The sequence below is a fragment of the Electrona antarctica genome (assembly GCF_951216825.1).
Source record: "Electrona antarctica genome assembly, chromosome: 3".
In the NCBI taxonomy this organism is placed as follows: domain Eukaryota; kingdom Metazoa; phylum Chordata; class Actinopteri; order Myctophiformes; family Myctophidae; genus Electrona; species Electrona antarctica.
The window spans coordinates 8,019,599-8,134,400 of NC_136808.1; the positions used below are offsets into that span (position 1 = coordinate 8,019,599).

General features: G+C 41.7%; 5 protein-coding genes across 6 annotated transcripts in view; 2 read left to right on the forward strand and 3 right to left on the reverse strand.

The window, feature by feature from the left end:
• Window positions 1-1,333: 1,333 nt before the first annotated feature.
• Window positions 1,334-50,007, reverse strand: ift74 (intraflagellar transport 74). The gene is made up of 20 exons (XM_079496498.1): window positions 49,876-50,007; window positions 48,824-48,999; window positions 47,838-47,976; window positions 47,275-47,323; window positions 46,517-46,615; window positions 45,211-45,271; window positions 43,854-43,913; window positions 42,647-42,708; window positions 25,038-25,176; window positions 24,066-24,128; window positions 22,197-22,340; window positions 19,365-19,405; window positions 19,039-19,115; window positions 16,985-17,038; window positions 16,426-16,523; window positions 15,560-15,686; window positions 8,747-8,910; window positions 5,256-5,381; window positions 2,832-2,892; window positions 1,334-1,501 (listed from the first exon to the last, which is right to left on the reverse strand). Exons 2-20 carry the CDS (start codon window positions 48,959-48,961, stop codon window positions 1,386-1,388), a joined length of 1,818 nt encoding a protein of 605 aa, XP_079352624.1. The 5' UTR covers window positions 48,962-48,999; window positions 49,876-50,007; the 3' UTR covers window positions 1,334-1,385.
• LOC306920558 (leucine-rich repeat-containing protein 19-like) lies at window positions 30,944-38,493 on the forward strand (the record flags this gene model as incomplete). Its single annotated transcript, XM_079497371.1, has 6 exons — window positions 30,944-31,039; window positions 31,483-31,727; window positions 32,805-32,946; window positions 34,365-34,524; window positions 35,200-35,436; window positions 38,087-38,493. 6 exons carry the CDS (start codon window positions 30,944-30,946, stop codon window positions 38,491-38,493), a joined length of 1,287 nt encoding a protein of 428 aa, XP_079353497.1.
• An 883-nt stretch (window positions 50,008-50,890) lies between the features above and the next one.
• On the forward strand, window positions 50,891-64,742 carry LOC306919921 (piwi-like protein 1). 2 transcript variants are annotated; one of them, XM_079496484.1, is made up of 22 exons: window positions 50,891-51,007; window positions 51,454-51,538; window positions 52,063-52,151; window positions 52,587-52,695; window positions 52,944-53,072; window positions 53,899-54,113; window positions 54,763-54,884; window positions 55,095-55,175; window positions 55,498-55,695; window positions 56,104-56,212; window positions 56,369-56,498; window positions 56,801-56,918; window positions 57,265-57,379; window positions 57,673-57,860; window positions 58,418-58,490; window positions 59,139-59,339; window positions 59,550-59,653; window positions 60,874-60,944; window positions 61,224-61,377; window positions 61,899-62,024; window positions 62,961-63,108; window positions 63,893-64,742. In XM_079496484.1, the coding sequence occupies exons 3-22, from the start codon at window positions 52,083-52,085 to the stop codon at window positions 64,007-64,009; spliced, it is 2,577 nt and encodes an 858-aa protein (XP_079352610.1). In that variant the 5' UTR covers window positions 50,891-51,007; window positions 51,454-51,538; window positions 52,063-52,082; the 3' UTR covers window positions 64,010-64,742. The 2 variants fall into 2 exon arrangements, with proteins under 2 accessions (XP_079352610.1, XP_079352611.1); XM_079496485.1 differs by lacking the exon at window positions 51,454-51,538 and having other exon boundaries at window positions 50,915-51,007.
• Window positions 64,743-78,032: 13,290 nt separating this feature from the next.
• LOC306919970 (kinesin-like protein KIF18A) lies at window positions 78,033-80,763 on the reverse strand. Its single transcript, XM_079496553.1, is given in 3 exon segments — window positions 78,033-80,276; window positions 80,278-80,438; window positions 80,440-80,763. Coding segments are annotated over 3 exon segments (2,142 nt in total). The 5' UTR covers window positions 80,752-80,763; the 3' UTR covers window positions 78,033-78,607.
• A 2,608-nt stretch (window positions 80,764-83,371) lies between these two features.
• Window positions 83,372-114,802, reverse strand: part of epb41l4a (erythrocyte membrane protein band 4.1 like 4A) — a 39,185-nt gene continuing 7,754 nt past the window's right edge. Inside the window, exons 2-23 of the mRNA XM_079496489.1 lie at window positions 114,266-114,370; window positions 112,696-112,747; window positions 112,036-112,114; window positions 111,178-111,275; window positions 110,140-110,260; window positions 105,352-105,439; window positions 104,713-104,801; window positions 100,799-100,862; window positions 99,862-99,953; window positions 96,003-96,080; window positions 95,734-95,843; window positions 93,487-93,565; window positions 92,594-92,680; window positions 91,989-92,099; window positions 90,922-90,969; window positions 90,693-90,776; window positions 89,011-89,130; window positions 87,133-87,180; window positions 86,912-86,980; window positions 86,540-86,650; window positions 85,225-85,300; window positions 83,372-85,041 (exon numbers count right to left, since the gene is read on the reverse strand). Of these exons, the coding sequence (XP_079352615.1) occupies window positions 84,946-85,041; window positions 85,225-85,300; window positions 86,540-86,650; window positions 86,912-86,980; window positions 87,133-87,180; window positions 89,011-89,130; window positions 90,693-90,776; window positions 90,922-90,969; window positions 91,989-92,099; window positions 92,594-92,680; window positions 93,487-93,565; window positions 95,734-95,843; window positions 96,003-96,080; window positions 99,862-99,953; window positions 100,799-100,862; window positions 104,713-104,801; window positions 105,352-105,439; window positions 110,140-110,260; window positions 111,178-111,275; window positions 112,036-112,114; window positions 112,696-112,747; window positions 114,266-114,370 (1,905 nt within the window). The 3' untranslated portion in view covers window positions 83,372-84,945. The remainder of the gene's footprint in view (window positions 85,042-85,224; window positions 85,301-86,539; window positions 86,651-86,911; window positions 86,981-87,132; window positions 87,181-89,010; window positions 89,131-90,692; window positions 90,777-90,921; window positions 90,970-91,988; window positions 92,100-92,593; window positions 92,681-93,486; window positions 93,566-95,733; window positions 95,844-96,002; window positions 96,081-99,861; window positions 99,954-100,798; window positions 100,863-104,712; window positions 104,802-105,351; window positions 105,440-110,139; window positions 110,261-111,177; window positions 111,276-112,035; window positions 112,115-112,695; window positions 112,748-114,265; window positions 114,371-114,802) is intronic.

The window sequence follows — 114,802 nt, forward strand, 5'->3', positions numbered from 1 at the left end:
ATTTTTCACCAAAGACGGAGTGCCTTGGATTCCTTGTTTCTTCTCAAGTCCGCAACTTACACCTTTGACAAGCAGTACAACTTGGTGGAAAGATACCTTTTTTTGTCTATATTATGGTTCTACCATCTAAGAGCCACCAACCGATCTCTGCAGCGCTTCCATTTCCCTATTTTTAGTTTTCAGTAATACACACTTGCACTGGGGTTCTCAACTGGGTGTTTTAACTAAGCATTATGTTATACTTTAGCTATTGAAAAATAGCAGATCTACAAGCTCATAGCGCGCCACCGAGTGGCGCGCTACGAGCTTGTAGGTCTGCTATTTTTGAAAAATCGTGAAAATGCGGCACAAATCTTTGAATATATATTCTTTCAGAGCGAACGTTGTTTTTATTTCGACGTCGGGCCTAAATGTAAAAGAGAAAATACATCATAAATAAATTCTGAAACCAGATATAATCATTAAGGAAAGTTTATGCACGTACATAGGCTTATGTCAACTCATAATTTCCATTTTCCAGCCATTCGACTGCAATTTTCCAAAAAAAAATCCCCCCATAAATTATAAAACAAACATTAAAATAAAATTTTCACTAGTTTGGGTCCCAGGGAGACATATAATTTCTCTTGGGTCTAAAAAGTTGGGGAACACTGATCTACATAATGACACCTTTTGGGCAAAGTGTCAGCACAATCCCAGCCCCATCGACTTCCATTCAGGCTTTTTAAAATGTTTATTTTAAAGTATTATAAACAGAATGTATGTGAAATAAGCTGTTCGGGAACTCAAACCCAATACATTACAAACAAAGAGGTGACCAAAATATGCAGGCTGTGAATTAGAGTGGAGTTTGAAACAAAGATCTGTCAAATAAATGAATGGAGGATCTGGGTGAATAAAGGAATGGATGCTAATGAAATAACCCTAACCTTTAAACAAAAACAACAATACTTAAGTACTTATTTAACAAAATGTGAAATAACAATCCCGACTTACTATAGCAAGAATCATAGTGCTCGTGGGGAGTAGTAATGGACTGCATTGTAAAAAAAAAACCCCATTCTGGACGGGAACCCCTTTTGGTGTTTTAACTAAGCATTATGTTATACTTTAGCTATTGAAAAATAGCAGATCTACAAGCTCGTAGCGCGCCACTCGGTGGCGCGCTACGAGCTTGTAGGTCTGCTATTTTTGAAAAATCGTAAAAATCCGGCACAAATCTTTGAATATATATTATTTATTTCAGAGTGAACGTTTTTTTAATTTCGACGTCAGGCCTAAATGGGTTAATAATACAAAAATTGGTTACGTTTGTGCGTGTGCGTGTGCGTGTGCGTGTGCGTGTGCGCGTGCGTGCGTGCGCGTGTGTGCGTGCGCGTGTGCGTTCAGTTGGTCTTGTTTTGCAGGGCATCTATGATGCTCCTGTTGTGTTCAGCCAGCAGCTCCTTGACATTCTTGGCCACAGAAGCGTAGTCGCTCTCCTGCTCTTTGGATGCTATGACTGAGGACATGTGTTAAGGAGATCTCATTTTCAGAACCAATGAAATGTGTTAAGGATATCTCATTTTCAGAACCAATGTCTATATTTTCCCTGACATGTTCATAAGAATTCTTTCTCACTTGAAAGAACACAAGTAAGACGTGTGAACGCGGGAAGAGAACAAAGCTGTTGTGGCAGTCTGACACACACACACACACACACACACACACACACACACACACACACAGACACACACACACACACACACACACACACACACACACACACACACACACACACACACACACACACACACACACACACACACACACACACACACACACAGACACACACACACACACACACACACACACACACACACACACACACACACACCTCTGTATCGTTCCAATTTCAGTTCGTATTGACACACACACACCTCTGTATCGTTCCAATTTCAGTTCGTATTGACACACACACACCTCTGTATCGTTCCAATTTCAGTTCGTATTGGTTTGCTCCCAATCTTCTCTGTATCGTTCCAATTTCTTCTCTGTATCGTTCCAATTTCAGTTCCTATTGGTTCTCTGTATCGTTCCAATTTCCGTTCGTAAGCCCTCTGGTGGCGGGCGGGTGGTGTTACAGCGTGACACACACAGACAAGCTAGGCCGGCTTCTATAGTAATCGCTCACTTAATTCGCAACAAACTGGTCAGAGAAGGTGCCATGGTGCAATGGTTCTCCAAAAGGTGGGACCTGGGGACCCCCAGGGGGTCCTTGAGGGACCCTAGCTATTTGAAAATATAGCCGATATACACGCTCAGGTTGTGGCCTCCTGGTGGCGCTATAATAACGGAGTGCAAAACATACTCTTTCCCCATGCCTTCGGCCTGGTGGAGACAATTTGGCCTGGTGGAGACAATAATAATCTTGAACAAATGTGAATATTATAATATGATTAATATAACATTTTGAATATATTTTGTAAACATTTTAACAACACAAATCTTGTATTGGGTCCACCCAACAAATATTTTCAAATGGAGGTCCGCGGCCAAAAACCTATTAATTTGGGGGTCTTTGAAATGAAAACGTTTGAGAACCACTGCCATAACATATTAAAGTACATGTTTGCATTCCTCCTGATTGACATTAATTGGCAATTACGATCCCCTGCCGAACTGATGCTTGGACCGAATCAGTCGGAATAGAAAACAGAGTGCATTGGAAGTGTATTGCATCACAGTGGACATTGGTTTTATTAACAACATGTGTCTGAAACAGCTACGACCTCACTGCACTCTCTCAGTGGCTTTTCTTAGTTCAAGTAGCTAAAACAGTGAAAGGATACACTCCTTCATGACAAAGTTGTTCTGTTCCAAGTGCTGCCATTTCCTCTCCAGGTTAGCAAGCTATACACAAAGACAGAAACAAAACAGCCATTATGATGGAAAACTCATTCTTTTTTAGCCGCTGTCAGAAGAAAAAAAGGTTCCGGTCTCTAAGAGTGTTTTTGTTTTGTCAACCGGATGACCTACAGATAATATGCGTCCATGGTCCATGCCTTGAAAAATGGACCATCAGGTTTTAAAATACTTTTTTTTAAGTGGTGCAAGCAACCACTTCATTACGGAGCTTTGTGTGTCTCTGGGTCTGTCCCTGGCTGGCTGGCTGGCTGGGTCTGTCCGAGCACCAAAATAGCATTTGGTTGTTTTTCACAACCAAGTGTCACTGTTGCGCAGCCTAACACACACACATTAACTGTATATGATGGTTTCGACAGTACAGTACAGTACAGTACAGTACAGTACAGTACAGTACAGTACAGTACAGTACAGTACAGTACAGTACAGTACAGTAGCGGGACCCCCACACGGCAACACTGTCATTTCTCAACCGTTTCGGACGCGGGGCGGCTCGCCTGAACCGGGCCGGCACCCTGGGCGCGTTCCTGTGGGTCTGGAAGTGTGTGCGCGCGTGCGTGTGTGTGCGTGCGTGTTTAGGGTTAATCTCTCAAACAACAGGATCAACCAGTGCCACATTTCGTATGCACACTGCCAGTAGGCCGAGATCCATTTTTTTCACTTTTTGTATATTTTTTTGAAATATTTCAAAAGGTGATTGGTTAAAATAGGTAAATAGTTCTATGAAGATGATAAATGGGCATTCTCCCCTGATTGTCTGAAGGTTTTTCACCGACCTGAAAGTGTATTTTCTGTTTTTATCAAAGAGCTGGAGAGACTGGAAGACTCCCTGTTATTTTTATTTATTTTTTTATCCCACGATTTTGCAACCCAGTTTTTTTCACCCAGTGCCAATTATCTAATGTAATCCTGGGCGCTACATTTCCTCTGCCAACCTGGGGGGGGGGGGGGGGGGGTGGGCAGCGGACTGACCTCATGCCTCCTTCTATGCATTAGGAGTCCAAGCTGCTTCTTTTCACCTGACAGGGGGGAATTTCCCTGACTGGACGTATCGCGTGGAAGGAACACGTTATTCCGACCAGTTCCTTTCCCCTCCATCAGGCGCCCCGGCTGGCAAGGAGGAGGTAGTTTAGAGACCAGGACTACATGTTTTTGTGAGGGTACCTACCCTAGGGGACACGGGGAGAACATGCAAACTCTACACAGAAGGGCCCTGTTACTGAACAAACGCTCTATAGCAATACAGTAACATTATGACTAAAAACTAACCCAAACATTTTACAAATACAATTTTACACTGTAAGTCAAGAGTTGCAAAATAAATAGTACGACTGACATCACAACCAAGAGTACCCCTGTGTTGTTTTCTCAGTTTTGGCTTTCCATTCATACTATTGTCAACGGCAAAAAGTTGAATTTGAAAACGCTGAATCTCACATTGTGCATGAGGACAGGGAACCATGCTGTAGTGTAATGTAAACATTTACATTGATGGACGGACGGACACATTTTGTTAGAATGTTTTCCTCTCTCCATCTACTGTACTTTTGATTTGCTTGTTTGGAGTTAAATTAAACAGCTTTTACAATCCTACTGTACAAGCAGTATATTCCCACGAAGTTCTTTGTATTCACAGCTGCTAAGCGAGGGATCGCAGTGAGGTTAAAGAGGCATTATCGGTGCCCGGCGGCGTTTTCAGTGCTCAACACTGTCGGATGGTGGAGTATAAATTGAATTAACCCGTTCAGGACGGGAACCCCAGGACGGGAACCCCCAGTTGGTGTTTAAAGGATTATGTTATACTTTTAAATATTGAAAATAGCAGATCGACAAGCTCGAGATTGTAGATCTGCAATTTTTTGAAAAATCTTGAAAATGTGGCGCAAATCTTTGAATATATATTCTTTCAGAGCGAACGTTTTTAAAGACACATCTATGCTTCTAGCTAGGGGGGGGTCCCTGGAACAACATATTTTCAGATGGGGGCATATATTGACATGAAATAGTTTGAGAACCACTGACATAGAAACATGGGGGTTTTTTTCAGAAAACTGTCAGGATTTAGAAGGCATTTTGTAGAATCGTCCTCAGGTTCTAAATGTAATTAACCCATTTTGGGCGGGAACCCCTTTTGGTGTTAGCATTATGTTATGCTTTAGCTATTGAAAAATAGCAGATCTACAAGCTCGTAGCGCGCCACCGAGTGGCGCGCTACGAGCTTGTAGGTCTGCTATTTTTGAAAAATCGAAGAACGACTGACATAGAAACATAGCTTTTTCAGAAAACTGTCAGGATGTAAAAGACATTTTGTAGAATCGTCCTCGGGTTCTAAATGTAATTAAAGTACTGACCTGTGCGTGGGTCTCGTTTTCCTGCAGCTGCCCCTTCAGGGCGTCGTGCTGCTGGGTCATGTCCTGTAACAGCGTTCGGAGGGAATCTCTACGTTGACTCAAGGAGACTCGATCCTCCTGAAGTCTCTGAGAACAGAACAGAATCAGAACCTGATGATGAATGTTCAGAGAATTTGCCTCTGTGACCCCCAGGGGCCACAGACATACAGTACAACATGAGTGGACAATAACATTTCCAGAAACACAAATAGATAGCTCTGAATCACAGGTCAAGAGTGTTCAAATGGAACCAAACTGACGAAAAACGTATTTTTTTTTCTCTTCAAAATGAGTTAATAGCAAAGGCAGACTCTTCACATACTAGAGCAGGGGTTCTCAACCCGTGGGTCGCGACCCCTTGGGGGGTCGCCAAATTATTTTAGAGGGTCCCCGAGTGGCGCTCGTAGCGCGCCACTCGGTGGCGCGCTATGAGCTTGTAGATCTGCTATTTTTAAATAGCTAAATTATAACAATGCTTAAAACACCAAAAGGGGTTCCCGCCCAAAATGGTTTAAGGTTATTGTAGCAGTCAATTTATATTGGGGGTCGGGAGGGGGCGGGGCGGGGGTCCCGAGACGTTGCCAAAGCATTTTCGGGGGTCCAAAAACGTTGAGAACCCCTGTACTAGAGCAGTGGTTCCCAAAGTTCCAGGGGGACCCAGCTAAATGATAATTTGGAACCAAATGGACCCTTATGGGTCTGTAACTCAGAGAGTGTACAAATGGAACCAAATTTGGTTCCATTTGTACACTCAGAGTTAAATTAGCATTGATTTTACAATATAAATTGGGGGTCCAAGAGATAGAAATGCTATTAAATAGTGGTCCGTAGACTAATGCAACTGGGGGGGTCCTTGAAATTAAACAGGTTGAAAATCACTGCTAGAGCCGTACAAATCTTCTCTTATGGGGGGTCCCTGGCATGTCTTTTCAAATGGGGGTCCACGGGCTAATTAGTGTCAATGTGGGGGTCCTTGACATGAAAGAGTTTGGGAACCACTGTACTAGAGCAGGGGTTCTCAACCCGTGGGTCGCGACCCCTCGGGGGGTCGCCAAATTATTTTAGGGGGTCCCCAAATTATTAAAAAAAAAAAAAAAAAAAAGATTTTATTTTTAGTTTTTTTTCACGATTTTTCAAAAATAGCAGACCTACAAGCTCGTAGCGCGCCACTCGGTGGCGCGCTACGAGCTTGTAGATCTGCTATTTTTCAATAGCTAAATTATAACAATGCTTAAAACACCAAAAGGGGTTCCCGCCCAAAATGGTTTAAGGTTATTGTAGCAGTCAATTTATATTGGGGGTCGGGAGGGGGCGGGGCGGGGGTCCCGAGACGTTGCCAAAGCATTTTCGGGGGTCCCCGGCCAAAAACGTTGAGAACCCCTGTACTAGAGCATGTCTGAAATAAGTGTCAGAGCTGAAATCGACATGTAAATATGAAATAAATGCTTAAACATGTAGCTATAGGTGTAATGTTAGAGACCACAGAAGTGAACCTTTCAAGCCTGTTTTCTCAACTCGCTGTTTTCTGCAAGACCTTGCTCTATAAGCCATATCTCCAAAACTGGCGGGTCAAACTGAACAACCAATGATTCCCTGCTTTCATATGACATGAAAAAAATCCAATGGCAGTCCCTCAGTCAAATTTGGTCACATTTGTCCGTGTCCAGACATATTGGTGACCCCTAGCTGTCTGTGCCACTGTGCTGAGATATAGTGACATGATTTTCCACAGAGTAGGTAGAACGATTAATCAAACAACATTTTAGTAATTGAATAACCGTTTTAGTCATTTCTCATGTACTGTAAAGTTTATACGCTACCTTCACATTTGAATGCTTGTCTTCGTTACAAATTAAATGTTTTCAATTCTTGCTGAACATTAGGGCATCTTGAAGATGTTTATTTGTGTTCAGATAACTTGATGAGCATTTACCTTGTACCCTATTAGCTTATTTTGTTGTCATTTTTTACAATTGAAATTAATCATTTATATAATTCAAAACAAAATCACCACAAACCCATTTTGGGAGGGAACCCCTTTTGGTGTTTTAACTAAGCATTATGTTATACTTTAGCTATTGAAAAATAGCAGATCTACAAGCTCATAGTGCGCCACTCGGTGGCGCGCTATGAGCTTGTAGATCTGCTATTTTTTTTAAATCGTGAAAATGCGGCACAAATCTTTGAATATATTTTATTCTTTCAGAAGACTTTTTTTTTATTTCAACGTCAGGCCTAAATGGGTTAATTATAATATAAACATTAGTTACAACCCTAGAACAGACTCTGTACTAGACAACACAACAAGACATCAGATACAGTGGAACTGAGAGTAGAGTTAGCCATTGCAGTATTTTATTCTTTCAGTTAATATTACTTATGGCTAGTACAGTCTGTCTGTCTGTCTGTCTGTCTGTCTGTCTGTCTGTCTGTCTGTCTGTCTGTCTGTCTGTCTGTCTATATCGATAGATGATCAGATGATATATATAACCTTTATTCCTTGGGTAAATCCCTGTCCTCTGTCGTACATGCAAGCTATATTAGCCCAATGTTGCTGTTAATAGTCTATAAAACTGTGTGCTGTGTGTGTGTGTGTGTGCGCGCGCACATACGGAGAGAGACAGAGTTATTTAATGAAACATTTCGCCCTGTGTAGCCTGGCTATTCCTGTGTGTGTGGCGTGCATGCATAGAGAGAGAGAGAGAGAGAGATGCGTCCAGCCGTCCTGTGTCAGTCTCGCGCTTGTATCACGGTATCCTGCACGTGTGTGAGATGTAAAAATGAAATGGAATAAAAAACAAGTGATGTAGCCTATATGTATCGGGTCTGGATCGAATAAAGTTAAAAAAAAAAAAAAGACTCCTGCAGTGTGAAATAGATAACGAATTACAGAAGATTACAGAATGGCAACAGGAATGAATGAATGAATGTAAAGGGAAGGAATGCGGCGAGAATGGTCCACGGTGCAGCGTTTTAAGTATGGCGCGACTCGTCTGTTAATGTTTTAAGGGATGTTTTGTTAGAAATTTCCTGCCCTGTAACTTTTTTGCTTGAATATTTCCTGCCTGCAGTGTGGGAAAGGTCCCCCAGGCCAAGACACTTACTGACAAGTCAAGATCATATATTTTCTACACGCCATGAATGAGAATGAGATCATGAATGAACACACACACACACACACACACACACACACACACACACACACACACACACACACACACACACACACACACACACACACACACACACACACACACACACACACACACACACACACACACACACACACACACACACACACACACACACACACACACACACGGCAGTGGGTCAGAGGTGTACAGTAGAGTGGCCGGTAGAGCGGCCAGATGGGAACTGTGTGAGGTTCCCAGTTCGATCCCTGTGGGCTCCCCCAGATTTAGTGTCGAAGTGAACCCAGAAACCCCACAAACCTTTTTCTTCTCATCTGCCACGTTCCTCAGGCCAGCCAGGTCTCTGTACGACTGCAGGCCGGTAGTCATGGTGTCCATTTGCGCTTTCAGAGAGTCCAACTGGCTCACCATCTTGGTCTCCAGCTGTTCCACCTTCTGGAGGTCCTGCAGCAGACGGTGATACTCTGGACGCAGGAGACACATAACACCATCAGGTTACCTGTAGCTCTCAGAGTTATAGGGGTCCCTAACCCATTTAGGCCCGACGTCGAATTTAAAAAAAAAATCTTCTAAATCCTGACAGTTTTCTGAAATACCTCATGTTTCTGTATCAGTGGTGCTCAATATTTCATGTCAAGGACCCGAAAAATGATATGTAATTGATTTGCGCCACATTTTCACGATTGTTCAAAAATAGCAGACCTACAAGCTCGTAGCGCGCCACTCGGTGGCGCGCTATGAGCTTGTAGATCTGCTATTTTTCAATAGCTAAATTATAACATACCGGTAATGTTTAAAACACCAAAAGGGGTTCCCGCCCAAAATGAGTTAAAATTAAAACGTTTTGAGAACCAATCTAATCTATATATTCCACAAATCTCTGTTCGTCTATCCACATTTAGTTTTCTCCCAAATATGGAGATGACTGGCATAGTAATGCAGAAACATCTGCAACATCCGTACCGTGTTGTTTTCGTTCACTAAAACCATGGCGAAAAATGTTCGTCGACTACCTTTTTTCACTGACAAAAACTACATAAAAACTAAATGAAAACTAAGCCATGATGACTAAAACTAAAATATACTGACAATTTCGTCAACAAATAAAAACTAGACTAAAATGTTAGGAAGGGACTAGTGGACAAGAGATCCAGTATAAGTCATTTTATACTTGGTTGCATGCTGAAAATAGCCGATCTACAAGCTCACAACGCGTCGCAGCTTGTAGATCGGCTATTTTCAGCAAGTGTAAAATCAGTCATTACGACGCTATCAAGGCCCGCCAAAATACATTTTAGTCGACTAAAACTAGACTAAACACTAAAACATTCCAGGTGACTAAAATGTGACTACAACTAAATGAAAACTATTCAAGAGACTATGACTAAAACTAAAATCTAAATTTGCTGCCAAAAACAACACTGCACTCAGTTTTCGATTCAGCCCAATTTGGGGAAATGAATATTTTCCCCCAGGTAGGGCGGATGGGGGCTTTAATTAAGATATGGGCCGAAAAGGGGATTAAACAATGGAAGGATGTTTTTGACAAAAGGGGGAATCGACTCTCTTTTGATGAACTTAGCTGCTAAATACAATTTACCTCGTACACACTTCTTTAAGTATTTACAACTCTACAACAGGTGAATTCTTTGACACTCCCTCCCCTGTCAATAATAGAGAAAGAGCTTATCAGAAACCCCTTTAATAGGGGCATCATTTCTGATTTGTACTCTAGGTTAGTAGAATTCTCTCCTGAAACCTCTGAATCCAAATGTAATGCATCTACAAGAGGATTTGACAATGGAAGAATGGAGCACAGCCTGTATGGAGGGTTCAATCTCAGATGGGTAACAGTCACTCGGTTAAAACTATTGCAATATAATTGGCTGATGAGGGTGTATATCACTCCAGAGAAATTAAATACATTTAGTGTAGACATTACGGATACTTGTATCAGATGTGGTAAAGACAAAGGTACACTTTTCCATTGTCTGTGGGCATGCCCAAGAGTGAAAGAATTCTGGGAAGAAGTAAGAAGATATTGTTGATAAATATTGAGCTTGACCCGAAACTGTTTCTATTAGGTCTTTACCCATCTGGCCATAAGATTCAGAGTAGCAAACAGAGATTTTTAGATTTATGTTTACTACAAGCCAAAAGGGCTATAGCTTTATTTTTAATGTTTTTTTTGTGGCTTTCGCCTTTATTTTATATTGTTTTATGGAGGGACAGACAGTAGGCTGACAGGAAATGGGGAAAGAGATGGAGGGAAGACATGCAGTAAAGGCCGTCGGGACCGGGAGTCGAACCCGCGGCACACTGCCAGACTGGATTACCAGCCAAGGTGCCTGGACCACTGAGCCATGGCCCAGGCCAGGGCTATAGCTTTATCGTGGAAAAAGATAGACAAACCCAGTATTGCTCAGTGGTTTAGGGAGCTATCAATGTGCCTTCCTCTGGAAAGAATCACTTATACTCTGAAGAATAAACAAAAGATGTTTGATAAAATATGGGGACGGTTTATCCAATATATTACGGTTAATGATTTATCTAATCTAATTATCTCTTATTTAATGGTGGAAACTGAAAATGTCTAATTGTATTCTCTGCAGCTGTTTGGTCTTGTGGCCATAAGGACTGTTGTTGTTACAAGTCTAAGTGCCCTTATTATATTGTTATTGTTATTATATGTATGTACTGTATGTTTTTTTTTGTTTTTTTTAAGTAATTGTATTGTCTGATGTATTATGTATTGTTCTGTTGTATTGTTTGTTTGTATAAAAAAAGAAAAATGCAATAAATATATTGTTAAAAATCTTTGCTCATTTCTTTTTCTTTTCAGGCCTATGACGGGGTGGGTTGGGAGGGATTATTTTTTTTATTTATTATTTACAATTTGTTGTTAATTTAAAAAAATCGATTTGTATGTTGTATTTAACTCTTTGAGAGTTTCAAGGATTTCTATATAGTTTGTAGACTTCTCTATGGCAGAATGGCGTTTTTGAATGATTTATTGAAAATTCTCTGTTGTGAATGTGTGACAACGAAAGACCTTCAGAGAAAGCTTGGCTTGTCTGCTTCCAGGAAAAAAATGAACTTAGTTGATAAAATGTTTAGTTTTTGTGTTGGAAGCCATTTAAAAGAGCCTGCATTTACACTGGGTAGTGTTTCTAGGACAACAAAAAAAGTTATGCCCGGTTGAAGTTTTATTTTCTAAATAACTTTTTTTCTGCTGGGCGTACATAGCCATGCAATATCTCATTTTAAAGGGTGAGTTGTCTAGTTCAATTAAAATAAAATAAAATGTTTCTCACATGTACCACTGTAGATATTTTGCCATCTATAAATAGCATGGTCAGTCATGATCAATCTGACCTATCCAGCTAAAAGTCCCCCTATCTCTGAATTGGAACATCATATAAACTCAATTCTTTTTTGGGGTAAAATTAGACATTCTAACGCACATTTTGATATATACCATGTTTACATAGTCTTACCAGTACCTTGTCTATTCATGCATGTATCTCAAAAACCTGTTGTAAAGAAACAGTTTTGATAAAAAACAACATCCAAGGACATTGTTTTGATATGACTTTGTGCCCATGATATGTATCAAAATATAGACTTGAATGTATACTGTATTATAACAAAAAATTGGGTTCTTACCATCTACCGTTACAGAGTAAATCACAGTTGAAACTCGCTTAGTCAAACCATAAACCTCAGAATAGTGAACAAAATAGCCATGACAGGTCTAACTCATTGTAAAAGCGTCTTTTATTTTTTATGACTACTAACATAATACAATTATAATAAATATTACAGAAAATAAATAGGCCTACATACAAAACAGTTGTCCCCAAACTACCCAGTGTCCCCAAACCACTGCATTCCAGTTGTTCTTGACGGTGTGTGTGTGTGTGTGTAGGCTAAATTTAAAAAAAACAACTGAAATGAATGAATGCATCCGGTTCAGTGTCGGAGAACTCCATCGCAGTCTTGACTCTTCGTCTTCTTCATCATCATCATCATCATCATCATCCTCCTCCTCCTCATCTGATGCCAGTTCTAAATATATAAAAATAAACATTTAGCTGTAGTCAGCCCGGCCAATAGCCAGTTGGGGGGGGGGGGGGGAACGTAGGCTATCTGACATCATCGTCATCATCATCATCACACGGAGACACACTAAACAATGTACAATCATGATTGTATACAATATACAATGAATGCGATATCATGCAAGCTCAGACGTCAATGAAACGTCATACAGATCTTATATAATACGCTACTGTTAGCTTCACTCCCCGTCCCCCCTCCGATCCTTGTAGCAAGGTCATCATAAGCACGCGTTGCTTCAGTAAACGATGCATGTTTGTTCTCCGTCTTTGTAGACAGTAAATAAAAGGAGCGAACATTACTCTAAAGATCAGATCGCCTATAAGGCACGCTACAATATAAAATAATTGTACTGCCATGCGTGCATGCCTGCTACGATACATTTGTACTGCACCGACCAACCGATCGACACCAACCCCCCCTCCAGCCATTAGCCAGCACCAATGCACCGACCAACCCATTAGCCAGCACCAAAGGTGCTGGCTAATGGCTGGGGGCCATCGTGGTGAGTCATTCTGGCGTCATGATCTGACTAGTAGTAGTAATTATCCAAGCATCTATTGGTAGCGATCATCTTATGATTTCTGATCACTATAGAAGGGCATTTTCTACAATAAGATTACCTCAAAACATTCCGGGTTGATCGTCTTCTTCAATGGTTTCCCGGTATAGCTCATCGGACGACGATGGGGAGACAATGAAAAAAGGAGGGAGGGAGCAGCGAGTCTCGCTGTAAGCACTGGACCAGGGCTACTCCGCCTGGAGAAGGCGACTGGGACGCGTATGGATCAATACTACTACCACAAAACTCGCTCAAATAAATAGTACTGCTTTCAACTTTTTCTGCTAGAAAATCGCTCGGGCGAGACGGCAAAACAGGCAAAACAATAAACTATGAAGACTCCCTCTGCCCCCACTGTTTACAGGGGGTGGGACCAGCTTCCAATGGCAACACGTACACGTGTGTCACGTGACACGGGTTTTCTGGGTAATGTAGTTGGAATATAAGCTCAGGAATTTAAACAGCGCTTCGGAGCATATTAATATGTTTAGATTAATCAAAAAAGAGAAAGACGCCAATTGGCGTCATTGCTCATTTACAGAATATAAGCAATGACGCCAATTGGCGTCTTTGCTCTTCTAAGGGTTAATTGTTATAATCTTGGGGGTAGGATTTTTAAAAATGAGGCAAGGGGCAAGCCACTGATTGTAGTTGGCAAATAATTTGAATTATGTTTTATGTGCACTTTTTTTTGTATGCCTGTACCCGTGCCTTTCATCCAAAAATGAAATAAAAATGTATTTAAAATAAAAATAAAAATAAAAACAACAACACTGCATCCGTATCGAGTTCCAAAAGGCTGCAGACTTGGCCAACAAATTAATTCTAATCAGTGCATCCTCGAGTGAGTCTAGTCATGTGGAGCAATGCTACAGCTGTTGCCGGGCGGAGGTATAAAAGCGTGCACAAGCATAAATGAGCGTTTACTGTACTGTGGCCACTGGACAGAGTCAGAGACACTCGTTTCCTACGCTAAATAAACACAGTGGTATCTGGGCGACTTATCGATGTTCTGAAGTATGTTCCACTTCTGAAGACGAGATCTGTGCCATTGTTCTGCACCTGCTTGCACGCTGCAGCCAACCACATTCCGGTTCAGTGGCGTGCACAGATAGACACTAGGGGGTGCTAGAGCACCCCCTGCCCTTTTGGCAATGTGCCCTTTTGAAAAGAAAAACAAAACATTTTTTTTTCTTTTTTTTGATTTTTCAAAAATAGCAGACCTACAAGCTCGTAGCGCGCCACTCGGTGGCGCGCTATGAGCTTGTAGATCTGCTATTTTTCAATAGCTAAAGCATAACATAATGCTAACACCAAAAGGGGTTCCCGCCCAAAATGGGTTAAGGCAACCGGCCGGTTCCACGCGCTGCACAAGGTGCCCTTTTTTAACTTGAGCACCTGCCCCTCTAAATGTCTGTGCACGCCACTGTTCCGGTTAGCATATCAACAGATTGCTGTTAGCAGGTTCTTTTGACTACTGGTGGTGCGTGAAACACACACACACGCCACCAGTGCGTGTACGTGTGCACCACCACCAGTAGCGTTTGCTCGCTCGTGCATGTGTCTGCAGAGGAAAAGGAAGTGGACGGGTTCCTCTTGATAGGGTTCAGGCAGTAAAGTAGCCTGCCAGGCGACCCACAGGTCAGACAGTCAGTCTATCAGCCACACAGTGAGACAGAGCAGCTGGAGACGGTTCTTCATACAAACTGCCCCATCAGCAACATCTCTGCCTTCGTCCTCAACCTCTTTCACAACTCCTCATTTGACCTAAAGATTCATAGTCCCCCTTTGACAGCTGCTGCTGAGAAACAGCTCATTACAGCCAGCCACTCTGCACCAAAGACAGTACAGTATAGAAGAACTTAGACATGAATTAGGAGCCTTTGGACTTTGGAGCATTACTAGCCTGTGTAGTTTGTGGTAACCTTGTCTATGGTTATGTAATGTCATTTATTTTATGGCCACAAGCCTATTATTGGCAAATTAGATTACAGCCTATTGAAGAGGAGAGAAGAGAAGAGAAGAGAAGAGAAGAGAAGAGAAGAGAAGAGAAGAGAAGAGAAGAGAAGAGAAGAGAAGAGAAGAGAAGAGAAGAGAAGAGAATTGTTGGGAGGGGTAAAGATCTGATCAGAGCCAAACCAAAGTTGAATCTCTCACAGTGTCACAGCTAACTGCTGAAATCAGCAGCTCAGAGTCAGCTGTAATTTGAGGCCATGGCAAGTCAAAGTGAAGCAGGCTTGAGATCAAAAGTGTGTTGCTTAATTAAGTGGATACAAATCCCTTCCTCAACACCAACTTTATGGCTATACCCTTGAGCAAGGCACTGAAATAATGGCTAATGGCCATAATTATATGGGAAATAGATTTTGTTTGTGTGTGTGTGTGTGTGTGTGTGTTCATTCATAGGTGTGTGTGTGTGTGTGTGTACTAACCAGATGTCAGTCCATGAGCGGTGCTTTGTGATTTGGCCATTTCAGTTTCCTTAAAGCTCAGGTCTTCCTGCATGCTCCTCAGCTCACTTGCTGTCACTGTGTCTATTTGGCGCATGCGTGTCATGTTCTGCACACACACGCACGCACGCACACGCATGCACACACACACACACACACACACACACACACACACACACACACACACACACACACACACACACACACACACACACACACACACACACACACACACACACACACACACACACACACACACACACACACACACACACACACACACACACACACGTCAATGATGCATTCTATCAGTCAGAGCCTTAAACAAGTAGTTCTGTATGGAAAAAAAACAACCCACTGCACCTTCTCGCACGCGTGAAAAGAGGAGTTAACGGGCAATTACGGTAACTGTATTTTCCCCGTAAACCTCAAGTTTAGCGGGCATATACATGTAATATACGGTAATATACAGGTGTGATGGTACAATTCGGGAGTTTACGGTAGTTTGTTGGAAAGTTTAACGGGAGTTTCCTGTAATATACACATCCGTATTCCAAGCTTTTTGCGCAGTGTCGTGGCCCCACATTCCATGGTGGACTGTTATAGCACCACCATTAGGCCAATTAGAGAAAGAAATTCAATTTAAAAAAATCACACCCGTGTGAACTGAGTGGTGTAACTCCCACATGGTTTGATGACACAACCTTGTTGCATGGCCGCCACTCGGTGGCGCGCTATGAGCTTGTAGATCTGCTATTTTTCAATAGCTCAAGTATAACATAATGCTTAGTTAAAACACCAAAAGGGGGTTCCCGCCCAGAATGGGTTAAGTGTGAATGAGGCCTTACTCTGCTGAGGTGCTCCAGCAGGGCCACTATGTCGGCCTGAGCCTCCCTGGCCTTCTCCTGCTCCTGGGCTCTGCCCTCTTCGTACGCCTCCAGGAAACCTGCAGATGGACCGAGAGATACAGATGGAGAGGCGAGCGAGCGAGCGGCAGAGAAACAAACGGGGGAAAGACGGGGCATGCACATGTACTGTAGGCCGGAAGAGACAGATGACAGAGAAGCAGACAGACGGAGCAAGCCAACCGGAATGCAAATATTCCTTTGTTTCGTAGAGCTCTCCTATATAGATCTCGTCTGATCAAATTCCATGGCCATTGTACTGTATTACTTGGCATAAACAACAGTCTGCATGAACTATTTACTGACATCCACATATTCCTTGAGCAAAGATACTGGAACAATGTGTTTGCACTATGTATGAAATGTTGCAAATTTGTGTTTTTCTTTGTCAACTTTGTCAGCATTTCCAGGACCTATAGGGAAGGCTGAAACCCAGAAACCACAGCAAAAAAAGTAGCAAAAATAAAAAACAGAAAGAAAGAAAAAAGGAATGGAACATTACTGTCAATGTCCTGTTCTCGCCTCTTCAGCTCCTTGTACTTTTGGTTGCGCTCCCCTGTAAGAAATAAACACAACATTAGGTCCTGAGTGAGCTGTGCCAGTACACTTACACTATGGCATATAGCACTACCAATTACCAATCAAGAAGGGCATTTATGTCCAAACAAGACGTTTTTGTTTTGCGTTCCTGCATAACTTCCGGGTATGATGATGGCGTTACACACATATTTTCAGATCACCTATGTATATTCCCAATCACATATTTTCTATGTTTTGGTGAGAATACATAACTTAATATAATATAACAATATATTAGGCAAACGTTGGAAATGCATTTTAATCAGGGGAAACCTGTACTTCAAAACATTGAGAGAGAGAGAGAGAGAGAGAGAGAGAGAGAGATGAATTATATGAGAGAAATGTTTTGGAAGTTTCTACAGGTCTTTATTGTCACTCAGAAGCAAAGCCAAAATAGGGAGCTGAAAATTAGCACTAACCCTCTGTAAACACCATCATGCGGAGTCGTAATTGTAACTGTTAAGTTGCACTGTCCCTGTGACCCGGTCAGCAAGATAGCTCTAGTGTCTCGCTACAAACACATCTATGAAACTGAACGGTCTCAAAAAGGTTGACACAAACGTTGAGAAAATGTCAGTGTTGAATTCTGAGATCACACAACAGGATTCCCCTTATAGTGCCCCCTAGTGCCCGCTCCTGACCACTTGGTCATCGTGCTCTGAATGATCTGCCACAGTCCAGCTTGGGGAGGGACTTCAGTGTCTTCAGTGAGGAGCGAACAGCCCAGGTTGCATTTTGAAAACCGGATTTGACCCCATTAAATAGCAGATGTACAAGCTCACAGCGCGGCACAAAGTGACGTGCAGTGAGCTTGTATATGTGCTATTTTTGTATATCCAATGCTCAGATCTAAAATGGGGTGCAGTACTTAGTTTAGACAGTTTTTGGTTTAGACTAGTGATTGGTTAGACCAGTCATTAGTCCTACAACTACAACCTATCTCAAACCCTCACCCTAACCTCCCACGGGGCAGCACACCTAAACCTAACCCTAACCCATGTCTAACCAATGACCCCTAACCCCTGACCCCTAACCCCTAAAATGACACGGATGCTTTCCCGGTTTTAATGGGTCAAAAAGGAGTAGAGGCAAAAACAACGCGGATGTCCGGTGCCTATGCACTTATAATGGTATTATATTCATGATGTTCAATTTGGGGGACAGTTTAGCAGTCAATGGAAGATGTTCCACAACGTTGAATGTTAACGGCCATTTGCTTACCATCTGGTCATCAACATGAAGATGGGAGAGAAGCATGTATGCGTGGAGGAGAGGAAACACGAGCATGTTATGTGTGTATAAAGGTGAGTTAAAAGGGAGAGGGACAATTCAATAATATGTCACGCAGAGTCAATGATTGGAGACAATACAACAATATGTGAGGATAGGATATATAGGATAGCATTGGGATAGGATTGGATAGGAGAGGAGAGGAAATGTGTTCTGGTGAGAGGCACCATTACATAGATTTTTTTTTAATTTAACTCAGAAATTCACTATCAGGATTTGTATGTGTATTGAACACCATGCTACTTTGTTTAAGCACACACACTCGGTTTCAGCTAGCATAGACACTGCAGATGTGAGACAAAGGCAAAATGAGAGTGAAAGAGAAATGTTTAAATTAACTTGGAAGACCGTTATAAGTCAGTGAGTAACCATTCAGTGTGAGAATACTTTGCAAGGAAAGCGGTTTCGTCAGCTAGAGAAAACAGCCAGTGAGTTTTGGTAAACTGGCGAACATATACAGTAAAATCCTGAGTGTTCGTTTATTGACACTCAGACATTTGCACTGTACAAGTCGGTCATGTGTAATGTGCGGGCCAATGGCATACGGAACATGCTACTGTGTGTTTTAAGGATACACACCAAACAAAGCTACTGAAATTCACTTCATGCTTAAGAGAAAGAAAGACAGACGGAGGGAGTAACATTAAACAATGATGAAAATATCTGTACAGTGAATTTAAACAGTACCATGGGACTCTTCCACATCCTCCAATCGTCTGATCTCTTCATTCATCTGACTGATCCGTTCTCTGGTCTCTTTCAACCTATGTGTGCACGCAAGCACGTCACACACAGTGAGTAAGTATACAAATGTTAAATTAGCATTTTTATGTGTACAGTATGCCTACAGTTTCCTACATCACTGAGACAGCATGCAGAAAATAAATGCGACGATGTGTTTAATTACACAAGCGGAGCCAGGTAATCCTTATCCTGGAAACGCACGCGCGCACACGCACACGCAAATCAAAATTACCATTATTATATGTACAGGTATAATATCAAATACTCACTGCCGCTCCATACTGGCAATCTCCTGATTGTCATCTTTGACCTGGACAACAAAACAGAAATATGATTATTCTTTGAGAAAATGCTTATTTTCACTTTCACAAAAAGTAAATGGTAAATGGTGCATTTATATAGCGCCTTTATCCAAGGCGCTTTACATAGATTGTGCATTACATTCACCCATTCACACACACATTCATACACCGATGGCGGAGGAAACCCTGCAAGGCACCAACCAGCACATCAGGAGCAATTAGGGGTTCAGAGTCTTGCTCAAGGACACTTCAACACAAACTAGGGGGGAGCCCACAGGGATCGAACTGGGAACCTTGCGGTTCCCATCCGGCCGCTCTACCGGCCACTCTACCCCTGAGTCACTGCCACCCCATGCTTATACATTTTCAATTGCGCCAACTCAAATGTAAAATGAAAAACATTTCAAGGGTTTGCAAGAACCAAAGTATAGCATCTGGAACGCTTTTACTGTAGCGAGTCACGTCCAACTCAGAGCCTTAGATATAGACAGAGTTACGTAAACTGCGTTCACTTCATGGGGCTTCAGTACAATGGCGGCTCTCCTACATAGACTTCTCTTGGTCACTTCGTGGGGCTTCAGTCCAATGGCGGTTCTCCTACATAGACTTCTATTGGTCACTTCGTGGGGCTTCAGTCCAAGGGCGGCTCTCCTACATAGACTTCTATTGGTCACTTCGTGGGGCTTCAGTCCAATGGCGGTTCTCCTACATAGACTTCTATTGGTCACTTCGTGGGGCTTCAGTCCAAGGGCGGCTCTCCTACATAGACTTCTATTGAGCGTGGGGACAACCAACTGGGAAAAAGTCCTGGACCGGAAGTAGGCAGAAATGCATTGGACTCAGGCAACAGCCCAGCTTTAATGATCTTAAATACCTTTATTTTAGATAATAGTTTTTTAGTAATAGTACAACATAAACATTACAGAGACTTTAGTTGTTACTGTACAATACTTGAAAACAGTTGTCATGTTGCACACATGCTTAAAATAGCTCTTATTTGCGCAGCCCTCGTTGAAAACAATGTATTTCCAACTCCAGCTTGGCTCAGTTCAGGCTGCATGAACAGCACTCGAGCGCTCGGTTTCTACCCCCTCTATATCGTAACTCTTCTATTACATGGCTCTGGTCCAACCCAAAGAGACAAACTGATGTGGGGTAATACAAAGTCAGAGTGTTTTAGTTTGATTTATTAGTCAATTTTGTATTTCTTGTGCAATAGATATTATGCCATTTCTGCACTATCCTCACTGAGTTTGTTTCGCCCCCAACTTGTTACTACTGTATGTATAATAACATCCGTTATTTATAATGAGCTCTGTTCATTGTTAAATGCCTTTTAGTTGGGTTGTCAATTAAGGGCATGGCACCAAACGTCAAAGACAATTCTTTCTCATAAATGACGTGCCTTTATTGTAGCCTTATCTGGTTGTTTAGACCCGTTGTCCTCAAAGTAGGGCCAAGGACCCCCAGGGGTCCTTAGGAGGGGTCCCATGAAGTCCCCAGTTAACATTGTTGATAGTTAGGAGGAACCAAATAGACACCTTTTGGTGTTTTAAGCATTATGTTATACTTTAAGCTATTGAAAAATAGCAGATCTACAAGCTCGGTGCTATTTTTGAAAAATCGTGAAAATGTGGCGCAAATCTTTGAATGTATTTTCTTTCAGAGCGAACGTTTTTAACTCAAATCTTTGCTTCTGGGGGGTCCCTGGAACATATTTTCAGACGGGGGTCCGCGGCAAAATACATATATTTTCGGGATCCTTGACATGAAATAGTTTGAGAACCACTGACATAGAAACATAGGGTTTTTCAGAAAACTGTCGTCCTCAGGTCTAAATGGCTTAACCCATTTTGGGCGGGAACCCCTTTTGGTGTTTTAACTACTGAAAAATAGCAGATCTACAAGCTCATAGCGCGGCACTCGGTGCCACGCTATGAACTTGTAGGTCTGCTATTTTTGAAAATTTGTGAAAATGTGCCTCAAATCTTTGAATATATATTATTACAGACTTACAGAGTGAACATTTTAACTCATATCTTTGCTTCTGTGGGGTCCCTGCAGGAAGAACATATTTTCAGAAGACCTTTTTTAAATTTCGATGTCAGGCCTAAATGGGTTAACAGGTCTGTACGTCCCAAGTTATGAGTTCTGGGGGTCCATGGCCTCATGCACACCACAGTGTGGGTTCTTTTTTTTCTTTTTTCTTTTTTAAAGTTTTTAACTCTCTTTAATATTTTTTTATCCCACGATTTTGTAACCCATTTTTTCACCCCTGTGTCAATTATCTATAATGTAATCCTGGGCTCTACACACCCTCTGCCAACCTAGTCCCCATATATGGGGGACATGGGGAGAGCAACGGACTTGAACTCATGCTTCCTTCATGCCTGAGTGTCCAAGTTGCTCCTTTACACCTGACAGGGGGGAGTTTCCCTGGTTGGACGTATAGCGCGTGGAAGGAACACGTTATTCCAACCAGTTCCTTTCCCCTCCATCAGGCGCCCCGGCTGGCCAGGGGGAGGCAGTTTAGAGACCAGGATTACTGCATGTTTTTTGTGAGGGTACCTACCCTAGGGGACACGGGGAGAACATGCAAACTCCACACAGAAAGGCCCTTTCGCCAACCCCGCCTCGGGTATGGGCACTGATGACATGGAGGAGGAAACACGCCGCCAGCACCCACAGCGTCCCGAGCGGGAATCGAACCCAGGACCTTCTAGCTGTGAGGCGACAGCACTACCAACTGTGCCCCACAGTGTGGGTTCTTGAAATGAAAAACAGTTGGTCGACACTCACCTGTGTTAAAAGCTTCTTTCTCTCCTCCTCGGGGGAGCCCAGGTTCTTGTCCTCGGCCACCATGGCGTCTCGTCTCAGCTGCAGGTCAGACAGCGTCTCGTGGAGACGCACTGCTTCCTGTTTGATCTGAGAGTGCTGCAGCTCCTGGAAGGGAGAGACAACATTTATGTACAGTATGTGTCAGTCTATATCTATCTATTGTTCATTTATAGCACAAAACAGTTTAACAGTGTGATATAGTCGGGTATACTAATAAGGGAAAATTAGCAAAATGTGTGGCAAAACTGCAAAAAAGATGCTTATACCACTAGCTTTCTTCACAAATGTGTTCATAAAGGTGTCTACAATCACATATACATTTGTTCCAACCCAACTCCCTTGGGAAACTTCGTGACAGCGGCTGAAAGTTGGGGTACCATTAACAACAACAAATTCCACATTTCATTATACTTTAAGTAGCATGTAGGGTTTTCATGATTCTAAATACATTGCAAGCATTAGTTTTGCACAAAAAACACTCCTTCGCCTAAAAATGGCCACAGCTGTCATCACAATTGTGATGAGGTCAGCTATGGCCAAATGTAGTGTTTTCGTGCAAAACTAATGCTTTGGAATGTATTCAGCATCATGAAAACCCTCTAGTTTGACACGTCACATGCTACTTAAAGCAAATATTAAATATTGGTTGTTAATGGTACCCCATTAACAAGCGTTGCAGACAGTCCCGCCCCCTCGAGAGACCCGGAAAATAAATCCCGTTCATTTTCCTCATAGACTTTTCAAAAACTATTTATTTAAAGACGTTTACGTCGCGGACAAAGCCAACTCTTGTCGTGACAAATCATGACAATAAACACAATGTTTTGGGCCAAACAAAGAATTAGAAAGTAGAATAAAACGGCAGGTGCTAGAGCGGCTTCGGAATAACAACACACATGCATTCCGTATTCTGTAGGTTCAGGTCATTTCTTGGACAACAGCCCGACTTTGAATTAAACAAAACAAAAATAATTGGTATAGAAGGCCTATTCCGTTGGTATACAATGTGCTTGTGGTTGAAATGTTTTTCCCTGCCGCTCTGGTTTCTGGCTCACCTGCAGTCACCTGCCTCATCACAGAGTGACACCCATTAGTCAACGTCCAACGTCCTCACATTACCATAACAATCAGAAGATCATCGTATAAATAATAGCAGCAATAGCAAGCAAAATAACTCAACATTATCATTTCATATCTCAGGCATAATTAATAGAAAATAAATAATCATAAATTATAAAGCAAGTCTACAAATGGCTTCAACAGCAGGTTACAACACTTTTTTGTTGTTTTTCTTCTTTGTAATTATTTGTTTGGTCCAAAATATTGTTTTTGTTGTCATGATTTGTCACGACTCGAGTTGGCTTCGTACGACGCTTAAAAGGTCTATAAATGAATACTTTTTGAAATGTCTATGGAAAAAATGCATTGGGAATTATTTCCTGGGCCTGGCGTCGTCATGAAATAGGAAAGACCTGGAGGCAGACATCAAGACCATGAAGACGACCTGGAACCAGCTGGAGAGAACAGCTCAAGACAGAGATGCCTGGAGATCGCTTGTTGATGGCCTATGCCCCAGAAGGGGCAGTAGGCATAAGTAAGTAAGTAATGGTACCCCAACTTTCAGCAGCTGTCACAAAGTTTCCCAAGGGAGTTGGGTTGGAACACATTTATATGTTATAGTAGACACCTTTATGAACACATTTGTGAAGAAAGCTAGTGGTAAGCTTTTTTTCTTTTTGCAGATTTGCCACACATTTCGCTAATCTTCTCTAACTATAAATACATTCTTCCTTATTCATGAGAAATAATCATGTCAAATACGGAACTTACAGCTTCGTACATCTCCTTTCTCGTCAACAGGCCATCCAACTCCTCCTGAGAAGCAAACAGCTCCTGAAACAGAAAGAGAGAGTGAGAGTGAAAGAGAGACGGGGGTATTTAAAAAGAAGCAGACAGAAAAGAAGATGGTTTACCTGCACCAGGGGCACCGAGGCTACATGGTTTACCTGCACCAGGGGGACTGAGGCTACATGGTTTACCTGCACCAGGGGGACTGAGGCTACATGGTTTACCTGCACCAGGGGGACCGAGGCTACATGGTTTACCTGCACCAGGGGCACCGAGGCTACATGGCTTACCTGCACCAGGGGGACCGAGGCTACATGGTTTACCTGCACCAGGGGGACCGAGGCTACATGGTTTACCTGCACCAGGGGGACTGAGGCTACATGGTTTACCTGCACCAGGGGGACCGAGGCTACATGGTTTACCTGCACCAGGGGGACCGAGGCTACATGGTTTACCTGCACCAGGGGGACCGAGGCTACATGGTTTACCTGCACCAGGGGGACCGAGGCTACATGGTTTACCTGCACCAGGGGGACCGAGGCTACATGGTTTACCTGCACCAGGGGGACCGAGGCTACATGGTTTACCTGCACCAGGGGGACCGAGGCTACATGGCTTACCTGCACCAGGGAGAGCCTCAAGGCTACATGGTTTACTGTACCTACACCAGGGGGACCGAGGATACATGGTTTACCTGCACCAGGGGGACCGAGGCTACATGGCTTACCTGCACCAGGGGGACCGAGGCTACATGGCTTACCTGCACCAGGGGGACCGAGGCTACATGGTTTACCTGCACCAGGGGGACCGAGGCTACATGGTTTACCTGCACCAGCGGGACCAAGGCTACATGGTTTACCTGCACCAGGGGGACCGAGGCTACATGGTTTACCTGCACCAGGGGGACCGAGGCTACATGGTTTACCTGCACCAGGGGGACTGATGACATCATACCTGCAGGAGTTCTTCATTGGAGGCTTTCAGGGAAGAGTACTTCTCCTGATGGTCAGGGGACATCTTTTTGATGATGTCATCGGCATTCCGCTTCTCTCTCTCTATGTCTTCCTCTACTGCGTGGATCATGTCCTCTTTCCTGTGAACGACCACACACACACACACACACACACACACACACACACACACACACACACACACACACACACACACACACACACACACACACACACACACACACACACACACACACACACACACACACACACACACACACACACACACACACATACACACACACACACAGCTTGATTAGAGGTTAATTTGCCACAACGTTTCAATGTTGTGTCTGCGTGTGTGCGTGCGCGCGTGCTGCATATGGCAAGGCATTAAGTATAACAAATGATACATTTCGGAAAAGAGAATATGTCCGCATCTCTAGAATGATCTTTTATTATAATGGCATTATGATTATGATCCCAGACCCCAGCAGACTGTCAATGGTTAGCCAGCAGGAGCCATAATGTGTCCACAGGGAGGACAAAGGTCTCCTGTCTCTTACTTCACCTCAAGACATACTGTAGAAAACATTCAGCTTCCTCATTGCCGTGACAAAGAAGGTAAGAAGTGTATTCCTCTCAAAATGATTGTATGAAATTATTATGAAATACGTCAACGCATTAAGTTTATATCTACAATGTAGATATTGTAGATATTAAAAAGAAAACACAAGGACATATTTTCCTGGCTCTCCTCCATTCATGTAGAATATTATTGTACATGAACGGAGGGGTCCAGGAAAATATTTCCTTGCGTTTTTGTTTTCTTTCCGTTTGATTGACGAAAACAATGAAACAATGAAAACAGCACAGCAGTGTTGTTTTCGTCGACTAAAACTAAGAAGAAAAAACGACTACCTTTTTTCACTGACGAAAACTAAATGGAAACTACATGAAAACTAAGCTATGACGACTAAAACTAAGACTAATTATACTGACAATTTCGTCAACAAATAAAAACTAGACTAAAATGTTAGGTATAAGTCATTTTTGGTTGCATGCTGAAAATAGCAGATCTACAAGCTCACAACGCGTTGCAGTGTAAAATCAGTCATTACGACGGCACCAAGGCCCAACAAAATACATTTTGTTCGACTAAATCAACTGTAGATTTAGTCGACTAAAATCTTATGATATTTAGTTGACTAAAACTAGACTAAACACTAAGACATTCCAGGTGACTAAAATGTGACTAAAACTAAATGAAAACTATTCAAGAGACTATGACTAAAACTAAAATAAAAAATTTGCTGCCAAAAACAACACTGCAGTAGGTGAGACTTGGAAGAATACAGAAATCTAACTCTGAAACTAGATAATCAATTATTACATTATAATAAATTCACATGTAAAGGCTGCTGTAATGTTCTCAGTCCAATATGTAACCATACTCTATAGCCTACATGTTACTCTCTAGCGTCAATCAAATGCTGATCATGGGAAGTGGATTCATCTTCTCTCTACCAGTCTCTTACTGTAGGAAATGGGATATTTTCCAGCTATTATTTTAAGCTATTATTATAAGCACCAGCTACACTCAAAACACCCAATCATTCACTAGTAATTATTAGTACACTGGAGACCTCAAAACTACAGAGTCCAGACAAATACAGTTGCATATGTTCTTGTATGCCTACAAGTATCATGTATGTTTAAAAAAATCACACCCGTGTGAACTGAGTGGTGTAAGGTCTTATATAGACTGATCAGCTGTGGTCTGACGTAATGTCTGACGTAATGAAATCACACCCGTGTGAATTGAGTGACCACTAACCATAGCAACCGTGCTCTTTTTTTTTTGTATGGACAGACACGGGCACATAGCTTTTTTTGGTACGAACAGACACGGGTACAAAGCCAGTTGTTGGAGTGGTCTACACCACTCAAAAATAATACAGGTTTTATTTATTTTTTAAATCACACCCGTGTGAAGTGAGGGGCGCTAATATATTAAAGTCTAAATCATGTTGATATGGTGATGTAATGGTGATGTAAAACAAACGGTGCAAACGCAAACATTAAACGCCATTAACAATAAAGAGACAATATGACGTAAACGACACCTTATGACGCAAATTTTCCCTTCATTGTCAATGGCGTTTACAAAACAAACATTGAACTAAAGACAAACATTAAACCTGTGTATAGGAGGGGCTGGCGCCCCTCAAAAGTATTGTACGACACTTGAGTTAAAATATATTCTCTGTGTTCAGTATTTCAGTAGTTCCAGTGATAATTTGAACTGATGCCCATTTGTTAAGCACAAGTCTACCCAGACATCATGAAATGGCCTTTTGCGACTCTTAGTTGTGATTCTAGTCAAACAGAGGCTGGTTGTGTCTCAGCCAATCACAGTCTACCGTCCCTCCCGGGCTATAGAATGTAAAACGAACACCACTCGAACTGCAAGTCAGAAAGAGAGAAAGGCGGTGCTGAAGCATGTTTAATTTAGTGTTTAATGTATGTTGCTGTATTGCCTATTTACAGTAGCAGCCCAACAGTGTCTCAGCTGGGTGTGGAGGAACATAAGCTACTGTATAGGAATCACACAGGTGAATGAAATCATGATTAAAACATGAATGTTTGGATTACATCAGAAAATCCCGAAACATTGGACTTTTCGGGACTTAAGACATAAAAACAAACAAAACAAAATTTGGCATCCTTACGTATATCTCACGGATATGCTCTGAAAGTGCGAGAAAAATAAACATGTTTTTCATTTCATGACGTATTTAAGATGTAATTCAATTGACATTACATTGGAGCCTTTCCCTAGCCAATAAAGAACAAAGGGAAGATGAGCGGTTCAGAAAAGGCTCTGGGCTATTTCTGAACTTGACCTAGATTGCCAGTAACCGGCCCCTTATTCCTCTAAGTCACGTGATGCAATTAGCACCACCAACCCAGCGTAACCTGGGTGATTAAAGCAATTAGTTAGGGAAAGTTAGCCGAATTTTGGACCAATCTGGAAAACAAATGCTTACTAATAGCCTTCTTCACAAAATGTGTTCATAAAAGGTGTCTACTATCACCTCTGAATTTATTCCAACCCAAATCCCTTGGGAAACTTTGTGACAGCTGCAAAAGTTGGGGTACCATTAACCCATTTTGACCTGAGATCAGATTCTAAAAATGTCTTCTACATCCTAACAGTTTTCTGAAAAAGCTATGTTTCTATGTCAGTCGTTCTTTTTCAAAAAAAGAAGATCTACAAGCTCGTAGTGAGCTTGTAGATCTGCTATTTTTCAATAGCTAAAGCATAACATAATGCTAACAACCTACAGTATATGCAGGCAAAATGTACAAAACGTAATTCTGCTTTAAGTATAGCGTGATGGGTCAAACTAGGGGGTTTTCATGATTCTGGATCCATTGGAAGCATTATGTTTTGCATGAAAAACACTCCTTGGGCTAAAAACGGCCATAGCCATTTGGAAAAAGTGGTGGATTCACCAGCACCATATTATCCCTGTTCTCGTTATCGTTTGTATGAATGGGATTGTACAATGAAGCTCCCAGATGTGGAGTGTGAAGATGAAGCAAGGACATTTTGAAAAAGCCCATATAGCATAAATCCATCCATGTGAATGAATGCAGTATAGAGCGTCGCAGTCCCGCCCGATTTCATGACGATGAGAGACGCCGGAAAATAATTACCCCGTTCATTTTCCTCATAGACTTTTCAAAAAGGATTTATTTAAAGACGTTTACGCCGCGGACAAAGCCAACTCGAGTTGTGACAAATCATGACAATAAACACAATGTTTTGGGGCCGATAAAATAATTTGTAAGAAGAAAAACAAAACAAAAAGTGTTGTATCCTGCCTTTTTTGAGTGGTGCAACCACTCCCTTACGGAGCTATGTGTGTGGGTGGGTAGCTGGCTGGCTGGCTGGGTGGGTGTCTGGGTATGAGCACGAAAACAGCATGGTTATTTTTCACCACCTGTGCGCAACCTAACACACACACTAACACACATGCACGTATTAACTGTATATATGATGCTTTCGGGTGTGCCAGTACAGTACAGTACAGTACAGTACAGTACAGTACAGTACAGTACAGTACAGTACAGTACAGTACAGTACAGTACAGTACAGTACAGTACAGTACAGTACAGTACAGTACAGTACAGTACAGTACAGTTGGCCCAAAACATTGTGTTTATTGTCATGATTTGTCACAACTTTGATTTGTCCGCGGCGTAAACGTCTTTAAATAAATACTTTTTGAAAAGTCTATGAGAAAAATGAACGGGGAATTCTTTTCCGGGTCTCTCGAGGGGGGGCGGGACTGCGACGCTCTATAAACCGGTCATCGTTTTAGGCCAATAATACGTCTGTATCCCATTTTTCACTGAGACCATTTCACTGAGACCGAATTTATGAAGCATTTACTGCTCATGTTAGTAAATTACAGAGACTGCTACTCAAATGTAGCATCGATTCCATTAAGGCTCCAGTGTACAGCAGGAAGTATCATTGCAGTGGAGAGAGATCACAATCTAGTCTCACACGCCTAAATTCATGTTTTAATTTGACTGCTAATCTGGAACCACTGGCGGTGAGCGGAGGGTCAAGGTCACAAATCCCTGACAAAGAGTGGAACAAAAAATTTATTCTAGAATAAGTATGGCTGAGAATTGCTAGACAGACAGAGAGAAAAGGTCATATAACCCATTTACGTAGGCCTGACGTCGAAATTAAAAAAAAAGTCTCCTGAAAGAATATATATTCAAAGATTTGTGCCGCATTTTCACGATTTAAAAGAAAATAGCAGACCTACAAGCTCGTAGCGCGCCACTCGGTGGCGCGCTATGAGCTTGTAGATCTGCTATTTTTCAATAGCTAAAGTATAAAGTATATATGTCTAAAGTATATACATCATGTGTGATGTAAAGAGCTAGTGAAAGGTGGTAAACCAACTTTATTAACTGCTGTTGTGGAAATTGTCTGCATCGTTTCAGTTGTCCTGCTGTTGCTCCCACACAGCGACTCTTGGAAAAAAATACTTCTCGGTTGACGTTCAACAAGATTAAAGAGATAAAAAGGTAATTCGTTTCTTCTTCTTGCCCCTGTTTTGCAAACATCACGTTCTGCGACAGATAAAGTTGCAGCGAAAGCCCTGGGACATTTCGCTTCGGTACACACAATGGCCCTCTTTGTTTGGCCCTCTCTCATACACTGTAAAATTCAGAGTGTTCAATTATTTCCACACTCTTTGTGTCGTTAAATTAACACTTAATAACATGACCCAAAGTATATTAAACAAAGGATCAATACAGGACCAACCAGCCAAGTTGTATTTTAATTATTTCTGCAGTTTACAGTACATATAGACCATGCCCCCTGGGTGCAAAACATCTGACAGCTCCGTTGAACAGAGGACTCCACAGTCAGAGTCACTCAGATATACACCCGCACACATGTCACAGTGTCACCAGACCGTCTCCGTCATCAGACGGTCTGTGATTTGTCTCACTTCTACAGTTAGGTGATCGGAGAGAGAGGACGCCGCTACTGTACTGTAGCGCCGGCAACGCAATATGTGTCGTTTCAGTGGCTTACCCTGTGGGTATTAATTTATTCTTCACGAGACTGTAGCTGCTGAGAGACACAGAGTAGAGGAGACGCGTCACGGACAGACGTTAAGACAGGCAGAACTCGGCGACATAAACTAAGAGATCCTTCTGGTTGGGGGGATTTCATATCCCATGTCAGCAGAGCTGAGGTACTATTAGCTGTGATTGCAGAGGTGTGTGTATGTATGTGCGGGGGTCTTAAACACCATCTCTAGCACAATTACTTGTTGTTTCTTAAAAAAAAAAAAAAAAATGTCACAGAACATGGCACGGAGCCCAGGACTGCTGCTGTGGCTGTCGGCGGTGGCCGTGGGCACTGTGGGACATTCCACAGGAGCCACAGTAGAGGATCTACTGCTGGTGAGTGGAGCTATAATTCATCTTCGGCATGACTGGATTTACCAGTAGGTTTTCACAGCAGCAGCCTATAGTTTGTTAGATCATCGGTTGCCAGGCTGTTTCAGTCTGAATGAGTCTATACAGAAATAAGTAAGTAACTCTGTTCTGTAAATGATTATCTTTTTGTTATTTTTATTTTTTTTAAAGCCGACCTATAGAGCATTTTTTTAGGTTTTCTTTTATGACATAAAAAAAACATATTTTTTAAATAGAAACATGGTTTTACCAGATAACCATTAACAGAACAGACAAACTATAAGTGAGACAAACTAATGCCGTAAACATTTATAATACAGACCTACAGTTATATTTTGAATGAGCAAAATTGAATTGTACAGACATAAATCAGTAGCAAAACTGTCAAAATGCTATTAAATCTGAACCGTTCTCTGACTTGACAACAGACGGTGGACTTGACGAACAAGAACCTATTTGCCATCCCATCCAATTACGGACAGAACATCACTACAATGGACCTGAGGAACAACTCCATCGAGTTGTCAGCGGTGGACCGCTCAGCGTTGGCCAACTACAGCAGCCTGGCAGAGCTTCACTTGGATAATAATCTCATTAAAACGCTACCTGGGGAATTCTTCTCCGTACTGCCACGGCTCAAAGTGCTCAGCCTTTCCAGCAACAACATCAGCAGGTAAGGCTCTTCACCCCCCCCCCCCCACTGACACATTACACATCACTGTATGTTCTATATAGTGATGCATCGAATATTCGGCCGCAGAACATATTCGGCAGACAATGTCTAAAAATGCATTTTCGGCCTATTCGGTTTCGGCCCGAATAGGCAGAAAATATATCACCGAATAGTGTATGCAATTAATGCATTCAAAAGAGCTGAATAAATGTTTTATGGACCCATAATAGTGATTATTATTTAAGTTAGTTTAATAGAATTTTGTTAACTTCAATCAAATCGCTTTTAAAACAGACACAAATGGTATGAAATAAATCGATATCCTAAGTTATAGTGATAATGTGTCAGCCGCATTCGTGACGTGAATGTCCTATGTTGTCGTTTTTTTTGTATATACTAGATTAGGGACTAATTAAACTTGATAAGGGACATTTGGATTGTAATCTGTCAATCAAACTAACTAACTAACTAACCCTTAATGGAGCATTTTATTTTAAATTAGTTGATATGTGTTATGTTGGATAACTTACTGTTGACGTGAGTAAACTATGAAATCAAGTTGATGTTCTCCATAAGAACAATAAAATAAAAAATTAAATACAGACAGACAGACAATATAATAGTCTGTAAATATTTTCAGATAGGATATTCAGAAAGACCCTACTGTATTTTGTAATGCATTAACAGACACTTTGGCAGGTAACAAGGCATCTAAGTTAATTTTGAGGCAGTGTTAGTAGCATGGTGTAGAGTTAGTTACTGTATCTTTTACAGAGACTATCCATTAATCCATTCTTGTCTTATTTTTGAAAAATCGTGAAAATGTGGCGCAAATCTTTGAATATATAATTATTTCAGAGCGAACGCTTCTGGGGGGTCCCTGGAACAATATATTTTGAGATGGGGGTCGGAGGCCAATTACATATCATTTTTGGGGGTCCTTGAGATGAAATATTGAGCACCACCGATATAGAAACATTGGTATTTCAGAAAACTGTCAGGATTTAGAAGACATCTTGTAGAATCGAGCTCAGGTCTAAATGGGTTTAATAATACTATACTGTATTGGTCTGTTAGGGTGGATCCCAAAGCGTTCTCTGGCCTTGATGAGCTGACAGAACTGGACCTCTCCCACAACCCAATGACGTCTCTGCCTACAGATGTGTTCAGGGGCCTCACCAACCTGGAGGTATTTACAGATGTGTTCAGGGGCCGCAATGTACAGTAGTTGTTCATTCTGTCATAAGAAAACAATACACTGTGACATCTCTCAAGTGTAAAACCCATTATCTCTATGTCTCTATCTCTATTATTTTAACCCATTTTGACCTGACGTAAAAAATAATAAAAAAAAAGTCTTCTGAAAGAAGATTTGCCGCATTTTTACGATTTTTCAAAAATAGCAGACCTACAGACCTGTAGATCTGCTATTGTTCAATAGCTAAAGTATAGCATAATGCTTAGTTAAAACACCAAAAGGGGTTCCCGTCCAGAATGGGTTAAATGTGAAAGAATAAATACAAAATGAGTTACTGTATACCTACTGTATACCTACACACTGTTGATTACAGATAAGCACCTTGATCTTATTAATACTTCACCTTAAGTATTATAGTTAAACTTATGACTTGTTTATGACTTGTTGTGACATAACAAGGCATTATAAAGGCTTATAAAAAACTCACAATAACATGATGAAATTTAAAATGTTTGAGAAACACTGTTGTATTGTATCAGGCAAATTGCAACTCGTGGCTGTGGTTAGCATGTTTTCCCGTTCTACCAGACACTTTGGCAGGTCTGTCCAACTAGCCATTATTTGGACCTTATATTTCATTCTGAACAGCTGACTAGTACATCACTTCACACACGACTTCAGCCTGCATTGAATTGCACTGAATTGAATGGGACTATGGGGTGTTTCGCTTATTTCCATCGCTCAAAAATCTATTTATTTTGATCCTCTCTTCATAATGTAAATAGTATCCCAAGCGGCATACTTTACTACTTATTTCGATGGAAATAAGCAAATTAGCACAAAAACCCAACCCCCATTGAGGGCTTATGGTAGGGGAAATAGCCAATAATGCACTTTTGCACAAAATAACACCTGGACCTCTTTGGTGGGGACGTAACAACTACAAATAAAAGGTAAGAAAACCATCTAGTATGGAATTCTCCTTTAACCCCTCTGGTAATATGACAGGTAGCTGACCGGTAACTAACCAATCAATGCAAGCAAAGCGAATGATATTCGCTGTGGAACATGCATCAAACATGGAACGAAACATTTTGAGATGGGGGTTGGCGGCCAAATACATATCATTTTGGGGTTCCTTGACACGAAAAGGTTTGAGAACCTGCACTGATGTATAGTAACATTCGTTTTTTTAAGAAATTAGAAGGATTTGTAGAATCGTTCTCAGGTCTTACTGGGTCAAATGAGGTCAAATTAACCATCTCCTTCTGCTGTAAAAAAAAGGAGGCCTTTTTCTGTTAAAATAAATAACAATAATCAGACTGGCTGGGGAAAAAATAGAGACAGCGACAGATCGATTTTGGCATCCTTTGTAACTGTAGCATACTGACGTTGTTTCTTGTCCTGTTGGCTGATTAAAATGGTTCTGTTTCTCTGAGGTGCTGAGTCTGAGAGCCAATAGTCTGGAGGCTCTGGACAATAGAACCTTTGTGGATCTGAAGCGGCTGAGATCAGTGGACCTACAGGAGAACCCATGGAACTGTTCCTGCCAACCACTGCAACCCCTCAACAGGCTCATTACCTTACAAGTCCAAATAGGTAGGATTACTATTTAACAATTTCACTGAATGATGTATGAAAGGTGCTATACAAATAAAGTTTATTATTATTATTATTATTATTATTATCATCATCTATAAATGCACCAAAGTCTCTGTATGTCTGTGTGTACGTCTGTAATAAATGGTGCATTTATATAGCGTCTTTATCCAAGGCGCTTTACATAGATTGTGCATTACATTCACCCATTCACACACACATTCATACACCGATTGCGGCGGAAGTCATGCAAGGTACCAACCAGCACATCGGGAGCAAATTGGGGTTCAGTGTCTTGCCCAAGGACACTTCGACATGTACTGTAGACAGGAGGAGCCGGGATTCGAACCGCCGACCCATGGATCATTGGACGACCTGCTCTACCTCCTGAGCCACAGTCGCCCCGTAATGCATGTAACTTGAGAACCGTTCGCCCCACCGGGTGGATCTCCAACATCCATCGTTACTGACTCAGTGCTCTACAGGCGGGCACCTGTCTAGTTTAAGACAAATTACAAAAAGAAAGTCACCCACTTCTTATCCTGTGTGTGTGTGTGTGTGTGTGTGTGTGTGTGTGTGTGTGTGTGTGTGTGTGTGTGTGTGTGTGTGTGTGTGTGTGTGTGTGTGTGTGTGTTTTACCTGCAGCTGGTCCCCGTGCACTGTGTGCTTCCCCAGGAGACGACAGGGCCGCTCGAACTATCCTACAGGCATCAGCCGAATGTATAAACCCAGAACCCATAGTAGTGCCACCGGCGCAAACAACACCAACTCCAACACTACCCTCCACAACTACAGGAGTTCCACCACCAACCAGCTCTGCAAGTACAGCGACGCCCACCTCCCCAAACCAGCCCACCACACAGTCAGCCACAGCAGCGATGATGACCCACAGTACCAGCGCGTCTAACAAAGGTAAGATGGCTTACTTACGGAGAAGACCCGTTTCAGCCCTCTCAGGAGTGTTAAGGGAGACTTTTTTGCATATATGTGAAGGTTATTTTATTCTAGTTTTAGTCTACTAAATATCATACAATTTTAGTCGACTAAATCCACAATTTATTAACAGTGTATTTTGGCAGGCCTTGGTGGCATCTTAATGGCACTTAATTTTGCACTTGGTTGCATGCTGAAAATAGCCGATCTACAAGCGATCTACACGTGACGCAACGTGCCGATGTGAGCTTGTAGATCTGCTATTTTCAGAACACAACACACGAGCGCAACCAAACCATAAAATGACTTGTCTTTTAGTTCTACTGGATCTCTTCCCCACTTGTCCCTGCTCCCTACCTAACATTTTAGTCTAGCTTATATTTATTGTCTTAGTATTAGTCATCATAGCTTAGTTTTTATTTAGTTTTTGAGGGGCGCCAGCCTTTCCTACAGTATATACAGGTTTAATGTTTGTGTTTAGGTCAATGTTTGTTTTAAAACCCATTTTGGGGAACCCCTTTTGGTGTTTTAAACATTATGTTGTAATTTAGCTATTGAAAAATAGCAGATCTACAAGCTCATAGCACGCCTGCGAGTGGCGCGCTACGAGCTTGTATGTCTGCTATTTTTGAAAAATCGTGAAAATATTTATTTCAGGATTTAGAAGATTTTTTTTTTAATTTTGAGGTCAGGCCTAAATGGGTTAAAACGCCATTGACAATGAAGAGAAATGAATGTTTGTTTAGTCGCCAACATTAAATCCCATTAACAATAAATATAATTTAATGTTTGTTTTGACACCGTTTGTTTTACATCATCATTGCATCACCAAGCTATACCGAATTCCCTCCTCGATGTTGTAAGATGATAAGAGCGCCCCTCACAAGAGCTCCCCTCAGTGGAAAAAAGGTTGTCAAACAATATTTGTCATAGTTTTAGTAGACAAAATGAACACTGCTAGTACTGCTACAGGACAGTACAGTACTATACAGTACTAGCTGCTAGTACTGTACTAGCTGCTAGTACTACAGTGTGGAGTACTTCTACCACACTCATTGGGTGCCCTTCTCCTGGGGGTGTCCGATGGGGGGGGGGGGTGCGATGCGATGCGAAAATGCAATGGTCCGACATGCGCTGCTCCCGTGCTTGCGGTTATGGTTAGGTTAGGGATTGAGGTTTCGGATCAATAATATGTCGGAACTAAACCGAGCAATTTTGCCTATAAATCTTCTCCACTCCTGACTCCAGGGTTTTAAACCAGTGACCTTCTCATCACAAGCCCTCCATAATGCTTAATTCCAGTCACAAGGGCAGGTCACTTCCCTTCGGGCTACTGCTGACTAAATTGTTGGCAAACAATGTATTTCATCTAATCTAATAAACACAATAGGAGTTTATTGCAGTGAACCAAACATCGCCATGACAGAGCACAGCATGTGATTGGTCATGCCAGAGATTTGGCTGCCGTTTCTTCTGACAGAAAGCAATGGTTATTATTATTATTATTATTATTATTATTATTATTATATAATGGCTATGGTGAGCTCACACGGGTGCAGTACTTAGTTTAGACAGTTTTTGGTTTAGACTAGTCATTGGTTATAGACCAGTCGTTAGTCCTACAACTACAACCTATCTCAAACCCTCCCCCTAAGGGGTGCATACTTAGTTTAGACTAGTCATTGGTTATAGACATGGGTTAAGGTTAGGTTTAGGTGTGCTGCCCCGTGGGAGGTTAGGTAGACAGTTTTTGGTTTAGACTAGTCATTTGGTTAGACCAGTCATTAGTCCTACAACTACAACCTATCTCAAACCCTCCCCCTAAGGGGTGCATACTTAGTTTAAACTAGTCATTGGTTAGACATGGGTTAAGGTTAGGTTTAGGTGTGCTGCCCCGTGGGAGGTTAGGTTTAGAGTGAGGGTTTGAGATAGGTTGTAGTTGTAGGACTAATGTCTGACTGGTCTAACCAAATGACTAGTCTAAACCAAAAACTGTCTACCTAACCTCCCACGGGGCAGCACACCTAAACCTAACCTTAACCCATGTCTAACCAATGACTAGTCTAAACTAAGTATGCACCGCGCTCACACTGCTGTTGCTGATGGTTATTATGGCTAATGGCTTTGGTGAGCTCACACTGCTGCTGCTGAGATGGAGTGCTGTGTTATTTTTTACTTTTTTTTGTTTCCTATGTGTCTATGGAGTTAACATTACTCTAAATAGACCCCCAGGTGTGGTTATATTCAATTTAGAAGACATTTGTTAACCTTCAGAGGAGGGTTATTTTAACTCATTTTGGGCGGGAACCCCTTTTGGTGTTTTAAGCATTATGTTATGCTTTAGCTATTGAAAAATAGCAGATCTACAAGCTCATAGCGCGCCACTCGGTGGCTTGTAGGTCTGCTATTTTTGAAAAATCGTGAAAATATGGCGCAAATCTTTGAATATATATTCTTTCAGAGTGAACATTTTTAACTCAAATCTTTGCTTCTGGGGGCGTCCCTGGAACGACATATCATTTTTGGGGTTCTTGACATGAAATATTGAGCACCACTGATATAGAAACATGGGGTTTTTCAGAAAAAAATCAGGCCTAAATGGGTTAAACTCTCCCCCTCCTCCCCTCAGCAGTCGGCTCCGATAGCGGCAGCGCCAGCATCCCGCTTCTGGGCAACACCTGGAAGTTACTGGTGGGCGTCCTCGCCATCACCGTGGTCACCTCCACCGTCATCATCTGTGCCATCAAGTCGCCGTCCTGGTACAAGCTCCTCTTCAACTACCGGCACCAGCGGCTACGAGAGGACGACGAGCCGCACATCTTCACCACGACGGCCGGGCGCTACTCCAACTACAGCCTGGACACGCAGCAGACGGAGGCGTCCGCCTACGAGCTGGAGGTCAGCAGTCAGCACGGCGACGAGGAGGAAGACGAAGACGGCTATATCGAGGACCGCTACATCGACACGGCCGACTACAACAGAGCAGGTGGCGGGAAGTATAGCAGCGCGTCCACGGCTGAGGACATATTATCGTGAGCCGACAAACCAAAAGAAAGATTGTTTTTTTTAACATCGTCAGAGCGACGATGTTTATAGATTTTTATGACCGGATCATATTTATTTTTTCTAAGAGATGCTCCGTTTAAGTTCAACTGACCGATGACAGAGAATGTCAAAGTGAGGAGAAACGTATTCATTTTTGTCCCGTCTTTCCCAATTCCCATCCATAGAAGCTAATAAACCCAAAACACTACAATTATAATCATTATCACATGGTGGACAATTAGATTATTGGGGGGGGGCTATAGGTTATAAATGGTAAATGGTGCATTTATATAGCGCCTTTATCCAAGGCGCTTTACATAGATTGTGCATTACATTCACCCATTCACACACACACACACATTCATACACCGATGGTGGCGGAAACCATGCAAGGCACCAACCAGCACATCGGGAGCAATTAGGGGTTCAGTGTCTTGCTCAAGGACACTTCAACACTAACTCTGGGGGAGCCCACAGGGTTCGAACTGGCAACCTTGCGATTACCATCCAGCCACTCTACCCCAGAGCAAGACTTCTGAATGATGATTGAAGTCAAAATTGTCTGGCACAGTATAGATAACAGACTTTTTAAAGCAAATTTAAAATCTAAAAAAAGCATCTGGAGGGCCCTCAGGGTGGTACATGCATGCGGTCAAACACCTGTCCACCACTGCAGACTAGTCTAGGGGTTTGAATCGCTCGCCTGCATCTGGTTCGGCTGAGCGTCAATTATTGGGTGTGTTCAAGGGAGGGAATCCGGCTGTTGCTGAATGTACTCCAACGGGCCTGTCAGTATGGGGCTGTAAGATGGAGGTCCTCCCGGTGGAGGCTCCTCACTTGGCAGGCGAGCCAGTACAGTACAACTAGTGGTGGCAAAACAGAACTATGTGGGGAGGAATTAATTGCCGACTAAATTGGAGAGAAAAGGGGCTAAAAATAACTGGCTACTCTAAATTTAGAAAAAATAAAAAAGGAGGAAAACAATCTACCAGCATCGTGGATTTCTTTTTTCCACATACTTTCCTCTAAAACGTATATCTTGACCATTGATTAACATCACAAGCGTCAGAGAGGCACAGGCTCAGTCTTGCAGTTAAAGGGATAGTTCAGAATTTTTTAACTTACGTTGTATGAAATACTTGCCATTAATATAGTGGTTCCAACTGTATTAATTGATTGCCCGAGTCCCGTGGTGGGAGTTCTGCTCTGGTTTTGCTGAAATATTAAGTAGTTCCGGTCATTTTGTGGGGGGCACTGGGGCCACGCATTAAAAGTTCACAAAACTAGCGTCATTTGTATTGTTGACCTATTTCTACCATACAGTGCAACTTTTGTTCATTTTTGACCCCTCTAATCACACGGAACTATGTTTTTTGTCTCCATATCACTACGCCCAAAAAATAGTTCCATGTGATAGAGGGGTCAAAGTTGAGCAAAAGTTGCGCTAATATTTTAGAAATAGGTCAACAATACAAATTATGCTAGTTTTTTTTAATAATTTAATTTTAATGTGTGGCCCCTGTGCCCCCCACAAAATGAACGGAACTACTTAATATTCGCCATAATCAGAGCAGAACTCCCACCACGGGAGTCAGGGAATCAATTAATACAGCTGCAACCACTATATTAATGGCAAGTATTTCATACAACTTAAGTTCGAAAATTGTGAACTATCCCTTTAAGTTGAGGTTACTGTAACAACAACAACCTCACAGTCACAACTGTGTAATCATCTGAACATGTTATGTCATGTACTGTATATCTGCTGACCTATGCAGCCAGCTTTACAGTATATGTGCACAAAACTGTGCGCCTGGCGGCTCCTGTGACTCAGGCGTTTGCACAGTGTTTGTCGGGCGTTTCAAAACACAAGACAAAGACTCTTTTGACCGCTGTATCTTGTTTGGCCTGCTGACTTCAAAATCACTGGCCTCAAGCCAACATATCAAAGTCACACTTGGAATCTTCATGTCTTGTGGTAAACACTCAACAGACTCCAAACAGCTGCTGACAAAGCAACATAAAATTACATGGGTGAAGGGGCACCCTGGCCAAGACCTACGCTGAAAAGAATATCAGCGGAAGTGGCGGAAGTGTTGCGTGTAAGATAACTACGTCACGCGGTGCGGCTGTGTTTACTAGTCCCCACCCAATGATCATTTCAGCGGGAATACATTTTCGGGAACACAACGCTGCGATTGGTCAAAAAACGTTAACTTCCGGGGGGGGTTACACGGCGGAAGTGCCGCCTTTCGATAGCTTCTCTGCCTTAGGTTGTGACCAGGCTCTTCTTTTTCGCAGTTAAGTGAGCCTGGGACCGAGGCTAGTGAAGGGGTGGGATGGTTCTTTGCAAGAAAGAGGTTACAGGTTGATGTTACACATCACCAATGCTTACAGAATGCAGGAATGCAGGGTATATATCCTTGAGTCAGACAGAAACGGCTGATAACGGCATGACTCCCATGTGGATCACAGACTTCGCCACTGTATGACGACGGTCATTATTGATGGATCTATGATGTACTAGAGATTCGGGCCGACGCAGCCCTCACCCCTCACACCTACGTTGTACCGCTGATCCGTCAGATATGCACATTATATGTGACCACCAGATTTGACTGAGAGCCTGCCATCGTGCAAATTCCAGCTTTTCACCAGAGGAGAAAAACCTTTTTTTTTTAAATGAGTTACCGTAATAGCACAGGCAGACTGAAATAAGTGTCAGAGCTGAAATCGACATGTAAATATGAAATAAATGCTTAAACATGTAGCTAGGTGTAATGATAGAGACCACAGAAGTGAACCTTTCAAGCCTGTTTTCTCAACTCTGTTTTCTGCAAGACATCACTCTATAAGCCATATCTCCAGAACTGGTGGGTCAAACTGAACAACCAATATGTCAATTTGAAGCTATGATTAGACAACACCCAGCGGTTTGCAGGATAAATCATGGAAAAGATAAAAACATACTGACAAAGCCCTTTCCAGGCAGCTCGCATCCTGCAGAGCCACGCCATAAGAACAAAGTGCCTCTAATAAAAATGAGCCAACCTGCTGCCATGATGCTGGTGCACAGACTGCACACACAGTCCATTTCTGAGGGTTTCTAGAGAAAACACACCTGTTGCACATTCAGGATTTGAAATTACACCAGAGAACTTGCCAAATAACTATAATGAACTTTGATGGCTTTGTCATTCAGCCAGATACTCTTACAATATCATGCTTGTTGCAATCATACAGTATGTCAGAATGATTCGTGAGCAGCAGTGAAAATGTTTTATTTAGCACCCTGGAATCCAGTCAGAACTTTAAATTGACCGTTTCCAGGGTTGCCAGCTTAATTTTGTAGTTTTCATTTCACTTTGTGTATTAAATAATGGAACTGTACTGTACCACTAACTGGACATGCAGCAACATCTAACATCATGCGTAATGACAGGCTACAGAAAGGAACATGCTTATCTGCTATTCACAGCAAATCTGACAAAATGGGTTTGGTGCTATTTTTCTGCGTGCATAAATCAAAAGATCGTTTGCTATGAATGTCAACGAACTGTAACCATTTGAGCACTGATGATGGTTGTATTTGTAGCCAATTCATTCAACAAGGCTTCAGACTGACTTGATATGAACTGAATTATAGTGAAATTAAATGAATACAGCACAGAATCAATCTTGGCTAAATTAAATCATTAAAGAGCTGCCAAATGTTAAATGCCAAGTGTTAAATGACATTCCCATATCCAGAAGCTGATAGTGTGTGGGGTGGAGGGGATGCTCGACCTTTTTGTATTTTTTTGTGTTTTTTGCGGTCTTTTGCAGTCTTTCGTGGTTTTTTGCCTTTTTTTAGCCTATCCGCGGCCACTTACTAAAACTGTGGGGACTGGTCATGATTGTTGGGGGTGCCCCCCCCCCACACACACACACACACACACACACACAATCATGCATATAGGGGAAACACTGGCATGACATGTGTTGCTTTACAGCGCTTATTAGGGGTCTATTTTTTTACACTTTCAGAGTTGAATTTACATTTGAGATATTGCTGTGTATTTTTTGCAGTGGAGCCTCTCACCCTGGCAAGATGATGCCCAAGCAATACAACGCAGTCCAAAGACAACACAACATGGGTACTTACTCTCGTCTCTCTGTAAATATGACATCGATGCTCCCTGCCTCTCTGTCATTCTGGGCTTTCAGCTGCAAAAATGCACAATGATTGGAGAGGAGGATATGTTTATATTTTTTGTGAAATAATGAATGAACTTCAAAATAAAAAGATTGAATCGGTAACATTGGTTGTCGTCTACATATTCCACGGAGGCAGCCACATATGCATATGCAGGGCATATAATCACACATCTACAACAAGCTTGTAGTGTTGCAATGACACAAATAAGACGCGCGAACGCGGGAAGCGAACGCAGCTCGTAAATTGCAATAACAACAATTAGAATAAATTACGTACTTTAAGGGTTTTTTTTAAGTTCTTTTTTTTTAACATTTGTATTAGTTATTTTTTAGTGTGTGTGTGTGTATGTGCGTGTGTTTTTTTTAAAAGTTTTCTTTACGTTTTTTTCTTTAAGTTAAGTTGTGTGTGTGTGTGTGTGTGTGTGTGTGTGTGTTGTGTGTGATACAGCTGCGCCCTCTGGTGGCGGGCCTTGGTGTTACAGCGTGACACACACACACAGACAGACAGACAGACAGTTTAGGCCAGCTTCTATAGTTAGTGCTCACTGCGTTCGCAAATCACTGCGTTCGCAATCACTGCGTTCGCAACTACACCAAGGGTATGTGACACACCACTACAGCAATGTACAGTATCCCGTGCCCGTAGCACTCGCCCTAGCCGCGACGACCTTACAGGCGTATGCAAAGGCTCAACTTATGCAACTTATACAGCATTTTATGTAGACATAGCACTATTCGTTGCTGTCGGGAGGAAACCTCATAACTCCATTTTTTCCATTGCAAGTTGCTTTACTCTGTCCTCTACCCTGAGCCATGCCTATTTTGCAATGAGCAGAACTCATTCATTTTAATAGTGTGAATGCTTGTACATTGTATTAGTCTTCTGAGTGTGAATGCTTGTACATTGTATTAGTTTTCTGAGTTTCTGAGTTTTTTATGAGTTTTCCTTCCTGTGTACATTGTAATAGTGTTCTGAGTGTGAATGCTTGTTCTCAACATGTTGAACTCATTCATGTGTACATTGTGTTAGTGTTCTGAGTGTGAATGCTTGTTCTCAACATGTTGAACTCATTCATGTGTACATTGTGTTAGTGTTCTGAGTGTGAATGCTTGTACATTGTATTAGTGTTCCGAGTGTGAATGCTTGTACTCACCATGTTGAATTCCTTCAGTACATCCTCCATGTCAGTGTTGGTGTTCAACATGTCCACCAGCTGGTAGATAGATACAACCACAGGAAATACAAGTTGTTACTACAATTAACAAAACCTTTATATTTATTGATAATTATTATTATTTCCTGATTAGTCATCTAATCCTGGGGTTTTGGAATGGTTTCATGTTGCAGACCAAATTAACCATGGGCCTCCATTTCAAATTGTTTTGATAATACCCTGATATGAAAAGATGCTTTTTCGTTTAAATGCAACTGTCTGAATGACATAATATTAATAATTGTTCATGAGAAACAGCGTCAGAGTGGTACCATTGAAACATGTATTATAATTTTGTGTCTTTTGAGTAAATCCCACAAAAGTTCAATATCACCTGTTCTGGGTCACGTATAAGTTTAAACAGCAAAATGTTCCAAGCACTCGCTGTACTCATGCGAGTCCTGCAAGTCCAGAATTCTACCGTGAACATAGTCTTGCGTCAATTGATGGGTGTTGTTGGACTCTCACGGTACCACATGCCAAAGGCAATTCCTCATATGAATTGACTTATTTGGCAACGAGGCGATTTCCGATTCCAAAATGAAATTTGTAGCCCGTAGCACAGGCTGTGACCGGTGGATGGGTGCAAATCGTTTCTTGGCCCGTGTGAAATTAAGTACCTCACAGATGCTTTAACAATGGATGTCACTGTGCAGTGGTTTACATGGAATAAGGCAAAGATCTCATGACTGGAAATGTAATGATGATGTTTAGGTATGATCATTCTAAACCTGCTCCACATAAAAGCCAACCAGTTGAAGTAATCACATGATTTGCTTTTGTCCGCAGCGTAAACGTCTTTAAATAAATACTTTTTGAAAAGTCTATGAGGAAAATTAACGGGGAATTATTTTCCGGGTCTCTCGAGGGGCGGGACTGCGAGTTTGATCACTTCAAATACTCTTTCCTCTTAAAACAACTAACGGCCGAAAATAGCCGATCTACAAGATCACGACACGCGTATATTCGGTGCGCGCAGCAGCATGCTTTCACAGAAGACACAGTGGCTTCTATGGAATCCAAATGAGTGAAATCAGTCGCGGCGACTGAGACCTTTAACCCATTCTGGACGGGAACCCCTTTTGGTGTTTTAACTATACTATGTTATACTTTAGCTATTGAAAAAAAGCAGATATACAAGCTCATAGCGAGCCACCGAGTGGCGCGCTACGAGCTTGTAGATCTGCTATTTTTGAAAAATCGTGAAAATGCGGCACAAATCTTTGAATATATATTCTTTCAGACGACTTTTTTTAATTATTTCGGGTTGGATGGATGGGTTAACCCATGTGTTTACCATGTTGTGGTCGGCCAGATGGCCCTGCAGGTCCTTGATCTCCCCCGCCAAACCCTCCGCCCTGCAGAGGACAGAAGACAACACAGTGGACAGTGTTTATTGTAGTCCAGGGACATGCATGATGATGTAACTAGTTAACCCATTTTGGGCTAGCCTGATTATCAGACTGTAGCTTGTCCACTCAGAGAGTGGGCGGGGTCTTTGGGCTGGATCCAGGCTAATTTTGGGCGGGAAACCCTTTTGGTGTTTTAAACATTATGTTATAATTTAGCTATTGAAAAATAGCAGATCTACAAGCTCATATTGCGCCACTCTGTGGCACGCTATGAGCTTGTAGATCTGCTATTTTTGAAAAATCGTGAAAATATTTATTTCAGAAAACTGGAGGATTTAGAAGATTTTTTTTTAATTTTGAGGTCAGGCCTAAATGTCTTAATCCACCGCTCACTTAACTAGGAGAAATATTGCACTTATGAGCTTCAGGCAGTACAACTTGTTAAAACATTTTATTTGTTAAATACTTGGACACTGAGGGATAAAGTGTGTGGTGACATCTAGTGGTAGAGTTACAACATTACATTACAACGTTACAATTCCAATTATTTTCTAGTGTAATAAAAAAAAGAGGATTGCATTTTTCAAATTGAGACATTTTCTCACATCCGATTATTCGGTTTGAAGGCACAAACAAGGGACTAAATTTGTTTCTCTCCTATGCTACCAAAATGTGGAACGTCCTACCAACAGTCATTAAGACATGCGAATCCCTTGACTCCTTCAAAAGCGCTCTCAAAGGGCACCTACGGACGGCTGCAATTCAAAACTGGCCCCCGTAAAATCTGAATCCCCCCCACCCCCTTTCTGTATACGTTTCTTTTCCCTTTCCCTTACATGATTTCCTGTTTTTCATATAGAAGTGTAGTGTATATTTGTACGTCTCTAATTGTTCTGATGAATTGAAAATGGTGGACCCTGTTGTAAACAAGTGTAATGCTTTATCACAGTGTGTCGTCCTCGGTATCAGCCATTTGTACGGAGTTGTGCTTTCATGTGAAATGTACCCATTCTGAAAACTGTTAATAAATAGTTCAATCAATCAAGACTAATCATTCTAAAAAACACTAGCTTCTCTGACTGCCATTCGATGATGCACTGTGAATACATTATGTCTTAAACTGAAATACGAAACATGAATATATTTTGTGAAAAACTTCTGAAAAATCATGTTTTTAAACATTTTATATTGAATTGTATGTTGGTTTCATAACAATATACTGTTTACGGTAGATTTAAAACAAGTCCTTACCTCTTTTCGTAGGACAGATAGACAGAGTTCTCCTGATTGAAGTTGTCGATTTCCTTCTGCAGTTTACCGTTCTCTGTGGTCAGTTCACTGATCTTACTCCTGATGCCACCAACAACATAGAGAGACAAGGGTCTATTAGAGCTGGACGACATGAGCCGACAGACAGAGACTAGTGTGTTTGAGAGAGAGAGAGAGCAGGTTATACAGTAGCAGTTGCGTTTAATGCAGGAACGTTAATTTCACTCAGAGAGTGAAATTCTGGGCGGGAACCCCTTTTGGTGTTTGAAGCATCGTGTTATACTTTAGCTAATGAAAAATAGCAGATCTACAAGCTCATAGCACGGCACAGAGTGCCGCGCTATGAAGACACCCATTTTGGGCGGGAACCCCTTTTGGTGTTAGCATTATGTTATGCTTTAGCTATTGAAAAATAGCAGATCTACAAGCTCATAGCTCACCACTGAGTGGCGCGCTACAAGCTTGTAGGTCTGCTATTTTTGAAAAATCGAAGAACGACTGACATAGAAACATAGCTTTTTCAGAAAACTGTCAGGATGTAGAAGACATTTTTAGAATCTGATCTCAGGTCAAAATGGGTTAAATGAACACTCAGATAAGTAGTAAAAGTACTATTCAGATTCACCCTGAATGAAGGTAAAACACTTCATTGTGCCAAGCTCCAAACATACTGTACCTCCATGCATCGCTCCCAACATCTCCGAGAAGGAAAAACAAGTCAACGTAGCAAAGTTTCCTACCTGAGTAGTCCCAAATAGTAGGATTTATCCAGAATCTGTCTCTGAGGACCTGGGTAAAAAAGGCAGACAGAGAGAGAGAGAGATAAATAGAGCAGCCTCGTTAAAACAATCCTCATTAAAACAATTGTATTACATGGCTCTGTTGCACACTCAAATCTGATTGGTCAATTAAGGCTTTCTGCTGCCTGATATTTCTGAATGACAGACTGCTTTTAAGAAAATATTTTTTTGCCAAATGATTAACCCATTTTGGTGTTCTAAACATTATGTTATAATTTAGCTATTGAAAAATAGCAGATCTACAAGCTCGTAGTGTGCCACCGAGTGGCGCGCTACGAGCTTGTAGGTCTGCTATTTTTGAAAAATCGTGAAAATATTTATTTCAGAAAACTGGAGGATTTAGAAGATTTTTTTTTAATTTTGAGGTCAGGCCTAAATGGGTTAATGACTTTCTTTATGTACAGTAGCTGGGTAATGAGCAGGATTCACATGGGTCCCATGTCAACCCTCACCAGATGTACAGTACACTGTACATTATTCTTTGTTTATGTCTTCTCACCCACCCTTCATGCCCGTTTTCATGCCGCTGAGCCCCTGTTGGGTGACGGGCCTTTCTGTCACCTTGATCTGGGCTGACAGTAAACCAGGGGTGGGGAGGGGTCCACCCTTTGTACCCGGACGGGCTGTACCTGGAACCACCATCTGTAATAGACAACATAGAGCTGGTCAAAGACAAACTAGAGAAACAATTTGCTCACACACACACACACACACACACACACACACACACACACACACACACACACACACACACACACACACACACACACACACACACACACACACACACACACACACACACACACACACACACACACACACACACACACACACACACACACACACACACACACACACACAGACTTACATTTACCCTTCAACTTCTTTGTTTATATTCAAAATGACTGGCTATAAAGGTTTTGTAGCAATTGTAGAAGTATTAGGCGGAGGCCTTAACTACATTGCATACAGTAAGACCATTTTCCAAATATTAAATTTGATGATTGATGATGATTTGAACATTTGAGAAAAAGAATAGCCAGATGCCCATGTGCTGATTCACACAGTAAAACAATTTTTGAAAGAAGAGTTCCGGGTGTCGATGGCAGTGATGGCTAGTCTCACATCCTGACTGCCATCTTCTGTGATACACTTTAGTTGGCAGTGCAGACACTTGTTGGCAATGTGTTTGTTTCGTCCTGATTAATGTTCAGCACCATATTACATTACATTCTGGTGTAGCACCACAGGACTTCTGAAGGGCTTGCATCAGTGTCCGCTGTCCATCATTCAAGGAGAATGGAGTGTAGTGGACTCCACAGTCACAGAAAATAAACTGACGGGGAGGTTGGATTTCCACACTGACTGGTGGTTATGCCATTAACAGCTCTCTCTCTCTATGCACATTATTAGTATGTGCAAAACATTTAACCAATAAAGTTGACTATGATTATAAAGTCCTGAAAGTTACTCCGCTGATGTCACCTACCCCGGTTCCCAGTCGAGACGCTGTGGCTGGAGGTCTGATGGGTGTAGGTGGTCTGGCGGAGCCCGGCACCACTGGGACCGCAGATCCACTGCGACTCATGGGCCTTCCCCGACCAGGCAGTGGCTGCTGGCTCGCCATTATCCTCACTGGGAGGTGCTGCTGGTGAATGTCCTTCTCTAGAGATAAAAACAACACCACCATCAGCTTCACAGCCATGTGTTAAATGTACTATTTTTAATGATAGCATCTCTCTGGTATAACACCTGGCGCAGGTGTACAGTGCCAAATTGCAACAAGTTGTTGTCTCAAGAGCAACTATTTTTGCAACAGTGGCAACAACAAAAAATAACTAAACTGGAAGAATCAAGCAGAACATGGCAGTCCAGGGAGTGGTGGGCTGCAATATGCCTTGACCATGCCAGCATTGAAAGAAAGAAAGAAAGAAAGAAAGAAAGAAAGAAAGAAAGAAAGAAAGAAAGAAAGATGATATGGGTTGGAAAATGTAGCCTATTAAAAGATTAAACAACATTTAACACTTTCCAAGTTGTCACTTGCCTATTTTAACCACAGAACGCTTATACATTCGTTATTGTGCAGGTTTTGGGGGGTATGGTTAGTTCTGGTCCATAGCTCTATTAATAGCTATCGACCACCAGAGCAGAGATGGTACGACTTAGCTCTGATCCATATCCCTAATGCTTATATGATTCTGCCTAGCTCTGATCCATAGCTCTAATGCGTTAAATGCAATTATGCAACGCATTAGAGCTATGGACCAGAGCTAGATTCTGCCCTGAATCATAGAAACATTAGGGCTATGGACCAGAGCTAGGTATGACTTGACTCCGTAAACTGAACTCAGGTTATGCTTGAATCAGGATTAGATTTCAGGATTAGACTCTTCACTCTGGTCCATAACTCCAGTCCTAACGTGGACCAGAGCTAGCTTTCATATGTGTTTATGAGAAATGCAAACAATCCTGCATGAACGTCGCTACCCAGAATACAACATTGTGTTTCTTATTATTACGTTTAACGTGTAACGAGTTTACCTTCGTTAATTATCGTACTGTAGCTGACATTAATCCATCTTCAAGCCTGAAGGAAAGTTGACCATTTCAGTGCGGAGTGCTGTTAGCCACATTGATGTTGTTGTTGCTCTGGCAACCGTAGCACGCCACGCAAGCTATCGCGAGACATTTCTTCTCTAGTTGTAACTTGGAATGAATCGCAAACGTGTGTATATCGCCCTCTGGTGTCTGTCTGCTGTACGGGGGGAAAAAAAACCAACAACAAAAAACCCCGAATCTGGGCACCCTATGGTGGGCACACTATGGTGGGCACACTATGGTGGGCACCTATGGTGGGCAGCATGGCAGTGGGCACATAATAGGGACATCAAAATTGTCTATTTTGTGCAAAATGGTAAGTCGTGTAAAGTATGAGTGGCGCAGAGCCTCTGCCAGATGACCAAAGGCCTAGGCTATTACCATAAATTAATTTGATAACGGGAATAGGCCTACATAATGTTCTGGCATGGATCAATGGAACCAATTCTTTAAATGTCTATGTATTGGTATCACAATCAATGGTTAAAAGAAAATGTATGTAATTAATATTATCTGATTGATTGATTGATTGATTGATTGATTGATTGATTGATTGATTGATTGATTGATTGATTGATTCAGTTTGCATGACAAGCATGCACATACAGTACAATAAGGTCTGCTATTAATCTTATTTCCATTTTGGTCCTTTTTTACTCAATTCATGGATATTTTGGGGGTGCACTGGGTTATATCCTCACGGCCCAATAATGGGCCCTTATCCACAGGTTGGGAATCGTCCAAATCACCCCCCAAACTAAAGTTGAAGAATTGTTCATTGCGCTTTAAGAAGTAGTGCGGAAAGAAGCTTTGCGAAGCTGCTCTCAGCCAGGGAAATTAATTAAATTAGGCCATTGCTTTCTTGTGTTGTGTATACTTTCTTTTTCATACACACCATACTATTAGTCAAAGTTTGGTGAAATATAGTTTGAAAAGTTTACGGCGGAGTGATACGGCCTCCAGGTGCTGCTGCAGTCCTCATTAGTGCTGCCTGCTGACACCAGACTGTAAGACGCATCAGGGAGCAACACATCGTGTAAAACCTGCAAACAATACAAAACCACACGTTGTAAAGGTTGGTACTGGTAGATATGTACTTATTCACTTTTATACTGTTATTTTTTTATACTATTGCTGTATATATAAAATTGTAGCCTACTTTTGGGTCAGTTCAATCAAGTCGAGGATGATTAGAAGTCACTTCATTCATGGCTTTATTGTAGATACGAGCTAAAACTTTGTTTCAACTCGGTCGATTTCGACTTTTTAAAGGTCTAATACTTTACAGATCCATTGGCTATATTTACAGAACAAAAAGCCCGTTTTTACATTAAACTTGACTGCAGTGACCAACACGTGTTCTCTATAATGAAGTCAATTGGTTTCACCTGTTAGGTTGGAGACGACTGATGGTTACAGGCGCCATGTTGTAACTAAATGGAACCGTGCGTGGACAAATTACATTTCGATTTTATTCTTATACTGAAGAATTTTCATTCAAGAATGTTATTTGTTATTAAGGAAAGGCTAGTGTGATTGGCTTGAAGAGACCCGGCTGGCCTCAACTTGCTCCCAGCCCCCAGCAGGAGACAATTCCTTAAAAGAGGTGATTATTTTTTTGTTTGGAACTTTCGATTAAAGTTCTAAATCAGTGGCTTTTAGCCTTGGATCAAGACTTATCGATACCGATTTGTGGATAACACTACAACAGGGTCCACCATTTTCAATTAATCAATTTAGAGACGTACAAATATACACTTCTATAAAAACAGGAAATCATATAAACAAAGTAAAAAAAAAACGAGTACAATATGGGGGAAAATGGGCTGTGGGGGGCGGGGGCGAGGTGCTCTTTAAGAGCGGTTTTGAAGGAGTCAGTCAAGGGGTTCATATGTCTTCATGGCTGTTGGTAGGGCGTTCCACATTTTAGTGGCATAGGAGCGGAATTAATTGAATCCCTTGTTTGAGCCGAATCTGTCCCAGCAGGGCGGCCTCTTTGAGAACTACTGTACTGATCTAGATTGAAATATTTCTACATTAGGAAATGCCTGTATAAAGTGTTGAATAAATCCAAGTGTTCCTGACTGTTTCCGTTTATAGTTGTACATATTTTATTTTTTTCAAATGCAGAAATTTAATACAGAGTGAAAATGACTGGACGTGCACGAGCGAGGTCCAGAGGGCGTGCACGTGGTCAGGAGACTGCAGCACCTGGAATGGTAATGTCACACTTCAGAACACTGACCGTATATATCCTCCCAATTATTTATTATAATGGTGCATTCAATGATTTTGCCAAAATAAGGGTTTTATGTTATACTGTAGCTATTGAAAAATAGCAGACCTACAAGCTCGTAGCGCGGCACGCTATGAGCTTTGAAAAGTCGTGAAAATGTGGGCGCAAATCTTTGAATATATATATATATATATATATATATATATATATATATATATATACTTTCAGAGCGAACGTTTAAGTCAAATCTTCTGGCGGGTTCCTAGAACAACATTATTTCCTTGGTTTTGAATTAGACAATTCAAAACTTGGAAGGCTTGCTCTTTACATTACATAGTGCATACATTGTAGTATTGTGAGAAATGGGAGTACTTACGTATCTAACACATCAATGACATCAATTTGTGTTTTGTTTTAGACCTCCTCGGCTCTAGAAGACACAGCAGCCGTTCCTCCACCTGTGGAGGGTGAGCTGGTTGGCAGAGGAAGACAGAAAACTGCCCCAGGAGCTGTTGCAACTACAGAAGGTGCAGTCTGACCCCATCTAGTATATAGTCCATTTGTTTTTCTTTTTTTTGTAAATTATTGCCCAACTTTGTTGTACAACAGTGTTGTGCGAAGGTAAAGCTCATGGTGAGGGCTTGTAGATGGGCTATTTTAGCTATTTGCTATTTATTAGGACAAAATTGGAAGTGGTGAAGTCTGTCTGTGGGTTTTATACATTAATATGAAGATAAATTGAAAGTAATTTGTAACTTGGGGGTTATTCCTTTAGAGGAAGTGCTGCAGATCTCCGGGGGTTTCCAGAAGGTGAAGATTGGAGAAAGAGGACGCCGGCGTGATTTTTCCGATGCAGGAGTCAACACCAGACAGGCGATGGAGCATGTCAGAGAGACAAAGTCTGGTCTGTATAGGACATGTCCATGCTTATAAATAAGTATAAACATACATTTCATACAGTTAACAAACATGGGAATCAATCCAATATCGTCATATCTTACTACAATACAACTGCAAAAGTATAGACCTCACCATAGTATTTGATGAAGAGATATGCTTTAGGGGCACAGTACCTGTAAAATGTGTGTTTTTGCATCCAAAGAGCCTCAATGTCCTCCTGTCTTTGTGCAAGCCCCCATTTTGAGAATATGTGAAAATCAGAAACAAACTTTGCCATTGTGTTTTGTTTTGAGAGCTTTACAGCAGTGTTGTTTTTGGCAGCAAATTTCTATTTTGGTTTTAGTCATAGTCTCTTGAAACGTTTTTAGTTTTAGTCACATTTTAGTCACCTGGAATGTTTTAGTGTTTAGTCTAGTTTTAGTAGACTAAATCTACAGTTGATTTAGTCGAGTAAAATGTATTCATGTGCGGGCCTTGATGCCGTCGTAATGGCTGATTTTACACTTGCTGAAAATAGCCGCTGCGACGCGTTGTGAGCTTGTAGATTGCTGCTATTTTCAGCATGCAACCAAGTGTAAAATGTACTGGATCTCTTGTCCACTAGTGCCTTCCTAACATTTCGTTTTTATTTGTTGCCAAAATCGACAGTATTTTTAGTCACCATAGCTTAGTTTCCATTTAGTTTCCATTTAGTTTTTGTCTGAAAAAAAGGTAGTTTTAGTCGACGAAAAACAACACTGCTTTACAGTATAGTCCACAGCACACTGCAAACGGAGTACATCAGACCTCCTTTCGATTTACCACATTGTATTCACTGCCGTCTTTCCCAGGTACCAATGGCTCTGTCATTCAGTTGAAAGCCAACTTCCTGCGGATCATATCCCGTCCCCAGTGGGCTCTCTATCAGTACCATGTGGACTACAACCCTCCCATGGAGTCGCGCCGCCTGCGGAGTGCCCTTCTCTACCAGCACGAAGAGGCTCTTGGCACGGCGCGCTCCTTCGACGGAGCCCTCCTCTTTCTGCCTCGTAGACTTCACAACAAGGTATGGCGCCCTTCTCTTGGTACTCCTTTTCTAAAAAGAATTGACCAAAATCCAAACATTCACATCTCACATGATGGAACAGATAATGAGTACGTTTAAGCGTGGAAAGAAACGCTACAAAAGAACAATGTTTGTCTTTGAAATGTAGTGGAGTGAAAGTCACAAGTATCCAAAAATACAATGACTCAAGTACAGATAATCAAAATGTACTTGACCCATTCTGGGCGGGAACCCCTTTTGGTGTTTTAAGCATTGTGTTATACTTAAGCTATTGTAAAATAGCCGATCTACAAGCTCATAGTGCCGCGCTATGAGCTTGTAGGTCTATTTTTGAAAAATCGTGAAAACGTGGCGCAAATCTTTGAATATATTCTTTCAGAGTGAACGTTTTAAACTCAAATCTTTGCTTCTGGGTGGTCACTGGAACAACATATTTTCAGATGGGTGTCGGCGGCCAATTACATATATCTTTGGGGGTCCTTGACATGAAAATGTTTGAGAACGACTGATATAGAAACATGAGGTTTTTCAGAAAACTGTCAGGATTTAGAAGGCATTTGTAGAATCGTCCTCAGGTCTGAATGGGTTGTGCAGTACCAAAGTAAATATATTAATAGTTACTGTTCACTGATGTCTGAACTTGTTTTAGGAGACCGTGTTGCACAGTGAAACCCGGATGGGAGAGAAAGTCAGAATAACGGTTACACTGACCAATGAGCTGCCCCCCACCTCACCAGCGTGCCTTCAGTTCTACAACATCATCTTTAGAAGGTCCATCCTACACTTCACAGTTCAAATTCTTTACATTTGTAAAAGAAAAGGTGACAGAAAAATATTGTCACTGTCGGGCAGAAACTTGTATGTCCAAAACTGTTACTTTTAAGTAACTGGGGGAAAAAAACTCAGAATGTAGTAATAAGGAGATACAAGGTTTCTGCCGAAGGCAGGGATTTACAAATTGAACTTGTGGAATTAATTTAGGATCCTGCGAATGCTGAACATGCAGCAGATTGGACGGCACTACTACAACCCCAACGACCCACTGAACATCCCACAGCACAGGTACTGAATCCGTTTGTCTTCATGTATTTGTCCTCTCTGGATTTGACCTACGGTATTAATGCGTTACACTGTCTAAATAGTAAGGAAATATCTGCCGTAAGTGATTATCTCAGTACAGTATGCAGTTCTCCCGATTTGCTCCAGGCTCCAGGTGCCGAGTTCAAATAATTACAATTGGCTGGAGCTGCATAGTGTTTTGAACACCATATTTGTGAGACTTTGTTCACAAACTGCAAACGCACAGTAGAAACTTTCTATTGAGAGCCAAAGATTGGGACGGGTAGGAAACTCCCGTGATTAATACCCTCTTTCTCTCCCAAAGATTGACGATCTGGCCTGGCTACCAATCCAGCATCTTGCAGTTCGAGTCGGGCATCATGATGTGTGCCGACGTGAGTCACAAGGTGCTGCGCAGTGAGACCGTGCTGGACTTCATGACCAACCTCAAGCAGCAGTGTCCAATGCAGCACTTCAAAGAGGCCTGCACCAAGGAGCTGGTCGGCCTCATCGTCCTCACAAAGTAAACGGAAGATTCACACTCGACCCACTCGACGCCCGTGAGCGTGTAACGGATGAGCTTAGTGGCTGTGTTGCGTTTGGGATCGTCATAAATCTGACAAATGACTGCTGTGGAAAGTAGCACATTTGAATTGCAATGTTTTAATCTAGCGGTTGTCTGTGTAAAATTAATCCCAATTGAGCAAAGTGCAATCAAACTGTAATATACGGACGCCGAGCCTGTCCACCAAATAATTTCTTCCCAGCTAAAACACAAGGTGCTCACCTAAAATGGTTTCAACACTAGGCGAGCAGATTAAAAAAAAGTTTCACTTGAAATGAATACTATGAGTTTCTATAATGCAGTGTATAAATGCGGTGTGTATGTCAACAAACTCCCAAATTATTTTATTTTTTTTACATCCCTCAGGTACAACAACAAAACGTACAAGATTGATGACATTGCATGGGATCACACTCCCAACAACACGTTCAGCAAGAACGACACACAGATCTCCTTCAAGGAATACTACAAGTCTGTAGGTTTTCCTGCTGCTCACAATTGTATAGCATAGATTATATGGAATGCTGCAACTAACTTCATTTTTATTGATTACTTTTTAGATGAATCGATATACTGTGAACTGTTGCACACCCCTAGGCTACTAGACTAATTATTTGATGTTTCTTTGAAGCAATACAGCCTGGACATCAAGTGCAGTGACCAGGCACTGCTGGTCAGCCAGCTGAAGAAGATCAGGGGTCCTTCTGGGGGACCTCCCCCAGGGCCAGCCATGCTGATCCCAGAACTCTGCTACCTTACAGGTGCTCTGCTCTCAAAGGGGAGAGTGACAATATTTTTGAAATATTATTTGAGAAGTTTTACACAAATCTTGTATGGGATCCCTGGCACAAAATATTTTCACATTTTTGGGGGTCCTTGACGTAAATTTGAGAACACGAGATTCATTGTATGAAGATGCTGATGTGTGAGATGATGTGTTAAGTATCGAAAAATGGTCTCGAGTAAACTAGAAACTAATTACCTCAAAATTGTACTTAAGTAGAGTATTTTGGTAAATTAACTGACAATTACTGAAAACAAACTTAACTGGCGTTGCCCACAGGTCTGACTGACAAGATGCGTGCTGACTTCAACATCATGAAGGACCTTTCCGCTCAAACCAGATTGACCCCTGAGCAGAGAGAATGTCGCCTCAAACAGTTTGCCAGCAACATTCATGGGTAGGTCACGTTACCAATGTTTTTGCAAATGTGTAAAACGGTGGTTCCCAACCTTTTCTGGATCAGGGTCCACTTGAAAATCTCTAAAAATCTGAGCACTTAACATGGTGCGGATGGTGGGCAGCATGCATTTTCAGAGCATAAAATTGATTGTGTTCTGGCTTCGATCAATGGAACTAAGCTAATTCCTATTCATCAATATCACAATGAAAACACATTTTTCAGGGTTTAAAAACATGGCATGTTTTATATTTGTGTGTTTTGGCAATTATGTTGGTGCTCTTTTGACAACATCCTCACCATGGCCCACAGGTAGAGGTAACTAACAACCCTTTCCTGTTTTTAGGAACGCCCAAGCCCAGGCGGAGCTCAATACCTGGGGACTCAACTTCGATAAAGAGCTCCTGAACATAAAGGGCAGAGTTCTTCAGTCTGAGAGGATTTTCCAGGGCTCCCGTTCGGTATAAAAAGCACAAGGAAACTTGCAAGTCGGGGAGGATATAGAAAATAGTCTGCCCTGTCCTTTCCCTTCTTCCTCATACAGATATACTCTATATCTGTATCACTATATCTGTATCACTTTATGTAACCGTTCTCCCATCTTGATATTATATTTGTTAATAAGCTCAAATCCTCAGCCAAAGTGTTTAGCAAAAGTCATCAGTCAAACAAGGTGGTCTCATGTCAAACGTGTTTGAATGTTGTGAAGCAGTTACTTGGGTTAAACCTCACTATTGTTTTGTTTTCAACACAGTTTGACTACAACCCCATGGCAGCCGACTGGTCCAGGGAGATGAAGGGCCTTCCTATCATCAAGGCCCCCCCACTGCAGAAATGGGTGGTGTTCTGCACCAGACGCAACGCCAACGACGCCCAGACCCTCGTACAGACCTTGGGCAAGGTCTCGGGTCCTTTGGGCATCCACGTGGACAGACCTACCATGTGAGTTATTTATGTTCATCATTTACCACATGACAATATCGGTATCCAATACGATCGACTCAAAACAATGAAATGGATCTAAATAAACGCATAACGACTAGTAAGTGGTGTACATTTTAAAACGCCAGTTTTAATTGTTGTTTAAGACGGATGTTGGGTTCATTATTTACCTGGCATGCTACTGTTCCCTCTGCATTCTATTTATAGTATGTAATTATTAACCAGACCCTCCAACTAGAAATCTTTTCTAAAATAAAACTCTTAACCCTGTAAGACCCGGATACAATTCTACTTGCAAAAAATAGATTTCAACCTTACTACTACTTTGTACTACTAGGACTTATGTTAAAAAAAACATGTTAAAAAAAAAAAAGCACATTTATAATAATTATTAAAATAATAATAATAAATTAATAATTTACATTCGGTGGATATCTTTCACAATAATACATGATACATGTTCTAGACATTCTAATGATCACACACACATATGTATTACATGCATACATACTTTGCACACACTTGAGCTTGGACACACTTTCCTTTTTTTTTATAAGGGTGGAATATGATGACCGGCAGGAGGCACTCCTCAGGGCCTTGCAGCAAAATGTAACGCAGGAGACCCAGATGGTAAGTGATTAAAACATAGTGGACTGGAACTCTTCACTGGCAGCATTATTCCTAAGTCTGAAAACTGAAGCATGATTATACTTCATTGTACCATCGATGGTGTTGCTCACAGAAAATGTACCGTGTTGTATATTTACAACAATCACTATTTTAAAACAAACTAAGAATAAACCTCAGAAACATAAAGCAAACGAAGCAAAGGAAACTTCAAGTTGAGCTTACTATCTGGATTAGATAAAATACCTGGACTGTATCTGCAGATCCAAATCTTTAAATGGTCTTAAATTTGTATTAAAAAAATAATGCCATAGCACGTTTTTGTTGTGATATATATTGACAGAATCGGCTTCATTTGTAAGTGTAAGCTGTTGCTAAGAGCCCTTTGTGGAGCACAGAAGAGTAGGAGATCAATAACGAGTAAATGAGCTTATTAATATAAATTAACATTTGCGTTCTTTAATTAAATGCCTAATAAGATGGGACTCCATCGCAAAGTCAATGGTAGGGGAGACATTGGACATGACATATTCTGACTGATTAAAACCACTAAGTGTAATAGTCCTCAGAAGACTTGCTAGCATTGTAAATGGAATGGTCCACAACCCATATGGTTTTCCTTAATATTTGTAATTTGGTCGGTTCTCATAGGTGGTAGTGGTCCTCTCCAGCATTAAGAAGGACAAATACGACAGCGTCAAGAAGTACCTCTGCGTGGACTGCCCTACCCCCAGTCAGTGTGTGTTGGCTCGCACCCTCGGCCGCCCACAAGCCCTGATCACCATCGCCACCAAGATTGCACTGCAGATGGCCTGCAAGATGGGAGGAGAGCTGTGGACACTGGAGATTCCTGTTAGTGCCACCCGGTCACACACTCCATGTATCAGTTTACTCGGTTTTTATTATCAGCGAGCCATGTACAGATGGCATTCACTTGGGGATATGACTTCAAATTCAATATCACGATTATTCCAAACGTATTCCTCGTACACCATTATAATAAACAATTATGTTTATAGGCATTGAGTGAGGTTAAATTAAGAAAAAATACTGTTTTTGCAGCTCAAGCAGCTGATGATTGTGGGAATCGACTGTTACCACGACACCGTTGCTGGAAAGAGGTCCATCGGTGCTCTGGTGGCCAGTCTGAACCAGGGCATGACCAGGTTAGTACAGCACTCTGAACCAGGGCATGACCAGGTTAGTACAGCACTCTGAACCAGGGCATGACCAGGTTAGTACAGCACTCTGAACCAGGGCATGACCAGGTTAGTACAGCACTCTGAACCAGGGCATGACCAGGTTAATACAGCACTCTGAACCAGGGCATGACCAGGTTAATACAGCACTCTGAACCAGGGCATGACCAGGTTAGTAAAGCACTCTGAACCAGGGCATGACCAGGGTAGTACAGCACTCTGAACCAGGGCATGACCAGGTTAGTACAGCACTCTGAACCAGGGCATGACCAGGTTAATACAGCACTCTGAACCAGGGCATGACCAGGTTAATACAGCACTCTGAACCAGGGCATGACCAGGTTAATACAGCACTCTGAACCAGGGCATGACCAGGTTAGTACAGCACTCTGAACCAGGGCATGACCAGGTTAATACAGCACTCTGAACCAGGGCATGACCATGTTAATACAGCACTCTGAACCAGGGCATGACCAGGTTAGTACAGCACTCTGAACCAGGGCATAACCAGGTTAGTGCAGAACTCTGAACCAGGGCATGACCAGGTTAATACAGCACTCTGAACCAGGGCATGACCAGGTTAGTACAGCACTCTGAACCAGGGCATAACCAGGTTAGTGCAGAACTCTGAACCAGGGCATGACCAGGGTAGTATGTAGAGTCTGAACAATGTTGCATCTCAACACCTGCTGCCATACCTCATCTTAACACCTGCTAGTTGAGCTGGCACCTCGGTCTTATACCCTGTGCTCACAGCACCAGTGATCTGTCAGGGCACTGTCAAAGCTAGCTAGCTTGTGGGTGTTAACGTACTGTAGTTTGGACGAAGCGGAGTGTTGAAGAGCGATGGCAGCTTGTCTCGAAGCGACCTATAATTTGTCGCCTACTGTAGCCCAGCTACCATTGGACATTATGATTGCCACTAGACACTTGTGGTGTTAGACTTTATAACGTATAACATTGCAACTCATCTCATGCTTTCATAGTTTAGCTGCCATACCTGCTTCATGCAATTGGTGGTTGAGACTCGAGGCCCTGAAAACTTAGGTATTTAGGTCTTAAATTAATGTGTACCTGTAGAACCAATAGAGAGGAGGTCTTACATGTGTACCTGTAGAGCCAATAGTGAGGAGGTTAGAAAGTGCTTGGTGGTGTCCTAAAATATGGCATTGTCTGCTGTTGAATAGGTGGTACTCCAAGTGTGTTCTGCAGGACAGAGGACAGGAACTCATGGATGGATTGAAACCGGCCTTCGTCGGTAAGTTATTTTCTTAGCGATTATTGTATTGATTACTTTTTCGATTAATCAAATAATAGAAGCACATATCTTAAATAACCATTTGAGCATTGTTTTATAATTGGGCACAAAAAATGGTAAATTGATCTACAAGCTTGTAGTTCTTTTCACCAATGACATGCCCAAAATTGGGATCGATTACTAATTGATTATTTGACTAGATTATTTTTTGATAATCGATTAGTTCGATTAACTGCTGCACTCCTCCATTCTGAGATGGAATGTGTTTGTTTTTCTCAGGTGCTCTCAAATCATTCTACAAGTTCAACAACCAGATGCCTGCCCGCATCGTTGTGTTCAGAGATGGAGTAGGAGATGGCATGCTGTCCACTGTGGTTGACTACGAGGTCCCCCAGCTGCTGGCGTCCATCAAATCCATGGGGACAGACTACGCGTAAGAACCTTACATGTCCAAAGGCTTCTGCATTATCCAGACCAGTGATGCTTCCTGCAAAGAGTATTGTTGGCTTCAGTGTTGTTTTTGGCAGCAGATTTAGATTTTAGTTTTAGTCATAGTCTCTTCAACAGTTTTCATTTAGTCACATTTTAGTCTAGTTTTTATTTGTTGACGAAATTGTCAAACTAAATAAAAACTAAGCTATGACTAAAACTAAGACTAAATATCTTAGTTTTAGTCATAGCTTGGTTTTTATTTAGTTTCCATTTAGTTTTCGTCAGTGAAAAAAGGTAGTCGACGAACATTTTTCGTCTTAGTTTTAGTCGACAAAATCAACACTGGTTGGCTTTGATTGTAGTCATCTAAAGGAACCTCCAATCTTCAAGGGCATTATGGCTCAACTGTTAAACACTGCTTACCACAATATCAGCAAAAAGTACAAGGTTTCCACCGACGGCGACGAGGTGCACTATGTAATGCTAAAAAAGTGATTCTAACCTCCTTGTCCTCTGGTCTAGGCCCAAGTTGACTATGGTGGTCGTGAAGAAGCGCGTCTGCACGAGGTTCTTTGCCTTCCTCAATGGCAAGTTGACCAACCCTCCCCCTGGAACTGTTATTGACACGGACGTCACCAGGCCCGAGTGGTAAGTTGTTTCGGACGTAAATGGTGCATTTATATATAGCACCTTCATCCAAACGCTTCACATAGATTGTGCATTGCATTCACACAACACATTCACACACCGATGCCAGGGGAAACCATGCAAGGCATAGACATATATACATAGACGCCCCTTCCGGCTCTGAGGCGTGTGTCACCATTGAAGGCACTATTTTCCCGACATTCCTTGCGAAGAATAGCGGAAGCAAAGCGGAAGCTTGTCAAGCTTCCGCGTGCGTAACATAAGTCCCGGAAAAGACGCGCTGTGATTGGCCAGTAGTCACTTGAGTGACAGCGAGAGACATGGAGGAGTCACATGAGTGACGTCACTTGGGGAGCGACACAGTCGCCTTCAGCACTTCCAAATAAGAAAGCTGCGGAGAACTGTTGCTTTGTGTTCACTCTTTAAGGTTTTCTGTTAGTAATCTAATCCCCCCTGGCTCTGATGTTGTATTGTTAATAACTTTGTTGTTTGTGTTTGTTTGTTTGTTTTGTATTGTAATGTATATTGTCATGACTGTTATAAAGATTTGTTAAAAAAAAAAAAAAAAGCCTTCAGCACTGCACTTCCGCCTTCATTGCGATACACGTCGCTCCAATGAACTGCAGCGGCAAATGAGGCATCTATTTCTTAATATCTATGATGCAAGGTACCAACCTGCACATCGGGAGCAATTAGGGGTTCAGTGTCTTGCTCAAGGACACTTTGACACTAACTCTGGGGGAGCCTGGGTTTGAACTGGGAACCTTGCGGTTCCCATCCGGTCACTCTACCCCTGATCCACTGCCTCCCCTACAGTACAATGATACCATCCGACAAACGATTGGAACATTTAGACAAAGTGTTATGGTTTTGTTTTATCTCCTTCCATCTTGGAACATCCTTAAAATAAAATAATGGTTGCAATCTTACTCCCAGGTATGACTTCTACATTGTGAGCCAGGCCGTCCGCATGGGAAGCGTCTCCCCTACCCACTACAATGTGGTGTACGACACCAGCGGACTGAAGCCGGACCACATGCAGCGACTCACCTACAAACTCTGCCACATGTACTACAACTGGCAGGTAAGCTGCTAAACTGCAAGTCTACACATGTGATTTACATGTTATGTCTCTGTGTTCTAGTCATACGTAGGACAAACTAAACAACCCCTCAAACAAAAGCTATCGGAGCACAAAAACAAATGAAATGTGCAAATCATGGTTCACCTTCTTCATTCCAATTCTGGAATCAATTTTTGTATACTGAATTTGGGTCTAGCACTTTTTCTTCAATAGAGTGTCGCAGTCCCGCCCCCTTTAAGAACCAGGAGTGGCCCAGGAAATAATTCTCCGTTCATTTTCCCCATAGACGTTTCAAAAAGTATTTATTTAAAGACGTTTACCCGGCGGACAAAGCCAACTCGGCTCGTGACAAATCATGACGACAAACACAATGTTTTGGGCAGATCAAATAATAAAACAAAACAAAATGTTGTATCCTGCCTTTTTTTTCTTCTTTCTAATTATTTGATCTGCCCAAAACATTGTGTTTGTTGTCATGATTTGTTACGATCCGAGTTGGCTTTGTCTGCGGTGTATCAACGTCTTTAAATAAATACTTTTTGAAAAGCCTATGGGGAATTATTTCCTGGGCCACTTGTTGTTCTGAAAGGGGGTGGGATGCAAGTAGTTTGGTTGAAAATGCACTATATAAATTTCAGATCATCATCGTTAAAAGTGTTCACAAGAGCTTGTGACTAAATTACTACGTTGATTTTATCCATTGGAAAACAGGCTTACTATTTAGACCTGACAGCAATATGACTTCTTACCAACATTTAATGTTTCCCTGTATTTTGCTTTTCAGGGGATCGTCCGCGTTCCAGCTCCCTGCCAGTACGCGCACAAGCTGGCTTTCCTTGTGGGTCAGAGCATCCACAGGCAGCCCAGCGTCCACCTGGATGACTACCTCTACTATCTGTAAACTGGCTGTAACCCTGTCCTGTGAGCCCCGAAGACACTGCACGGCCTGCCTCTTCCGGCAGTCATTTTATTTTTGCATGAGTCTTCTTAATTAGTATTGCATGCTTTGTTTGTTTTTGTTACAACATTTCACGGTTTGTGCTAGAGAGCAAATGCCTCTACATTGTTTACTTACAGTACAGTATGTACGTACATTTCACTTCTACACCAGAAAAAAGAAAATCTTGTTTTTCATTTAATGTTTACAATAGATATTGTAATAGCTTACAGAAGCTTGCTTGTAGTTGGAAGATTGTTGTGGGTTAAGTGTCTTGTTTTGGAACACCAACCGATATACTGTACAGCTAAGGTTTTCAACTTTTTCATATTCATTCGGCCTTTGAGCCACGGACCACCATTTGAAGAGATTTCGCTTCTCAGAACCAAAACTAACAATATTGTTATCGTATAGAATTTTGTCCACAATTCAATGCTGTGTTGATGAAACCATTTTGTTTCATATTTTTGTTTCTCAAGAATTTAAAATCTATAACGGTCCATTTGGTTACCAACTTCATTATTTAGCTGCATGGGGACCACCTGGAACCTCAAGGACCACTGGTGGTCCCTGGACCTAATGCTGTACACTATGTAGTACAACAGTTTATTTTAGGATTTGTACTGATTCTGTTTACAATTAACCGTGTGAATCACAAATAAAACCTTTGTTTATTGGGAGTCACAATGAAGTCTTTCATTCTCTCAAGGTTATTATTATTAATTAACAGATTCAGATGTCCGTTTCATAGTCCTTGTCGCTGTTTGATCTTACATGCTATCCATTTCCATCTCCCATTTTTCTTCCAAGTAGTACTTATTGGAATCTCATAGTCTGCAATTAAAATGGGGTTCGATCATTTAGTAAAATCACATGCAAGAATTTTGCTGAATATTGGTGTTTTTAGAAAACATTTTATCAAGAAACTTGAGCAATTTTTTGTAGGTTTTCTTACCAAGTACTAGCAGTGCTACATAAACAAAGTATTCACACTTTTTATAATTCAGTTTAATGTGTGCACACATGCTGGAAGTTTTTACTTTGCAATGTTTTGTAATTTCTGAATTATTTAACTTAAACGCCCAATGCATTCTCAATGGCAATAGCACAAACTTTGCATGCTACTAGTCCTAGTACATACTTACACCTAGAAACCCCATTCCAACCATCTTAAGGTGGGCATGTTTGCCTGAAAAGGAATCTTTGAAATGTTTCATAGTTTTAGAAATATAGTGCTTTCAAATTTGAGAATTTTACGAGGAAGGAGGAGAGACCCGCACACCGCCACTTGCTGGTTCAAGAACTTTATTTTAAAGAGTCATAGCAACCTTTCGGCCTTCTTCATGCCAGGCCGAAAGGCCTAAACGTTGCTATGACTCTTTAAAATAAAGTTCTTGAACCAGCAAGTGGCGGTGTGCGGGTCTCTCCTTCCTCATAACGTTTGCTGTACTGCCAGGACCTATACGTACCTGCTATAAAATTTAACTGGGTGTGTGGAAGTCATCCCTCGAATAAATTTGAGAATTTTATAATGGGCTCAATGGCAGCTCTATGGCAGGTCAAAAAATCACTTTCACCTAGAATCTCCATTCACACTTTTTATAATTCAGTTTATTGTGGGCACACATGCTGGAACTTTTTACTTTGAAATGTTTTGTAGTTTCAGAATTATTTAACTTAAACGCCCAATGCATTCTCAATGGCAATAGCACCATACTTACACCTAGAAACCCCATTCCAACCTATTTAGGTTCATCTTACAGTGGACATGTTTTCCTGAAAAGGAATCTTTGAAATGTTTCATAGTTTTAAAAATATAGTGCTTTCAAATTTGAGAAATGTATAGTGGGGCTCTATGGGACAAAAGGTCACTTTCACCTAGAAACTCCATTCACACTTTATATAATTCAGCTTACTGTGGACACACATGCTGAAACCTTTTACTTTGAAATGTTTTGTAGTTTCTGAATTATTTAACTTAAACGCCCAATGCATTCTCAATGGCAATAGCACCAACTTTGGCATGCTACTAGTCCTAGTACATACTTAGACCTAGAAACCCCATTCAAACCTACTTAGGTTCATCTTACGGTGGGCATGTTTGCCTGAAAAGGAATCTTTGAAATGTTTCATCGTTTTAGAAATATATGGGGTCCATTCTTTCAATTCATTCAGAATTTGAATCCTTCTCTGCTTGGGGATGTGTGAGGTCTGCTGGACTTTTGATTTAAAAGTAGCCTATACTGTGATTGGATTGCTGTGATGTATTGCGGATTATGGATGTATCGTGTACTTAGGATTGTTTATAGGATGTTGTGTACTGTTTTGTCTGTTTTTGTCTGCCTTTTATTTTTCAACCTTTATTGATCCTGTATTTAAGGTTTGTTTGTCTTGTTTTCTGTTGTCCTTTTTCTTTGGGGTGAAAATTCAATGTATTTATTCTTGTATGTTATACTTGTGGGGTTTATGAAGAGAAGCTGTTAATGCCGCCATTTATTATGTTTCTACTCCAGTATTTCAATAATGCTTCTGTGAATAAAACCAATAAACAAAGTTATAGAAAGCACTATATTTCTAAAACTATGAAACATTTCAAAGATTCCTTTTCAGGCAAACATGTCCACCGTAAGATGAACCTAAATAGGCTTGAATGGGGTTTCTAGGTGTAAGTATGTAGGACTAGTAGCATGCCAAAGTTTGTGCTATTGCCATTGGGAATGCATTGGGCGTTTAAGTTAAATAACTCAGAAACTACAAAACATTTCAAAGTAAAAAGTTCCAGCATGTGTCTCCACAGTAAGCTGAATTATAAAAAGTGTGAATGGAGTTTCTAGGTGAAAGTGCTTTTTTGACGTGCCAATATCTGCCATTGGGCCCCATTGTAAATGTCTCAAATTTGAAAGCACTATATTTCTAAAACGATGAAACATTTCAAAGATTCCTTTTCAGGCAAACATGTCCACCGTAAGATGAACCTAAATAGGCTTGAATGGGGTTTCTAGGTGTAAGTATGTAGGACTAGTAGCATGCCAAAGTTTGTGCTATTGCCATTGGGAATGCATTGGGCGTTTAAGTTAAATAACTCAGAAACTACAAAACATTTCAAAGTAAAAAGTTCCAGCATGTGTCTCCACAGTAAGCTGAATTATAAAAAGTGTGATTGGAGTTTCTAGGTGAAAGTGCTTTTTTGACGTGCCAATATCTGCCATTGAGCCCCATTCTGAATTTCTCAAATTTAAAAGCACTATATTTCTAAAACTATGAAACATTTCAAAGATTCCTTTTCAGGCAAACATGTCCACCGTAAGATGAACCTAAATAGGTTTGAATGGGGTTTCTAGGTGTAAGTATGTAGGACTAGTAGCATGCCAAAGTTTGTGCTATTGCCATTGGGAATGCATTGGGAGTTTAAGTTAAATAACTCAGAAACTACAAAACATTTCAAAGTTAAAAGTTCCAGCATGTGTCTCCACAGTAAGCTGAATTATAAAAAGTGTGAGTGGAGTTTCTAGGTGAAAGTGCTTTTTTGACGTGCCAATATCTGCCATTGGGCCCCATTGTAAATGTCTCAAATTTGAAAGCACTATATTTCTAAAACGATGAAACATTTCAAAGATTCCTTTTCAGGCAAACATGTCCACCGTAAGATGAACCTAAATAGGCTTGAATGGGGTTTCTAGGTGTAAGTATGTAGGACTAGTAGCATGCCAAAGTTTGTGCTATTGCCATTGGGAATGCATTGGGCGTTTAAGTTAAATAACTCAGAAACTACAAAACATTTCAAAGTAAAAAGTTCCAGCATGTGTCTCCACAGTAAGCTGAATTATAAAAAGTGTGAATGGAGTTTCTAGGTGAAAGTGCTTTTTTGACGTGCCAATATCTGCCATTGAGCCCCATTCTGAATTTCTCAAATTTAAAAGCACTATATATTTCTAAAACGATGAAACATTTCAAAGATTCCTTTTCAGGCAAACATGTCCACCGTAAGATGAACCTAAATAGGTTTGAATGGGGTTTCTAGGTGTAAGTATGTAGGACTAGTAGCATGCCAAATGTTGTGCTATTGCCATTGGGAATGCATTGGGCGTTTAAGTTAAATAACTCAGAAACTACAAAACATTTCAAAGTAAAAAGTTCCAGCATGTGTCTCCACAGTAAGCTGAATTATAAAAAGTGTGAATGGAGTTTCTAGGTGAAAGTGCTTTTTTGACGTGCCAATATCTGCCATTGAGCCCCATTGTAAATGTCTCAAATTTGAAAGCACTATATTTCTAAAACGATGAAACATTTCAAAGATTCCTTTTCAGGCAAACATGTCCACCGTAAGATGAACCTAAATAGGCTTGAATGGGGTTTCTAGGTGTAAGTATGTAGGACTAGTAACATGCCAAAGTTTGTGCTAATGCCATTGGGAATGCATTGGGCGTTTAAGTTAAATAACTCAGAAACTACAAAACATTTCAAAGTAAAACGTTCCAGCATGTGTCTCCACAGTAAGCTGAATTATAAAAAGTGTGAATGGAGTTTCTAGGTGAAAGTGCTTTTTTGACGTGCCAATATCTGCCAATGAGCCCCATTGTAAATGTCTCAAATTTGAAAGCACTATATTTCTAACACGATGAAACATTTCAAAGATTCCTTTTCAGGCAAACATGTCCACCGTAAGATGAACCTAAATAGGCTTGAATGGGGTTTCTAGGTGTAAGTATGTAGGACTAGTAGCATGCCAAAGTTTGTGCTATTGCCATTGGGAATGCATTGGGCGTTTAAGTTAAATAACTCAGAAACTACAAAACATTTCAAAGTAAAAAGTTCCAGCATGTGTCTCCACAGTAAGCTGAATTATAAAAAGTGTGATTGGAGTTTCTAGGTGAAAGTGCTTTTTTGACGTGCCAATATCTGCCATTGAGCCCCATTCTGAATTTCTCAAATTTAAAAGCACTATATTTCTAAAACTATGAAACATTTCAAAGATTCCTTTTCAGGCAAACATGTCCACCGTAAGATGAACCTAAATAGGTTTGAATGGGGTTTCTAGGTGTAAGTATGTAGGACTAGTAGCATGCCAAAGTTTGTGCTATTGCCATTGGGAATGCATTGGGAGTTTAAGTTAAATAACTCAGAAACTACAAAACATTTCAAAGTTAAAAGTTCCAGCATGTGTCTCCACAGTAAGCTGAATTATAAAAAGTGTGAGTGGAGTTTCTAGGTGAAAGTGCTTTTTTGACGTGCCAATATCTGCCATTGGGCCCCATTGTAAATGTCTCAAATTTGAAAGCACTATATTTCTAAAACGATGAAACATTTCAAAGATTCCTTTTCAGGCAAACATGTCCACCGTAAGATGAACCTAAATAGGCTTGAATGGGGTTTCTAGGTGTAAGTATGTAGGACTAGTAGCATGCCAAAGTTTGTGCTATTGCCATTGGGAATGCATTGGGCGTTTAAGTTAAATAACTCAGAAACTACAAAACATTTCAAAGTAAAAAGTTCCAGCATGTGTCTCCACAGTAAGCTGAATTATAAAAAGTGTGAATGGAGTTTCTAGGTGAAAGTGCTTTTTTGACGTGCCAATATCTGCCATTGAGCCCCATTCTGAATTTCTCAAATTTAAAAGCACTATATATTTCTAAAACGATGAAACATTTCAAAGATTCCTTTTCAGGCAAACATGTCCACCGTAAGATGAACCTAAATAGGTTTGAATGGGGTTTCTAGGTGTAAGTATGTAGGACTAGTAGCATGCCAAATGTTGTGCTATTGCCATTGGGAATGCATTGGGCGTTTAAGTTAAATAACTCAGAAACTACAAAACATTTCAAAGTAAAAAGTTCCAGCATGTGTCTCCACAGTAAGCTGAATTATAAAAAGTGTGAATGGAGTTTCTAGGTGAAAGTGCTTTTTTGACGTGCCAATATCTGCCATTGAGCCCCATTGTAAATGTCTCAAATTTGAAAGCACTATATTTCTAAAACGATGAAACATTTCAAAGATTCCTTTTCAGGCAAACATGTCCACCGTAAGATGAACCTAAATAGGCTTGAATGGGGTTTCTAGGTGTAAGTATGTAGGACTAGTAACATGCCAAAGTTTGTGCTAATGCCATTGGGAATGCATTGGGCGTTTAAGTTAAATAACTCAGAAACTACAAAACATTTCAAAGTAAAACGTTCCAGCATGTGTCTCCACAGTAAGCTGAATTATAAAAAGTGTGAATGGAGTTTCTAGGTGAAAGTGCTTTTTTGACGTGCCAATATCTGCCAGTGAGCCCCATTGTAAATGTCTCAAATTTGAAAGCACTATATTTCTAACACGATGAAACATTTCAAAGATTCCTTTTCAGGCAAACATGTCCACCGTAAGATGAACCTAAATAGGTTTGAATGGGGTTTCTAGGTGTAAGTATGTAGGACTAGTAGCATGCCAAAGTTTGTGCTATTGCCATTGGGAATGCATTGGGCGTTTAAGTTAAATAACTCAGAAACTACAAAACATTTCAAAGTAAAAAGTTCCAGCATGTGTCTCCACAGTAAGCTGAATTATAAAAAGTGTGAATGGAGTTTCTAGGTGAAAGTGCTTTTTTGACGTGCCAATATCTGCCATTGAGCCCCATTGTAAATGTCTCAAATTTGAAAGCACTATATATTTCTAAAACGATGAAACATTTCAAAGATTCCTTTTCAGGCAAACATGTCCACCGTAAGATGAACCTAAATAGGTTTGAATGGGGTTTCTAGGTGTAAGTATGTAGGACTAGTAGCATGCCAAATGTTGTGCTATTGCCATTGGGAATGCATTGGGCGTTTAAGTTAAATAACTCAGAAACTACAAAACATTTAAAAGTAAAAAGTTCCAGCATGTGTCTCCACAGTAAGCTGAATTATAAAAAGTGTGAATGGAGTTTCTAGGTGAAAGTGCTTTTTTGACGTGCCAATATCTGCCATTGAGCCCCATTGTAAATGTCTCAAATTTGAAAGCACTATATTTCTAAAACGATGAAACATTTCAAAGATTCCTTTTCAGGCAAACATGTCCACCGTAAGATGAACCTAAATAGGCTTGAATGGGGTTTCTAGGTGTAAGTATGTAGGACTAGTAACATGCCAAAGTTTGTGCTAATGCCATTGGGAATGCATTGGGCGTTTAAGTTAAATAACTCAGAAACTACAAAACATTTCAAAGTAAAACGTTCCAGCATGTGTCTCCACAGTAAGCTGAATTATAAAAAGTGTGAATGGAGTTTCTAGGTGAAAGTGCTTTTTTGACGTGCCAATATCTGCCAGTGAGCCCCATTGTAAATGTCTCAAATTTGAAAGCACTATATTTCTAACACGATGAAACATTTCAAAGATTCCTTTTCAGGCAAACATGTCCACCGTAAGATGAACCTAAATAGTTTTGAATGGGGTTTCTAGGTGTAAGTATGTAGGACTAGTAGCATGCCAAAGTTTGTGCTATTGCCATTGGGAATGCATTGGGCGTTTAAGTTAAATAACTCAGAAACTACAAAACATTTCAAAGTAAAAAGTTCCAGCATGTGTCTCCACAGTAAGCTGAATTATAAAAAGTGTGAATGGAGTTTCTAGGTGAAAGTGCTTTTTTGACGTGCCAATATCTGCCATTGGGCCCCATTGTAAATGTCTCAAATTTGAAAGCACTATATTTCTAAAACTATGAAACATTTCAAAGATTCCTTTTCAGGCAAACATGTCCACCGTAAGATGAACCTAAATAGGCTTGAATGGGGTTTCTAGGTGTAAGTATGTAGGACTAGTAGCATGCCAAAGTTTGTGCTATTGCCATTGGGAATGCATTGGGCGTTTAAGTTAAATAACTCAGAAACTACAAAACATTTCAAAGTAAAAAGTTCCAGCATGTGTCTCCACAGTAAGCTGAATTATAAAAAGTGTGAATGGAGTTTCTAGGTGAAAGTGCTTTTTTGACGTGCCAATATCTGCCATTGGGCCCCATTGTAAATGTCTCAAATTTGAAAGCACTATATTTCTAAAACGATGAAACATTTCAAAGATTCCTTTTCAGGCAAACATGTCCACCGTAAGATGAACCTAAATAGGCTTGAATGGGGTTTCTAGGTGTAAGTATGTAGGACTAGTAGCATGCCAAAGTTTGTGCTATTGCCATTGGGAATGCATTGGGCGTTTAAGTTAAATAACTCAGAAACTACAAAACATTTCAAAGTAAAAAGTTCCAGCATGTGTCTCCACAGTAAGCTGAATTATAAAAAGTGTGAATGGAGTTTCTAGGTGAAAGTGCTTTTTTGACGTGCCAATATCTGCCATTGAGCCCCATTGTAAATGTCTCAAATTTGAAAGCACTATATATTTCTAAAACGATGAAACATTTCAAAGATTCCTTTTCAGGCAAACATGTCCACCGTAAGATGAACCTAAATAGGTTTGAATGGGGTTTCTAGGTGTAAGTATGTAGGACTAGTAGCATGCCAAATGTTGTGCTATTGCCATTGGGAATGCATTGGGCGTTTAAGTTAAATAACTCAGAAACTACAAAACATTTAAAAGTAAAAAGTTCCAGCATGTGTCTCCACAGTAAGCTGAATTATAAAAAGTGTGAATGGAGTTTCTAGGTGAAAGTGCTTTTTTGACGTGCCAATATCTGCCATTGAGCCCCATTGTAAATGTCTCAAATTTGAAAGCACTATATTTCTAAAACGATGAAACATTTCAAAGATTCCTTTTCAGGCAAACATGTCCACCGTAAGATGAACCTAAATAGGCTTGAATGGGGTTTCTAGGTGTAAGTATGTAGGACTAGTAACATGCCAAAGTTTGTGCTAATGCCATTGGGAATGCATTGGGCGTTTAAGTTAAATAACTCAGAAACTACAAAACATTTCAAAGTAAAACGTTCCAGCATGTGTCTCCACAGTAAGCTGAATTATAAAAAGTGTGAATGGAGTTTCTAGGTGAAAGTGCTTTTTTGACGTGCCAATATCTGCCAGTGAGCCCCATTGTAAATGTCTCAAATTTGAAAGCACTATATTTCTAACATGATGAAACATTTCAAAGATTCCTTTTCAGGCAAACATGTCCACCGTAAGATGAACCTAAATAGGTTTGAATGGGGTTTCTAGGTGTAAGTATGTAGGACTAGTAGCATGCCAAAGTTTGTGCTATTGCCATTGGGAATGCATTGGGCGTTTAAGTTAAATAACTCAGAAACTACAAAACATTTCAAAGTAAAAAGTTCCAGCATGTGTCTCCACAGTAAGCTGAATTATAAAAAGTGTGAATGGAGTTTCTAGGTGAAAGTGCTTTTTTGACGTGCCAATATCTGCCATTGGGCCCCATTGTAAATGTCTCAAATTTGAAAGCACTATATTTCTAAAACTATGAAACATTTCAAAGATTCCTTTTCAGGCAAACATGTCCACCGTAAGATGAACCTAAATAGGCTTGAATGGGGTTTCTAGGTGTAAGTATGTAGGACTAGTAGCATGCCAAAGTTTGTGCTATTGCCATTGGGAATGCATTGGGCGTTTAAGTTAAATAACTCAGAAACTACAAAACATTTCAAAGTTAAAAGTTCCAGCATGTGTCTCCACAGTAAGCTGAATTATAAAAAGTGTGAATGGAGTTTCTAGGTGAAAGTGCTTTTTTGACGTGCCAATATCTGCCATTGAGCCCCATTCTGAATTTCTCAAATTTAAAAGCACTATATATTTCTAAAACGATGAAACATTTCAAAGATTCCTTTTCAGGCAAACATGTCCACCGTAAGATGAACCTAAATAGGTTTGAATGGGGTTTCTAGGTGTAAGTATGTAGGACTAGTAGCATGCCAAAGTTTGTGCTATTGCCATTGGGAATGCATTGGGCGTTTAAGTTAAATAACTCAGAAACTACAAAACATTTCAAAGTAAAAAGTTCCAGCATGTGTCTCCACAGTAAGCTGAATTATAAAAAGTGTGAATGGAGTTTCTAGGTGAAAGTGCTTTTTTGACGTGCCAATATCTGCCATTGAGCCCCATTGTAAATGTCTCAAATTTGAAAGCACTATATTTCTAAAACGATGAAACATTTCAAAGATTCCTTTTCAGGCAAACATGTCCACCGTAAGATGAACCTAAATAGGCTTGAATGGGGTTTCTAGGTGTAAGTATGTAGGACTAGTAACATGCCAAAGTTTGTGCTAATGCCATTGGGAATGCATTGGGCGTTTAAGTTAAATAACTCAGAAACTACAAAACATTTCAAAGTAAAACGTTCCAGCATGTGTCTCCACAGTAAGCTGAATTATAAAAAGTGTGAATGGAGTTTCTAGGTGAAAGTGCTTTTTTGACGTGCCAATATCTGCCAGTGAGCCCCATTGTAAATGTCTCAAATTTGAAAGCACTATATTTCTAACACGATGAAACATTTCAAAGATTCCTTTTCAGGCAAACATGTCCACCGTAAGATGAACCTAAATAGGTTTGAATGGGGTTTCTAGGTGTAAGTATGTAGGACTAGTAGCATGCCAAAGTTTGTGCTATTGCCATTGGGAATGCATTGGGCGTTTAAGTTAAATAACTCAGAAACTACAAAACATTTCAAAGTAAAAAGTTCCAGCATGTGTCTCCACAGTAAGCTGAATTATAAAAAGTGTGAATGGAGTTTCTAGGTGAAAGTGCTTTTTTGACGTGCCAATATCTGCCATTGGGCCCCATTGTAAATGTCTCAAATTTGAAAGCACTATATTTCTAAAACTATGAAACATTTCAAAGATTCCTTTTCAGGCAAACATGTCCACCGTAAGATGAACCTAAATAGGCTTGAATGGGGTTTCTAGGTGTAAGTATGTAGGACTAGTAGCATGCCAAAGTTTGTGCTATTGCCATTGGGAATGCATTGGGCGTTTAAGTTAAATAACTCAGAAACTACAAAACATTTCAAAGTTAAAAGTTCCAGCATGTGTCTCCACAGTAAGCTGAATTATAAAAAGTGTGAATGGAGTTTCTAGGTGAAAGTGCTTTTTTGACGTGCCAATATCTGCCATTGAGCCCCATTCTGAATTTCTCAAATTTAAAAGCACTATATATTTCTAAAACGATGAAACATTTCAAAGATTCCTTTTCAGGCAAACATGTCCACCGTAAGATGAACCTAAATAGGTTTGAATGGGGTTTCTAGGTGTAAGTATGTAGGACTAGTAGCATGCCAAAGTTTGTGCTATTGCCATTGGGAATGCATTGGGCGTTTAAGTTAAATAACTCAGAAACTACAAAACATTTCAAAGTAAAAAGTTCCAGCATGTGTCTCCACAGTAAGCTGAATTATAAAAAGTGTGAATGGAGTTTCTAGGTGAAAGTGCTTTTTTGACGTGCCAATATCTGCCATTGAGCCCCATTGTAAATGTCTCAAATTTGAAAGCACTATATTTCTAAAACGATGAAACATTTCAAAGATTCCTTTTCAGGCAAACATGTCCACCGTAAGATGAACCTAAATAGGCTTGAATGGGGTTTCTAGGTGTAAGTATGTAGGACTAGTAACATGCCAAAGTTTGTGCTAATGCCATTGGGAATGCATTGGGCGTTTAAGTTAAATAACTCCGAAACTACAAAACATTTCAAAGTAAAACGTTCCAGCATGTGTCTCCACAGTAAGCTGAATTATAAAAAGTGTGAATGGAGTTTCTAGGTGAAAGTGCTTTTTTGACGTGCCAATATCTGCCAGTGAGCCCCATTGTAAATGTCTCAAATTTGAAAGCACTATATTTCTAACACGATGAAACATTTCAAAGATTCCTTTTCAGGCAAACATGTCCACCGTAAGATGAACCTAAATAGGTTTGAATGGGGTTTCTAGGTGTAAGTATGTAGGACTAGTAGCATGCCAAAGTTTGTGCTATTGCCATTGGGAATGCATTGGGCGTTTAAGTTAAATAACTCAGAAACTACAAAACATTTCAAAGTAAAAAGTTCCAGCATGTGTCTCCACAGTAAGCTGAATTATAAAAAGTGTGAATGGAGTTTCTAGGTGAAAGTGCTTTTTTGACGTGCCAATATCTGCCAGTGAGCCCCATTGTAAATGTCTCAAATTTGAAAGCACTATATTTCTAACACGATGAAACATTTCAAAGATTCCTTTTCAGGCAAACATGTCCACCGTAAGATGAACCTAAATAGGTTTGAATGGGGTTTCTAGGTGTAAGTATGTAGGACTAGTAGCATGCCAAAGTTTGTGCTATTGCCATTGGGAATGCATTGGGTGTTTAAGTTAAATAACTCAGAAACTACAAAACATTTCAAAGTAAAAAGTTCCAGCATGTGTCTCCACAGTAAGCTGAATTATAAAAAGTGTGAATGGAGTTTCTAGGTGAAAGTGCTTTTTTGACGTGCCAATATCTGCCATTGGGCCCCATTGTAAATGTCTCAAATTTAAAAGCACTATATTTCTAACACGATGAAACATTTCAAAGATTCCTTTTCAGGCAAACATGTCCACCGTAAGATGAACCTAAATAGGCTTGAATGGGGTTTCTAGGTGTAAGTATGTAGGAAAAGTAGCATGCCAAAGTTTGTGCTAATGCCATTGGGAATGCATTGGGCGTTTAAGTTAAATAACTAGGAAACTACAAAACATTTCAAAGTAAAAAGTTCCAGCATGTGTCTCCACAGTAAGCTGAATTATAAAAAGTGTGAATGGAGTTTCTAGGTGAAAGTGCTTTTTTGACGTGCCAATATCTGCCATTGAGCCCCATTCTGAAATTCTCAAATTTGAAAGCACTATATTTCTAAAACTATGAAACATTTCAAAGATTCCTTTTCAGGAAAACATGTCCACCGTAAGATGAACCTAAATAGGTTTGAATGGGGTTTCTAGGTGTAAGTATGTAGGACTAGTAGCATGCCAAAGTTTGTGCTATTGCCATTGGGAATGCATTGGGCGTTTAAGTTAAATAACTCAGAAACTACAAAACATTTCAAAGTAAAAGGTTCCAGCATGTGTCTCCACAGTAAGCTGAATTATAAAAAGTGTGAATGGAGTTTCTAGGTGAAAGTGCTTGTGCCAATATCTGCCAGTGAGCCCCATTCTGAATTTCTCAAATTTGAAAGCACTATATTTGAAATATTTCAAAGATCCCTTTTCAGGCAAACATGTCCACCGTAAGATGAACCTAAATAGGCTTGAATGGGGTTTCTAGGTGTAAGTATTGTGATGTGCGTGCGTGTGAACACGGACTCATCAATGACGCCACGCAGGCAGGCGTGGTAAACAAACGGGGACAGTGATTGAATTCAGGTGGTGACTATAGGACGCCAGTATAAAAGTGACACTTAGACGTTTGTGCGTCGTTGGAGCCCACGTCTTGTGAAGCGGCACTCTGGGTGCGGGAGGTGGCCGTTCGCAAGTATTAGTCTTGCCGGCGGTGAAGACAGGTAGTGAGGGGGAGCTAGTTGACTTAAGTCAGCAGGAGGGGAGACTACACTTGCGGTCTCCTGTAGTTAGATAGAGGGGGCTTAGAGAGTGTGTGCTCACATTGCTCCTCCGCAGTACTGCGATCTGAGAAGGACTGGTTAACTGTCCGCACGTCACGTCGTCCGACACGCAGCTCCCCGGGGAGTTGGACGGCGTCACAAGCAAAGACCCCGGGGGAGGGTCCGCCACCACGGCGAGTTAAGTACCCGAATAAAGAGACATTGTATCGTGTATTGCCGGCATGGATGCACTGATTATTTAAGAGACATTGTATTTATATAGGCCTGTAGTTTATACCTGGTTTTACTGGTGGTGTTAATGGTAATATACTGTAATTCTAGCCGCAATTTGCAACTCTAGATTTATTTTATAATGGGATGAATCTAGAGTTGCAATACCCTCCATTGACTCCCCACTCATCATTTTGCGTTTGCGATCTGCTTGTCTTAAACGAAGTTAAACTCACCAACATTGCAGCTGTAGTCCAAGCTTGAATTATTCTCTTTCAATCTGCAAAGCTTGTTTTTCATAAAAATCCCCCGTAGACATGTTATGAGCTACTTTCTGTCAAGAAGAAGAAATGTTGGAGTTTGGAAGCGCTCGTTTGTATTAAGGGGTCGCGCTGCTGCCTCCTGCATTATGTGCAAATGCGAAACAGATGCATGCAGGGACGTTCAGTGACTTACGACGAGCGCTTCCAAACTCCAGCACTTAGAAAAATAATCACTTGCACAGAATTTCTTGACAGAAAGTAGCTCATAACATGTCTACGGGGGATTTTTATGAAAAACAAGCTTTGCAGATTGAAAGAGAATAATTCAAGCTTGGACTACAGCTGCAATGTTGGTGAGTTTAACGTTGTTTAAGACAAGCAGATCGCAAACGCAAAATGATGAGTGGGGAGTCAATGGAGGGTATTGCAACTCTAGATTCATCCCATTATAAAAAAATCTAGAGTTGCAAATTGCGGCTACTGTAATTCATACTTCTGCATACTATACTATTTCTATGTACTTGTTGAGCATTATAATAAAGGTCGCTCATTTGTACATCGTTGTCTGTGGTGCTTCCAGGGCTGATGTTTACCCCTACAGTTGTGGGATGATAGAACTCACATTTATTACACTGGTGGCAGTGGTGGGATTGACACAGCAAGATTTCTTCGGGTGGGCTTCCTTGAAGGGGCGTCGTCATTCATCCCAATGGTATGATCTCCTTTGGATGATGAGGCGTGGCTGAGTGACATTCTTTTATTATGGCTCTCTGCACTGCAGGGGCTGTTCTGGTGGTAAAGCAGGTGGGAGAAAGTCAGGACAGGTGCTAGATCCTGGCAGAACGTGAACTGCCCTGCCTCGTCCATCTTGGGTAGTTCTTCCATAGTTTGCTCTCCTATCGCATTCTGCACACCTCCCTGGTCTGCCCACACCACACCTCTCTCTTTCAACACCAGTTGCTCTATCTCACGGTTTTCCACTTCATCTGCTGGTGTGATAAGCGCAGCTCCATGCAGAGCACAGTATTGTCGGCTGTAAGTGGGCAACAAGATGTTCACCATTTTCTGTATACGCTTGTTCTCCCGATCCTGAAGCACGGTGAGCTGGATCATCTGCTCAATGTGTTTTGTTAGGTCATTTACTTGCAGCTGCAGTCTGTGGATATGGAGGTCTTTCTTGAGGACCTCTGGGGGCTGGGCATCCGGCCCCAGCAGCTTCATCTCATTCTCTACCCGATGAAGGCAGCCGTCATTCTCCAGGAACCGTCTTTCTGACTCCTCCATACGCTTGTGTATGTGCTGTTTCTTTGTGAGCAAAGCGGCCATCCTGCGCTCATGTTTACAGGTGGCCTTCTCAGTCTTTTCTCTGCCACAGAAGAATTGGATCTGCAGGTTGTTCTCCTCACTGTGGCGCTGGCGCAGCTCATTCTCCTTCAGTTGTCTCTCCAAATCCAGCTGTTCACTCCTGACCTGGGCCCGGCTGGAGAAAATTGTCTGCAAAGATTCGGACACCTTTTTAAACTCTGCTTGTTTCTGAGAGGCGATCATGTTAGAATCCCCAGGCAAAGAGATTTCCTTCTTGTTGTTCTCATAAGCTTTCAGCTTCTGCTTCAACTCTGCAATCTCTTGTCGCTGTTTTTCACATATGAATGCATACTGGCCAATGTGACTGTCCAAGGTGACAACATTGCTCTTCAGCGAGGTCTTTATCTCCTTGGCCCTGTTAGCATACTTCAATGTGTTAAGGGTGTCGTCATATGACACGGACGAGGGGCTGATATTGGCGATCATGACTGTCCTGCAGTTGCCTCCCAAGGAGTCTTTAAGAAGTCGTGTCAGCTTGCTGTCTCTGTATGGTATGTGAGCAGACTTCTTACGCTTGGGATCAGCAAGAGCATTGATAACATTCCCTAGAGCGAGAAGTGACTTGTTGATGTTTGCGCCTTCACGGAAACGTGCTCCTTTGCAATTGGTGGCGCTGGCTCTCTCTGAGCCCGCCAGGTCTATCAGGCTCATTTTGGCCACACAGGCATTAGGATTGAGGCTGGCAGTCTTGTCCTTCTGCTTCAAGTAAATCTGAAATACAGCATGGGAGCGAGAAGAGTTGGCATTCATATCAGTTGGATGCTGTTTCCTGTTTTGATTGCCGTATTCCAAAGCCTCAAGAATGTGGTCTGCAGACTTGGGCCGATGCAATGTGAGGCCTGTCACCACGACTCCTTTACTCATGTCCTCCCTCACTGCCAGGGGGCCAACATTAGCCAACAAGTCTCTGATCTGCTCATTGTAAACCTCGATATGAGAATGAAATATCAAAGTCTTTCTCCTCCTTGAGTGACTCCATGCGCATGAACAGCTCCTTCATAGTGCGGTACATAACCCCCGGTTCATCTGGTGAGCCTAACATCGTATGCGTTTTGCCTGCTCCAGTGGCACCATAGGCAAACACTGTGCTGTTTAAACCCAGCCAAGACTCCATCGAGAACTGTTTTCGTAGTGTTCTCAAAGATGTCCACTTGGATAGAGTCCTCTCCAAATACATGATCAAACACAAACTTGAGGTCTTTGTTTGGCCTCTTGTTCATGTCCCTGTTTCTTACACGTTTTGACCCAAAACACAAGATATCCTCCTGTTGCTTGGGATCAAATATCAGCATGTGATTGTCCACAACCTGGACCACGTTCCTGAAGTTGTCACGCTGCTTCTCATTGTCATTCTCTGGCCTCACTCTAACAACCACATTCACATGACTGCATACCTCTCTTGACATGATGTCTCTCTGTAGTGATGTTGAGCAAATGCTCTTTATCAAAAACTGGGGATCATTAGAAATGTAGTTTGAAGTCCGTGCTAGCAAGAGCTTAAAATGCGGAACAACATCAAAGGCCAAATTCCAATACTATTCGGAGGGCGAACTAGTTTGGGTGAGGAACAAGGCTAAAAAGCGTGGTCTGTGTCCCAAACTACAGAGACGGTATAAAGGCCCCTTTAGAGTGGCAGAAAGGGTGACTGATGTCCTCTACAGGCTAGTGCCAATGGAGGGAGGCTCAGAAACCGTTGTGCATTTCAACAGACTCAAACCCTGTACTTCTTCCTTGCCAGTGCCATCTGAGTCAACAGAGAATGAGACATCCATGGGAGATGGACGGAGGGTCTGCCCTACTCCGCCAGAACAACGGCAGCAGTCGGAGGTTCCAGGTTGTTCCAGTTGGGTCCAGCTTCGTCCGGCCCGCCGTGATGTCCCCGCGGAGGTGAGGACAGCGCCGGCAGGGGCGACCGAGGGTGGTCAACGGCAACAGAGGACCCCGTCAGCAGGAGTGATGACACCGGTATTGCAGCGGGACCTGGAGACTGTCTCAGATGTCACCGGAGAACAAGGAGGGCCATCAGTAGATTCAGCAGCCTCTGAAGTAACCCTTCCCTCGGACAGGCCTGTGGCTGGTCTTGGACAATCGGGCCACCAAGCTGCAGCGACGTCGGAGGGATGTTCTGCACGCCAGCAGAGCTCATCAGCTGGGTCGCAGAAGGCCAACGGGCCAGAAGGCCCCGCAGCAGCGGAATCGACCCAGCCCTTGGATCTGTCAGCGTCCCGTCCTGAGCGGTGGCAACAAGACGCCATAGGGGTGCCAACGGTAAGGGGAGGACGTCCAGCTCGTCAGCGGAAACCAGCCGTCTGGTCACGAGACTACGAGATGTCCTTATAGACTCGGGGACGAGTCCCTTTCTTCAAGAAGGGGAGAAGTGTGATGTGCGTGCGTGTGAACACGGACTCATCAATGACGCCACGCAGGCAGGCGTGGTAAACGAACGGGGACAGTGATTGAATTCAGGTGGTGACTATAGGACGCCAGTATAAAAGTGACACTTCTTGTGAAGCGGCACTCTGGGTGCGGGAGGTGGCCGTTCGCAAGTATTAGTCTTGCCGGCGGTGAAGACGGGTAGTGAGGGGGAGCTAGTTGTCTTAAGTCAGCAGGAGGGGAGACTACACCTGCGGTCTCCTGTAGTTAGATAGAGGGGGCTTAGAGAGTGTGTGCTCACATTGCTCCTCCGCAGTACTGCGATCTGAGAAGGACTGGTTAACTGTCCGCACGTCACGTCGTCCGACACGCAGCTCCCCGGGGAGTTGGACGGCGTCACAAGCAAAGACCCCGGGGGAGGGTCCGCCACCACGGCGAGTTAAGTACCCGAATAAAGAGACATTGTATCGTGTATTGCCGGCATGGATGCACTGATTATTTTAAGAGACATTGTATTGTGTATTTCCTGTATGTTGCACTGATTATTTAAGAGACATTGTATTTATATAGGCCTGTAGTTTATACCTGGTTTTACTGGTGGTGTTAATGGTAATATACTGTAATTCATACTTCTGCATACTATACTATTTCTATGTACTTGTTGAGCATTATAATAAAGGTCGCTCATTTGTACATCGTTGTCTGTGGTGCTTCCAGGGCTGATGTTTACCCCTACAGTTGTGGGACGATAGAACTCACATTTATTACAGTATGTAGGACTAGTTAATTTCTCCAGCAAATGTTCTCGTCCGAGATGAGGACCATCATACCTTTCTGACGCATACTGTAGTGGTGATGGAAATACAGGGAATTACAGAGGCCAAAAAACGTTGGTACACCCTGCCTAGCATGTACTGTACATTGTACAACCACTAAATGCAACTGGTGGTACACTAGTGGTTGTACAGTACGTGTAACAGTGAATATATGGAACATATCTATCCACCTTCTTTTGAAGTAGTGCTTGGGACACCACCATCGTACTCCACTCATCACCGAAGCACCATCATAACACTGGCTAACTATTATTGTCAGCAGTGTAGCCAGCATCAGAAAGATGTTTTAACTCATTCTGAACGGTCGGGAACCCCTTTTGGTGTTTTAAGCATTATGTTATACTATAGCTTTTGAAAAATAGCAGATCTACAAGCTCATAGCTTGTAGATCTGCTATTTTTTGAAAAATCGTGAAAATGTGGCGCAAATCTTTGAATGTATTCTTTCAGAGCTAACGTTTTTTACTCAAATCTTTGCTTCTGGGGGGGGGAGGGGGGGTCCCTGGAACAACATATTTTCAGATGGGGGTCGGCGGCCAATTACATATAATTGATGCGGTCCTTGACATGAAATATTGAGCACCTTAAACCTGTGTCGTGTCTCTTGACGCATCACAGAATCATGCAGTCGGCTTTTGAACACTTCTTCCTGACCTCTGCGAGAACCATGCTGGCTAGTGTCGATTGATTGATTGATTGAACATTTTATTAACAGTTTGTAGAGTATAAAGCACAATTCAAGGAAAGCACAGTTCAATACAAGGTCTGCTAAGAGGATTGAAATACCCAGACAAACACATGGCTTGTTTACATTGGGATCCTCCAGTCAACTGAAGCAGAGTTTAAGAAGCTGTTAAAGTGCATCATGCTATAGCCTAGTTGTGCACTTAACAAAACAACACTTGAATTACAGAGACTAATATGGCTAATGCATCATTCCACAATATTATTTTTGTACAGTAGTGTATACAGTACTTAGTGACAAAATGACATAAACCAATATCGGCGCTTGAATAAGAACTTCAAAAATACAGTCAAGTCATTAGATATGATGGTAGCAGTAGCAGTATCCTCAAAATAATGTAATTTTCATCATATGAAATTGGGATAATGGCATATTCCAAAGTGTACATGATGACAGTCATTCATTATTTTAAGAATATGATCAGTAGTTATTCCAGAATGCAACCTTTATCTTAACCCATTTTGGGCGGGAACCCCTTTTGGTGTTTTAAACATGTTATAATTTAGCTATTGAAAAATAGCAGATCTACAAGCTCATAGCGCGCCACCGAGTGGCGCGCTACGAGTTTGTAGGTCTGCTATTTTTTTTTAGATTTTTTTCAAATTTTGAGGTCAGGCCTAAATGGGTTAAGACTACACATACTGTACTATTTGAACAGCCTAATAATGTCAGATTGTTTTCACTGCAGGAGTAATATTTATATCAGTAACCGTTTCCAGTGTTCACTTTCTTAACTTTGCTCTTTTTGCTCATTAGTTACAGAACGTACATGTTTCTCTACGTTTCTACTGTAGAAACAATTGGCAGATCATGCCACTGTGGCACAACAAACCCCTTTGACCAGATCAGGCGGTGACCTTGGGTGTGACCTTTTAAGTTTGCTCAAGGTCAAAGATCGTGTTGCCAAAATAAGAAATGTAGGACTTCCTACTGTTGATAATAGTAGCAGTATATACCTCTTTTAACCATTTTTTTAAAGTGGAAACATTTTATCGTGACCTTGATCACCAAAATGTCTAACGCTATAAATTAGTCAGGCTTATAGCTCAGAAACTTGGTCTTAGTTTTTAGTATAGGCTTTTGTCTTTCTTTTTTTTAAAGCTTTGAACCTAAACCAGTTATTCCCCAAATGTAATAAGGTAACCTAGGCTCCACTGACCAACTTTGAAATTGGAAATAACGCAGCATTGCAAGCCAACAAACACACCAACAGACAGACACACACACACTGGACACAAAACAATGGCAGGGGGTGTTAAAATGACATAGATTACATTACTGTTTGAGATTAAAAATAAACTCTCTGTGCAGTCATAATTTAGTTGCCATGTTCTTATACCAGATAAAACAGCATTTTGTGTCACACAAAAGGTCCAGCAATACTGGAATGCTTCAAACACTATAATCCACACAGTGTGAGCAAGATTGTGATTTTCTTATAGTGTATTGTATTCCATAAATACAGTACATGAACCCATTTCAACAGAAGGGTCGGAGTGCATTTGCAGTACCACCCTCAAAGCAAGTAAGGGACATCTCAGAAGGGATGAACACGTTGGCAGCTGCAAGGAAATTAGACCCTCCTCCAGTTTTCTAACTGTGTCCCATTCCACCAAACCACGGTGTGCTCCATGTGGTCATTTGTATTCAGTAGCCGGATGGGCTAGTCTTGATGACTTTTACACCGCTGTTAACGTTGACCTCTGAAAGTTCTGCCAGCTGTTCTCTGGAGGTCTGCTTCTTCTGTGGATATATAACAAACACAATGTTATAGTTTATGGACGGAATAGACGAGAGGCCACGAGTATGTATAATTGTATATAGACAATATTTTAGGCCAATAAAAAAGACTATATACCAAAGTTCCCACTTTAAACTAAATAAGCTTGTCGGCTGCCGGACTATTGTGACAGTGTGGAGACCAACCTGTGAAGGGGCAGAAGAACCAGGGGTGTCGGCGGTCCGAGTCACAGGGAGGGGAGGGACGAGGTCTGTCCTTGCACTGAGGAGAAGACAAGAAGAAGATATGGAATCACTTCCGTTATTTACCCTTCTGCCCATAGCAATACAAGGTATTACCCTGCTGCCCATATAGCAATACAAGGTATTACCCTGCTGCCCATAGCAATACAAGGTATTACCCTGCTGCCCATATAGCAATACAAGTTATTACCCTGCTGCCCATATAGCAATACAAGGTATTACCCTGCTGCCCATAGCAATACAAGTTATTACCCTGCTGCCCATAGCAATGCAAGTTATTACCCTGCTGCCCATATAGCAATACAAGTTATTACCCTGCTGCCCATAGCAATACAAGTTATTACCCTGCTGCCCATATAGCAATACAAGTTATTACCCTGCTGCCCATAGCAATACAAGTTATTACCCTGCTGCCCATAGCAATACAAGTTATTACCCTGCTGCCCATATAGCAATACAAGTTATTACCCTGCTGCCCATAGCAATACAAGGTATTACCCTGCTGCCCATATAGCAATACAAGTTATTACCCTGCTGCCCATAGCAATACAAGGTATTACCCTGCTGCCCATATAGCAATACAAGTTATTACCCTGCTGCCCATAGCAATACAAGTTATTACCCTGCTGCCCATAGCAATACAAGGTATTACCCTGCTGCCCATATAGCAATACAAGTTATTACCCTGCTGCCCATAGCAATACAAGGTATTACCCTGCTGCCCATATAGCAATACAAGTTATTAACCTGCTGCCCATAGAAATACAAGCAGGGTAGAATCGACTCGGTCTGTCTGCCAGCAAAATATTCAGAGAATGGATTTCCATTCATCTTGGTGGGAATGATAGTATGCTGCCCTGAATAGATGATTAACCCATTTAGGCCTGACATCGAAATAAATAAAAAGTCTTCTGAAAGAATATATATATTCAAAGATGTGTGCCACATTTTCACGATTTTTAAAAAATAGCAGACCTACAAGCTCGTGAGCTTGTGAGTACATCTGCTATTTTTCAATAGCTAAAGTATAACATAATGCTTAGTTAAAACACTAACTTTTTGGTTGAAAAGGTGAAATGTCAAGCTCGTAATCAAGGGCAAGGTCAAAATTACTTTTCTTGTACAGTATGCTGTTCATGGTACCCACACACTAAATTGACGATGAATCGATTAGCTGCCTGATAGCCGACCTACTGACGAGGAACCCCAAATTGACGTTTTGATCGATTGACACAACTCAGCATAGGCTTCGTCTTACTTCACTTCAGAGAGTACGGATCGCTCTCCGTCCGAGCAGTGAGATCGACGGAACTGTCGGAAACTTCTGGGAGAATGGGAATGTCGAACTCTGACTGGATCACCCTGAGTTCTAACGGAGAGAGGAGGGACAGTTTAATTCACATATCCATTTACTGGAATTATGTATATATATATATATATATATATATACACACACACACACACACACACACACACACACACACACACACACACACACACACACACAGTTAAACAGTAGAACTTGGATATGCATGCCTGTGTACTGTATGTATAATAGTATTGACATGTACATACAATTCATACAGTATGCATGAATGTATGTATTTACAGCATAACGATGATTACTCACTCCACTTTAGTGTAAGGAATCTCTTTTAACTGGTCTTCAGAGAGGCCTGCTGTATCCACCAGATCTTTCCTGCACGCGCACGCACAAGCACACGCACACACACACACACACACACACACACACACATACACACACACACACAAAGTTGTTGTAACCACTGACTATCAGAAACTCTCTTCACTAGACTAGTAGGTAACATTAGTTGTCTTGAATGAACTCACTGGATGTGTTTCCATAGCAGTTCTTTAGCTTGAACGTCAGGACTTCTCCTGTGAAGAAACAGAACATACAGTAGAGGCTGTTTAGCCCAATTCTACAGCAAGACACACACGACCAAGTTTGTCTCTGATGCTGGAATAAAACAAATAAAACAGATATGTTGGTGCATGACTGACTCAAAACCAAATACGACTCCGATGCCAGTGGAGCATAAATCCCCAGGGTATGTATGTCAGGGTAAATGTAGAAACATCGGAGATGTTTAGCTTTCCCTGCAGACTGGGAAATGTCTATCAAAATGTAAATAAGCACAGTGACACCCACCCACCAGAGAGCAGAGCAGTCTGTCAGACTGCTGTGAGGCGGTTAGTGCTAGATCGGATGCTCTGGAGGACGGGATGTTTGTTTAGTTTCAGTCCAAACTGCATGGTTTTACATGCATGACAAGGCGGGCGTGACGACAGCAGGGCTTTGAGGTTGGTGAAGTGTGCACCATGCAGTGTTGTGTTTTTTGGCAGCAAATTTAGATTTTAGTTTTAGTCATACTCTCTTCAATAGTTTTCATTTTGTTTCAGTTACATTTTAGTCACCTGGAATGTTTTTAGTCGACTAAATATCATAAGATTTTAGTCGACTAAATCTACAGTTGATTTAGTCGACTAAAATGTATTTTTGGTGGGCCTTGATGCCCTCGTAATGACTGATTTTACACTTGCTGAAAATAGTCCCTTTCTAATATTTTAGTCTAGTTTTTATTTGTTGACGAAATCGTCAGTATATTTAGTCTTAGTTTAAATCGTCATAGCTTAGTTTTCATGTAATTTTGTCAGTGGAAAAGGGTAGTCGACGCACATTTTTCATCTTAGATTTAGTCGATGTTGATGAAAACACTGGTGTGCACTGCCCGAGCGAGCAGCTACTGTAAGCATGCAAGTTCCCACCATCAGAGGGGACATTGTAGAATTACTTTCAGCAGCTTAGCAGATAGCAGATTAGCAGCCTTCTAGCAGTTAATTTCGTTTTATTAAACACATTTCTTCCATGTAGCCCATGTTTTGTAATGGCATCATCATGCTATTATGCCCGTGGATATACAGAGTGAACTTAACAATGATAAATGAATATGATAATACCTTTTATATAATCACCAACATGAATTATCATAATTATGTTGTTATTTACAGCTAGGTAGGTAGAGTAGTGGGGCGAGATGGAAAAGGGGCGACCGTACCTGTTACCTGTGCAGCGAGTCCACTGAACATTATATCCAAGTCTAGATGTACAGTGTGTAGACATAGTGGTACAGAATGTATATAACTAATTGACAATTTCTTCAACAAATAAAAACTAGACTAAAATGTTAGGAAGGGACTAGTGGACAAGAGATCCAGAATAAGTCATTTTACACTTGGTTGAAAATAGCAGATCAAGCTCGTAGAGCTTGTAGATCTGCTATTTTCAACCAAGTGTAAAATCAGCCATTATGACAGCATCAAGGCCCGCCAAAATACATTTTGGTCGAGTAAATCAACCGTAGATTTAGTCGACTAAAATCTTATGACGTTTAGTCGACTACAACACTAAGACATTCCAGGTGACTAAAATGTGACTAAAAACTAAATTAAAACTATTCAAAAGACTATGGGCAGTATTATGCGTGTCTTAAGTACCAGGTATTATGACTTAACTTAAGACCTGGAGGCGTGGTCAATGCTGTTTGGCCACTCAGAATAGCCAAATGGCATTGATCACGCCTCCAGGTCTTAAGTTAAGTAATAAGACCTGGTACTTAAGACACGCATAAAACTGCCCTATGACTGAAAACTAAAATCAAAATTTGCTGCCTGCCAAAAACAACACTGTCTCATACTACTACTTACGATCTGGAGCGATGTCGAGAGCGTCGTTGGTTGGGGTCGCTCTGGCCTTTGTCCTTCTGACGCCTCTGGACCGCCTCCCATTGAGGGGCGGAGTCAATGAGCTCGTTACCCTGACGACACCTGGGGGGGGGGGGGGGGGGGGGGGGGGGTGCAGTACTTAGTTTAGACTAGTCATTGGTTAGACCAGTCATTAGTCCTACAACCTATCTCAAACCCTCACCCTAACCTCCCACGGGGCAGCACACCTAAAACCTAACCTTAACCCTCTCCCAACCCTTAACTCACCAACGTTAATCCGGTCGTTTTAACACACCCCTCACCAACCTTAATCCGGTCGTTTTAACGCACCCCTCACCAACCTTAATCCGGTCGTTTTAACACACCCCTCACCAACCTTAATCCGGTCGTTTTAACGCACCCCTCACCAACCTTAATCCGGTCGTGTTAACGCACCCCTCACCAACCTCATTCCGGTCGTGTTAACGCACCCCTCACCAACCTCATTCCGGTCGTGTTAACGCACCCCTCACCAACCTCAATCCGGTCGGGGACGCAAACAGGAATGTATGAATATACTACTACTGTCAACACTATTGCTACTTACTACTCCTCCTGATCAAATTACTACTACTGTACTTCTAGTACACATGTCTACCCATAATAATGATAACTCTGATAGTGCTAATTCTGCCATTCCTTTCCTCATGAAGGCAACTCTGACTGTCTCCCACTATGTCCGTCTATGCTAGAAAACAATCAAGTGGATCCCTAGTAGATTTCCGCGGGAACGGCAACGGCAACGGGAACGGCTTCAAGTGGACGTCGGACTTCATGTGGCCATCCTGTGACGCCAGTCAGTCGCCTACGGAATTAATGATCTTATCTATGACGTATGACTCCAAATTTGGGCATGGTTTCAGTCTGATCAGAGCCATCATCCATTACAAAAAGAACGTTCCACTTCTGTGTCCTACAGGCAGTGTTCACAAGACATTTGCCACTGATTGGTCTGGTGGTTGTCTTGATTAGCTCCAGACATCCACACAGCAGGCCCAGTGACTTCCTATTGGCCCACATAGCAGGCCCAGTGACTTCCTATTGGCCCACATAGCAGGCCCAGTGTACCCCAAACACAGGGGTATGAAACATCATCTCTGTCCCTGGCCGTCAGCCTGACAGAGATGAGACTCAAATATTAACCCATTCAGGCCTGACGTCAAAATTTTTAAAAAAAAGTTTTCTAAATCATGACAATTTTCGGAAAGATTTGAGGCACATTTTAACGATTTTTCAAAAATAGCAGACCTACAAGTTCATAGCGCGCCACTCGGTGGCGCGCTATGAGCTTGTAGATCTGCTATTTTTCAATAGCTAAATTATAACATAATGTTTAAAACACCAAAAGGGGTTCCCGCCCAAAATGGGTTAATGGTTAATGTGGTTAAACGCTAACGTGACATGGATGCGTTCCAGGTCTCAATGGGTTAAACATGACTAGGCATCTGTGTGTTAGCCTGGCATGGTCAGACTATCACTACGTAGATATTAGTCTGGCAGCAAATGCCTCTGGTGATAAACCTGCTCCTGTGCCCCATATTTGCATACTGGGCCCTGATTGGTGCCCCACAACTTTGGGGGCAGCAAATACATATAAAGATGGATAGACGGATGGATAAACAGACCTGTTTTTCTTCTTGCGGTGTTCTCTGACGTTTGCAGAGTTTTCGGATTCACTACCACTGCTCGTGTTGCCGCGGGACCGAGATCTAGGTTGTGATTTCCGTGGGGTAACAGAGACAGAGATGGTACTGAGAGAGAGTAAACCTCATGGAATTCATTCTGTTAGAACTGACATTTGGCCCACTTTCAATACAAGGTTTTGGGATTTAGTTATAAATGTGTTCTACTCACCTTCTCCTGTACTGTTTATTCTGTTGGTCAGTGGCCACTTGGCCTTTCCTGAGAACAGCAACACACCATCAGTTAGTTTAAAGTCACACAAGAATAGACATTTATTTCACTTAACAAAAGTGTTACATTACGGTCGGATCACAAATCCCTATTGATTAGATTAGAGTAACTTTTTCTATTAAATATAAATCTGTTGTTCTCATAATGTATTATGTTTGTGTGCTGTACTACAATTTACAATTTACAATTTAGGCCTTTAGCAGATGCTCTTAATCCAGAGCGACTTACATTAAGCAATAACAAAAGCATGGCATACATCACATATATAAAAAGTAGTTATCATGAATCATGCGTAAACTAAGAACGTAACAGTGGAGTATCTATGTAAACTATACATACTATACTATATAATATATTATGTGTACTATAAAGTGCTATGACTACATAAAGTGCTATGACTACATAAAGTGCAATTCTAGAGCTGTCTACGTAACAAGCTATAAGTCTGTTTAAAATACTATCTAAGTCTACATAATGTGCTATCTAAGGGGCTAGGCTAGGGCAAGTGCTACGGGCCATGGTGGAGTCTGAAGAGGTGGGTTTTCAGACTACGGCGGAAGATTGGGAGTGAGGCTGCAGTTCTGACTGTGATGGGAAGTGCATTCCATAGTTTTGGAGCCAGAAGGGAGAAGAGTTTGGGACGTGTGGAGCGTTGTCCCGGCGTTTTTAGTGAAGGTACCTCCAGCTTCCCTGCGTTGGCTGATCTGAGTGCGCGGGAGGGTTTGTAGGGTACGATCATACTTGTGAGATATGGGGGGGCCATGCCTTTGGTTGCTTTGAATGCCAGCATCAGAGTTTTGTATTCTGTGCGGGCAGCGACCGGGAGCAAATGGAGGGAGCGGAGAAGGGGGGTGACGTGTGAGAATTTTGGCTGGTTGAAGACCAGGCGGGCTGCGGCATTTTGGATCAGTTGGAGGGGCTTAAGTGCACATGCCGGTAGGCCAGTAAGGAGGGAGTTACAATAGTCAAGTTTTGACAAGACTGTTGTACTACTGAGAGTTACGTACCTCTGGCGCTTTCCTGCCTCGTTGTTTTCACTGCCCCCCGAGTGGGTTCGACCCCTCGATGCCGGGAACTTGGGGGACTTGTTTCGATCATTGGCTGTGTTGTATAAGCTGCTGATTGACAGACAGACAGACAGACAGACAGACAGACAGACAGACAGACAGTATGGAAATTTGAATGAGTGCTGCAAACGTCCACACGAGGCAGATGCTTTAGGAGACCTATGTGCGTGACTTGGGGAAAGGCCTATAGGCAGACCATATAACATCATACGTTAATACCATTTTTCACTGAAAAACTACATAAAAACGAAATAAAAACTAAGCCATGATGACTAAAACTATGACTAAATATACTGTCGAGTTTGTCAACAAATAAGCTCACAACGCGTCGTGCTAAAGTCACAAGTGTAAAAACAGCCATGACGACGGCATCAAGGCCCGGCAAAATACCTTATGATATTTAGTCGACTAAAACTAGACTAACACTAAAGCATTCCAGGTAACTAAAATGTGACTGAAACTAAAAATAAAACTATTCAAGAGACTATAATGACTAAAACTAAAATAGAAATTTGCTGCCAAAAACCACAGTGCTCTGAGTGTACCTCTGTGGAGCGTTCTCTTCCCAGGGTGCACTGGGTTTCCCATGACGCTCCTCTGCTCCATTCTCTGGCCTGCAGGCCACCTTGGAACTGTAATAGAATTAATCGTCATCCCATTATTTATTATTACTAGCCCTTACCCGTTGGGAGATATTGCCCCCCCATAAATATCTTTAATTGCCGTTCATTAAGAAAAATACTTGCCTGACAGACAGACACACATTCAGACAGACATTGACTGAATTATAGTATGATGATGATGATAGTATGATTATAGTATGATTATAGTATGATATAGTATGATGATTATAGTATGATGATGATGATGATTATAGTATGATGATGATGATAGTATGATTATAGTATGATTATAGTATGATTATAGTATGATTATAGTATGATATAGTATGATGATTATAGTATGATGATGATGATGATGATTATAGTATGATGATGATGATAGTATGATTATAGTATGATTATAGTATGATTATAGTATGATATAGTATGATGATTATAGTATGATGATGATGATGATGATAGTATGATTATAGTATGATTATAGTATGATATAGTATGATGATTATAGTATGATGATGATGATGATGATTATAGTATGATGATGATGATAGTATGATTATAGTATGATTATAGTATGATTATAGTATGATATAGTATGATGATTATAGTATGATGATGATGATGATTATAGTATGATGATATATTAATATATTAACATATCCCCACCACCAATGTTACGTCTATTTTATTCATCTGACACTTTGAATGTTCTACTGAGTTCTAGTCAGAATACCACCATTATTTAAGCCTTGTAGCCCAAAACATGTCACTGCATAAATAATACATTCCATAATAATAGAATAGAAAGATGTCACCTTTTTGCAGGCGACGGGGAGGTTCCATCTACGTCGGTATTGGCTGGCTTCGTCGTACAGCTGTTCCCATTGGTGAGACCTAATGGACCAGAGAAAGAAGCCAAGGCACAGGAGGAGAGCACGGGAGAAGAGAGTTAATCCATTTAGGCCTGATTTCGAAATTTAAAAAAGTATTTTTAAAATGTATTATTTTCTGAAAAACCTCATGTTTCTATATCAGTGGTTCTCAATATTTCATGTCAAGGACCCCAAAAATTATATGTAATAGGTCACCAACCCCCATCTAAAAATAGTTCCAGGAACCCCCCCAGAAGCAAAGATTTGAGTTAAAAACGTTCGCTCTGAAAGAATATATTCGGGCCAAGCTCTGCTGTAGATCTGCTATTTTTCAATAGCTAAAGCATAACATTAAAGTGTCAGAACTTGGGGGTCATTATTGATTCTGAATTGAATTTTAATTCACACATTAATCATGTTACCAAGATTGCCTTTTTTCATCTTAGAAATATTGCACGAATCAGAGCCTATTTGTCATTGGACGATGCAAAAACGCTAATCCACGCCTTTGTTTTTTCTCGGCTTGATTACTGCAATGCACTTTTTTTCTGGACTGCCTAAGAAAACAACTGACAGATTACAACTTGTCCAAAATGCAGCAGCCAGAGTTTTAACTAAGATGAGAGAAAATATTACTCCAGTTTTGGCTTCATTGCACTGGCTTCCGGTTGTTTTTAGGATTGATTTTAAAATTCTTCTACTTGTTTATAAAGCTCTCAATGGTCTCGCACCTTCCTACCTACATGACTGCCTGCCTAAATATGTCCCAAACTGCCCCCTAAGGTCTTCCACTGCTGGCCTGCTCGCTTTGCCTAAAAAAATGGCAACTAAAAAATACGGGGAAGCAGCTTTTTGCTTCTACGGGCCGACGGCGTGGAACAAACTCTCACTGTACCTTCGACAGGCAGCCTCTGTAGACATTTTTAAAGCACAGCTCAAGACCCACTTCTACACCCTTGCTTTTAATTGATTTGTTTTTTTTTATTTTTTGTTATTCATGTCCTCACTGTATTGCATTACTGCTCTTGTTTTTTAATGTTTATGCCTTGCTTTTCTTTTCTTTCTTTTTTTTCCTTCTTTTTCCCCCTCTCCATTGCTCTGTAAAGCACTTTGAGCTGCATTTCATGTCATGAAAGGTGCTATACAAATAAAGTTTTATTATTATTATTATTATTATTATTATAACATGATGCTAACACCAAAAGGGGTTCCCGTTCAGAATGGGTTAAAGAGAAGAGACAGGTCCCAAACTCTTCTCCCTTCTGGCTCCAAAACTATGGAATGCACTTCCCATTGCAATCAGAACTGCAGCCTCACTCCCAACGTTCCGCCGTAGTCTGAAAACCCACCTTTTCAGACTCCATCATGGCCCGTAGCACTTACCCTACCCCCTTAGATAGCACTTTATGTAGACTTAGATAGCATTTTATACAGACTTATACAGACTTATAGCATGCTATGTAGACAGCACTAGAATTGCATTTTGATGTAGTCATAGCACTTTATAGTATATAGTTATGTATATTGTATAGTTTATATGTATAGTTTAATTATATAGATATTCCACTGTTACGTTCTTAGTTTACGCATGTTTCTTGATAACTACTTTGTATGTATGTGATGAATTGCCATGCTTTTTTGTTCTCGCTTATTGTAAATCGCTCTGGATTAAGAGCGTCTGCTAAATGCCTAAATTGTAAATTGAGATTTGAGAAGAGGGAAGATAATGAGAAGGGATTAGGCATGTATGCATAACATGGTATTCTACAGTATGAAAAGAAACCCCAAACCAAGGAAACATAAGACACCAGGCCTCATCTGGCCCGGGTCAGGTTACAGACCTCAAACCTGAGAGAAACCTGCACGCACACACTAGGGGTGTGCTGAAATATCAATATGGCGATATATATCGATACGTCCTCCCGCGATAAATAATCAATATTGATTATTAAAATATCGATATCGGGGGAAACCCCCCCCCCCTTTTTTTATTTGAAATGTTGTTCATAATGAAGTGATGAACAACATGTTTAGAAAAGGAGGAAATGACAGCTAAAATAAAGCAAATCCCACTCAGATTCCACAGCAACCAGAAGTACTGAATTACTGGATGGTGATTTGTCCAAAGTCTCCAAACAGCTTTGTGGGAATACAAAATGCTGCATTTTTAATAAATATAGATGACAGCACCTGTATTTTGTTGTCTTTTAGGGTACGTCTTGCTGCGTGTTCGGACCACAGTGAGGTTTGGTCTGGGCAGCACAATACAGTCTTTTCTCATCTGGTAGGCCGTGCGACCGCTGGAGCACAGACAGAAAGAGACGGGAAAAAATACTCAAGTCTATTTAATTCAACCTGCTGTGTCTATAAGATGTGTGTGTGTGTGTGTGTGTGTGTGTGTGTGTGTGTGTGCGTGTGCGCGTGCGCGTGCACGTGTGCGTGTGTGTTTGGATATCTACCTATATCGATGTTTGGATCCTAGATTACCCAGTTTGGATAATTTCCGGGTCAAGGTGTCGTCGTCGTTCTCAGGCATCCTGCTTGCGCACACACACATGTACAGTACACACATTTATCACAAAAGAGGGAGTGCTATTAGACTGTAATGTCAGCATGTCATAGATCAATGATATATTGAAAATAATGTGAATAAAGTGGACTGATACGTTCCTGTATACCCTCCGCTATCGCGTCGTCGGATCTACCTACGCCTCTCAGCCATTATAAAATCCACGGTAGAGACCTCTTGTGGCTTATTGCTTTAAGCCATTTAGGCCTGACCTCAAAATTTAAAAAAAATTCTTCTAAATCCTCCAGTTTTGTTTTCTGAAATAAATATTTTCACGATTTTTCAAAAATAGCAGATCTACAAGCTCGTAGCGCGCCACTCGGTGGCGCGCTATGAGCTTGTAGATCTGCTATTTTTCAATAGATAAAGTAAAACATAATGCTTAGTTAAAACACCAAAAGGGGTTCCCGTCCAGAATGGGTTAATATAGGTTGCTACCTTCCGGAAGGAGATATGGGGGCTCTATTTTCGTTCGAGCTTTCTAAAACACACTATTTGGGGATTTAGCAGTGGGGAAGGGGCGTTCCCGCACTAAAAGTCACCTACCTAAATCCCTAAAACATCTCCGCTACCCGTTCCATTATGCATAGCTGTGGTTTGGGCGTTCATGAAATAATGAAACCAATCACCGTGCCACTTGCCATTGCCTTTAAGAGATCCCTTATCCATTGCCCGTTATGCCCAGTGATATATCGCTTCATACAGTAGCCTTACGGTCTATAGCCCATGGAAGAGTGATGCGTTGCTGCCTTGAAGCACAGAGCAAAGAACACTCATCTTTTCATTGAGTCACAACTCCCTCAGATCTCGCTCATTTATTTGTAATCTACGAAATTCGAGCTTTCATTTGGTATATAGATCGTGCGTGTAGGCCGTCTCTACGAAACGGTATCAAGCAAAAAGGAAAGTTCGAGAAATCGGATTAAACCCCATTTGCTGCGCTATGGGGTTATGAAACTGAACGAGCAAATGGAATCGCGCACGCCGCACAATGCCTGGCATTGTCTTTGACTAGACAATTATATAAACACAATGGACACAAGGAAGAGGCAGGCACTCATTTCTGCTGATTATAGGAAAATTACAAAGAGATGCGTAGGAGAATAAGGAGAAATGACACAGCCTGAGCCCGCGGACATCTCCATGCAGGTGCACAGTGCGCGCCGCTATACCAAACTAATACGGCTTACGGGTGCTTTTAAACTCCACTATGCGCCTTCCCAAATGTGTGTGACCAAAATAGCAATTTAGGGGAAAGCGTGCCAACAACACGCCCATGACCACACCTCTAGGCGCAAAGGTGTCGGCATAATAGATAGCGGGTGACGCTGGACCAAAATACCATTTAGGGACAAAGCAAGCTCATATACTCGTAATTTTCGGGCAGCGGCTGACTTGCGGGCAGCGTTGCGGGTAACGGCGGGGACGAAAATGGAGCCCATGGTGTCGCAGCATACAATAAGGTCAGACTAAAGAGGTTCTAATCAGGAGTTTGGAGTGGTGGACATTGCTCTTGTCTTCATGTCTTTTATGTATGTAATCTTGTTTTTGTCCTGTGCTATATCAATGGCATTGCCGCTGGGTCGCAAGACACATTTCAGTGTGAACTCACAATAAAGTACTGATCATATATCATATCATATCATATCATATCATATCATATATGATATGATATGATCTTGTCATTTTTCTCCTCTCCTGTCTCCAGAAACGTCTCACCTCGCTCCTATTTCTCTTCTGTTGTGACTGGTCCTAATTCCCTTTTCTCCCCTGCTCTCTCACCAAGCCTCTCTCCTCTCTTCAGCTCTCCTCCAGCTCCTCTCCTCTCCCGTCATTGATATGGATGCAGCAGAGTCACTTCAAACAGGTGGGTTTAGAATCTTTCACCTCCGCGCGCCGTCTATAGCGGATCAGCAGCCTGACAGAGCTTTAGGGGCATTTGATCTCAATGTGGGAGTGTCAGAGTGTGCCTCAGGGATGGATTCCCCTATCGATGGGAACTGAGACTGGTTTAAATGAAATAAAACTTCCCACCAGTGCCCTGATCCATCAGAGAATGGTGTTGCTTTATAGGGAGACTATAGGGAACTAACTAATAATGCAGCAATAACAGTGTCAGACTGTTGATGCCTCAGATGTACACTCCTAGAAAACAGACCTCATGTTTTCCCTCAGTTTTAACTCACCTACGTTGCACCATAGAAGTGTACCCCACACTAAAAACAAGCAGTGCATTAGTGGGTAGAGATGCTGTCTCAAAATCAGAAGGTCTTCAGTTCCAGAGCCATCAAATAGAAGAGTTACGATATAGAGCCCCTGAGCACTCATCATAACTATCTGAACAACCATCAGCATGAAAACGGGTCTGCGACTACAGAAGCTGCCTGGCTTGTAGACAGTGTTGTTTTTGGATGCAAATTTAGTTCTAGTCGAAGTAGTTTTAGTCAACTAAATGTCATAAGATTTTAGTCCACTAAATTTACAGTTGATTTAGTCGACTAAAATGTATTTTGTCGGGCCTTGATGCCGTTGTAGTATTTTACACTTGCTGAAAATAGCCGATCTACAAGCTCACAACGTGCCGTGCTGCGATGCGTTGTGAGCTTCTAGATCTGCTATTTTCAGCATGCAACCAAGTGTAAAATGACTTATACTGGATCTCTTGTCCACTAGTCCCTTCCTAACATTTTAGTCTAGTTTTTATCTGTTGACGAAATCGTCCAATATATTTATTTATATTTATCTACGTGACAACCAGGAATAGTCTGGTGACCACCGGAGAGACGGGTGGCAGCCGGAATGTAGACGGCACCCGGGAGCAGTATGGGTTGGCGCCCCAGCCTGTGTCTTCCGTGAGGAAGAAGCCCAACAAACCCGCGGTGAGGCCTTTAGGAGGGCCAATCAAGCCTCAAGCGGAGCCTGTGGCACCACCAAGGGCAAGGTGGAGCCTGCGGAACCATTGCAGCTCGAGAATCCACCAAGACCACCATTCCTGAATAAAGTGCCTGGTGCTGGGAGTCTGGTGCAACGCACAGGGGCTGGACCTGGTGAGAGCAGGAGTGGACCTGGTGAGACGTAGGAGGGACCCGGACAGGAGTCAACCCACAGAGCCTAGTCCTTCCACGCGCCAGAATGGTAGCTCCCAGTCCCGGCAGAGTAGTTCAGGAGGAACGGATTGTGTGGCCCTGGTTTTTCCCTAACAGGACTGATCGAGGGTAGCTACTGGGACCGTGGAACGTAAGTCGGGACTTGATCACCCCGGCTGGGTCACCTGAGTGAGGGGTATGATGTTGGGAGACCCGAAACCCCGTTGACCTTGGGATACATCACTGAGGATACGTCCCAGGTGCATCCATGCGATGTATTTTTGTTTTAGTTTTAGTCTTAGTTTTAGTCATCATAGCTTAGTTTCCATTTAGTTTCCATTTAGTTTTCATCCGTGAAAAAAGGTAGTCGACGAACATCTTTCGTCTTAGTTTTTAGTCGACAAAAACAACACCGCTTGTAGCTGAAGTAAATCTCTCGCCTCCCTCATAAACTACTGTTGAGATGCTAGAGCAGGGCAGTCCTCAGCCAGCCGCTTGTAGACATTACAGACAGTGAATCACAGGCTCTAACATTATGTTAGACATACAGTGAATCACAGGCTCTAACATTATGTTAGACAGACAGTGAATCACAGGCTCTAACATTATGTTAGACATAGAGTGAATCACAGGCTCTAACATTATGTTCCACTGGTCATTTACCTGAAGAAGGTGTGATGCTCCACACAGCATTTCCAGAGGTGTTTGCAGGCTGCCTTGTTCGGTGCCTCAAAGAAAAACGATGTCTCTGAGCACTAAGACAAGAACATGAACAATATTATCAACAGTATAATTTCTTCTTTCCTTCCTTCTTACTGTTCATGAACCCAGAAATGGTGATTAGTATAAACTTTTATGATAGAAATGTTTTCTATAGGCCTAATAGCCTAATAGTAATTAGCATAATATGTGACCATACCATTAACAACCTGTATAAGGCAAAAGATTATATAAATTTCATCATTCTTTAAGTAGCATGTGACATGTCAAACAAGGGGGTTTTTCATCATTCTGAATCCATTCCAAGCATGCTCAACGTGCAACTTTTAGCAACCAATCTCATCTTCTAAGACTATGGACAGTATGGATGACATTTGAATCATAAAAGTTTAAACTAACATTTCTGGGTCTAACATGGGACTTATGGGAGCTTCCAGTAGACTATACCTTCCTTGCCATTTTTTGTTAAGAATAGTGTTTGAGAACGGCACCCATAACACTTGAGAAGTACAAAGCAAAGCAAAGCAAAGTTACTATATTTACCCAGGGTAACTGGACTTACAGCCAGGCCCTGCTAAAAATATCAAATAATATGTACAAATATCAACTATACTGTACGAGCATGATATAAAACACTGGTTCCCAAACAGTGGGTCGGGACCCATCTGTGGGTCGCGGACACATTTTTATGGGTCCCTTTATTTATTGTTTCCTACATTTATTTTCAAACATTTTCATGAATTAAAAACTAATTAAATGATTTTCTTTCCCCCCATAAATTAGAAAACAAATGTTTAAGTAGTAGTGGAAATAGACGATCTGCACGCTCACAACGTGTTGTGAAGCGACACGTTGTGAGCGTTGTGAACTGTGTACTTACATCTTTGCCAATGACTCGCAGCTCAAACTGAGTTTCTTTGAAATGCACCTTAGTGATTCTCGGCCTGAAAATAAAAAAACAAATATGTTCTCAAATACACAACCTTATGGACTGTGAGACTATCATATTAGAGTATTATCTGATTGATAAAGAGCATTCATAAACTTGGACCACTGGAATACTGTTTGTTATTTAAGGAAGACACGTTTAAGTTTAAGGAAGACAAGTTTAAGATTTTAAGTTTATTATCGCCTGCTGAACAGGCACCACCCAACAGGTGTCACTAGTGTAGCAACAACGATCCCTATTGCTGGCTTCTCACCCCCCCACACACACACACACACACACACACACACACACACACACACACACACACACACACACACACACACGCACACACACACACACACACGCGCACACATGCACACACGCACACACACACACTCACACACGCCCACACACACACACACACACACACACACACACACACACACACACACACACACACACACACACACACACACACACACACACACACACACACCATCACCACTCATTTTGCTGTGATGGGTGTGTTTTAACTCTACTGAACACCACCCAGGCTGTAATGGGTGGTGTTCAGTATTTATTAATTTGACAAACATTAAAATAAAAATAAGAATATACCTTAGCTGCTGAACCACAACACAAGAGAACAAGTACAGTAATTGTACAAGATGAAAAGGACATACAATACTGCAGCAAGAATAAAATAAAATCATGGATTGCTCCTACGTAACAGGCTTGCAGATTTTAGTGATTCAGATGCATTCACCATTGTGTGTTAAGAGTAGGGATGTACCGATGAGACATTTTGGCCGATATCGATATCCGATATAATGAATTGCTGTTATGGCCGATAACCGATATAACCCATGTGGATATGATCTCATGCTGTATTAAGAAAATACAATCATTTCTGAAAAAGGCTTTTAAACTCTGAATTTAAAAAATGTCCAACTTGTTGACTGTTTTGAAAGCTTCCCCAGAAAACATTCATATAATTTGCAGCCTTCATCATAACAAAAGGCTATAAAATAAAATATCTGCTAAAACAGATATATTATTTTACCGATACCGATTACCGATATATCCTTTTAACCCATTTTGACCTGAGATCAGATTAAAACAAGAATTGATTCAAATCAATTAATTACCAGCTGATTACAATCTTCAGAATTGTGCTATTATCTGAAATGTATATATCTGTGTCTGTTTATGTGTGTGTGTGTGTAAACAACAACAGGATCTGTCCAGGTGAGTGTAGCCTAGTACAAAATGGAACCAAACATTGGTGACTATCAAGTCATTAGAGGAAATGGAGGTTATTTGGAATGTGTTGTCTGTAGCTTGATTTAACAGACCGAAAACAAATTAGAGGGAACATTGCCGCGGACCACCGCACCAAACTCCGCAGGGACCCCCCTTATATTCAATCAATTCAATTCAAGAATTGATTCAATATGAATAATAACCAGCAGCTTCCGTATAGATGTGTGTTTAATATAAAGGGTGTCCCTGCAGAGGTTGGTGCGGTGGTCCGCGGCAATGTTCCCTCTAATTTGTTTTCGGTCTGAGTAAACACTCAAACCTCCTGAGCAGACATCAGCAACTGCTGAGCAAACATACATCACCTTGACACCAACTAGCCCAACATGAGCGAATGCGAAGTGAGCGCCCCACACTTCACACAGGTGTGTTTTTTTTTATTTTGCCAAATGGATTTTGGGAGTGAATCAATGAATAGTTAGATAAGGCAACAAGTTACAATTTTTTTTTTGGTAATATCAAGGTGGTAGGCTAGCAATTTTAGGAGCCTTTTCAGGCTGTGACCCGCCAAAGTAATCATATTTGAACTGGGGACCCCCCCACCCAGACAAGCAACAGAATGGTTCCACAGATAAATGTTGTGAAATAGCAGATGTCCAAGGTCGTTGTGAACTTGTGGATTGGCTATTTGCACAATTGTTGCCTCTGTCTTATATAATAATAGGGCTGTCAATCGATTCAAATATGTAATTGCGATTAATCACATGATTGTCCAGAGTTAATCGCAAATTAATCGCATATTTTTATCCGTTCTAAATATACCTTAAATCAGTGGTTGTCAAGATTTGTCATATCAAGGCCCATTATTTATTCTGCATTTGAGCCACGGACCACCATTTGATGACATTTAGCCTTCCAGACCCAAACTAAAGAACTGTATTGATGTTGGTACCATTAGGAGAGATAACAGGCCAATGTTGATCAAATTGATTTTGCTACATTCTCAAATTGTGTAGAAGTAATGCAGATGTTTAACAATTTTTCAACTGTTGAGAGTGTGAAATTGAACCAAAAGGACCCACTTGGTTTAATTGTACTCGCAAGAGTTAAAGATCTCTAAGGGTTCATTTGGTTACCAAGTCTCCACAGGTTCAGAACCACTGCTTTAGTGCTTTTCAAAATACTCTTATGAACATGGGAGAATGTTTTTGTTTGTTGCAAATGCCATGGAGGAGGGCAGAAATTGTCAAAGCATAAACTCCACACACACGCTGCGCGAGACGAGACCCCTCCGCTCCGCCTGCCTCTCTCTCCTGCAAGCCATAGCTGCAAGCACGCACACACACAGGCTGTCAACATTAGCTTTAGCAGGCATTAGCATGGTGCATAAGTAACTGCTGTGTTTGTCTCCCGAAACTGTTCAGTTCAGCCTGCCTGAACAGCGCTCGAGCGCTCGGTTTCTGCCCCCTCAATGTCGTAACTCTATGAGTTGGCTCTGGGTCAAACCACCGCGATGGGAAATGGCTGTGAATGTGCGAGGCAATGGAATTGGCCAATGCGAATTCTATAAGCGTAATACTTTGGCACAAACCAACTATTGGCGAAGAACAATATTGATGTAACTAAGAGTTTCGATGAGTTAGCTATATTTTATCTACAGAGATTTAGAAGGAATAATCGAAATCGTGAGGCGACAATTCCTCCTCCTCCTCCGTTGTTTCTCTTCTCCTGAGGAGAGATCACAGTGGGCGGTGGCTTCCAGGCGTGTGTGTGTGTGTGCGTGTGCGTGTGCGTGTGTGTCTGAGCCAATGGCGCGAGGGGAGGCAGTGTTGCCAGGTCCGCGAATTATAAGCGAGTTGGAGTGTGTGTAAGTAGTGTGTTGAAAGGTGTCTTTTGTGGGCTTTTGAAATATGCAGACTTGGCAACACTCAGCAAGAAGTACTCGGCAGTATGGTTGCCAGTGTTGCCAACTGTCGTGACAGAAATAAGCTAAGCAGCCTCCACGTTAGGCTGGAAATATGCAGACTGGAAATATGCAGACTTGGCAACACTCAGCAAGAAGTACTCGTCAGTATGGTTGCCAGTGTTGCCAACTGTTGTGACAGAAATAAGCTAAGCAGCCTCCACGTTAGGCTGGAAATATGCAGGCTGGAATATGCAGACCTGGCTGGAAATATGCAGACTTGGCAACACTCAGCAGAATGATCTCGTGTCGATCTAGTGTTGCAAGTTTCCCATCCTAAAATAGACCAGCCCGATTCTTCGAATCAGCTGGTAAAAATGTCTTCTACATCCTGACAGTTTTCTGAAAAAGCTATGTTTCTATGTCAGTCGTTCTTTGATTTTTCAAAAATAGCAGACCTACAAGCTCGTAGCGCGCCACTCGGTGGCGCGCTATGAGCTTGTAGATCTGCTATTTTTCAATAGCTAAAGCATAGCATAATGCTAACACCAAAACGGGTTCCCGCCCAAAATGGGTTAAGGCCAATATCGTCCGATACCGATGTGTTTGCCGATTAATCTCCCATCACTAGTTAAGAGTAATCCTCGTGTATCGTACTGTACCTACTGTACCTACTGTACCTACTGTATCGTACTGTACCTACCAGAAATACTTGCCCACTTGAGTTTTATTCTTGTAGACGACGACACCGACGGGGGTCAGACCCAGGAAGTACTCCGAGTGGTTCTCCCCCTGGTTTGGCAGGTCAACAATGAAGGAATGAATGAAATTAGCATTTTTTTGTAACAAGGTCATTCAAGTAAACTGGAACGTATACAGCTTGCATGCGTGTTGAGAAAAGTGCCTTGTTAAAGGAGAATTCCATGCTAGAAGGCTTTCTTACCTTTCTTACCTTTCTTTGTAGTCGTTACGTCTCCACCAAAGAGGTCCAGGTGTTTTTGCTAATTCGCTTATTTCCATCGAAATAAGTAGTAATGTGTGCCGCTTGGGATATTATTTACATTATGAAGATAGGATATATACAAAAAAACAATAATTTTGAGCGATGGAAATAAGCGAATTAGCACAACACCCCATAGCCCCATTCAATTCCCATTCAATTCAATGCAATTCATTTAGGGCTTATGGTAGGGGAAATAGCCAATAAGGAGCTTTTGCACAAAATAACAACTGGACCTCTTTGGTGGGGACGTAACAACTACAAATAAAGGTAAGAAAGCCTTTTAGTATGGAATTCTCCTTTAAATGCAGCTCTAAGAACATATTTATTCACGGTACTCACAAACACAGGGTGTAGGTCCACTCCATACATGTCTAGAGGTTTAGCCAGAGAAAGGTAAGTATTCTCCGCCTCTGATGGGACTAGACCACTGCGGACAAAGAGAGAGAGACAGAGAGGATGGAGACGAAAGAGACGGTTGAACGAGAAATAGAATTCAAGATTTTCACCATCATTTCCATCCTCAGTGAGTGGAGTGTCATGGTGGGAACTACAAGAGACACCAAGGAGAGAAGTTTCTGCCTTTGGAAATGTAGAAATACCGTACTTCACCATGCGGGATAGCAGCCGGAGCTAGTATGTTAATTAACCCATTTTGGGCGGGAACCCCTTTTGATGTTAGCATCATGTTATGCTTTAGCCATTGAAAAATAGCAGATCTACAAGCTCATAGCGCGCCACCGAGTGGCGCGCTATGAGCTTGTAGGTCTGCTATTTTTGAAAAATCGAAGAACGACTGACATAGAAACATAGCTTTTTCAGAAAACTGTCAGGATGTAGAAGACATTTTTAGAATCTGATCTCAGGTCAGGTAAGATAGGCAGTAATCTACAAGCTCCAACTGTTGACTGACGACTCTCTGTGTGTGTGTGTGTGTGTGTGAGATCACACATGACACACATTCTCTCGTCTCTGATATTTGATAAATGTTTCGTGTCATTCCGTGGATCTACTGTTGACGACTCTATTAGCCTGTGTGTGTGTGTGTGTGTGTGTGTGTGTGTGTGTGTGTGTGTGTGTGTGTGTGTGTGTGTGTGTGTGTATTAAGGAGACGTCCTTCTAACACTATGGACGGGGAGGTCAGAGGGGACAAAGTGTCCCCCCACTCTTGTCCACTAGCCGGCGCCCCTGACTATGGACCAAAGCTACTTGCACTCTATAGAGTAGACCTGGGCATTAGGGCCAAATACGTGAAAGGTTATTTGGAAATTAGAAAATAAAACGTACTTTCTAATTTTACATTGTGTGTGGTCCATGGACATAAACTGCATTACTTAGATTTTAAAGCCTGTTAATTCACATACACGCAATATGTTTCCTGCCGGGAACTGCGTGCCGATTGACAACCTGTTACCTTCCTTGTCACCGGCTCATGCCAAAAAAAGAAAGGTGCATGCCAAATGCAGAGGTTTCAACAAAATATGGAGTTATGGACTACTACGTATTTATTTAAGTCAGAATAATAACATAATTATACTCTTACCAGCTAGCTTGTCAAAACAATGCAATGTACTGCTTTTTATATGGAAATAAAATTAGAATTATGCAGAATTGAGTTCAGCCTTTTGGCTCGGCCCTCCACAATATACAAGAGTTTCTCATTTGTCCCCTTGGGGAAAATAATTCATACTAACGCTATATACTAACGCATAACTATGAATACTAATTCATAGTTATGCGGGAATGCCTACTGAGTGACAAGAAACCACTTTCTGGGCTTGACAGCCCATACATCCAAACAGAAAGGTCCTATCTGATTGCATTAAACAACGTTAAAATCACTTTGTCACTTATTTTGCCACTCACTTTATGCATGCGCATACCGGCCTATACCCTCTAGTGACTAGTCCATACCCTCTCCCACTCTCCCACTCTCTCTCTCTCTCTCTCCCACTCTCTCTCTCTCACTCTCCCCCTCTCCATCCACCTTCCATTTGTTTTGCAACATTCCGACCATTCCATCTTGGTAAATGATTTACGTACTATCCATTAGTTTGGCTTCTGTTCTCTTGACAGTTAAACTGACGTGAGGTTTGCTCACAACTCCCTCACTTTGAATAGTGCTTCTCCAATAGGCGAAGCAGTCGTTCCTACCCTAGCGCGGGCAGCAAACCCCCCCCAGCGTGGGCCGCGAACACCACCTAGCGCGGGCAGCGAACCCCCCCCTAGCGTGGGCCGCGAACACCACCTAGCGCGGGCAGCGAACCCCCCCCTAGCGTGGGCCGCGAACACCACCTAGCGCGGGCAGCGAACCCTCCCTAGCGCGGGCAGCGAACCCCCCCTATCGTGGGCAGCGAACCCCCCCTAGCGTGGGCCGCGAACACCACCTAGCGCGGGCAGCGAACCCCCCCCCTAGCGTGGGCCGCGAACACCACCTAGCGCGGGCAGCGAACCCCCCCTAGCGTGGGCCGCGAACACCACCTAGCGCGGGCAGCGAACCCCCCCCTAGCGTGAGCAGCGAACCCCCCCTATCGTGGGCAGCGAACCCCCCCTAGCGTGGGCAGCGAACCCCCCCCCCTATAGCGCGGGCAGCGAACCCCCTGCTTCTCCGCCTCTAATTTCATTCAAATTGCAAATATCTATCTCTATTTTTTCAAAGATAGATAGAAGTATACTGTGTAGCGAATATTAGAGCCTATACGCCCCCCCATAGGCTACATGCACCTAATTGCATTAAATAGCAATATCTATTTCTCTGTTTTTTTCTTCAAAGATAGATATAAATGTTCTGTGTAGCTAATATTAGAGGCTATATCGTTACAGCAACAACATGCAGCTGTGCTGCCCAGGCTAGTGTAGGAATGACCGCTTCACCTCCAATACGAAGGATGAAGGACTGACGATTATTAGGTTGATGCTTGGTTGGACGCACGCACGCACGCACGCACGCACGCACGCACGCGCGCGCACGCACGCACGCACGCACGCGCGCGCACGCACGCACGCACGCACGCACGCACGCACGCACGCACGCACGCACGCGCACGCACGCATGCAAAAAATATGAATATGTTGATTTCTGTTGGTTATGAATCCCAGGTGAAAAATATATGCATGAAGTCATTTAACCACTAGATGGTAGTCTTTTACAAGTTGGCCCTTGTCTTTGAAGTAGCTGTTTAATAAATGATGTCAAGAATACAAAGTATGTATTTTTTTTTACACCTTAATACCACACAGAGTCATGTACACGTACACACACACACACACACACACACACACACAGACAGACAGACAGACAGACAGACAGACAGACAGACAGACAGACAGACAGACAGACAGACAGACGCGCGCACACACACACACACACACACACACACACACACACACACACACACACACACACACACATACTGAGGCTTAAGTGTTTTTAAGTATATCTGGATGGATTATTATGCAGATATTGGTGTTCAAACCAACCTACAGTATTTAAAGATTTGCACAGTCAGAGGCTAAGCTTGCACCCATACTGTAGCAGTATGGGTGCAGCATGTTTGGAGGAAAAAAAGTGTTCACCTGGCTACTGTAAAGGTGTCCTCATGCATGTCTCTCTCACTGCACTTTGGACAGAACATTTGCACTTTTGCACTCTACGCACCAGTGTTGTTTTTGGCAGCAAATTTTCTATTTTAGTTTAGTCATAGTCTTCGTAATAAAACTTAATTTAGTTTTAGTCATATTTTAGTCACCTGGAATGTTTTAGTGTTAGTCTACTTTTAGTCGACTAAATATCTTAACCCATTTTGAGCGGGAACCCCTTTTGGTGCAGGTTACATACATTATGTTATAATTTAGCTATTGAAAAATAGCAGATCTACAAGCTCATAGCTGTAGGTCTGCTATTTTTGAAAAATCGTTAAAATGTGCCTCAAATCTTTCAGAAAATTGTCATGATTTAGAAAACTTTTTTTTTATTTCGACGTCAGGCCTGAATGGGTTGAATTACCATGACAGGCATAGGAGTGCCCAATTCTATCCACTTCTAGTTATGTGATAGCGTGACACTAAAACCCACCAAGGTTAGAGGTTGGCTGGCCCACTAAAAAAAGGAAGCAATCAAGACACTATTTAAGGCACTTTGCATTCAAGCATGTCTGTACTGTATGTCAGCAATGCATACGGAAATACAGTATGTTAGGCCTAATGTCATAAACCTTCTTTGCCGAAATAGAAGACAGAACGCAGAATATAACTCTCTCAGAATATAACTACCGCACGCGCGCACACACACACACACACACACACACACACACACACACACACACACACACACACACACACACACACACACACACACACACACACACACACACACACACACACACACACACACACACACACACACACACACACACACACACACACACACACACACAGCGGGATGAGCTAACCACAAAAACATGCTAAATGTCAAAAGTCAGTCATTGATATCTTATATGGCTCACTCTCTCTTTCTCTCCCTCTCTTCCCCTCTGGCTAGTATGACTATATGACTGCTGTGTTACTACAGCATATCTGTGTCTGTTTAACTGAATCACACTGATTCAGAGTGTGTTCATTTGACTTTGATAGCAGTGTACAAATGCACCTGTTAGTGCTATTTACCCACTATCAGAGTTAAATTGCTGCTGTTGTGTTCTATAATGACTGTAAGGTGAGTCATTTCTGGCTTTTTGGGCCTTTGTTGGTAGTCGAACGAAGTTGGTAGTAGTTAAATAAGTGTTCAATTGCTTCCTATGGGGCTGTCAAGGCACCACAGACCACAGCAGAACCCATGTATATTGTACTTGACAATGAAGTGGTTTCCATGTTTTAACCCATTTTCCAGATTCTAAAAATGTCTTCTACATCCTGACAGTTTTCTGAAATAGCTATGTTTCTATGTCAGCCGTTCTTCGATTTTTCAAAAATAGCAGACCTACAAGCTCGTAGCGCGCCACTCGGTGGCGTGCTATGAGCTTGTAGATCTGCTATTTTTCAATAGCTAAAGCATAACATAATGCTGACACCAAAAGGGGTTCCCGCCCAAAATGGGCTAAATAGAGTTTGGCTGCTGCTACACCAACTTACGTAAGTGTCTTGTGGATTTCTTCGATGCCGTCTTCTAGCGCTGCCTTCTGGTCCGGGACAAATCTGAATTCCGTAACGTAGCCTACTGTGTTTTTAGATGGATCGTAGTCACCCAACTCCGCTGCAAACACAAATATACAGGACATTATGTTATTATTGTGAATGATCATAAATAATTATTATTTTATACTTCATCGTACCGTACTAGTGAAGTAGTGAAGTGAAAGTAGTGAAAATAGCCATATCGCGAATTGCCTGAATGCTGAACTTCAAACATTTTGTCTAAATGTTTGTCAAAATGAGTATACTGTATGGGTATACATATGTGACCCACCCTGACAAACACTAAGTCATTGGATTTTTTTTAAAATTATTATTATTACTTTTCATCATAGCTTCAAATTGACATATTGGTTGTTCAGTTTGACCCACCAGTTTTGGAGATATGGCTTACAGAGTAATGTCTTGCAGAGAAACAGCGAGTTGAGAAGACTGGCCTGAAAGGTTCACTTCTGTGGACATTACACCTAGCTACATGTTTAAGCATTTATTTCATATTTACATGTCTTCTGTGGACTCTAACATTACACCTAGCTTCATGCTACATGCCACTTCCCGCCCAGAATGGGCGGGAAGTGGGAACCCCCTTTGGTGTTTTAAGGAGTATGTTATACTTTAGCTATTGAACTCAAATCTTTAACTCAAATCTTTGCTTCTGGGAGCAAACAGGAACAACATATTTTCAGATGGGGGTCGGTGGCCAATTACATATCATGTTTGGGGTCCTTGACATGAAATATTGAGCACCACTGATACAGAAACATGACAAACATTTGTCATCATTTAGAAGACTTTTTTATAATTTCGACGTCAGGCCTAAATGGGTGAAAAGCTGAAGGCTGCACGATATGGCAGCCCCTCAGTCAAATCCTGTCACATACTGTATACTTCTACTGTCAGAAGTCACAATATACATATTCACACCACCATGCCCATGTTGCTCTTACGTCATCCACCCTGATTAGGGTGTTTACTCACACTGTAATACTAGGGCTGCCAGCCGGGCGGCGACCTCAAAGGGGCACGGCAGCCTGCCCTGTAACACATCCTGCTTCAGCTGGAGGAAAAACTGATACCTGGACAGAGAAACACACCCGTCAAACAGTACATCAGTGCATCACACCCATCAAACAGTACATCAGTGATCACTGATACCTGGACAGAGAAACACACCCGTCAAACAGTACATCAGTGATCACTGATACCTGGACAGAGAAACACACCCGTCAAACAGTACATCAGTGCATCATACCCATCAAACAGTACATCAGTGATCACTGATACCTGGACAGAGAAACACACCCATCAAACAGTACATCAGTGATCACTGACACCTGGACAGAGAAACACACCCGTCAAACAGTACATCAGTGATCACTGACACCTGGACAGAGAAACACACCCGTCAAACAGTACATCAGTGATCACTGACACCTGGACAGAGAAACACACCCGTCAAACAGTACATCAGTGATCACTGACACCTGGACAGAGAAACACACCCGTCAAACAGTACATCAGTGATCACTGATACCTGGACAGAGAAACACAACCGTCAAACAGTACATCAGTGATCACTGATCCATGGAGTCCTGGACAGAGAAACATACACATCAAACATTACATCAGTGATCACTGATACCTGGACAGAGAAACATACACATCAAACATTACATCAGTGCATCATTTATTTGAACAGTGGGTGCAGCAGCCACTAAATTATACTATGTCACACAACAACCTAGCATGCTGGCAATATATAGACTATATATACAAGTTGTGTAACAGCAGAGCTTGTAAATCAAGCTGGAGTGTGACCTTACTCTTACAACGTACCTGGTGATTTCCTCTTTTAGCTTGCAGGGGTCTTCTGCATAAAACTTAACTCCAAAATATAATGTATACGGTGGCCCTGCTGAAATATAGAAATAAAACACAAACTATGAGTAAATTATATTAATTGTATACTGTATGAAAACCCATACAGTTTTCATAGAGTATTTCATACAGTTTCCACTGAACAAAATATTACACGAAGGCAAATGTTGGAAAGAAAAACTACAAACAAAGAATAATGCCCTCAAAATAAAAATAAACTCTGTAATTGGACCACTTCCCCAACAACCCCCCCCCCCCCCCTTGATGCCGTCGCAATGACTGTTTTTACACTTGCTGAAAATAGCCGATCTACAAGCTCACAACGCGTCGCAGCGCGATGCAACCTGTAAAATGTAAAATGTGACAGTGTAAAATGACTTCCTAACATTTTAGTCTAGTTTTTATTTGTTGACAAAATTGTCAGTATATTTAGTCTTATAGTTTTAGTCATCATAGCTGAGTTTTCATTTAGTTTCCATTTAGTTTCCGTTTAGTTTTCGTCAGTGGAAAAAGCTATAGTCGACGAACATTTTTCGTCATAGTTTTAGTCTACGAAAACAACACTGTTCTAATCTAAACCCATTGGTGGGCCCAAAACACAACACCCAGCCTACTTACTGCTAATGAGGTCTCTGTGTTCAGCGAGTGTTTTCCAGGGATCCAGCCAATACTGTTAAAACATACAAACAACAACTGAGTCTCTTTATAGTAGCAGTAAGCTACCAGTTCATATACAAGTAAGACGTTTTTTTTAAGTTTTCTACTGTGTGTGTGTGTGTGTGTGTGTGTGTGTGTGTGTGTGTGTGTGTGTGTGTGTGTTTTTGTTTTGTTTTTTTATACAGCTGCGCCCTCTGGTGGCGGGCGGGTGGTGTCACATCGTGACACACACATGGACGGACGGACAGACAGACAGACATGTTCTGCCTGGCTTACATAGTAATGGCTCAGTGCATTCGCAATAACTAGAAAAAGTGCTCCTCGGAGCACAGGTCTCCGCCAGGTCAGGTAGGTTATTGTGGGCCAGTCATTATAGAGGTGAGTGGAATGGGTAGAAGTTGAGGGATTCATGTTAATAAAATTATTGCACACTCAAGACACTGAGGGCAGTATTATGCGTGTCTTAAGTACCAGGTCTTATTACTTAACTTAAGACCTGGAGGCGTGGTCAATGCTGTTTGGCCACTCAGAATAGCCAAATGGCATTGATCACGCCTCCAGGTCTTAAGTTAAGTAATAAGACCTGGTACTTAAGACACGCATAATACTGCCCTCAGAGTTCATGATTTGAGGCATTTTGTTCAAAACAAGCCACTCCTGAAAACTTTAGATGACAATCTTAGCCAGTCACGGATGGACTATTAAAAAATCGGAATGTGCTTGCAAAGTTTCACGGAAATTGCACACTGCGTTCATGATTTGAGGAATTTTGTTCGAAAGGGACCAATCCTGCAAACTTTGGAAGCAAATCTTAGCCAATCAGGATGGAATATGAAAAATGGGATAGACCCGTCTTGATCACATGAGATTTTTTTTTTTTTTTTTTACAATTTTATTCATACATGCTTTGCGTGATGTTTGGACAAAATCTGTATAACATCGGCCTCCTGGTGGCGCTATAACAGGCCGATGTGTCGGAGATTAATTGTTCACGAACAGACGACGAAAGATGAAAGATAGATTGTAAGATAATTAGAAAAGATTTCTTTGTTTCTTTCTTTGTATCTCTGGAGAAATGAAAGTAACAACTGATTGAATGTGTGTGTGTGTCCGTGCACACGCGCATGTGTGTGTGTGTGTGTGTGTGTGTGTGTGTGTGTGTGTGTGTGTGTGTGTGTGTGTGTGTGTATGTAGTGATGTTGCCTTGCCTACCGTAACACACAATCATAAATCAATGCTTGGTTAGTTGCTTGGTTGACAGACATTACCCAGAAGGCATGGCAACATTACATTACCCAACCCATGTCTTGTGACAGAATTCTTACTCTTAAGTTTTATGGGCACACAGATTTACCCTCTGAAGGTTGTTCAGGGTTTGTAAATCAGTCGTGACGTGTGTGTGTGTGTGTGTGTGTGTGTGTGTGTGTGTGTGTGTGTGTGTGTGTGCGTGCGTGCGTGCGTGCGTGCGTGCGTGCGTGCGTGCTGTAATGTGTAGTGTAGTGTATTGTAGTGTGATGGTCTTTTTACTCACTGTTTGATGATGCCGATCACAGTACCTCAGACCAAAGTAATCACTTTCCGCAACGTTGATATGAGTGAAAACCAAATCCAACAGTGCTGAGCCTTTAGATGACTTCTATACAGAGGAGAGGAGAGGGAATAATTAATGTAGATCACTAGCTTGATTGAAAGATCTGGGTGCAGCACTCTCCCAATTCTGAAAAGCTGCCACTGTGCCCTTGAGCAAGGCACGCACGCACGCACGCACGCACGCACCCACGCACGCACGCACCCACGCACGCACGCCTACCAGGTACCAGTCAGTTCCCAGGTGTTCCTGTAAAAGAGCCAAACTTTGCCTACTGTACATACAATAAATGAATTCAAAAGACAAACGACAGCCTTCTATTGCTGTTGTTGATGATGATGATGATGCAGCTCAACAGGAATGGCAACCATTCACTTAGAGTCAAAGTTATTCTTTTCCACACACTGGCACACTTTGCCTTGTCTTTAAACTATTCAGACTGAAGCCAACGTATGCCAATGTTATTGTCATTGGTCTCAA

Bases quoted from the DNA above. Each gene is read 5' to 3' on its own strand.
- ift74 (XM_079496498.1), bottom strand. From the start codon at position 48,961: ATGGCGAGCCAGCAGCCACTGCCTGGTCGGGGAAGGCCCATGAGTCGC. The intron at 47,977-48,823 runs GTAGGTGACATC...TGTCTATTACAG, and splicing joins CGTCTCGACTGGGAACCGGG to ATGGTGGTTCCAGGTACAGC. The intron at 25,177-42,646 runs GTAAGTACCCAT...GGTCGTTCACAG, and splicing joins ATATTTACAGAGAGACGAGA to GAAAGAGGACATGATCCACG.
- LOC306919921 (XM_079496484.1), top strand. From the start codon at position 52,083: ATGACTGGACGTGCACGAGCGAGGTCCAGAGGGCGTGCACGTGGTCAG. The intron at 56,499-56,800 runs GTGCTCTGCTCT...CGTTGCCCACAG, and splicing joins AGAACTCTGCTACCTTACAG to GTCTGACTGACAAGATGCGT. The intron at 59,340-59,549 runs GTTAGTGCCACC...CTGTTTTTGCAG, and splicing joins TGTGGACACTGGAGATTCCT to CTCAAGCAGCTGATGATTGT.